Genomic DNA, 144,179 nt, shown 5'->3' with positions numbered 1-144,179 from the left:
TTTATCTATACAATAAAAATTAATATAGACGTAGATATATTAGCCATTTAATTAATACAGTTCTTTTTATTAAATAAATTTTTATTAATTAAAAATATATATTTAGAGAAGGATAATAAAGTTGAATTAAAAGATAATTAATTCGAATAGTGCACATCCATCCTATTAAAATGGGTAGTGATAATTAGAAGTTACAAATATTTTTCCAAGAATGAGTTAGAGGTTATTGATTTTGTTAGAAAGCTATTTATTATTGAAAAGGTAATAACTCTCATTCGGCATAAGTTTTAAATATTTATAATAATTTAACGATGGGGAGATAAAAAAAAAGAATGTTTATGATATTAAAATATATTTCAGTAAACATATTTATCATTGACTTATATCTGTCAACATAATTACACAAATGTAGTACGTAATGATAATGTAAAATTAATTATTAAAGGATATAAAAATTTTATATCTATTTTGCATTAAAAGAATCCTTCTTATTTCAATGTTACGAAATAGGACGGTATATAATTCTGAATTAGTGATAATCAAGGGTGAATAAATTATAAAATAAAGGATTAATTTATACTTTATAGACTAAAACACCTATTCGTTTAGATTATTCAGATAGCTTTAATGAGAAGTTTATGAAATAGCTTTAATTAGGCTGTTGGAGTGACATAGCTTTTGGAGCTGCAGTAATTGCCTATTGGCGATGCTCTAGGATTCATCTCTGCCCGATTTCCCCCTTATTCATCTTCCCCTAACTTCCCCCACAATCTGTCAACCATAGACGTTCATATGTGGAACTGGGAGAGGGAAAAGATAATAGAGGATGAGGATTATCGATTTATAAATAGACATTGGTTTGCAGTTTACCTAGAACTGGGGAAATGACAGATATTCCCAGAAGCATTATTCTTGTAACAAAGTAACTTTACGATGATTTGTAATGGGCTTTTCATGTGTCAAAAGGGTCATCTCGAATTTCGTGTTGAAAAAATATTTTTTTGTTATGTTTTTTTTCTCGACAAAATAAGGGTGTTTATTAATTTGAATAAATGAAATGGTTTTTGAGAATTTCGGATGATTCCTCAAACTTTTCACTTTTCAAATTTATATTATCGACACTTAGCGTTTAAGAATGTGGTTGAATAATATGCTGTTTTTTTTTCAATTGGGCAAGCGCATTCTCTTTTTTTTAACACATTGACAAATAGATAAACAATAAAAGGTTAAAAAAAATTTATGTAATAAAACATAGAGATAAGCCTGGGAAACAATGGGTTCTGCATGAAATATAAGTGGAAAAACACATCTAAGCAGATAAATATAAATAAAACATCTAAGCAAAATGCCTAAAAAGGTTTTATTTGTTACTGTAATATGATTTAAATATTTTATTCCATTTAGTTGTTAATTTACAGTGAGCAAAAAATAAAAAATAAACGGACCCACCTGAATAACTTTTGATCTAAGGATTGGATCTTCAAATTCTAGCTTAATGGTTTAAGGAGTCATATGTTAGTTATTTAGTGTAGATGATATTTCAAGTTACAAAATCAGACACAAAAAGGTTTTTAACTGAATAAACATACCTTTTTTTTCGACATATTTGGATTTCTGATTCCATAATATTGGGAGTTCCCATAATTTGGTCAGAACTGCGTTCCATTGTTTAAACCACTTAATGTTCAGTTTGTACTATAAAGTTTGGACTCTCAGGAACTATTTGACAAATTTTTTCAAGTTTTTGCGTTTTATAATAGAAAAGTTACGTTCTTTAAAATGTAAAAGAACGTAGACCTTATAAATCAAAATTTTTTTAACTATTATTAAATTAAATTTAAACAAAAAATAATATAAATTTACTTAAAGTTATTTTTTGCTTGGAATTATTATTGGATAAACGAATTGTGTGCAAAACTTTTGTTATCTGTTCAAAAAGTTTTCAAGATATGGCGAAATAAGCAAAAAGTAAAATTAGCATTAAGAATTTGAAACTTTGGAGAGCTGTCCTGGCCAAACTATTGAGACCATATTTCCCAGATTCCGGCTAGCCTCTATATATCGGGGATCAGAAATCCGAATCCGTTAAAAAAATTTATATTTGTTTTGTTTTTTAATCTGATTTCGTAACTTAAAATATTGTCTGCACTAATTAATGAGCATATTTGAGGTCATCCCCTCAAATCATTAAGATTGAGTCTTAGAATGTAAAGATCAGATCAGTAGATCAAAAGTTATTCAGGGTGGTCCATTTTTTATTTTACACTCTGTCGATCGAAATTAGACAAAAAATTCTAATTGTCTTCATTTAATGTATTAATGTGTGTATTTTTGATATTTAATATACTTTAGAACCTAAATTTGTTATTTTGGTTGCAAATTGGTTTGAATTAGGGTACATTAAATTATAAAATATTATAGTATAGGAATGAAAATGAAATATTTGTGAAAGATTGTTTTTAATACAAAGTGTATGAGAATTGTATTGTGGCTAAAACCAAAAAGCTATAATGCTTCACGATGACGCGAAGGTTTATTCTTGCTTATAAACAGAGGCACATAATAATTAAAAAGTAGTGCATGAAGAAAAATTACTTGCAAATAAAATTTCAATCCTTTTTTTTTCTCTAGAGAATTTACAGCTATTTTCTTTTCTTTTAGATTTTGGTTGGTATCAAAATTGTGCTGTACATTATTATATTTATATTTTTTCTTGCCTTACATGTCAGAAAATATTAAATTCACCAAATAATTGCACAAGGAAACTGTATTACAGCTCATTATTATGTTACTGTATAAACTGCATATTAATTTTATTATTTGCATATTAGTTAGTATTGAACTGACTGAAAAATTATAAAAAAAATGTTACTCTGTACGTATACATTGTTATATTACTAATATTACCCATTACTTTTCATATTTTTCTTACCTTACACACAAAAATATACGGAAAAAAAAACGTTGAATGACCAACTAGCAGCAAAATCAATAACTTTGTTGCTGTACTTAAACAGTAAGTTACTCTACACACTGTAATATGAATTTCCCCATTTCTTCCTTAGTTACATATTAAAAAACATATACTAACTAAAAAAAATTGAAACAAAGGACTTACAACATTATTTCATCCTGTCAGAAAATATTAAATTCACTAAATAATAGTACAAAAAACTGAATTACAGTCCATTATTACGTTACTGAATAAACTGTACATTGATTTTCACATTTTTTTTTATTATTTGCGAATTATTTAATATTGAACTGACTAAAAAATTTACAACAAAATTGTTACACTGTACTATTAATTTTCATATGTTTTTTAACTTTACCTTCAGAAAAAACAGTAAAATAACTAAATTGCAGCATGAGAATTCATTTTGTTGCTGTACTAAAACAGTAAATTTCTCTATAAATATTAATTCCCTTGTATCTTTTTCAGCTACACATTAAAAAGCATAAATTAATTTGAAAAATTTAAAACAAAGGACTTTGTGACGAAACATTATTTTACAACTGTTCTGCAATACTATGCTATTGAAAAAAGCACGTTTGTTTACTTTTTTCTTGCTATATGTACAAAGGAATTCCACTCATATTAAAATATATTGGTTGGTTGGTGTCGTATCCTCTATAGAATCATATTTCATGGTGTGCTTGAATAGTTTTTGTTATTTCTATGGCATTAAAAGAATACAAATCCTCTTCTGTGGGGTAGTTTAAGAGGTGAAGGCCTGCAGCGACTGCAGGGCAGTTAAAAACATGATATGGTGTCAGTTCCACATTAAGACAGTTGCCACAGTTTTGATATTTTCTAGTCTTATCTGTAGAAATTTTCATGTTTTTATGATGTTTTGTTCTTAGTCTGATGAGAGTAGTGGCTGTCTTCCTATCGATGTCAAGATTAGTTATTTGATCGTGGGCTTTGATTTTTAAAGGGGTGAATAGTCTTGACTTTGCATAAGCATTTGCATCTGCCAACGTGGTTGGGATTGAATTTTGATTTAGATCTCTGGCATTTTTAGCCAAGGAATCAGCTATTTCATTGAACTCTAGGTTCACATGGGCGGGAATCCACTGCAAGAAGCAATTTTTCCGGAGACACTGAAGTTGTCCAAGTTGTTCTATGATATTCAGGACAAGGCTTGAGGTACCTTTGCTGAGGGCCTGTAAGGCAGACCTGCAGTCGCTGAAGATGGTGATACCACTAAGCTGCTCCGAAGGTTCAAGATTGATGTACGTTTCGATAGCCGTAGAAATGGCTATCAATTCTGCCGTAAAATTAGATGCGATTTTTCCAGCACCAGTTGCGAATTCTCGTTTTTGATCATCAGGTAGGAGCAGTACCACTCCCGCACCTCCGTTGGTGAAGGTGGAGTCAGAAGATCCATCAGTAAAAGCCCTGACATGATTGAGGCCAGATAGAGAGTCGATAGTTTTCATCCCAATTTCCTTGAGTTTATTCGCATGGTCTTTTTTCGAGCAGGGCTCGATGAGTTCTAGACAGATTGTCGTATTCTCTGGAACAACTCCAATAGCGGGAGTTTCGTTTCTGATAAGAAAGTCTTCGGGTTTAAGGTGAATTTTTTCTCTGATGGCCCTGTCAAACAGAAGGGGAGATGACCTTTTGAGTCTAGATTTCTTATTCCAGTTTATAATAGTACGATGTGAAATGTGCCCCTCGTCAAGACTATGGGCATTATTTGTAAATTTAACAGTTAACATTTGTCTCCTTTCTTCCAGAGGGACCAAATCGCATTCCTCTTGAATTCTTAAGTTGTTTGTTGATGAGACAGCACCAGACATTATTTTTGCAGCTTTTGCTTGTACTTTATCAAGTCTCTCTCTTGAAGTAGAGGAGGAGTGTGACCATACAGGATTAAAATATATTAAAATTAACTAAATAAAATAGCAAAACAATATGTTAGTGTTTATTATTGTATAACTGTACTGTGCCACTATGTTACTGAATATTATTATACTGCTGTACTATAACAGTGTGATACTGTAAACATTGTACATTTTTTTATTTTTCTTGTTATGTTACTGTACTGCTCTGTAGTGTTATGCAATGTTAGTTATAAACTGCTGTTACACTATGCAACTTAATACACTGATTATTTATTTCCAATTTTTTTTTTGCCCTATGCACCAAAAAATATCAAGTTAACTGTATTACAGTTCTGCAAAAAATTATTTTAATAAATAGTTCTGTATAAGCTTTCTTTGAAGCCTCGTTTTGTAAATTTATCATTGCATGCTTTCTGAGTTGTTTAAACATATGAACTGATAAATCTTCTCAATTCTAAATCAATTTTGAACTTATCTCTTACATGCAATAAGCACAGAGCTGAATAAATTAAAATCTCGTAACTCATGCTAATCTCTCTTTTGTTTAAATTCGTCACGTTACAAACGGAATAATTTTCCTCTAAATCCATTTAATGGGTTATCAATATTCCTTACGTTGATCTCAAACGCGTGATTTTGCAAAATAATAAACCAGTACCAAAGCATGGACTTCTGTACCGAACAGCGGGAATTCAGATTTCTCTACCATTAAGAATTTAATTCTGCATCTCATATCCCACTGTTTTGAGTAATCACTGATAAAGCTGCTACCTAATCTATTGGAGTAAGTCTACCTTAATGAAATATAGAGCTCAACCATTTTGTGTTGAATCTCCCCTTCAAATCGAAACTCAAAATCCCACCCATGCAAGGAATATCACGGAGAAAATCGAGAATCTACCGTAACCATAGCAACGGGATGAAGAATGATTCAGTATCAAAATGTAGTTTTAGGTACCTGCAACAAATCTGTAATCCCCGCCTTGGGGGGAACAGCTTGAAATAAATTAAAATAAATTGTTGGAGCAATTTTTATCCCCATAATTCCTGCATGTGTAAAAGACTTTTTTTTCAAGTTGATATTCTGTACTTAATCTCAAAGTTTTTTTTTTTCGAAAGGTTTATTATGGATTTGTTAATGGATAAGTTTTTTTAAAAAAAAAAAAATCTTTTTTGAACATTAAGGAAGTAATCCTATTAATGAAACTCTTGAGAAATTGATAGATAATACGAGTAAGATTATATTGGATTAAAAATCGAATGTTACAAGTTGCCATACTTTAATGACACGTTTAGAAAAAGTTTTTATTATTTAATCCTTGTTTTTAAATGCTTAAATACTGCACTTAACGTAATTATACGTAAAATATTTTTATAATAAGATTGGTGTAAATACTTAAAACAAAAAAGAGAAAACAAAATAAATAATTAACTAGTGGGTTTAGCAAACAAAAGCGTACAAAAATGTTACTTTTTGAGCAATACTTCTCAAAAAAGTATTCTATGATCATATTTAAAAATAATGTGAAAGCATGACATAATACTATTACGTGCCATGCAGAGTTAATTCGACAATCCATTTTTTTAAAATTGCATTAAAAAAGAGCACGCCAAACTACTTTATACTATACAGATTTGAAAATGACGTGTAACATCTTCATATCTGAAAAATGAAGTTAATTTTTTGACGTCTTATGATCTAAGAAATTGGATACATGATGTGCGTTGCTAGTTGGTTGCACTGTGAACAAAATATTATTAGACTATTAGCAATAGAGATAGAATATTATTAGTTTTAGTTTGATTTGTATTGAATATGTTAGTTTACTTATGATTAAAAATGGGGTTATTAGCTTGAAATGTTTTGATTTAGAATTAAAGAAGCTATTGATTTAATACTGATGTTCTGCCGTACTGTTTATAGCCATTTTATTTGGAAGTTATTACAGAGGGGTCTAGTTTCAAACCAACTCATTCTCCTTTTCTTTTTTCAATAATCTTTGTTTCAGTTTTTTTTTCTTACGCCTATTTATTAAGATAATCTAACTATTCCTTTTTTGTTTGATGTAGGTTTTACTTTTAGCTAAATATTTGTTAAAAATGTTTTTATTTTTAATATTTACTAAAAGACTCAACTAAGTAGCGAATAAGCTATTTCGCTGCTCAAAAGCAACCTAGCAGTGCCTCTCTTTGGTAGTTAAATTAATATTGCTGATTGAAAGATGAATTTATCGCTTTATTTCGCTACTTTCATTTGAATTTCTGAATTTTTTAGTTTTTTTATTTAACTATAAATTTTAATTCTATAAAGTGCTAAGATATTTTTTTAAAGAATGTCGAGTACTAAAAATATAAAAAGTACTTTTTCTTTAAACCTTAAGTAAATGATATATTTAATGAAAAAATTTCAACTTCACTTTTATTTTTATACAATATATTTTTACGTCGAATGTAATGAAGTTTTATATGCCTGCAATGCTCCGTTATTTTTTTTAACTAATAGAAGAATAATTAGTTTCTCTCTTTCCTTCAGTTACAGCGAATTGTCTATATATTTCAATATAAATTAAAATCGATACATATTAATTATCAATGTAGAGTTTTCTTCTTTCTAATTATGCTAGAATTTATCATATAACAGAATTAAATGAAAATGAAATAAACAGGAGTATAAAGGTGTCAGAGGTTCTAAATTGTCACCACAAAGCTCCACTCTGTTAAAGCAAAAAGAAGCTTTTTAAGATGCAATGAAAATACCGTGAAACATCCTTATTATTCGTCTATGCATACAATTAAAAAAATAGGTATAGAAAGGAGAAAGAAAGAATTTCTGAACAATTTTATTTTTAGTTTTCGATATAGGAACTTAACAGATTTGTAAATTAGCTTAAATATTCAAAAGAAATTAGGGAATACTCTGTGTTACTTAGAATAAAGTAAAAACAAAATAAATAAAGCACAGAAGTCCATTCCTGTTCCTTTATTTGTGCGTTATATCCATTTCTCAACATTTTGTGCTTTATCTTCATTTCTTTACCTTTCTGTATCTCTGCTTTACATTCATCTTTGCATCTTTATTTGTGTATTACGTTCTTTTCTGTTTTGATTTGTGCTTTGTGTGTCTTTATTTGTGTTTTATTCACGTGGTTTTTGCTACATTTTATTTTTAATAGTAGGCTGATATTTATTAAAAATATCCATCCTTAGAATTTATTTTAAACAATTTTCAATTATTTTAACAAAATTTAATTCTTTCCTTACTTTGAAAATTCATAACCATTTTATTTTTACCTTATCCTTGACATAGAAATTATTCATATTACTTGGGTTGGTTAAATTAAATTATTGGAATATTTTAGTTTAAAATTATTATATAGCTTAACGTATTTTAAATTAAATATTTTTTATATTATAAAGATCTATTACCAACTTATAATTCACTTATTCCAATTGTTTTAACTGCATGCTTATAAATTTCATTTAAAATCCAAATTTACATTTGTTTACCTTTTGGGAAACAAAAAAGCTGTAGAGTTTAAAATTCAATGCCCAAAAGTTGAATTATTTCACAATAAGGTTTGTAAAGTTTTGACCAAAAACTATTTTATTTCAACAAATATCTTAAGTATGGTTACGAAAAATATAACAAGAAGTTACATTAAAGTTATTTAGCTTTTACCATTTGATGGCTCTTTTCCGTTAAAGCCTGATATAGAAATTTTACGACTCATAAAAAAAGCCCGTGGAAATCTGTAATGTAGTTATGGGCATTTGGTGGACTTTTACGATAATTATGGAAATAACATTCCTGGTAAAGATATGACGTGAGATATTGATTATATTTCTAGGATCATCATAAAGTTGGTCTTTTTTAGAACGTTTGAGTGCATTATTTTTGATGGCAAAACAGATGATTTTATCTGAAGCATTTAGAATTTAAATATTTTAAGTCTAACTTCCTTTAGAATGCATTCGAGAAAAGTATAATTTTTATGATAATATTTATATGAAGTAGAGGACTTATTAACTGCACCGTAAGAAATAGGTGATTTTTATACTATAACTACTAAATTTATGCAAAGCATAAAATTAACTCATCTATTTCACTATTTAGTGCTTTTGCATAAAATAGCAAATGCGTTAGGTAAAGTATTAAAGAGAAAATTTAAAAAAAAATTATTTATATGAAATAATTAATAAAAATTTTGGAAATATCATTCTTTTATGCATATGGGGAATTTTAAACAAGAATTAAAAGAGAGCAATAAAGTAATAAATCAAAAGCTGTGCTTTGAGTATATTTGTAAGTACAGTTGTTTCGTACTTTTTTGCTGTGGATATCTTTTAATATTCTTTTATTTTTCCAAGGAAATAGCCATCCATAATAACTTAAACAAAAAAAAAGAAAGCAATAAAAGCAAATGGAGAAATTAACTGCAATGAATATATGGTTTTAGAGTTTTTCATTTGTAGACACCTTTTTTTCTTTTACAAAAAAAGAAACAAAAACTTTTCCTTATGATTTAAAAGTTTTTGAAAACTCTTTTGCAATAATACAAAATAACGAAACATTAAAGAGCAAGAATATTTATTCAGTATATTGTTAACATTCAATAACAACTTTAAAATCAGAATTTTAAGTTTTTTTCTAATCATTAAACTTATAGCTGTTTTTTATATATCAAATAGATATCTTAATATCAAAATAGCTAAAGGATAAAAATGAGCAGTTAAAAATAATATACTTTAACTGATATAAAGAATAATTAAAAATGTGCTTAGGCCTTTTTTGCTTAAGTTTCGCCATAAAATGAAAACCAGTGATGATGATTGTGAGTCATATTGGGAATTTTGCGACACAATTTCTGCTTGTTGCGAGTTTAATTTATAGCGAAACATCATTTTATAAGGTAAGGTTGAAAGGCAAGGAATTTAGTTAAATCTGTTGCCTTTTTTTTATATAAATGTTAAACTTTCCTCCACTGTGATAAAATTAAACTTATGCGAACCTTACAATTTGATGTCCAAGCAATTCGCACGCAGCCTGAATCTGAATATTTTTTAGCCTGTGTAAGATTTAGTGCTTAAGAACTTTTAATGCATTCTGCATCTTTAAATAGATTTTTATATAATTAAAGATACAGCATATACACACATATTTTACATCATGACATGTGAGCATTGCATCATTTTGTTACATCACAGAATATGACAGTTATGTAAGTCAAAATTTTTAACAATACAGATACATAAACTTTGATTCTTGAATGTAAACTGAGAGCTGGAGATTGAATCACGCAATTCGTTTCCAACAAAGGATCTAAGTGTATTATTATGTTTAATCAATAAAAGGACAGTTAGTCACGAAATATTAAAGTAATTCGTAAGAATATTTGAAGTAATTTTCCCTCATGAATTAAGCATAAAACAAAAAATTGTCCCCGTGTTATAAAAAACGAATGAGCTATATCATGATGATGCAGGGCATATAGTGAAGTGGAAACTTCTTTTCTTTCTTTACAATTCTCGGGCGGTGATATCTTTTGAGATAATGATAGATAACAAATGATATCTGTCATAAAAATAGATATAATGCGTTTGAAATATATATATAATGCTTTTTTGAAGCTATTCTTAACTTTTTGACGCAAGTTTTACTAAACACATTTTTTATTACTTGATATTAATTTAGACTAAAATAAGTGAAAGATATTATATTTAGCATTTTAATTTATGGTTATGAAAAACAACATGTAGCACTTATTTGAAGTTTTTTAGACATAAAAGAAACAGTTATTGAAAAACACATCATACAATATTTGTATATATACATATCTGTATAGTGTTTATCTGTATACAGAGAAACATTGAAATGTTTTTAATTTTCCAAAATCAATTATTGATAAATTTTTGAATATGAAGTAAAAGAAATTTTTTTTTTATTTTAGTACAAATATAACTATTAGAGTTAGTATAACTATTAGATTATTAGACTTTTAATAACTATTAGAGTGTTTTTTATAGTTAAAAAATACCAAAATATATTTTTTTCTGGTAGTTAAAGCGTCAGAAAAAATATATAAGAAGGACACCGGTGTCACATCTGCGTCAAAAGATTATAACGCTTTCCATTTTATAACTAAACGGTGCTAGCCTGTAAGTAAATTTAAATACCAAATTGAATAAATGAGATTACATAATCATGGTCTTAATATATGTTTTCAGAATCTACACTACTCTACAATAATTGAAGAGACACTTTCAGTCTTGACATTTTTTTAAAATTTTTACAAGAACTATTAAAAGGATTATTACTAAAAGGATTATTACTAATTATTTTTGTCGTATGTTTTTTCGCTATATCTTTAAAAATATTTAATAAAATTTACGGAACAATTTAAAACTAATTGCAAAATTATTATTTTAAAATTTGATTGAGAAATTTCGTTAAAAACTGCTCAAAATATGAGTATTTAAAGTAGTTCTTTTATACTATGCATGAGCCGAAAAAATTAAAAATTGTTCTTTCTTAATTTTCTAGCGAATCGTAATTGGCAACTTATGAAAAAAGTCTCATTTGAATGTCTTCAAGCTATTCAATTTATTTTCTGGTAGAGTTTCAAGCTATTTTCTATGTAGTTTTTGTATTTTTTAAAAGAAAGCTTGAAATGAACAGGGGTTCTCCGCAAATTTCATTTTGTTCTTGCTGTCTTGTTATAAGGTAGTATAATATGTAATACAACAAAATAAAATTTGTGGCGAACCCCTCATTATTTTGAGATTTCTTTATAAAAAAATACAAAAACAACATAGCTTGAAACGTTTTAGGTTTTTAAGATATCCAAATAAGACTTTTTTAGGAATTAAAAAATGTATCAAAACTGAAAGTGTCTCTTCCATTATTGTAGGGCAGTGTATATCCAAAATAAAGTTATAAAAACCTACAGATTTTTTACCTTAAAGGTGTTAAGAGAGATAGAAACAAAAAAAATTATCGAAAACTAACAAATTATTATCGGGGTCGATCAGTAACTCGATGGAATTAAAATCATCAGAAACCAGTCCATTTATGTAATAAAAAAAGGAAGACGTTAATCTTTTGTTAAGAAATCACTTTTTATTTTACGTGTTAAGTAAATTTTTTTTGAAGAATTTCGGATAACTTTTTTGATTGATTCCACTCTTAAACATCAATTTTATATCATTTGCTGTAAAATTGAATTATAAATAGGAAGGAAAATAAAACGTAAACTCTAGTTTACGACCTTTAGTGCATTATAGTTTCATTTTTGACGAATATTTTATACTTTATTGTCAGGTGTGTACGAAACATCATGTACTTAATGTTTTCATTTTGCCTTAATTACTATTTTAAAGGTTTACAAACTCCTAGTTTATTAGTCAATAACTATTTTTTTTAAATAAACTTCTGCTGTTTTTAGTCAACTTCTTGTAAACTTTATAAAGTAGATTTTTTTTTCTAAAAAATTTAAAATTGTTCACTTGGAGATTTATAAAAATTTCAATTTCAGAATAATAATTAAAGCTATTACAAAAGTGTCATTTTAATTAAAGTATTTAATTTCTAAAAAAATGAGGAAAAAAAATGCAAATTCGGAGGAGAGAAAAAAACTATTTCCAAATCAACTCGTTTCTTAAAGTTTGGGACATTTTTTTTCGTTAAAAAAATAAATGTTAATCATTGCCTCAATTTTAAGTTGCAATGAAATAAAAACTTATTCAAGCTCACAAATCAGAATCTTTCAACTTCACAAATTCATAATTATCTAAACAAACTCTTACAAAAACTATAGATCATTTAAAACTACAGACAATTATTTGTTCCTCAGTTGACCGGCGCTTAGACTTAAGCTTAAGTCAAATTCAAAAGGAACTAGACTTAGTCTATGCGAAACGTCTGCACGTAAGACTGATTTTCCAGAAACTCATCGTTAAAAGCGGGAGAATTGACCTATCGATTTTCCCGGAAAATTCCGGAACTCAGGTCGTAAGAGGACGTTGGCCTTGTTTGCCTTTAAAAGGAATACTTTTGTCCCACATTTTGGATAGCTCACGTTTTTACGGTGGGTAATTTTTGGCGGTTTTAAATTGGCGACATTCCCTTTAGAGTTCCGATTCATCTATATGCTTGTCTGTGGCGTGTCTTACTTTCTAAGTCTAGATTGAGTCTTTATTTTAAGAGTGTGTAGGGAGCTATTGATTAAAAGTTTAAAGAACTGCGCCGGGAAGATAAATTAATCGTGGTTAAAGGAATTCTCCCTGAAGAGTATTATCATTAATATTGTAGACATAGAATAAGTCTTTTTATTGTTTCGAATTAAATAAAAAATAATGCTATAAAAATTTAAGTCATTAAGTAGATATTTTTTATTACCCGATCAATTCTTGAAATCTTTTCGAAAGAAGATAGAAATAATTTATTACTTGTTTGAATGGAATGTTTGGCATTTTAAGATTAAATTTATTTTAAGTTAATATCTGTGAATTAAAAAAGGGTTAGAAATTTTTATTTTAGGAATTTGTTTTCTGAACTATATATTTTATTTAAAATGACCTTGTTTAATTTAAACTGACTTAACTCGCAAGCTTAAATAATTAAATATTAATAATTAATAAATGCATTGTTGTTACCCGATTTGTTTCGTAGATTTGCTTCCATCATCGAAAAAGTAGCAATTAACCGAACTAACTTATAGAAGGCAAAGCAAGATAAATAAAATAAACAGTTTGCTTAAGTAATACGTTTATTTTATTATTTTGGTGAAAGAAGATTAGAAGTTTTAAAATTAATTATCGCTTTTTATTTGCAGACGACTAAAACTAAAAATTCTAAAAAATATCGATTATTTAGAATCAATACCGAACGCGAATTTTAAATTTAAGTCACAAAAATTTTGATCTACGTTGCATGAAAGATTGCAGAAAATATGCATTCATTTGATAGAGTAATGTTTTTGCAACATGTGACTTCAAATTGATTGTAAATGTGAGACAATTTATAGCAACTATATGAAAAAGTTAATACTTTACCCGTAAAATTCATTCTTGTTTCATTTTTTATCAATTTCTCTTTTTAAAAGAATGCTATATTAGAAAATTTGTATAAAATGACTTTAAAAAGCTACTTAACTGTGAAAGGGGCAAGCACGCTATTTTGAGAAAAAACAACGTGCTTTAAAATACGTTAATTAAAAAAATTCGGACATTTTGTCGACAAACTATGTGCTTCAAATAACACAAGAATTTATTGTAAAAACCTGAATAATAAATAACTTTTGATGATGAATTAAATATAATTATAATTGATTAATTAAGCGTAAGTTTCTTAAATTTAAATTGGTTTTGTTTTAATACACTTATTATTTCGTTTTTTTTTCCTTAAACATTTTAAAAATTATAAAATTGTACGAAAATGTGTTTTGTATTGATTTGATTACAATTAAACAACCAAATTTATAAATGCTAAATGTTTGTAAAATAATTAGAACATATTCTCTTAATGTTTTGAATATTATACTTACTTTTTTATGGTTTTAGTTGTTGAGTAGTAAGGTTTTTCAAATTTAAAATTGATTTGGTTCAATGTTGATTTCTTTTTTCTTAAATTAACATTGATTGAAAAACAAACTTAGCTTGAAATCAAAGCCAGTGTAATGAAAGAAAAAACATTGAAATAAAATACTTTTTAGTGTTTGAATATAATTTTTGTGTCTGGTTGACATGAGAAAACCGTGCTGTCCACAGAATATGAACATAGGCGCATTTCAAATAAAGACGAGATGAACAATGCTCCCTTCATGAGAGAGTGAACATGGCATATGCAGACACAACATAAAAATATGCTGATAACGTAGAAAACGTTTTAACGTTTTTTGGAAAAAACGCTTAAAATTACTATCAGTCACCATACATAAATCATTATAATCATTCACCATATATAAATCTATTGAGTTTTACGACTACTAATGTTCAACTCCGTATCCTTGTAATTTTGAACCCAATCCAGAAGACAAGGCAACTCTTGGATCAAGTATTGATAGAATTGTGCTTTTGTGGAGGACTTTTTGAGGGAACTAACCCGCATTTGCGTTACATGGAGAGGAAAACCTCCCATGGTCAGTCTGACGGTAAGGGGACTCTAACCCATGATCCATCTACCACTTAGGATATTTTATGTCAGCACAGTGGTCGGTGAAAGCCGAATGCGGAATTCGTATAGACCAACCGTTGCTGAGATTCGAGAACAGTTCACCTCACTGAAATGCGAACGCTCCATCCCATGCCATCCCAATATTTTATTTTACTTTATTTTATAACCGTCGTTGAACCTAATTTTGGGTTTATGACTACTAATGTTCCATTCCGTAGCCTTGTAATTTTGAATCAATCTAGAAGACAAGGAAATTTCTGGATCAATACCCCCAGAGGTATGATTTGTAATGGGAACATGGAGGATTTTGTCTCTTGACAGATTCAACGTGCATCAGTCACCATTTACTACACGGAGAGTCTTCTGCCAGCGGATATCGAACCTACGACCTCTCGTACATGGGTCCAGTGCCCTACCAACCAGGCTATCCCGGCCCGCCATCCCAATATTGTCAATGAAGGGATAATGACAATATAGAGATGGAAGTCTCTGACCTATCGTAGTCCCCTAAGCAGTATTATTTGGAGAAGAATTCGCTTTATGGATGATAATGATGTGCCACATTGTGTTAAAAATACAAAGAAAACAAGGGAAAAAACACATTTTTTTAAAGAGAAGAAAAAATCTTAATAATACATAAAATGTTTTTAAAAATATTTTAAAATTAAAAAAAGAGCTGGAAAGGAAATAAGGAAAAGTTTTAATCTCGCCGTCAGCTCACACGATTATATCCGCTAAAAAGAGTACTTTCTAATATTGTATTAATATAGCCAAAGCAAAATATGCCAATACAATAGTGAGGGAAGCGACAAAAAAATCTTTGAAAATAAAATAAAACAAATTAAGCAAAAAAATACAAAATAAAACATGTCGAGCAAAAATTAAAAAATAGAAATTCAAGAAAGATACAGAATAAAACCCAAAATGTAACATATAAAACGAGTGCCGAATTCACGTGTACTTAAACTTTCCGGCATATTTCTAAAATAAATTATTTTAATGAGTAAATATTTTTTTCACATGCATGCTTCGAGTAGTGTACACCGAGTTAATTTGTAAATAAAATTGAAGTAATTTTTTTCAGTTTACATTTACTATCGAATTTTAATGAGGATAAATAATTGTCAGATGAGTCGAGTAACAGAATGATAAAAACACGCATTTCAAGTAAAATTGATATTTCGTATCTCTCTCTCTCGTTTATTAAAAAAAAACAGTTAAAGAAATATTTGAAGAAAATGTTTTGTTGGGTGAAGTTACTTTGATATTTTGTTAAAAATTAATGGTAGAAACGAAATAATTTGTTTTTGCGATGTAAAATCAAACAATGCAGTTTTAATGAAAGTTTACATTCAATATATCCTTAAACAAAATTACAAATATCGCACAAATCATCTTTTTTTTATTAATTTAAAGTTCAATGTTTAAACACCAAGTAAAAATTTTATTATATTTTGATTACTCTAAATTATTTATCCATAAAAAATGTAATATTTATTCCTGAATTATAAAAGCTTAAAACATTTACTTTAAATTATAAATAGTAAAATCAGTTCGATACTAGCTTTTTTTCTATGCATTCGTAATTTATTGAAGTTATACTTCTTATGCGACTTCCAACAAGGTTGCGTTAAACGTTTAAACGCTACATTTTTATTGGCCGGGAAATCAAGTGGTAGGATCCAGTTTTCCCTCATTCATTTCCACTATATTGTTTTGGTTCTCACTAGCATAAAAATAATAAAAGTATTGTTTTTCTATAAATATTTTTTTAGTTTGTTTTGATACACATATAATTTAATAGGGTAGTATTTTTTATTTTCAAATTTAGTGGATAACAATTGTAAAAAATGAGTGAAAACAATCCCACGGACAATGCGACGGATTTAAGGTTATGTCAAGGTACATCGCTTGTGAATATCAATTGATTGTTTCTCTTCTGAAATTACATTATGACGCATTCACATACATTATTAATACAAATACATTTTCCAGAGCGAGACGACGAGGCAACCACAAGCCCTTCCACTGGTTCAAGAGGTCCACGAGGGAAAAATGCACAATATTACCGTGATTACAGAGCACGGAAGCGAGCGGAGCAGGAAAAAGAGTCGTTGAATAGAACTAGTGATCCTTCTACGACTGCTGATTCTTCTACAATTAACGTCGCAGGTTGCGAAGTTTAACTTCTGCCGCGCGGAAGGACTCCAAGCACTATTTTTTTTAATTGTACTTTTAAGTATTTTACATTAAATGGAAGTTCTAAATTCTTGAAACTATAATCTCTATTCTTCACGCAAATCATGATCCAAAGCAATTTCATTCTTAACAGCATTTAAAAAAAATATGAATTTAATAAAATATTTATTTTAAGTTGCTTAAATTATTAAATAATTTTAAGATAATACTTGTCCTTAAACATTAAAAGGTAGATTGGGATAATTTTTATTCTATAGCAAAGAAATACCATAAAAAGAATTTTTATTTTTAGAGTTCTTGATTACAAAATAAAAGATATTCCCCAGCTTCTATATGGTTCATTCAGCTAGTAATGCTCATTTTTAAAATTCAAAGAGCAAATATAAATAATTTAGACTAATATTTTTCAGTGACTTTTATGCCAATATTCGAAAACATTGTAAAAATTATTTTCATGTTATAGTTTTTGACTGCCTTTGGCGGTTTTCATTCTTTTCCAGTCGCGAAGCACCTTTTGTAATTGTAAATTCTACTTGAAGCATTACATTTTATTCTTTTTTTGCTCTGTTATATTTAATAAATTGAATGACAAAATAGCATTAACGAAGTTTGGTCGTTTCCTACTGTACGCTTTTAGGACGTAAAATTTCGCCGTTTAAAGAGTTTTATTTTGGATTTATTTGTCATCGCATACAGCAAAAGGTTGCTTGAAAAAAATGAAAACAAATTCGAAGCAAATATTGCAGTCCCACGATTTATTTCATTAATTTGATTCGATTACGATTTTTTTCAATCTTGTTTTGTTTCGTTCAACACTAATTTAATAAGAAAGGGTGAAGTTGCTCTGATTTGCAAAATGAGATTATATTTGGCTGACTTTCAAATAGTTTTGTCTGGTTACCATCTAGTGCGAATTTTTTTTTGGCCGAATAACGGACAAAAAACTGACACACTAAATGCTGATATATACCTACGGATAAAAGAATTCCGAGACAAATAACTGTACTGTATGGTAATGACATTTCTGGTGAAAGAAATCATAATTCTGGGCAATGAAAACCAAAATATAGGGTATTTAAACCACTCAATTGGTAATTTTTCTTTTCATAGGGTAATGGTTTACCGGTGAATCAGGTTTTTAAAATTGTAGTTCTTATTGCCACACATTTAGTAAAAAATATTAAACAGAAAAGTAAATTTAACCGAATAAAAGGCTTTTATACCATAATCCGAAGTAGCATGATAATTTTACCAATATTTATGACATATTATAAAACATATATTGTAGTTAGTTTTACCAAGCACTTCAGGGAAATTATGACCCTTGGACATGAGTTACATCTATTGAAATGTTTCGCTAAATGGCACTGCTATCAATATTGTATTTCTGCCACAATTACAAGCGTCTACTTACATAGTTCTACTTTTGATTTTGGCTACTCTATAATTAATATATGTTTCAATTTTATATAACTTTCTTACAATTATATAGCTTAAAGCGTTAAGCTCGGTTCTTGAAAAATTACCTACATACCCCACATATGATTATTTCATAACCGATGCTGAACGGCCGACTCATTTTCGGTGTTACGACTATCAATGTTCAGCTCCGGAGCCTTGTAATTTTGAACCCAACTCAGAAGACAAGGAAAACTATTGGATAAAGCATTAAGATAAACTAGCCTTCATAGAGGACTTTTTGATGAAACTAACCAGCATTTGCGTTACGTGGAGAGGAAAACCTCCCACGGTTAGAACGGATAAACGCGTATGTTAATCTAGGAATGGGACTACAGCTTAAAATTTTGTACGAACATCGTAGTAGTTAAAAACTACATTATTTGTATAAAATGTATTTTTTATTTTATAATTTTATAACTGCTGTTGAACAGCTAACACAATTCTGAGTTTACGACAATCAATGTTCAATTCCGTAGTTTTCGTAGCAAATTTAAACTCAATCTAGAAGAAAAGGGGACTTCTCTATCAAGCATTGTGACAAGCTAGCCATCGTGGAGATCTAACCCGCATTTGTTTTATATGGAGATAAAAATAATGAAACCTTCTAACGGTTAGCCTGATAGCACTGTGGTTGGGACGATCTGTGAGCAGAATTTGAATCAACCAGTCATCCCTGGGATTCAAACCTGGATCATCTCTTTAGAAGTTCCCACAGCCACAACGGCTCATATAAATTTTTGAATTGTTCACAACGAAGAGTTATATATATATATATATATATATATATATATATATATATATATATATATATATATATATATATATATATATATATATATATATATATATATATATATATATATATATATATATATATATATATATATATATATATATATATATATATATATATATATATATATATATATATATATTGTCGGTGATTGTCTTGTCTCTGGCAATCTTTAAATCTATGTAATTAATAAACAAATTAACAAGGGATAACTAACAAAACAAATATATAGAAAGTAAATTATCAAAGGATAAATAACAAAAATTAAGTTAACAATTAATAATTAGCAAAAAACTTGTTAACAAGAAATCACAAAAAATACCAGTTAATGTAAAAAAAAAACTAACAGTTAAGAACTATAGAAAACAAGCTAACAATTAATAACTAGCAAAGAAATAAATAACTGTTTCTAACTAATAAAAAATTGGTTGAAAGAAATAATTAATGCCTTAACAAATGTGCTTTTGTAGTACACATTATTTTATATCACATTCAAAATTATTGTCGCAAAATATTTAACACAGTGTATAATAGGTAATTAAACAACTTTTAATCTAATTTTTTTCATTGTGTGTCGCAACAAAAAAAAAAGGTTGAGAATCACTGTTCTAGAGTTTCCTAAATTTAAAGTTTCGATTTCGTGCAAGGGTCGCCAACAGAACATATTTCCTCTCAAATAAATTCCCTCTCGTGCCTTATAGTTAGTACTATAGTGTTCGAATTAATTGGGACAAGCAAGATTTTCTCATTCGAGTTGGTATGGGATTGCCAGTGATGTCCCGAACCGCTTCAAACCAGTTATATCTACCTTGAGCTGCGGTGACGGATAGACCTTCATTATAATTTACTCGTCTGACTGCTTTTAGTGTATTTGTATTTCAGTTGTGAGCATTTCAGTGTGGAAACTGGTGGTTATAATTTTGAGTTTAGTCTAACACAAGTTATGTGCTTATTAAAGATTGATATTAGTCCGAGGAAGAGCTCTAAAATTATCGCTCTTAATGAACACACTTCTATGACTGTAAGAGACATCGCTACAGCAGTTGATGTAGGGAAATCTAATGTTTCCAGAATTCTTAGAACATTTTATGATTCCGGCTCATCCTCTCCAAAAAGAAAAGGAAAATGTGGACGCAAACGGAAAACTACTCCAAGAACTGATAAAAGTCTAATAAGAAATAGTAAAATTATCCAAGAAAGACGAGCACAGACCTCCGAAGGGATTTATTGGATTGTGGTGCTGATGTGAGTACTTCAACTGTACGAAAAAGGCTTCTAGAAGTTGGACGTAAGGCAAGAAGACCAAGGAAAAAATAATTTCTAACTCAGAAAATGATGAAAAAACGTTTAGCATGGGCCAGAAAATACCAAAAATGGACTGTAAATGACTGGAAGAAAGTGGTTTTCAGTGATGAAACACATTTATTTGTGCAGGGACACAAATCAAGTGTAGTTAGACGAAGTGAAGGCGAAAGTCTGAGACCAGATCATATCCAACAGACTGTAAAACACCCTTCTAAACAAATGTTTTAGAGTTTCTTCACAACAAATAGCACTGGAAGCTTAGTGCCTCTAAAAGGCATGATGAATTCAGCCAAATACATCGATATATTACATAGTAGGATTGTTCCATTCATGGAAACATTCGACGGAGCATTTCAACATGATTTGGCCCCTTGTCACAATTCCAAACTGGTCCAGAACTTTGTGCGAGAAAACAAAATAAAAGTGCTTGATTGGCCTTTTAATTCACCAGACCTAAATCCCATTCAGAACCTGTGGCATATTCTAAAAAATCGCTTAACCAAGATGAATTGCACGCCAGCAGAACAAATGATAAAAAGTTCTATTCAAGTATGGTTCCATGACGATGAAGTCAAGAACATGTACGCTACACTAGTGGAATCAATGCCAAAACGTATTCTTGAAGTCATATCTGCCAAAGGAGGACATACCTCATATTAATACAGACATGTATCAATGTAACTTAAGGTATGTAATGATTAAAAGCTAAAGTTTCAATAAATCACTTTTTTTTCATTTGTCCCAATTAATTCGAACAGTATAGTAGTTTAGAGGACGACTGAAATAAATTTAATAAAGAATGAAATAAACATTAGCAGTACTAAAATATTATGGAATTAAATAAAAGCAGAAGAAATCGGAAAGGCTATTCACATACACTTCACTCCTAATTTGAGCGTAGGGCTTCTAGCATAGTTCTCCATCTTACTCTATTCGTATTTTGAAGGGCAAGGTCACTCATTTGAAGAGGCTCGTGCCGCTCTAAGCTTCTGATTCCAGTCAGTGACGTCACGAATGCGCAGTATCAATTTCTCGCCTTAAAAATAAATTATTTCGTATGTAACTAGCATTCCATATTTTAAATTTATTTCAATTCATTCATTATTTTCCATGTTTTTTTTAGCTGATTTTCTTCTCACCTGATTGCAAAAATTTAACTGTAAATCAAATAACAGCTTGCGTGATAGTGACCGGCAGGAATTATTATAAAACACACAATGAGAAAACGTTATTTTCCATGTTTTACCTCAGAAAATGTAAAGATGACGTTAAATGGATTATAAAATGTACAAGAGGAATTTATATTGCTGTGAATAAAAACAAGCATTATGCTTTTTGTTTAGACGTTTTAGAACTTTTATTGGAATTTCGTCTTTGAAATCCCTACCGTTTCGTAACTTAAAACAGAAAAGAAAAAAGAAAATGTACAAGGTCAAAGAAAATGAAATCTCGAACTTCAAAAATAAAAGTTGTTAATGCTTAAAAATTCTGCTAATTTCATAATTTATTTTTTACTTTCATTATTCAAAATATTTACGTGCTTTAATTATAACGCCTAAATTTTAAATATTTATCAGCAAGTGTAATATTTCCATTATTATACGCCCAAAGATTTTTTTTAGTAATTAGCATCAAAGGTTTTTGTTTCCTAGTGATGATGTATAAAAAATTTTGCTATCATATTTCAGAAAATATATCAAAATTAGGCATTCCAATTAATAAACTATTATTATCGGACAATACGTAACTATAAAAGTGTCCGTATATGCTTTCGTTTATTTAACATTAAAAGTTAAAAACTAAAATTTGGAAGCGATGACGAAAACCAATGAGATATTTTTCCAACTTTAAAATATTATTTTTTAATACTATTAAGAATACCAAGAAAATGTATGAATACTGTATTTTTGAACAGGAATAATTTGTTCGCAGTGTAAAGTTTGACAGCTTTTAGGAGACAAGTGTCGAACATTCAACTCAATTCTTACAGAAAGTATAAACAACAAAGTTTCATATCCTTAAGTTTTGATTTTCGAGATCTATGTGCGTCGTGACGTCATGAGGTGGGGAATCGTAGCTTCAGCTTTGAGTAAGAAATGAATTGTCTTTCTCCTTATCTTTCCTATTGCTTTCTCTACACTTATAATAGTCAGACTATTCATATACATCCTTAAAAATAAAATATCTTCCAATGTTTTTTTTCCTTCAGAAATTTCAGAAAATTGCATGATTTTACTCATGAAAATCTCATTTTGAGAAATATTTTATATTTAAATGATATCTCGCTACACCTCCTCATTCATCAAAATCAACTAACCAGAGTATTTACCAGAGATTTTTTATCTAGTTCGAAAAATTATCTAAAATACTCAAGATAAAAATTTAAAAAACATTTCTCTTATAAATAAAACTGAGTTAATAACGAATATTAAGTCCATTTTTGTTTATGTGGACAAAAACGAAGACGACCGCAAATAACATAGATGTGGTTATTTGCAAGCAAAAATGAAGATGGGATGCCACGAAGTGTTAAAAAACATTGATACTAAATTGAAATCAAACTTTTGCGCTTAAAATAAAAAATTCTAATTTTTGGGTTTGCGTAAATTTTATTCTAATATCTTGGTTTATTTTCGTTTCTAAAAATTCAGCAACTTATGAAAAATGAAATTTTATTTAATATTAAAAAGGCTCAAGAAATGATCACACTTAACCAATGATAGGATAGTTTTCTTTTCTCTAATGCCCACCTGGAGAATAACCTAGATCATACAGGCATCTGAAGAGCAAATTTGTTGGCCACTCTTTCAGGGGTACCATATTACGTGGGCCAATGTTGCCCCCACAATAAGGACAAATAGTACAGAGAATGAAAGAACATCCATGCCTAGCCCGGGATTCAAACCCAGAACCTTTCTGATGCAAGGCCAGTTCCCAGACACAGGACGGATGGCACAATATGATAGTAAATCATATCAGATGTTACTCAATAAACAAAGATGATATAGATACGCAAAATTATCATTGACACTAAATTAATAAATATTATGGTGTGCTACTCACTTGGTGATATTTGTTATTTTAAACTGACGTAACGCGATTTTCTGCTATTAGTACATAATTGGTTTTGTTTTATTAGTGAAGAGTAAAATTAAAAATTTTGTATTTATTTATTGTTACTATAATTAATATTTTGAAAAATAATTCTGTGAGAATATGAGTATCATCGTCATGTAAACGAGGCATTGAGATATTTTGTGATAAAGTTTTTTTTGTCACATAACGCTTTACATTTGCTAAACCACCAAGGATGTTATGAATGCTTTTCCCAAATAAATTAGAAGGAAAATAGAGAAAAAATATTTTTAAAATGCATGCATTTTAAAAAGGTTTTTGCTCTGTATAATAAAATAGTGTCAGGTAAACCAAGCTCAATTAAAATGCATACGTAGTAAGTAATTAAGTAGAAAAATTTCGTAAATGCTTATGACATAAACTCTTGACAAAAAATAATAAAAAATTAAACTTTTAAAATAAACCAAAAATGTATAAATGCTTAACACACATTGATAAAAATTATATTCAATTTATTAAAATTATTTAATATTTCCCAAACAAAATTAACAATTACAGTCGGAAAAATAATAAAATTTTTTACAACGACACAAAATCATTGGTTTAAATTTTTTTTGCAAAAGTGGTAACACAAAAAAGTGATTTGTGTTAGGAAATATACACAATAAGTATTGCAAAACAAACCTTTGAGGAGTGGACGTTAGTCACATAAGCAAAGAGGGGAATATTTTTAGATTTTCTAATAACAATTTGTTTCACGTTGAGAAACAAAAGAAAAAAAAATGTAAAACAATGAAGGTTTTTTTTTTCTCTTTGCGAATAGTAAGTTTTTTGCCTCTTAATAAGTAATAACAAAAATAAACATACCGTTCCTTTAATCAAAGAATATGCAAAGGGAAAGAAAACTAGTTTCCAAGAAACATATAATGTAAACCGGTCCCCCAAGGATTAGTACGGTCCCTGTGCGTAAAAGAAAAAGTAACATTTAGGGGCACAGCACAGAGGTTCTTGAAATGGGTTTTGCATCCACTTCACCTCCCAACCACTACAGGGGTTGGGGAGGGGAAAAAAAAGCTTTCTTTTTTTATTTATGGTTGGTTTTTTGCTCCACAGGGAAACCACCAGGAAAGACCACCACTATGTAGTGACCTCCTCTATTTACGACCACTTTTGGGGAGCCCGGAATTTTTTCCATAGACTTTGCTTTGAAGGAAACCTTTTGGAAAGACCATTAAAACCTCTCCCAGCTACAATTCAAAACCTCTGCCCTCAAATGCGGAAAAGACCAAATAAGGAAACACGAAAAAATATCAAAACAGAAAATATTAACAATACAAATAAGTAGATTAAAATATGTTCTAAATATTTGTGTGAGACTTATTTAGAGAGCTATATTCTGAAAGTGATCTACAACCTCAATGTGAAGTTGAGTTGAAAGTTAAATTAGAACAAATGCTAATTTAGAAAAAAAAACTAAGCATCCCAAGCAAATAAACCTCTTCTCAACTTTTAAAGCTAACTAATTTTAATGAGATAAATTAACTGCAAACTTAAACAAAAGAACATAATTTTTTATTCATTAAAAATAGTTTTGTCATTCATAATTGGTGAATTTGTTTTTACACACAATTATATCCGTAGGTATCATTTCTACTGAAGATAAATTTTACTCATCGATCCGGTTTTCATGACGCCAACACAAGCGGCATTTCCGCACCAAGAAAATGGCACTGACTAAAACTAAATTCGTTTGCAAAAAATCAAGTACCTTAGATAACATTTTGAAGCCAATGGAGGTAACCTCTCAGAACGACCAACCTCCATTAACGAGTATTTTCCTATGGAATGGAACCGAGAGCAGTCACGGACGCGAGGTTTCACTGTATTTTAAACAGTACTGCACTATTTATTAAGATATTTCTTTGAGAATTCATTTATATTATCCATATTGCTTACATCTGCTATCATATTCTGAACACCTAGCAAACACACACACAGACCGAAAAAACAAAATGGCGTCAGGCAGCGTACCTAACCAACAGCCCGTTCAGGTGCTATACCGCCTTTTTGTCGCTTTTCTTTTTACGCGCATGCGCTGAATCTTAGTACATATGCTACTTCCAAGATTGTAACTTTCACTGTGAGTTGTTTTTCTAGAATAACATTCTATTCTGAGCAATACTCCGTGTTATTTACATATTCGGTGAGCTGACTTCCTTTCAATATTTGTTTACTTTAATTTCAAGCTTATCCGTTATTCTGATATGAAATGTGTAAGAAAGTTACACGATGGAGTACAATAAAATAGTTTGCAATGTTTAGAAAACCCTGTTTATATGTTTAGCAGATCAACAAATCGTAGCTTTCATAAGATTTAAGCAATATCTCTACAGATAATTTTCTTTTCAGTAATTAGTGCAATTATTATGTTACTTAAAATTACGCATCAAATTTAGAATGTTTTTAATGGAATTTAATCTTTCTACCAAAATGCCTTGTTAAAACTATTGCTGAAGAACAAAACGGTGGCAAATCAATCTATGGGGAAAAAAGAGCAAGAAATCTGTTGTAATATTTATAAGGAAATGTGATATGTTAATGCCATACAAAATAATAAAAATAGTAGTGAACCCTAATTAAAAAACAACCGCACAACAGTAATTTAATTTCAAGAGTTCAGAAACAAAAGATTTACATTTGAATAGTTTGTAAGCAAAACTGCAGTTTCCTGAACAATAAGTATTTTTTGTTACAATGTTTATAAAATGCAGTTTAAAGACAATAATGACCATTCTCTTTTTATTTCAAACTACTTATCGTTAAAATAATGGCTCATAAAATAAAGCTGAGCGTAAAAGAATATTAAAAGCAATACAAAAACAAGCTCAGCGATGTATTGCTAAAAATACTCTTTTGTAAATCGATCGTTTATAAACGTTCTTTATCTAAAAACCCTGCTAGAAAAGAAAATTTACTATCTTTTAGCTTGGACATTTTGTGCGAGTCGAAAACACACTAAAAATATTTCTGGAATATTTTCTGAAATCTGAGCAGAATACTCTCTTAAAGTCATTTTCAATTCAGTTGCAGTACCATCAAGGCTATATTTTATTTACTAAGTCAGGCGAGGCTTAACTTATTTTAGGTTCATTACTTATTAAAATGGCTTCCGACAACGCGTTCGTAACATAATCAAGTAGAGCTTTATTACTTTTTTTTCTACTTTATTCCAAACCTTACTGGAAAAAGTCTTTGTTCCTTTTCCCTCATCCATATTTAATTCTGTCGCGGAGAACATTTTCGAGCTCTGATATCAGTACTTTCCACTTCTACTTTTCTTAAATTAACTCAGGTAATTTGTAGATACGAAAATTGAGATCTTTAAAAATAATTTTTCTAAACTAGAGAATTTTGTTCTGAAAAAGAATATTTTGTAGCAACCTTTTTATCGTTTTATGACTCCCCTTCTCTCTCTCTCTCTATTTCCCCCATACTAGAAATTCCCGACATTTTATCGAGAAGAATTATAACTGGAGCGAAAAGTAATGAGACGGAGTTTATTACGTTTTAAATATTTCCGAAAGCCATTTTGCATAGACTGAGTTTCCTCTTTTGAAAATTGGATGTGACTCCTGTCTGACGCAATTGAAATCAACAAGGAGAATTCTGTAATATAAAGTTCTAAAAAAAAATAGACCCATTGTTTTTATATTCATTTTGCAGTTCATAATGTTTTTGATGTTAAGTTAATAAAGAAAGCTTTTTTTTCATCTTATTTGTTTCAAAACAATTTTTAACATTTCTTTGGAAAAAATGAAATACTTATTCTATTTTTGCTCATTTTGTTTTCGTTGGAACATATTTAAGACATATAATCTTAAAACTAACTTGTTTTTCAAATTAATTTTCGTTCGTTAAGTTTTTTTTCGTAACTTCCTTTGTAGAGATGAGTCGTAACAGTTGTTGGTCGCTAAAACATGACTAACAGCCGTATTTGTCATAAATATTATTAACAAAAAAAATAAGCATTCCTTTTTATTGCTTTTCTTGTGTAAGGAGAAATATTTGAATTAATACATTTCTCAACTGAAATGAAGTAACGGGAGAAACTAATTCACTGTTACTTCACATTAGATAAATTGCATTGAATGCATTCCTCGTAATCCTCTATGCGTACAATTTTATTGATTAAACCAGCATTTCCCAAATGCTGTTCCGCGGAACCCTAGCAGATGTCTTTGGAAGAGCTAAGGGGATTCCGCACTTTAGTACCATACTTAAGTTGAAATAAAAAAGTCAGAGTTTAAGTGCCTTACACCTTGAAGCAAAGCGATTATTTTAAATTATATACACCGAAGAGCCATTACATTATGACCACCCTGCTAATAACATGTAGGACCAACTTTAGCCCTCAAAACTGCTAGCACCCTCCGTGGCATTGATTCCACAAGGTGCTGATAGGTAGTCTGAGGTATCTGGTACCAAGCGCTCATCAACTGGTCCTGCAATTCCCTCACATTGCGAGGGGGTAGCGTGGCAGCACGAATTTGGTTTTCCAAGTAGGACCACAAATGCTCCATTGGATTAAGGTCAGGTGAATTTGGGGGCCGAGACATGACTTGAAAGTCACTAGAATGTTCCTCGAACCAATCCATGACGATTCGACCCTTATGACACGGTGCATTATCCTGTTGGTAAACACCATCCCCCGCAGGAAAAACTGTTGCCATGAATGAGTGAACCTGGTGTGCAACTATGTTCAAGTAGCTTACAGGTGTCAGGGATTGTTCTATGAGGATTATGGGTCCTAATGTGCCCCATGAAAACATTGTTCCTGGGCGAGAAACCATGCAAACCTGGGCGAGCCCATTGTTACAGATGGAGGGTGGTCATAATGTAATGGCTCGTTGGTGTATATAATCTTACAGTAAAGAATAACCTGGGCTTTAAAATGGGCAAATAACTTAAATATTTTAAAAGTTGATAAACTTTTTTTAAAAAATCGCCGATTTGACGACATTGTTCCACTTAGATGAAAATCATCAAATTCACTACCTTATTCTTCTATTTTGAAAATTTTTATGAGCTCAGATAATGCAGCATTGGAGTAAGTTTTTAAATATTAAAAAATTAGACTGCTAACGCTTTTCATCTTCACAAAACTGTGGCTTTTCTACGTAATGACGTTTTGCGCCATTTTCTTAATAAGCATAGACAGCGCTGGCTTTAGATAGGCCTAAATTTGTCCTTACAATCATGAGTAACTGTAGAGATATCAGAACAGTTATGAAAATAACACATTATTCGCAAGAAAGAATCATTTCATATAACGATGGAGCCTTCGAATAACAGCTTTAACCTCTTCGGTATGGGCGAGTACAGTACATGGCGAGTACATTATGGGCGAGTACAGCGAGTATTAGTACAGAATCAGAATCCGGATGGGAAAAAAAGCGGTAGCTTAAATTATTGTTGATCCTCCCACAAATAAACTACTAAAAAATAATCTTTTTTACCAGTTATATCTTTATACACTGATTGAGAACGTTTTATGCAGCTACGTATACGTGACAGTTAAGAAAGGATAAAAACGTCAGAATTGTTCGGGGGAAAAACGGTTACGTTTAAATTCTATTTTCTAATTTTCAGAGAATTATTTTCATAACGCTCAAAATAAAGGAATTATAGAGAGTGTGAATAAATATTATGAGTGAAGGGGTTGAATTTTCTGCGTTTCGGTAAACATATTTTATGAAAACCCTTAGCCTAATATTTCAGTTGCATTTTACTGTGAAAAAAGAACGATGATTTTAAAAACTGAAAAAATTGATTTGAATTTTACTTTAATATTTTGAGTTCAGCATTTAAGAAATAAGGTTAATATTCATAATGTAAAATCGACTTAATTAAAAAATTCTCTATTGCACTGATTTTTTAAATAATTAACACATTTGAATAACCAAAAATAATAAGTGTTTAACATAATTCTTCAACATATTTTTTAAAAAAAAATGTTATTAATAATACGTTATCAACTGCGTAGCCTAGATACAAGAACTACCAAACATATTTTTCGAAAATAATTAAGTAAAATACATCATTATGTCTCACCTTCTTTTAAATTTGCAATATTAACTTAGTTTTCAGTTTTATAAAAGAAAACATTGGTCAGTATGCTTTGTAATGCATTAAGTTATCACATCTTTTTTTTTTTTTTGTGTTGGAAGAAACTAAATTTTTCATTTGATTTACTAAAAAATCCATAATATTTTCTATTTATCCCTAGTTTAGACGAACCTTTAATAAAAAAGAATATGCTTGAGTTTAAATGCATGAAGAAAAAAACAGTTTGTAAATAAGAAAATTTTGATAAGTCCTTTTTTTAATAAGAGTTAATTAATAATTTCTAAATTGTTTTCCCATATGAAAATAATTTATTTCAAATTGAATCTTTCGAAATAATGAACACATCTATACAAACTTAAAATTGTTTAGTTGATTACAAGGCTTTATTCTATAGTCAGGGGAAAAAGAATTTCAAAATTATTTTTCAGTAACGAATAAAATCTTCTAGAATTTCTGTTTATAGCTTTCAATCTTGAAGAAATTTCATGCTGTTTCAATAAAAATTCAGAAAGAAAATCTGAAAATGAAAGTTTTTTCAAATATTAACATTCAAACAATACTTCATTTTACTTGTTATTAGTGTTTCTGCGGGTAGAAAACTTCGTTGTTTCACAATTTGTTTAGAGAGAATTAAATATTTCCTTTTACATTATTATGATTCATACTTAAGAAGTTTCTGTTAAAACATTCTAATAGAACTAATAAAAAAATATACATTTAAATAAGCATTTGTTATTTGATTTTTCAGAATTTAGTAGTATTGCTGATTGTAAATACTAGGAATTGTTCTCAGAGTTCATTAAAAGTTTCTCATATGGTTTCGGTTAATCATGCTATTTGGTTCTTATTATAGCAGATTATTATCTCAAATTATAACTAAAATTTATGATTCTTTTTTATTTTAAAAGTGCAAAAACATTCAGATAAGGTTTGGAAAATAATAACAAGCTTCTTTTTGGATGCTATATAGTTGAAAAAAAGATTTTAAGAAACCGTGAGAACATGTAGTACACTCTTTTAATCGACTCAGAAGTAAAAACAACGTGACGCATTCGTTCTTATAAGGAAATATTTATATTGATAAAATAGGCTTAACTTTTGAAGAATTTTGCAGCCACTTTTGAAAATTTAAGTAACACCTATTCCTCTTACAGTTTATTAAATAAACAAATCATTACAAATAATCATAAATTTCCCATCACTTTTTTACTTTTTCAGAATTTTTTTTCTTAATGCTTAGCCATAGTTTCTTGATAATTCCTTCAATTAGATAACCATTTTCTTTCTAATTTTCCCATTAACTACACTGTTAGAAAATTTCTCGGAAAAAATGGTTAAATAATAATTTATTTAACTGTTATTCTACTATATTCAAACAAAACAGTCAAATAATCCTGAATAAGATGGTATTCACACTGTTAACTGAGAGAAAAACCGCTTAACTGCTTTCACCTAATAAGGTTAAAGCACCAGACTTTTTTTGTACCAACTAGACCCACATAATGAAGCCACTTACTTCCTTTCAGATAGGTACATATTATAGCCGAGACGGCAAATCTATCAATCTCATGACCAACGGAAAGGGGATTTGAGTCCCAGCGTTGACACCACAATATTTCCTCCATTCACTTCAACACATGAAGAGTTTCCAGTGTCCTGTACTTCCCAATTTGTGACCCTGGAATATTAGAATATGATACTCTCATTCACGTATAGATGGCAGCACCATAAAGCTGCTTAACTATCTCCAATGTCCAGTTAATAAATTTTTTTACGATTTTGAAATCTCACTAGCTGTAAATGGTTAAAAAGTGGTATAATTTTGCGTTCATGGTTTTTTAACCATACTAGTTGTAAACGGTTTCAAAACCGTAAAGGTAAAAAAACGTTCTTTACCTTAAATTTTACGATTGATTGGATGGACAGACTGCTGCCGGCCATTTCGCCGTAATTTTAGAATGAAAATTCTAACAGTGTATAAACAGAAGGAAAAATTTAGTAATTTCCTCTTCCTGCTTTAACCCCTTCCTTCTCGCTCCCGTGAAAATGACGGGGTGAGTTTTCGCTCGCTATTTCTCGCTCCCGTGATATTGACGGGCTGGAGTGTTCAGTAGTAATGCGCCAATAAGAATAAAACTAATTCATTTCTTTTGCCCGGAAAACATTTTATTTCTCATTTTACACACCATATAGCACTACCAGGATATTTTTAAGGTAATTGTAAAAAGTTAGTTTATTTTAAACTAGATACTAGCGCTAATCAAATACGTGTATTTGGCAAAATAAACACTTTTACAACCGTTTTCTTGAAAATTAACCGATCGTTAAGGGGTTAAATTTATCACAATAGCCTTGCCTATTAAGGCGTCTGATTTCGAATCAGAAGATTGCAGGTTCGAGTCCTGTCACGGACGCAGATCATTTCATTTTGAGGCCGGGATAGCCTGGTTGGTAGGGCACTGGGCCCACGTCCAACAGTTCGTGGGTTCGATCTCCGTCCGCCGAAGACTCCCCGTGTAGTAAATGGTGACTGATGCACGTTAAGTCTGTCGAGTAACAAAGTTTTTCATATTCCCATAACAAATCAAAACCTCTGGGGGTACTGATCCAGGAGTTTCCTTGTCTTCTGGATTGGGTTCAAAATTACAAGGCTACGGAGTTGAACGTTATTAGTCATAAACCCATAAAATTGGGTCGGCTGTTCAACGACGGTTATAAAATAAAAAATGTGAGTTGTTAAGGCCGGGATAACCTGGTTGGTAGGGCACTGGGTCCATCTCCAAGAGTTCGTGGGTTCGATCCCCTTCAGCCGAAGACTCCCCGTGTAGTAAAATGGTGACTGATGCACGTTAAATCTGTCAAGTACCAAAGTTCTTCATGTTCCCATAATCAAATCCTCTGGGGGTACTAATCCAGGAGTTCCCTTGTCTTCTGGATTGGTTCAAAATTACAAGGCTACGGAGTTGAGCATTAGTAGTCGTAAACCCAAAAATAGGGTCAGCTATTCAACGACGGTTATAAAATTGCCTTGTCTATAATATAACATGTATGAAAATTTTATTAAATACCATTAATGTTTTCGTATTCCTCTTACGTCGAGTTTTGTTTCCTAAGAAAAATAAATAATGTTTACTGAAGATAACGTCAGCTAAAACGTCCATTATGTTATATTGTTTCTTCCTCCCAGTTTATTTATAGTTCAGTTTTTAATCCTGCAAGTGACACTACATATCGGAGATTATCAACCTCTCTTTGGTTGCCATCCAAAGTCAACGGCTCCGCTATTCAAAGATTTATATTGAAGCTACCGTAGTTTTTAAACATTCATTATTTATTAAAATACAACGAATTAGGAGTTTTAGAAATGAAAAAAACTAATGGGTAAACAAATGTATTTGTTGGGGTCGGGTTTTGCATAGCATAAAACCTCATCAACAAATTAACAGACACTAAAAATAAAAAAGAAGAAAATAATTAAATAAAAATTCATAAACATTTTTCAATCAGGCAAAAAATGAGAAATTTACGTCACAATTAAAACGGAAAACATAGGGAACATCACTTACATGTAAAGCTTCTATCATCAACCAAAATTTCTCAGTCATATTTCGAAAGTAATGGGCTAAATATTTTCTGTTTTAATTGTGACAAAAATAAAATTATTTACTTTTTTTAATCTGCTTGAAAAAAACAGTTCTTAAATTTTATTATTACACATAGTGATTGCAAACTGATTTTAGAGCACTTGATCCTTTAAAAGATAGCGGAAATAATGTGCAACATATTACTCAAAAATAACTGTTATGTGACATAACAGTTACTTGTTGAAAACGTAGAAAACTTTTATTGGACTGAAAGAAAGAAAAACAGTAAATTATACTGAATTTCGTGCAAAAAATTCACGCTTCTGTCAGCAAATGGTTGATTACAAAAGTTTCAAAGTCAAAAAAATAAGTTAAAAAAGTATGGTTAAAAAATGATGTCAGAATTTTTTTTTCTACATGTATTAAAATTCATCATACTTCTTTAATTTTTAAATATGTAGTCATTATTAAACTGATTATTACATACATTTTACCAACACAATGAAAGGTTATTAAGAAACATGAATATTATATATTTTTGCATAAATATAAAACATAACAAATAATAAATAAATAATAAAATAATCTTTTTAAGTGCTATCTAATTTTATTAAAACTATAACATAACAGTTTTAGCACATATTTTAAAGCTTTGTTGAGCACTGATAATAAAAATAGAATTAAATAACGAACTTTCCTCGCTGGAAAGCTATTAAAGGATGCTTTTTTGTCCCCATAATGGTTCAATCACGTGATGCTACTAGTCCAGGGCCACGAGAATAGGGCTCATGACCCTTTTGAGTGGGGCGATCGATATACGTTTCTCCAAGTGACCTTGCTGTGTGCCATTCAGGGCCAGTGACCTTCCTTCCTAGGATTTTGGCACCTTTCCCTGGTCTTCTCTCTCCCAATCTCCTCTCTCTCTCTTTCTCGAGTCTTCAATGTCTTTGAACTCATTTTAAGGAAAAACTATTGGGTTTTAAATTTCCTTAAGCTTTTTCCGATACAGCTTATAGCTCTGTTTGGATAATTATAGTGTTCCAAAGCCTTTAACGGTAATAGAATTGTACTAAAAGCAGACAATTATTTCGGCTATGCTGTATTTCTAATGATTACAACAAGTTTTTTCAATAATTATTCCTATAAAACTCTCTGAGTTTTATTTTAAAATTTTTATGAATTTGGAAGTTAAAATGTAAAAAAGAAAGCCTGTTAAAATTTTCGATAAAAAATGTTTATAATTAGTCACAGTTGGTATTATTATACACTTGTACTATTTTAGCATTTTTGTAAAAATGATCTGAATTAAGATTATGATAGATCTGATTTTCCATCTAAGTGAAGAAAATTTTTTATCAGCGTCGCATTTTTAATTTTATTTTTTTTTCAACTGAAAATTTATCATAAATATGAAATTAAAAAAAAATTCTAGGAAGATTTTTATTGATAGTTCCAGTTAATAAAAGTCTTCATCAATTAGATCTTTGATTTAATTTATCTTATTACTTTTAACTGCAATTGAACTTTTCATTTGAAATTTTTTAAAACCAATTTGGAAAGAATTATTTCTTTTATTATTGCAGCTTATTTTGTTGTACATTATACATAAGTTTCAAGTAAACAAACTTTTATTTTTTCTATCTTAGAATTCCATCAAATTTTAGAATAAATAATAAAATATTCTAAAAGATTTAAATAAAAAGTTTAAATGGAAACCTACGAATAAAACACAGAAATTTATTTTCCTCAGAAATTATGGGCACAGAAATGGGAATGAGAAATAAAAAATATAATGGGGAATAAAATAGAATATAAACTTAATTTTTATTAATTAATTAATAAATGTTTTATCTTAGGACAAAATACATTGATGTTTTCGACTTATATTTTTGCATATACTAAAATCTCTGTTAGAGGAAATTTACTATCCTGCGTTCGTCAATTTTTGCACAGACTAAAATCTCTGTTAGAGGAAAATTATTATTTTGCGTTCGTAAAATTTTGTATATACTAAAATCTCTGTTAGAGGAAAATTATTATCTTGCGTTCGCAATTTTTGTACAGACTAAAATCTCTGTTAGAGGAAAATTATTATCCTGATTTCGTCCATTTTTGTACATACTAAAATCTCTGTCAGAGGAAAATTATTATCCTGCGTTCGTCAGTTTTTGTATATACTAAAATCTCTGTTAGAGGAAAATTATTATCCTGATTTCGTCGAAGTTGAGAATAATTTGTTTGTCTTATAGTCCTGCTGATGTGGATGAACCCCAACCGAATGTGGGATCGCATTTTACTCAGCATCATAATGGGTGATGTGAGGGTGTATAATATGAATGGTCTTCGTTATCCCCTCGCTGACATAGGTGGCTCCATTTACATTAATATCACATCTGCCACCTTAGGGGGTTATGAAGGGTTTTGGTTTATGAGGAGGTTATGATTTACTACTTCCTATATGTAACGAGACCATTCCTATTGGATAACCACCCTAAGTTCGTCTTTTGAATACTAATATCAAAATAATAATAATAATAAAAAAAGAAAGAAACGTTTTGAAACATTTCATCCAAATTTAATATTAAAGAAGAAAAAAAATTGCGAAAATCACATCTAAGTATTTTTTTGCAAGATTCTAACTGCTTGAGATTTTTTTTTTATAAATTTGAATAAAATTATTTTTATGTATCATTCATCAGCGATAACTTTTTGCGAGTGTAGAGTATGGTAAGGTACCTTTTCATAGATGAAGGTTGACATTCTCGATAAATACACTCCCATATTGGTGACCCACATGCAAATACATATAAATAAAATGCTTTATGTCTGTCCTAGTCAGTCTCCTAACGTTTCATTTGATTGCAATGAAATTCGGCACACTGATAGTTTGAAGCACATGGTCGCTATCGACAATGGAACATTCTAGCTAGTCGGGGGTGAGGAAACCGAATAGAAAATTAGTTTTACTTAAAATTCATTGCATGTTATTCATCTCTAGTTTCTTATGTTAGAAGTAAAATTAATGTGGATTATTTTTCATTGTATGCCCGAGTGATGTAACAAATATAATAATTTAAAACCACTTATTTATATTGTTTTTAGTTACCATTTTCAAACAGAAATTGAAATTGTGTGCTAAGTGCCAACTCACCAGAAATATAGCACTCATGTGCACGCATTTAGATTATTGTTGATTGGCTGAAAAAATCGGCATAATTTTTTGGTAAGTTTTTGAATTGAAGGATGTTAAGTCGATGAGAAAAATTTGTACGTATGACGATCGGTAAAAATGATTATAAAATTATTTGTGCTAGTATTATCTTCGAGGACTACTATTATGATTATGGTAAATTTTGACTGTAATGAATCGGTACTGTGAGAGCTATGAGTAACCATATATTTTTTTAAATAATAGTTTCTTGTATGAAACATTTTTCAATTAATCTCATAATGTAAATTCACTATAAAGGAAGATAAGTTGCCAGTTTAGGTTGAAAATATATTTCAGGCATAAAGAAAGGTAACTGTGGTACTACATGAATGTTGTACAACAGATGTTCGCGAAATTGATTCTATAATAGTAATACCCTGAGTATTTATTTTTGGGAATTACGTTTTTTTTGTTGATAAAAATCACTTAATATTGTGTTCAATAATAACGAGTTTAAAAGCTCTTAAAATGAATAAAAAATTCAGTGATCAAAACAAAAATTATTTTCAAACAAGAATTATTAAAAAGGGATTAAAACAAAAATTAAAATTATTATCACATTTTGTTTTTGCACAATTTAGAAAAAAAACTTACATTACTTTCCTTTTGTAAACCAAAACTACTTACTATTCTTAGAAAACAATGAAAGAAATAAAACGATAAAAATCACATAAGAACTTAATCCAAAGAAAATAAAGCTTCCAGAAATTACATAAGATTAATTTCTGACAACAAGGAAAAAGCACGTCACTATTTTTTTAATTCAAATAATAACAAATATTTTTTATAAAAAATATTTTTAATTAATATGACCAAGAACTAATTGCAAAGCTGAAACAATTAAATGACTATAAGCCGATTTTCATTTAAGGTACTTCAAAAGCAATTTACAAGTTATAATATTTTTGTTTGATGGCGGAAGGAATTTTCCTCTGACATAAAAAATAAAGCCTGTTTCATTTCTCAGTTTATGTTTCATTTATGTTTTAAATCATAAATTAAAAACATAATCCTCATTAATTAAATTTTTTTTTAGCTTAACACCAAACTAAAATAAACAAAAAATAAATAAATAATGCTAGAAAAAAATGAGATTTCATCATAAAGAACAGTTTTGAGGATAATTAATTATCAATTTTTTTAATGCTCGAAAGATATTAAGGGAGTTAAATATCTTAGTTTGGTAATTACTTTGAGCAAATGAGTAATTGCTTTGCCTGCATACTTCGGGATAAACCCAGAAACGGTAGAAAGCTGTAAAAGTTGTTTTCCTGCAATAGAACCCGCTGTGCAAAAAAGCCAAAAAAGGGAAAGATTATTGGGGAAAATGCATTGAGTCATTTAGAACGAAGCACTTGAGCCGGTTGGCGACAAAGTAGGATGAATCATTGCATATCGATTGGCGGTAGAAAAACAGTTCTATTGTATTGAAAATTAATGCCAAGATATGATAGCATGAGTCATAAACTGTTATTGAGTGAAACAAATATTGATCAGATTTTTTTAATGCAATCATATTGTTTCGCTACTACGATCAGTACGATTTACATTCCAACTCATTTTAGTTATTTGTGACAGTATTAGATAATTCCGTAACATATCTATTTAAAACATAAAATTTATTTTATAAACAAGAACGCCTATTTATGCTCAATAACAAAATATTTAAAAAGCTAAATATTGCATTGGTAAAAACATGTATGTGTACCTTAGAGAAAAAGGACACGTTTAAAAGAATAATTAGTTTTTCTATTAAATCAAGACTTTGAACAATCTGTATTGTTATTCGAATTACGGTAGTACAACTATAGTTCGAAGTATTACACTATTAGTGCCATAGTACTATAGTATTAGTTCCTTAGCACTGTAGTACGATGGAAATATTCATGCAAAAATCACAATTGCCAAGTCAATTTATTAAAATTTAATAGTTTTAAAGAAGCCCTTTCATATTTTTCGTAAGATAAATTTTGAACATTGTTCTCAACAATATATGCTTATTTTTGTAAAAATAATTAAATGCAATTTTAACTTTAGTAATGCGAACAAAAACGAACTTCGCATATGAATGTTTACATTTATAAATTAAACAAACATGAACGTTTATGAACGTATCTTTTTTTTCTAATTTATAAGTTACGTTTTGCTTAAGTCAAGATGTTTCGTTTGAAGTTTTTGTGAATAGCTTGATTGAGTAACGAAAGATTATTTTTTCAGTTTTCTAATTTGATGAAAATTATGTAACTGTATTTAAAATAAAACAAAACAAAATGTCGGGTTCTAAAAAAATGACAATAAATAAATAATACATTTTGTATATTTCAGTATTTAGAAACTATCTCTTTAATATGGAAATTTTTGGAAATGAATTAATTTAAATGCAGGATAAACTTTATAAATAATAAAACTTCAAAAACTTATACTGCTTATTTAATTTTTATTCCCTGCATTTTCCTTTGAAATCCATATGTTTGTTCAATTCGTCTATTTTTGTTTTATTCTCATTTAGAAGAGCATAGGTAACAAGCTTAATAGCTTCTTTTCCTTTTTGGCGGATAAAAATGAATGAACAAAATTATTTTTTATTGAAATTGATGGAAAAATGTAGACAGAAATAAAAAAAAAATTATAGCAGTTAAAATTTATATGTACATTTTACTATCAACAATCCAAAATGTTTACTCACTGATTTAATTCCATAACAGGAAACTTTTTATTATTATACATTAAATGTGCTAGAAATTTTAGCATTTATTAATTTTTCTGAGATATCTCATTAAGAAATTTTAAGTTATTCGCCGTAATTCTTTTAAAATTTTTGGAAAGGAAAAAAAAAAGCTCAAATTTAGCGCAGTGGCGCCGTCTATTGATGATATCAACAACTATTGCATCTCATACTTAGATAATTATTAAAACTTATATTAATTGGAATTTAAACTATCTTACCAACAATAAATATGATAAGTTTTTGAAATCAAAAAATATTTTTTCAGATAAAAAAAAAATATAGGAAATACGGATAAAAAGTAATGGATAAATTGAAATTGATACTTAATATGAAACTTCTAAGTATGAAGAATGTCCAAAGGTTAATTATTGCATTTTTTAGTAGTCAAAAATCATCCTCTTTTAGGTTGCATTGGCAAGTTGACACATTGTTTATTAAAAAAATATTCCTTTTTTTTCGAAAATGGCCACAATCAGCAAAATGCGTTATTTTTTAAATGTATAGCTAACTTAAATAATAAAATTCATAAGTTTGTTTTATTAACTATTGAGATAAACATGGAAGAGAAAAGCAGTGACAATTGATCTCTAGGCTTTAAGATCGGTTGGTATTTTAATTACGTCACACTAGAACTGCACAATGGGCTATTGGCGACGACCTGGGAAACAGATTCCTGAGGATGATCAAAAAACATGCCATCACAATTTTGATCCTTGTTGTTGTTAATTTACGTCACACTAGAGCTGCACAATGGGCTATTAGCGACGGTCTGGGAAACATCTCGAAGGATGATCCGAAGACATGCCATCATAATTTTGATCCTTTGCGGAGGGGATGGCACCCCCGCTTCGGTAGCCCGACGACCTGCGCGCGAAGTCGAGCACTTTACGGTAGCACATTTTAACGAGGACCAATACCGCACACCCTTGGTCTCTACGCAGACTGATCCAAGTGGTCACCCACCCGCACACTGACCGTAGCCAGTGATGCTTGACTTCGGTGATCTGCTGGGAACCGTGTCTTAATGATCAGTCCACTGCGGGACCAATTTTGATCCTATGCCAAGGGGATCTCATTTGTGAGGCCACTTCCTCAATTTAGACATAGATCTGAAGGGGAAGGAAATATTCTCTAGATCCTCGTACAGTATCTATGGTACTAGCTCAGCGACCGACCACAGGACTTTCAATTCCAGATTTTAGGAGTATGTATATCGTATGTACTCGGTGGGTCTTAGCAGAGTAGAGAATCGAACCCCGGTCCTCCGGATCGGATTTCGATTCTTTAACAATTAAACTACCACGGCCCTTTAAGATCGAAATAGCAACTACATTTTTGAAAATCTCACATGAACTCCGAAAAGTGATTTTGATTGTAGAAAGGAAAGTTCAAATTTCTTAAATATTTTTGTTTTATTTAACGTTTTTATTTTTATATGTATTATAAAATATAACTTATGATTACTGATATAATATGTAAGCTTTAATACAAAGCTTAAAAAGCATGCAATATCTGTTTATATGCAAAAGCATGTAAACATGCTTTAAATATGTTGCTTAAAAAACATGTGCTCACTTAAAGAGTGACACGAGATTTGATTCTGAAAATCAGTGCTTCCAAAACAAAACGAAGTTAGCATTAGCAAATTTATAGCAATAATTATGCTATTTACGAGCTCGATATTGTTCATTTTGTACAGAAATTTCTGATGAACTCACCATACTAATACAGTTTCCTAAACTATTATTTCAACAACTTTTTATTCATAAGTAGAAGATGTATAATAGGAACAGAAAGTTCGCGAACATAGTCAGCAATGTTCGATTTCAAAGTGCAAACGATTAGTAAATACATGATATTTTTGAAAATTAAAATACTATCTTTCTACATAAATAGAAAGCTCAACGAAATTTTGCCAGGATCTTAAGATACTAGAAAATACTTAAATACAGGTTATTTAAAATATCATTAAAAAAAACTATAGATTTTTCATTTTAATTTATAAGAGTGAAAATCTTAAGGTTTCTTGTTTTTTAGACAAATCATCGACTCTTTGTAAACGAGCATCGTTTAAAAAACATGTTAACTAATATTATGAACATGTTCCAACAATAACATTAGCCTGCAATAAAAATTTGGCGATTCAATAAAGATATTTGGCTATTTATGTAACAAAATTATATTATTCCAGGTTTAACAGCAAAAAATTAGCAACAAAACAGATAACTAACACCGAAATTAAACAGTTTAAAAATCCGTTTTTATTTTTAATGTCTTGAAAATATTTTGTGATATTTCCTTCAAGTATTTACTTTTGTTATTTAAGGCCGAGATAGCATGATTGGCAGAGAGTTGGAAGGGGGGGGGGGAGTTGAGGGCTGGAATGGCCAAGAGGTCGTAAGTTCAATCCCCGTGTAGTCATATACTCTTGTACATAGATGGCGCCACTAAAAAACAAGAAACGCACCCTCTGGCTTAAATTCACTTGGTTTCACCAAGCAGGCTTGCTGATATTGGCAATAGAAACAATAACAACTTTCATTATTTAAACTTATTAGACAACAATAAATTTGACTCGTGAAAAAACTTCTAACAATGAATTTATAACATTTACTTAAAGCTATATTTAAAGAATCCCTAGACAAGAAATTAAGTCTAGGAGTAATTTATTCGTTTCTATTATTTCAAAACGCCAAGGCTTATTGTCTGTAAATCAACTAAATGAAAATGGTATTATGCACTCAAGTATATAAATTGCTTTAATATAGCATATGAAACACATTTATTTAAAATCTACGATTAAAAGGTAGATAAATATTTTGAGTCTAAAATATTTTTTTACTTTAAAAAATATATATTTTTTACAAAAGCGTTTGTTAAAAAATGTGTTTTATATTCCTACTTTCAAAATTTAAAAGATTGTTTGCTCTTTTTCTAAGAATTTTTCTTTTCCTTTAGTAACGCGTTTATTTACGTCAATACTTTAAAATTGGGAATGAAGCAACTTCAAATAACTAAATTTTCGTTAAAAATTTGCCTATAACGGAGAGACGAATGACTAATTAAAAGATCAATAACTAACGAAGATAAAAGTATTGATATCAAAAGTGAAGTCATATCTCCCTCGCTGTATTTTGATAATGATATTTAAAGGCAGCTATTGAAGACGATTTATCTTTTAAAACTAAACTTGATAAAAAAAAAAAGGTAACATTTCAAAATTTAAGTAGAAAGCTGATAAAAAGTTTGATTGCGCATTAAATATCGTTTTGGGAACGATAACAGATGAAAATAGATTTTTTTCCCGACACAATAACGCAATAAGCAGAATAATGGTATTCAAAAAATTTTGTTTTACAAAGTGATTACAACGATTACACTAGTGATTACACTAGTGATTACAACGTAGAGTAAAATTCCGAAATTCTCAATTTAGACAGTGCAACATGGGACAATATATAGCAAAGGAAGGCGGTTTTGTAATAACAACTCATACTGATGAGGAACTTCAAAGTAAAATAATTAAATACAGTTATAACTGGAAAATAGAAAATTTTTCAACACTCAAACAGGAAATGGGAAGCGCAATAACGAGTCAGAGAATAAAAATAAATTGCGCGGAATTGGAGAAAAACAACACTTCAACAGATGAGTGGGAATTAGTTTTCTATCCACGTGGTTTCAACCAAAGAAGTGCTGATTACGTTTCTATGTGGCTTAAGAGGATATCTACACACGAAAGGTTAGTGCGATTTACATGTGCAATACAAGGAATAACTTCAGAGGAAGGCCGAGGCACGAAGGATAAGTCTGCAGAAAAAGAGTTAGTGAAAAAAACAATAGAGGCAAAACTTTCCTTGGAATCTGCAATAGGATGGTCAACGTTTTGCAAAAGAAGTCACATTTTGGATGAAAAAGAATTTTTAAAAGATGGCCATTTGACACTCAAATGCACTTTGGAAGTTTTTGAAGACAGCATCATGCCTCATCCAGTACTCGAAGATGAAGATCCTTACTTGGATGCCACATTTGCAGAGCTATCAAATAATTTGAAGGAATTGCTTAAAGACAAGAAGAATCACGATGTCACGTTTAAAGTAGAAAAAGAACTATTTACGGCGCATAAAGCCATTCTTAGTGCGAGGTCACCTGTATTCCGAGTTATGTTTGAATTCGAATCAACAGATCAAGAACAAGAAATCGTTATTACTGATGTAAAAAAAGAAGCTTTTAGAGCGATGCTTCTTTTTCTGTATTCCGGAGAGAGTCAAATGATACCATTTGAAACGGCATTCGAACTGTATTACGCAGCTGATAAATATGAATTACTCAGTTTAAAAAGAAGATGTTCGAAAATGCTTGAAACATACTTGACCATCGAAAACGCAGTTAAAACTATCGTCCAAGCAAACAGGCATAACGATAGACAGCTACAAGACGCTTGTATACGTTTCATCACAAAAAATGCTGCTGAGATACAGAAAACAGGAGAATGGATGAATTTGATGAAATCCTCACCATCACTTGCAAATGCTGTATTCGAAAACTTAACGCATGGAACATAAATAAGGTAAATGTAAAGACATTATTAATCAAATCTTGGTCGTTACAAAAGATGAAATTAGGTTGCAGCTTTCTATAAAAGAACATTTACACGAAAGTAGACAAAATTTGTCTAACACAAGATAAATTAAATCAGTGTTACTCAGTTGCAGCTCATGTATTAGTGATTAAAAACCTGACTAATTTTGTATTTTCTTTATTTATGCCAAATTAATTTAGTTGAAGGGAAATATTCTTAAATTTTCATTAAAATATATTTAAGTGATGCTGTTTTATTCCTTGACTATTTAACTTTTATAGCCTCAGAATTACGAAATTGTTATATTCATTGTTATTATTGTTATTTTACTTCCATAGTTCTGGAAATTGCACAGAGTTTTAAAAACATAATAATGTGGCAACAATTTTCCATGTTTTTTTCCTTTTTTTCTCTTCATTTATTAGTACCTAGTGGTAGTTTTCAGCAGTATTTAAAAGACATATTACTTGTTTGAGTAAGTCATCTGATAAAAAGAATTCAAAATCAATTTAGTTTTAAAGGAGTTAAAATATCGCTCTCTTCAATCTTTTATTATTTTTAAATATGCATAAAACCTTAACCTGAAAGATTTTAATAATGATTTAAGTGAGTTTTTAAAGTTATTTCATTACATTTGCTTTAAAATAAATTAATTATTATCTTTTATTAATTAAATGATAACTTCTTTTATTAATTAAATGATAACTTCTTTTATTAATTTAGTTAAAAAATATATTTAAAAAAATTAAAAACAATAATTAAAATAAGTATAGAATTTTAAAAAAATGTAAAAGTTTTTTTAAATAATTTCTTTACCCTTATTATACATATTATACAGTCAGTCCCAGTTAAAACATCATTGGTACCAGCCAATTGTATTCAAGTAAGCAGGTTATTCAATTAAAGGGGGAATGCATTTCTTAAATTTTTTATATTGTTTAACTTATTTTTTGACTGTCTCTGCCCAGGGCTTACATTAATATGTATTTCAAAATTTTAAAGCAAATAATATTTTGGAGTTGAAAGGGGGTAATATATTCAGACCTTTTTATTTTTAATCATCAGTAGGGGAAAAAAATATCTGAGAACAACTAAGATACGTAGAAAAGTTATTTTCATATTTCAAGAAGCTGAAACAATATTTTATCTGCAGTGTAAAAAACTGATGAGATATCACAACTTATTTCTTTACAAAATGTTGCTTTTTTTTACAGTCTCTTTATTTTGAAAAGAGTATTATATAAATACTAGTGTACTTTAAAATTAGCCATTGAATTTTATCTCAAACTCACGGAAAAATATTATAGCATAAATATTAAAAAAATATAAAAGAACAGAGAAGAAAAAAATAGAATAAATATAAAAGAATATATATTTACAAATAACTACTGGTTAGATTCATTGCACTCAATTCTCATAATATTAATCCTTTTTACTAAGTGATTTATATTAGGTACTATATAATATATTAATTAAGAGCTTTGTGATCCATTGAGGGCCAATAATATTGGGTGACAGAGAATTTTTCTAATCAATTTTGACGCAGAATCAACAATAAAAAAATATATAACTTAGCACTGTTGCCTTAAGTAAAAATAAAAAAAAATTACACATTAAGTCTATGTCTTTATTCATGCATTTTCATGATAAGTAGTTTGTTCCTTCTGTAGAATAAAACTTTGCACATCATTGTAACTCTTATAACACTTCATTACCTGCTTGATATTTAATGGGGTAATCTGATTTTAAAACAAAATATTATCAATACGAAATACCACAGGAGGTAAAAATTTTTACTTTATCACTTGGAAAATTTGACACACAAAATATAGTCTAATCAACTGCTAGCTCCCTATACAACAAAGCCATATACAGTCGAACCTTGTTAATGTGAACACGCTTAACTTAAATTTCTTTTAACTGGAATTAAGTTTCAATTCCCCATCAAATTGTATGCAGATATAATACTTTAAAGTACTTTTAACGTGAACAAGCATAACGTGAAATATCTTTTAAGGTGAACTCGAATTTCCTTACCCTTGGAAAAAGTTTTTACTTTTGATGTGAACAGTTTATTTCCCATCTGACAGGTAAGAGTTCCATATCCATAAGAGTAGGTTTATTGAATACTTTGTTTTAGTGTTGATAATTCAACATTACAGCAGTTAAATGAAAGAGTTGAATGAATTGATTTATTGAGCAGGGGGCATTACAGGAAACAACATAAGTCCTTACGTACTCAATGAATAGTTTTCTTTCACCTCATGGGGTTGCCTATTGGTGTGAATATAAAGAAGCATGTTTTCCTGAGAAAATACCACCCCTATTGATCCTTTGTTCAGTATGGATAGTTATTTCTCCCACACTCTCATAGGTTGTTTTAAGAAATTGATATTGCTGAATTGCATTTCTACAGTTAAAGAGGCATAAGCTAAAATTTTTAAAATTTCACTAATGAATACTTTGGTTTATTTTCTTCTGATGGATGCTTACGAAGCAATTAAAACTGTTCATTCTTCTTAATTGCAAAATGAAAACTCAAATCATTTTTTGGATACAGTTGATAAGTTAGAAGCCTTTTGGAAAGCATGTGCGAATAAGAAACCAAAACAGTGAACTATTAGCAATTATTTTGCTATTAATCCTCTCTAATTTTTGCAATAAATTAATTTACTCCTATTTGTTAGTTACTTTTCAGTGATTTTTTATTTTTCTGCAGAATTAAAAAAAAAATAGGACATCAAAAGTAAGTACACATTTTGAATTTCATCTGAACTATAAATTTTTTTTCTCCCATTTATAACTTTAGTTTATTTTTTAAATTAATTGGTTGTATTTATTATGAGAAGTATAAAAGTTATTAATTTAATATAAAGTTCAAAATTAAAAAAAAAATATTGAAATGAAATACATATTAATTTACATATTCATAATAGAAATTTAAGATTAAAAAACGCAAATAGATAACAAATACAGATAATAGAAAATGTCTGTGCATTGTATGATTTTCTTCAAAAAAATTTCTGAGCTGATAACGTGAAGTATTTTTAATGTGAACTAATTTTTGCTCCCTTGTGAGTTGCTGTAAACAAGGTTTGACTCTATATAATGAAATCTTGGTAAAGCAGACACCCTATGGATTAAAAGTAAGAGATCATATAAATATCAATTCAAGTTTAAAAAAATCATGATTATTAAAATTCTAAGAAAATTGTGAAAAAATATGTACTATTTAACACATATTATAGATTAGGTTCTACATTGATCCAACAAGGAAAAAAGATACAATACGACACAGAGATAGCAACACAGGTTGCTTTTAAATGGCTTTTTGGCATCATATATTTGAGGTGTAATTTTAATTCATTTAACATTTTTAGATATAAAAGTGTCTTAACTTTTCAATTACTACCTGAATTATGAAAAAAAAAATTATAAAAATATAGAAGAACCACTTTGAATGAATTTAAAAGAACACTTTTACATGCAAATTACTCTTGATGTCCAGTTAAGAGAATGTTCCCCCTATTAGGTCATCAAAGAACTGTCAGAATTTCGAAAATTATCCATAACTAAATTATCTATTGGAAATTACACATGCTTCAAACTATGATGTATATTGCAAAATAATCCCAGCCCATGAAGAACAATTTATGTTTCTTACAAGAACTGAACAATTTACACAAACTATTTATGTCCTCATTCTTACAGAATGTAATATGTTCAAGTCCCAATGAACATTTTATTAGCTGTAATACTTTTTTCATTATTTCTTTATAGCAATTTGATAATAAAATTAGTAAAGCTCCCTTGTTTCTAAATTTTAGTTAGTAAAATAAAATTATTTGGTCTTTAAAAAAATTTAAATAATTTACCTAGAGACAGTCGCTTATTTTTTACATGATTTGAACATTTGTAATCATCTAAAGTCTTGTAGCATAACATTCTACATAATTCTGTTTCTTAGTTGTAATTTATAAATATCTTTTAATTGCAAACAATGATAAAATTTTGAATAATACTAATTACGAGTAATAAAGAGATTTTTAATATGAATAAACTTACCCATGTAAAATTGTACTAATACTTTGGAAATTATGAAACATGCTAATATGTAACTGCATAAAATTATCTATAATTTATTTCTATTAGATGCATGTTAAATTTGATTACTTTTATTTAGATTGCACAGTATAATGACAACAAAATATTGATTTTCAGAGAAAACAAATTCAGCTATAGCAGTTAATAAAAAAAGTCATATGTAAAAACAAAGCTGAACTGTACTTTAAGCATACTTTTAATTTTGCTTCTACAGCACTATAATAATGGTCTGATTTGAAATTTTGCTTTAAATTAACAAAAACAAAAAATCCAAGATGAAGACTATAATATTAAAGTAAATGTGTATACATTTTCAACCTAGTAAGCAATCAAAAAAATTAAAAATCATAATTTTCAGATTATGTTACTGTGATGCATTCATAATGCATTTAACTCTTAACACCAAGAAGCATTAAAAACTCATAAAACTAAGCATTGCATCTACCAAGATACAGAAAATTAATAATGGAAGAAATATACGCAGATTTAGAAACAGTATTTGAAAAGTCATTACTCATTGTTTAATTTTTGATAATAAATATTTAAGGAGTAATACTAATGTAATTTTTTTTTACTCATTATTATAAAGTTTTTAATAAAGAGTATTATATAATTTTCATGTTTTAAAGCTAATGACTAAGGATAAGACTTCGTTGAATAGTCATTACAGTTCAAACAAAAAAAACCCAAGTGAGTTATATGCTTAAAAAAGACCGAGTAAAAGAGTAAACTCTTGAATACGCCCTTTTGTAAGATGGATATTTTCAGACTACTATTTATGACGTTTTCATTTAGTTTTATCAGAATCATTGGTAAAGTAGGACGCTTTTTTTTTGTTTTTTTTTGTTATCAGCAGCAACTAAGGAGCAAAATTTGACTAAGAAAAAAGCAGAAGAAAATAAAATAAAAAAATACCCAGAACATTGGTAAATTATTCTGAAATAAAATACACCCAACATTTGAAGAACAATTTCTTACATAGTTTTTCCTTTCTCTTAACAACAAACTTGCAATCAATAACTTCCGATTTACATACTGTTACAGATGCGTGCATTACAGTAAAATACATTTCTTTCCTTTAATTCATTATAAATTAAAGTGAAGGCCACATTGCCAACTTCATTCCAATGAATAAATTTGATTTCAGAATGTGCTGAACTATAATTATTATAGAATATTCTTCTTTATAGAATAATATATATTTCTGTATCTATATAATTCAGAAACAATAAAGAATCATCAGAAATACTTAAAATAGTATCATTTGTGTTGATTATTAATAAATTCTTATAGTTTTCTTGGTAAGTAATTTTGAATGATTAACTTCAACTAGAATTCAGCTATTCTTAAGTCACATATCGAAATTCATTTAGAGAGCTTACAATTATAAAATTTTGTTATGTGGTATATCATCTTAAAGTATGAAAGGGATAATCTATGTATATATCATTTAAAAATGAAATTTTCAAACGAAGAACATTTCACTTTGGAATTCTCCGAATTTACACAGCAGGTAAGTGTTATGATTTTTCATAATAAAAAATTTACTTGTAAATAGTTTTTGTTTCTAATTTGATGAGTTCTCAACAGAATGATTTTCTTCATCTGATTAAGAACTTTAAGACCAAAAAAAAAAGCAATATGAAATTTTTTTATTTCAATACGAGGAATTTTGAGAATCATCTTTTTTTTTTTTTATTATAACCATTCCTTATTTTTTTATTTGTGGTTGATAAATAATGATTTTTCCTTAAACCTTTAAATTTTTTGATAAAAATCGTTGTCAAAAAGCTTTCTTTGCAAAATTAAATGATATTACATTATGTGTTTCGGTACACTTTTTGCGTATTTTAATGTTCAAAATAATATGATTCGAAAAAGTATGGAATGTAAAGTTTAAATAGACCTTTCATATTAGATCATTAAATTTTACAGATGTTAGGTTTTAACTCTAAGAAGATTAGGTACATAATTTTTTTTCTGTTTATTCACAAATATTTTTCTAAAGTGTTTAGGACATTTAGGAGAAAAAAAAGATTCCAATTTGTTTTCGCTTGCATAAGAAAGAATATCAAACACTTTTCTTTTTTGAATTTAATTAAGCCACAATAAAGGAGGAACATTGCCATGCTACACTGAATAAATCTCCAGTGCAACTGATGATCGTGTTGTTCTGCTAACAGTCATTTGTCTCAAATAACAACGCCCTTTACAGGTCGCTACGTTCGCGAAGGTATTTGTCCCACTACATTAATTTTACACATTATTCCATCAAATTATAATATTTCATTAGTCATATCTAAATATACTTGTTATTATTGAACATCTATATGCTTGGAACTTCATGCAAGTATTGTCTTTGTAATAATTGTAACACACATTAAATGCACAACTTCATGGGGAATTTACTGAACCCACAAAATTATGATAAATATTAATGGTACTTCTAAAAAAAAGAATTCATATTAATTTTATTTCAGAAATACCTAGAGTCATTCTTATTTTATAAATAGCTTAAATAATTTTATGTCATGATAATAAGTTATTAGAGAATAAATGACAACAAAAATTTAAAAATTTATTAGAAAATAAAAAAGTAAAATAGATATTTAAAACTACATTTATGCATACAGTAAGCTTTTCCTTTCATTTTAATTACTTATATTATGTCTAGTGTTTCACAACAGTTAAAATTTATTACATATGTGTTCTTACAGAATCCATCACTTTGCAAAAGATAAAACGATGCAAACAAGATAACGGAAGGACACCAAAAAGTTTAACTAAATCAATATTAGGTCAATAAATCAATCACTATTTTCTAAATATTTAATGGTAGAAAGTAATTAGTGTGTTTTTAATAATTTGAAGAAAAAATAATTATATGACGTTATTATCCATTTTTTTCTATTATAGGGCAAATCATAACATACTCTTAAACATAGAAATTTAAATGTTTTTGAAAGGACACTTAAATGATGCCCTCAAGTTTTTCAATTTTTAAGTCAAAATTACATTTAAGATCATCAGATGCATAACAAAAAAACAGTAATTAAGGAGCAAATTGTTGAGAAGATCTAATTGTCAATTTTTCAGAAACTGTAAAAAGTTAACCAGAATTATATTACCCAGGGTGTGTAGCCAAATTATTCAACAAAAAATAAGCACCTTTTAAGCATTTAAAAAATATTTTTACGCACTTTAAAAAAATATCATAATTAGGCAGGGTTGGAAATTTTTTGACAATTGACGGTTTTATCTTGTTTTAAATGTCATTTAAAAAAAAAAAAATTGGCATTGTTTTTGACAATTGTCAAACATCATGAAATTTTGAATCATGTAAAACTAATGGCGTTTTCATACACTACGCGCTGACAATACCCCAAAATAGAATGGGCTTGAATGAATTGTTAAAACGTTGAATAGCGCAATCTGAACTGTATCTTTTTGCATAATTCAAAGGAAAAATCTCAGTTTGAAAAAGAGAAAATTAAGCACTTTTTAAAAACACCCAATTAAAAAAGCACCTTTAAGGCCTTTTAAAAAACAAAAATAAGCACCTTCAACCACTTTTAAAAATGCTACGCACCCTGTTACCATTAAAACCCATTAAGTAAAACAAAAATTGAACATAAACTTAGCTTTAGTACAATACTGAAGGCAACATTCTAAAGCTTTTTTTAACCTTATTCAACATAATCTTTAGTATGCAATAACTAATTAAATTTTTACTATGGACACTATTGATTTTCTTTGTCTATTCAATTTTCCACAGATGTAATGATTTAATCAATATTTGCCTTGCTTGCATAAAGGTTAGATAATTGTTGAAGTTTTCTGTTTTGTTTATAAAAAAGCAAGATTGTAACAATTTAGCAGACAGTGTATATTGAAGATGAATTAAAATTCTAATATTAACAAAAATTAACTTCATTTAAAAATGTATACAAATGACTCATAGTTTTTGTTTCACTTTAAATTTGGTCCAACAAAAAAATCTCCTTTGCTACTGAGACACATACAGCAAACAACATAACCTACAATATCTTATATTCTTAAGGTAAGTATTATTGGATTTCATGGTTGATTAGGTAATTGTCAATCACTCTGTGCGTGCATATATATATATATATACAGACACAAATTTTAAATTATAAATAAAAAATTTAATTTTTAGCTATATACTAAACTCAAAATTTTATCAGCTCTCTTACATTTTCATTAGCATAAATGAAACCTAAATAAGCCTCAAATTTTTAGTAAACTAAAGAGAAAATAAAACTACCTTAAAAAAATTCCAAGACATGCCTTTTCATACAAGAAATTAAATCCTCACATTACTACAATATCATTGGAAAAATTGGAAAACAAAATTAATTTATATAATTGAATTAAAAATTCTGATATTAAAAAAGTATTAAAAAATGTTTTGCTGTTGAAAAACAGGTAACAAGAGAAAATTAAAGCACAGCGAATTTCTAGAGATCTATAAAATTGAAACTTTTGCAGATTTTTTTCAAAAAATTTAAATGTTGACTAAACACATAAAAAGTTATTTTTGATAAATATAAAAAATGATTTCAAATTCAGCTTTTATAAAAAAATTGTGCAAATAGCATTAAACAATTAAATATCTGCAAATGACATTTTATTCCTCAAGCATAGTGCATGAAAAATAACATTTATGCATTAGGTTTCAGTTTATGTAAATGTGAGAACACATGAACACAAATCCACAATTTTATTATTATATTTTTTAAATAGCCAGTAAAAAATTAATTGCATAGTGCCAATTGAAAATAAATGTTTCTAAAAAAAATCCTATGTTTAAACATAATTCTGTATTTATTTTTTTAACAAACTGAAATCTCATGTAAAAAAAAAAAAAAAAATCATCACACGAGTCTTCCAATTCATGTCATTTTAAATTTACATTTAATCTTGTTCATAATATTTTTCTTCTTCTTTTCAACCAGTATTTGTTGAACTTGGGGATAAGTGTCAGTGTGAAATAAAATTTCTTCAATAGTATGAAATAAAAACAACCATTTTCATAACAACTTAGACAATTTTACATTACGAGTAAAATGTAGTTTAATTTGACAAAAAGATTCAATTTTTCTCTAAATATATGTCGAAATACTTAAAACATGATAAAATGTAAAATGAAAGTAAATGAAATATATAAATTATAAATGCTTTGTATAAAAACAATCACAAAAAACACTTATCTACAACAAAGAATTAAATTCTTTCCAACTCAAAATGAAGAACTTCCAGAAAAATCTAAATAAAAATAAAGAATAATATAAGTATTAAAAAGAAATGTAAGCACAAAAACAAAATTGCAGCGTATGTTTACATTGAGACCATTATTCAATAAGAAACCAATTTTGCTAAATAAGCATTATTTTTAACATACAAATAACAGAGATTGTATTTTAAGTTACATTTTATCAGGGTTGGCTAATTTAAACCAACATGATTTAGATCACAACTCAAACCAACAGTTTAAGAAAAAAAAATAATAAATAAATAAATATTTTTAATAACATTTTTAATTATTTATGCAAATTCTTTCAGTTTGATAATAACCAGATGAAAATAATAAATGATTATAACCAAATGAACATAGATTTACCAAATTTTTTTGACTAATGGAAACTTTAACCCTATGATTCCGACAGTATCGAAGATTATGCAGCCTTTCATTACAGACTTTTCAGAATGTTGTTTTTTTTAACTTGAACTCACCCAGAGTTAAGACAGGAAGGGGGGCAAAGTCGTCCCCTTTAACTCTTATCAAAATCATTAGTTCGTGGAGAAGGAGCAACAGGTGTTAACAAATTGCTGATTACCTCAAAGCTGCATGTTTCCCAAAAAGGTAAGTTAAGCAATTTTGGCGACTTATAAACGAATTTTGCTGTTATTTTCTTATTTTAATTTTTTCTCTTCTTTTCAATGATTTCTCAAAATTTAAAACTCTTGTAAATTATTTGATTTATTTTACATTGAAGAATATTTCCATTACCTTAATTTTGAAATATTGTATTGTTGTGCAAACATGTGAATTTAAAATGTTGTTAGGTAAATATTTTCTTGCTTTACAATTATAACTACTTTTTATTTTTTAATTTTTTGTTCTGCATTACATTCTTTTTTTTAATTAGTTATTGCATTATTACTTCTCTTTAAGTGTAGGTGGCTTAACAAGAACTAGTAAAGATATTGTTTTAGATCGAAAATCACAAAACTAAGAGTCATTAAAAAAAAGTGCTTTAAAAGTGATAATTTTCCTTTATAGCAAATAACTCTAATAATGAGAAAAAAAATGGTTCTTGCAATTGATTATTGAGTTTTTTTTCTCCATAAGTATTTGTTTCTTTCAATTTTTTTATGGTTTCAAAGAAATATTGTGCAATTCAAATTTAAACTTAAATATGTTTAATTCTTTTCAAATTTAAATTCCGGCTTAAAAATACTCAAAATTGTAGGGGTTGTAACTTTAAACTGTTTTCCCGACTAAATAAATATGACCATATTTTAAAGATAGTTGCTATCCTCTATATTTGGATGATAAATAATTCAAATCGACAAAAATATAAGGTTTGTTTATTCAGAGAAAGTATATTTTTGTGACTGATTCCATAACATACCTAATACTCTGGACTAATTAGGTGGCATACTTGGGGTCAATCCTTTGAAACTTTAGGACTAGTGTTAGTGGAAAACCATATGATAGGAACAAAAGTCATTCAGCATGATTTTTTTTATTAACACACTTTATCTTAAAATCATAAGTCTTCCATTTACCCTAAAGTCATGGGAATCAAAGTCTTTTTCCTTAAACTCATGAAACTTGGTTCAAGAAAGCAAAATCCATCAGATATTTTTTAAAATAAGAAAATATACCAAATTATTTAAAAATAACAGCCACAACTAAATTTTGACTCTTCCATTTCTAAAAATGCCACTTTCACAGAATTGTAACATTTATTCATTTAATGATAATTTTATAAAAGAAAAAAGAAATTTAATAACTATTATCAAATAATTGCATAAATTTCTATACATTCTATATTCCATACATAAAAGTTCTACACAATATTATTACATTATAATATTTTACATATTTTTATGATAGCGTTCCTTAGTATACCAAAGCAATTTAATAATTTCATCTGCCTGATTTCTCTGTAATCTGTTTATGTGTTATGACGTAAGAGGAAAAGTATATGAAAGATGAAATAACATATTTGAATAACAAACATTAAGCACTTGGACATGTTCATATTGAATATCTTTACGAGTGAAAAGCAAAAATTTAAACTTATTTAGAGCAAAGGGAAATATTCAGGTTAATAGCAAAAAATTCAGGGTCAAATACTCAGACAATTAGAGTCAATGTGCTTTTATCTAAAAAAATATCGACATAAAACAATTTTGTGACTCTTGAGGTATCCACATAAAGCTACAAAAAATATCAATTTAAAATTTTACAACACAATTAGTTTAAAATACAATGAATAAAACAGAAGATAATAAAATTTTAAGACTATAAGCTAAAAGAGTAATATATTACAAGAAAGAAAATATTTCATACTTAAAGACAAAGTTCTTTCAAACATTCTTGCAACTTTTTGCGAGCAAGCAGAACTTTTTCTTCTTGTTTTTTTATATCTTCCTCCGTTACAACTATAGCCTACATAACAAAAACATTTGCTAAAATTGTAGAGTAAAAATATACATTGCTCTAAGTAGAAAATCCCTAGTTTTCATGAAAAACCATAAATAAACTTATTTAACTAGCATATGCTCGTCACAAGAATTACTGTACAAAAACAAAGTTTTGAGAGTTACAATAAGATAGTTTAATATTAGACCCCTGATTTTGATAGTCTTTAATTTAGGCTACATTAAACATATTCCAAGTTTTAGTGGCTTTGAATGTACACTGATCCATAATCCTATCAGAATATGTAATCAAAGTTACTAATTTCAGGATTGCATGATGAAAGCATAAAAATATAGCACAGAAGTTTTTTCGAATCAATAAATAGATTTAATATTTATTTAAAGATTTTTAAAAAAATATATTTTGTATATGTGTGCAATGGGTATAAATAATTTGAAGTATCTGTTACAAAATAAACACAAACTCCATTTTATTACTATTATCATAGGCATCTTTTTAATGTAACTCTTGCTTGATCTTATATAATATATGAAATTTAAAATAATAATAACATGATGACTTACCTGAACTAGGGGTTGTTCAGGGTTAATATAAACACTGGGATTCTTATCTAAAACAACTCTTGAGTTAGTCTGACCAACAATTGGTTGACCACTCACATGTAGTGCAGTTGCAATGCTTCTAAGCAAGGTTTCTTCAGTAAGGTCAGGTCCGACACCTAAAAATGGAATTTTTTATGCTAGGTTTTCTTACTCATGTAACAAAAAATGTCTCATGGGCATTCTTATAAAATTAATCCAAGCCTCACTAGAATTCTAGTAAAATTAACCAAAGACTTACAGGAATTCTTGTAAAGATGACTATATACTTTAATGATTATTTTATTTACACATTATTCAGCTTCCCACTAGTGTTTAGAGGTGACCAAAAATAACTATGATAATAAATAGATTATATAGAGTTCCACTGGTATTGAATGTGCTGAGCTTAAATGATAAAGTTGGCAATGACCAAGGGCCACTAAAAGCTATTTAGTTGTTGAAAAAAAGACTTTTTTTTTTACTTGACAAAAAGTTTGTTTGAAATGAAACTAAAAATTTTTTCCAATTATTTTTAAAGCTAGAGGAATTAATTTAATTACAAAATATTTTAAAGAAAATAAATTCTATAACCGTTGTAGAAACTTTTTCAAAAAATTTAGCATTAAAGGAATACTTCTTTATCTAATTTTTTAACAAAACAAGATAAAGAAGTATCGTTATCTAATTTTTCAACAAAATTATATAAAGAAGTATTCCAAAAAGCAATAAGTTTAAACAAAATAAACTATCATTTACAATTCTGATGCTAATAAATATATATTGGAGTGTGGTAGAATAAAATTTAGCTTTAATATCAACCGTTTTAGCATTCACTATGGTATCAACTGGAACAGGTCTAATCATTACTCTATACCATTTAAAGTATGTTTTTTACACATTAGAAAAACTACAGAAAAAACATTATAATATAATCATTATATAATTTTAATATTATAATAAAAAAAAAGCAGAAAGGATTTAAAATAGCAGACCTTTCATGTTCTTGGGAAGTTCAAAATTATTGAATGCTTCTTCATCCATGTCAGAAGCTTTGAGCCCTTGCAATCTTTTTTCCCAAAATAACTAAAAATTGATGCGGGAAAAAAAAATTTTAATAAATAAAGTAACACAAATTTATAATAGATATCTATTTTTATAAAAACAATCATAAATATAGGAATATTTAAATTTTAATATGAAAGCTAAATTGAAAACAAATTTGAATAACTAATAAAATTCATAGAAATATGCTATCATCTTAATTCTTTAAAAAGTATAATATTTAGAAAAATTTAATTAACCCTAGAGAGTAAAACTTAAAACAGTGATGTTTAAGTCTGTAACTAATCATTTGACTCATAAATTAAAAATTTATTTATATTTTCTTTATTTGCATAAAATAATTTAGCGCAACTTTGAGAAAATGTTCTCGAATTTTAAATATATAATTTATTTAAAATATTTTTCTAATATTATTAATGTAATAAGAGATAAAATGTAACCTTCAAACATGTTAAAATTTTAAGGTAACATCTGCACTATCAAAGCTGACAAAAGTCAGCAGTCTATTTGAGTAATGTTCAGTCACCTAGGAACTTTCTTATGTGAAAGCAATGTTACAGAACTAAAAAGGTAGAAAGAAACACAATAGATTATGGACCAATAAATGTATAAAATTCGTAATTAAATAATAGATTACAGTCATCCAGTCTTTCAGTTCACAATCTTCTATAGCCACAATTCTTTACAAGTGCATAAAAAAAAAATTGGCACTTGTAACTCGAGAAGAAGTTAAAAGATGGTGCCTAACCATGTGATTTAAATCAGATTTAATTGAACTGTAAGTGACCTCACACTTATTTGTCGAACCTAATTCGCTTCTGAATCGACAAATGCCATGATTTAAAAATTATGTATTTTGTAGGTTTCCAATTATATGACCTCAATAAACATTTTATATACTTTTATTATCCCATGCTTTTGCTTTAAGCTCTCCTGATTGCTTTTCCAACATAAAATAGGAATATCATTTCTTTAAAGCATTAAATCAATTTTTATTTGTAGAATGTTAACAAAACAATTTTGATTTGATTCATAAACAAATAAAAAATAAAATTTCTAAATTCAGTGTTAGAGTCATCTAATTTTAAATTAAATAATGCATATCTATAGTAATAGTGTCATAATATCAAATTAAATAAACCTGTTTAGGTTTATCTTGGGGCCCATGCTTGAAATCAGATCTAACTTTGCCATCAGTTGATTTCACGACAGTAACAGGTTGCTTAAATATGGATGCAGTTTGTCTGATCGGTGGTACTAAAGAAGCATCATTCCGAATTCCACGGTTATAATCAAATTGAGTGCCTCTTTGCCTTTTACTTTTCCTCAAAAGTAATGAATTTATTTTCCCAGTTCTGTAATCAAAAGTACTAAGATCAACAGCATCTCCTAAATATCTGGCTAGCTGAGGTTTGCTCCGAAATCTTTTCCCAGAAGGGCTGAAAACAAAAAATAAACATGATGATTTATATGCATAAAACTAAAAGACAACTAAGTTGCCAAAATAATACACATTTGCTTAATAACTGCAAAACAAAAGATAAAAATACATGCAACTTAAACTTTGATTGAAATATTGTGCCACTTTATGATATAAAGAATAATAATATAATAACATTAAAATATTGTTCTTCATAAACTAGAATGATGACATATGACTGATTATTTTTCATTTGCAGGTGGATGGATCGGATTTACTGTCACGGGAAAATGAAAAATTTCTCATGTGGATACAACATAGCAAGTAGTAGAAGGTATTAAAAAATTATCAATACCTAAAAAGCCCACATTAGGTTAAAAAAAAATTTGATTAAGCATTTCTAAAAGTAAATATTACTTTCATAATAAACAAGTTTATAATTTATTCAATAACAATGCTTAAAAACACTGTCCTTTATGCATATTTTCTAATGAAGCAGGAGCACTTCATAATGTGGCTAGTTTCTGCTACTAGGTTTACAATCAGTTTAGGCCTAGAAAAAATGTGACTATTACCTGAAATTATGTGATTGAAATGATTGATTTAATGACTGAAATTATCATCATTTTCCATTTTTTACCCTAACCACTCTTTAATATTTGTTTAAGAGATAATTTTTTTCTACAATAAAACAAAGAATAAATGCATAAAGATAAAAAAAAAACTTTGTTTTATTTATTGAAAATTTTTCCTTTACAATTTAATTTTTTTAAAAACATTTATTGAAAAAATGTGACAATTTTAAACGCAGTCGATATAAAAAGTAATGCTAAAACTCCCAATACTTTTGGTTATCTTTAAAAAAAAAAAAAAGAGTAAGAATAAATTATTATGACAAATTGGACTTAGCCACTAGTTAAATAAGAGTTTAATGTAAAGCAAAATTTAAAAATTTGTCAAAAATTTTAAAAAATGAAATTAACCTTTAAAACATTTTTCAATCTTTTAACCATTTTTATATATAGTTTTCACTTTGCACGCAGGCCTGAATCTGCTTCGCACAAGTGGAAAGATTTCCATATTGCACCAGAATAATTGCCAAGTGCTCAGAAACTTCCGGGCAGTGGCCCACGAGAAACTGAAAAAAATCACAGAAGGGGACCAGGGATACCCACCTTCTGTGATAACCATCACTTGAAGGGTATCATTTCAAAAAAACTCTGCAAGTTTAAATCCAATTAGCGGATTGACACTATAGTTGGTGCAACAGATCACAATACGGTTATTTCCCCGTGCTATATCTATACATTGATCCCTTTAAAAAAGTTTCTTAAAGCCATTAGATAACTTTTCAAGAAAAAAAACTGATTAAAAACTTAGAATAGATCATTCACTACGGCCAAGAATTATTGAAGTGGGGCTACTGAAACATGTAATATAGTTAATACTGTATGCAACATTACAAGAAAAATTTTATAACATGTTTGAATTACGTATGCATAATTCATTACATAATACAGACATTTACTGCCTCTCATAATTAAACAAAGCTTCTTCTAGACTTCTAATGTAAAAAAATATAATAATTTAAATAAAAAGAAGCTAAAATAATCTTCTTTATTTTTAATTCTTTACCTATAATAGTAAACATCAATTTTTCCAGAAGAAAGACCATTCTTTCTAATTATTTCTTCCCGTTTCCATCCCTTCGGAAGAGCTGGACACTCAACTAAAGCCATTTATACGCAATAATTCAGAAATTCCTGCAAGAATTTTAGAGTTGTTAAGGGTTTTTAATTTGCTAACATAACACCTAACTATTTATAACTTTCTTTCTGAGAATTTTACAAACCATTCACAAACAAAATAATTTGGCGACGGACGATGGGTACGAAACAAGGCCTAATCACTTCAGGTGGAAATTTGATGAGCTTGCAGCTTACAAATTTTTTTTTATTACAATTATTTTGAAATTGAAACAACCAACAAATTGTTTAAACTTTTATATGCTCTACCTATTTAGGGTTTTATTATATTTTTAATTCTATTATTAATAGCTTTTAATTTTATTTTTGAATATATATTCATTTTGATAAATGAATTTGGCAATTGTTTTGCGAACACTTACTTGCAACTACTTTAAACGGTTTCAGTCTAAACTATATAAAAAGTATAAATTTAGGAACTATTTATGCAAATAATTTTAATTTGATATCAGTTGAAAAGTTTATTCCGTTCAAACCTAGTTGGTTCGACACGCAAACACACTCTATTCTGCTAACTTCCTTTTTCTCCGTAACAGCATGTATTTGTTTATCTTGATTCTAAAAACAAAAACTATAAATGGAATTTCAAAGTAACGAAGGAATTCACGAAAGTTACAAAGTGATATATTTGTAAAACATTCCAGTGAACATAGTTTTTTTTTTTTATATTAGGATAGAAAGTAATCGTTTTTATTTTTGTTTGGTCACATGAGAAAATAATAGAAAACATATGGCACAACCTTTCTTCGTACCTTGGTGGTTTTCTAGATATTTGTCATCAGTAGTTAAAAATTAGAAAGAGATTTAAGAATAATTGAGGTATGTTTGTTGTCTTCTACAACCTTACTGTTTTTTTTATTATTCGTATGTTAAGTTTTGGTTATCTAATAAGAATTTTTATGATGAAGACTAAAAATTTTTGGATTTTGGAGCATGTACCAATAATTCAAAAACTGACCTTTTTCGATTTAGCTTTTCTCATCAACCAAACAAGACATTGCTTCAGTTTTTTTTTCACGGAATATTTAGATATAAATGTTAACACTGTAATAACTGCTAATACATATCTTTGACGGAAATTTTTTTTGAAAATTATGAATTGGGAGCTTTTAATTTTTTTAAAAGATTCATCATAAATTATTCTTAACTCATAAAGTATTCCTGTTAATGCTTAAACATTTTCATAGCATACCACTGATAATATCTAAAATTTTTCAAGGCGGCGATCTCATAAGTAGTTTCTTACAAACTATACATCGAAAAAGGTCAGTTTTAGCATTATTGATATATGCCCTACCAACTTCTCTAAGATATGTTATTTTCCCACATGTTTCTGTACATTTGAGTTTGTCCCTGTTAAAAAATACTTAACAGTAATGGCTATTAAATTAATTAAGATTAAGTAGTATATTGAAAATGAATTTGAACTTTTATAAGTTCTTATTGCTCCAAGTTTATTAATATTGTTGTATTTATTCATTTTGGATATGAAATGTTATAATATCAATTTTAATTAATAATTTTTCTGTAGTGTATCATTGAAAGACTGAGAATGATAATTTATTTTGCATCTGTTGTTAACAAATTTGTAAAAATATTTTTATTTAATTCTTCAACTTTAATGATATTTTACTTTTATTTTTCCATAGACATGTTCATTTTTCTTTCATTTATATATAATTCACAAATAATAATTGCTAACTATAAAACTTATCATTTCCAAAATGTTAAATTTTCAAAACTGCAGTAATCTATTATCTATATTATATAAGGCCACAAAAAATATATAAAAAATTTCTACTTTAATCCTAGATTATGTAAACAAATAAAACAAACACTTTTTATGTTTAGAAAGAAAGCACGTCAAAATGGCAACCTTTTTCGAAAACATTAAAAAACCTACTACTTTTAGACAATGAGTTAAATGTTTTATTATGTAGTTTTTATTTGAATTTATAAAATTCTTTTGAATCATTTGGTTATTTGTTTCCTTTTAGTTCTAAAAATATTTGGTTGTCTTTTCTTTAAGGGTCTCGTGTATTTTGCCAAGTAAATCGTGATTTAATTTTTAATTTCTCACCATATTCTTGTTCTTAAATTTATTTTTATGAGTGAAATTAATATTCATTTTATTGTCATGTACCATTAATCTGTAATCCTTTCACACTAACAGAGAATAAATTTGGATAAGCATTATTACTTACTATTTCTACGTGAATGGTTTACAATACTTTCTATCAATGTTGGTATTTCCCTCTGTTTGTTAATTTAATCAACAGTTTATCACATAACAGAATGAATAAAAATTGACAAAAATGAATTAATAAAAACTATTAATAAAACTATGACAGAAACACTTTTTTCAAATAATAGAACTAAAATTTACGATAAAAGATTTAGAATTTATTAGGAAATTTTATGTTTCCAGCCAAATGCATAGTATATTAAAAAAAAAAAAATTTAAACAATAAGAGAAATTTAAGTAAGTCAGTCTTGTTTCAATAAATTTTATTTAAATAAAGCAACAAGAAAAAACAACTTTAAAAGCCTAATGAAATTTGATTAAAGTATTATTTGTTCATGTTATAAGTAAAAGCACATAAATACAAACAAAAATAAGACCACAAGACTCTAAATTATTAGCTGCAGAGTGTAAACTATTCAAATCTACTGTATCCATTTGCCTTTTTCTTTTAATGTTGTGAGTGGGTGCCCTGGCCAGCTGAGGAGAAAAAAATAGTATTAATTATTGATAAAAACTGCATGATGTTTTTACAAGAACTTTCTTTAGAATAAAGTGATTCTGTGAATTTGTTCACATTAAATATAGTTTTAATTGGTTTAATTGAATTATTTAACCAATTATTATTTATTGTTACCTTAATATTTTTTATTGAAAAAAGCTTTCAAATAAAGTATTTTGTTAATGATAAATATCCTGTTATGATCAAAAAATTAAACTCTAAAAACAATATTTTTTAGAATATTTTATAATTTTTTTGTAAATGCTTTTGAACTTCATATCTCTCAAATTTTCAAGTTCTTTTTGTTGTAAAAAATGACTTAATTAATTGTAGAAATCTCAAATTGATTGACATACATTCATTGAAAGTAATCAGATTAAAATATTTAAATATTAAATCAAAATTTAATTTTACTTGTTGTTACTCAAATATGTTTCACACAATGGATGAAAACTATAATGACCCATCAATAATAATTTCTGGACTTAAGATTATTTGTCTGATGGAAATTCCGAAATTTAATTCTAAATATTTGCAGGGGCGTAGTTACCATTAGAGTAAACGAGTCAGTGCAATACACAGTGGGCCAGCATCCAAAATTAGTATCTCGATAAAATTTGTTTCAAAATTTGGGGGGGGGGGTTATTTAGGGTTTTTTATGTGCAGGTAAATTGAATTAATAGTTGAAATTTTGAAATACACTAAAAATACACAAAAAAACTAAATGGCGGCTGAAATATGGCGAGCAAATATATATATATATATATATATATATGACGCCCGGTGGCTGAGCGGTAGCGCTTCGCGCTGTCGTGCCACAGGTCCTTGGTTCGATCCTTGGGCCGGGCAAGGCCGACTCAGCCTTTCATCCCTTCAGTGGGTCGATAAAATGAGTACAGTGTTTTCACTACAGCGCGAGAACGCGAGAATCTCGCATATTTTTTTCTTTTCTCGCATTAAAAAATGATTACCGCGAGAAATTCGCGCATTCTATAAACCAATTTCAAAATTCGCGAATTTCTCGCATTTTGAAAAAAATTTCTCATTGCGCCATTTAGAATAAAATCCGTTACATTTTTCTTCCTGGATCTTTCATTATTTTCAACATCTGCCCATTATCTAGCTTCCCTATTTACCAGTATTGTTCAGAACCTTTAAGAACAACAGAACACCATCCCTCCAAACCACGAAACCTCTTTCAGAACGCATTTCTCTGCAACCACGTGTTTACCGTAGTTAAGGTTTCTCCATGTAAGAAGTTCAAATTTTTTGCCCATTAATGTAAGATGGACAAATACCTTGTAAAGGCAATATCTTCTACTCCGAAACGGACAAATGAAAATGAAACAAACGTGGGTAGAAACGATCAAAACGAAACAAACACTCATTTGAACAACCTAATGAGAATAGCTGAATTGAAAAAGTAGATGTAGAACATTTTGCATTTGATGATGCAGCAAAAATATTCAATGCTTTAAAAATTAGAAGATGTTAAAAATGTATTATAATTAAAGAAATGATTTTTTTTTTCAAGTCTCTTTGTGCTTTATATTTTTAGAAATCTCACTTAACTTTTTGAAATCTCACCCTGTTTTTGAGAAAGGGTGAGAAATTCTCACCCATTTTTTTTCTGCGATGAAAACACTGGAGTACCAAGCATGCTTGGGAACTAACACTGGGGGTTCCGCGTTCGGCTGACCACCTGACCGGAACATATGCTCCTGCACCCCAGAGCCCAAGGTCAAGAAAACTGAGATGGGCACAGTCGGCCTTGGCCCTCTTAATGGGCTGTCGCGCCACTGAGTTAGTTAGTTATATATATATATATATATATATATATATATATAGTACGTTTAAATAATTAAATATAACAATGAAAATATAATAATTTTCGTAATTTTATGTTAAAAATGAAAAGCAAATTATATTTCCGAAGTAATATTACAAAATAACGTGAAAACATGAGGAAGAAAAAAAAACATAATTTTTGTTTTTTGGTATATTTAGTCCACCTTTGGGACAGGTTTGGGACCAAATAGGGCAGGTTTTTTTCGAAAGAAGACAACAAAAAAAGGTTAAGCTAATTACCTCGTGGAACTTTTTGGAACTAAGTTTCGAAAGTCATTCAAATATTGTAAAATGCCAAATGATAAGATATAAACTATAAGTTCGTCAAGAGTATTAACTGATCCAACAAATTGAAAAATTGTACTATAATTTCAGACTAATTACTCTGATTAAAATGTAACAGTAAGGTGAAATTCCTATATATATTTCTGAAATAAAAATTTTAAAGTTACACTTAAAAATTTTTTTTTTAGCATATTTTTCATTACATTGTACTCTTGTCGTTCCAAAAAGTAAATTATAATGTTTGGAATGATTATGAATACTTAATTTGGGCTATATTAAATCTGCCTACACATATTTTAGTTGAAAATTTAATTTTTGACTTTTGGCCAAAGATCATGGCCTTCTGGCCAACAGTGCAATACCAGGAACCCGAAAAAATACAAAAGCTGAGAAAATTTAATAAAAAATAATATTTATCTTAATTTTTTGTATTCTTTGCATTTCTCTAAATTTGATTAGAAAAATTTTAATTCTTTTTCACAATTTTTTTAAACATAGATAAAGACATAACTGGAACAAGATTTTTTTTTATAAAATGTCATGAATATAATGATATTTTATGTACTTAAAAAATGGGTAATACTTAAAGTACAAAAAAACTTACGAAAGGAGCCCTATTTTGTGTGATTGCCTCAGGTCAACGAGAGTAACTACGCTACTGATTTTTTACTATTATTCTTGAAATTCGAACATTTTTGTTACAGACTTTTTTGAACACATTCTTTTTTAACCAATATAGCATGTTTTAAACTAGCATGTTAAAATAATTGATTCCAAAAATAAAAACCATTATGGAATTACTTTTTTCTTTTCAGCTTCTCCTATGTTCGTCATACTAATTTACTTACTAGCATTGTATATCTTCCATTTTAATACTCTAAGACTGACAGCATGACTATTATCAAACGTGCAACTGAAAGTAAGATAGTATTAACTTCTCATTTTATCTCTTCCTCTCCTCCCCCCCCTTTATATTCACTATTTGCACTCTCTTTATTCAGATTTATTTTATAAAATTATTTGCAAAAACCTGTTTTAGTTTATTTTAATACTTAAAATAATGATTAATATGAAATTGCATTATTTTCTGTGATAAAGGTCCACTCTTTTAAAAAAAACCTTTATTGCCTTTTTGGAAGAAAAAAAAAAGAAAACCTTTCAATCAAGGCAATTAATTTTAAAAATCTGCACAATCAGTTTTGGAAAGAAAAAAAAGTTTTCAATTCAAGCAAAGCTTTTTTACATTTATTGAAAGGTTTTATTGTAGCAATAGCAATGGAATATATGTTGGAATTCATCTGACTTCATGAAAAAAATTTAACTCCATGTTTTATTAATATTTAGAACCATGAAATACTTTACTGAACTAATAAATATTCTAATTACAAAAATATTAATTTTCTTAATCTGAATTGTTTTCTGAAAAATAATGAGCATAAAAAGATTTAATATAAATGAAAGGGTTTAAATTAATAAAATAAGATGTATATGTATCCTAACTTTAAATTTCAATATAAAATAGGAATTATTGGCTTTGGCGATTGACTGCTGTTTTCTAAACATTACTTCACTATTTTGATAATCAACGTAAATTTTATTTGTAAAAAAATTATATAATATGTTATACCTTTTTTATGTGATGTGTTTTTCTTTGGTAAAATGTGAAGACATCTTTACACCAAAAATTATCTTTTACTTTGCTGCTAGTATAATCATATAAGCACAAATAATTGAAATTAACTAAAATAGAAATTAAAATTTTTAATAAAGATAGTATTATATTTAGCTTATAAAGAACTTTTAGCAAAGTGATATTAATGTTAGTCGAAATTTCCATGTTTTGAAACAATTTTGTGATAAATGGAAATTTTTACTAAACTTTTGAACAAATTAGAAACTTTATTAAAAGATGTTTAAAGAAAGGGATTTTATTTTGTAATGGGTGAAGTCGATAACCGTTACAGAAAAACAAAATATAAATTAAGTTTCAATTTTTTTATAAATTTTGAGGGCCTATTTTTCGAAAATTTATTTTTAAGATGGAATTTTCATTCCTTTATCTAGACATGAGATCAATGCTTTCGATGCTAATTTTTCCTGTGATGTCATATATTGATTATGATTGTAATTATTTAATCATTGGCGTTGAATAGCCGTATTCTGAGTTTACGAGAATTGATGTCCAACTCCCTAGCTTTAAAATTTTTTAACCAATGAAGAAGACTAGGGAACTCCTGTAGTCCTGTATCAAGTATTAGGACAGACTAGCCTTCATTGAGGACTTTTTGATGGAACTAACCTCCATTTGCATTGCATAAAGGAAAGCCACGAAAGTCTCTCACGGTTAGCTCAGCTGTAAAAGGATTCTGACCAATAATCCGTGTACCAGAGGATATTTTTCGTCACAACTGTGATCAGCGCGAGCCGGGAACAGAATTCGTATCAACCAGCCACCGCTTGAGTTCGAACCATGGCCACCTCATTTTGAGGTGAATGTTCTATCCTATCACCTGGGCCACCACGACTCTTATGGTCATAATTAGAGATAAAAACTATGCTAATGCTTCCATAACGTTCTTAATTGTCTTTTTTAAGCACCCCTACTTAGCAGCCAACCTTCATCTGGTTTGCCTGTCAAATGTACCTGATGGTGAAGGCTTATTTTTGGTTTTACATGTGTTGAATGATGTTTCACAATTTTATAAAACATGAAAAAGTTTCACGTTTTTTACCTACAACAAGAAACTTAGTTTAAATCTGTACGGAAAAATGCGTTTAAAAAAACCTAGCCTGTTATGAATGAATAAAAACTTATAGAACCTATGTTGTTGTTGTAACCTGTTTAGGCAGAGGGGGGGGGCGATTGTTCTTGTTTTCCAGTGGCGTCATCTATGGCCAAGAATTCGACTTCTTATAGAACCTATATATTCATAATACGAAAGGAAATATGATAAACATGTTATTGCATGAAGTGCGTGCTTAGCAAGTCTAAGTCATCTTAAGCGAATATCCTATTAAACTGATTTGCCAATTATAAAGTGAGAGACATTTAAATAACACTTTCGATTGTACTAATGTAATTGCCTTGCGATTGTAAACTAATGGTATTTGTATCATTAGTTATACTCCCTTACCAACAATCGTTAAATCTTTTAATACCCTCTTAGAAAAAAAAATTTCACTGTCACACACACATGGATCTACTTATACTACATATATCAGAGTTAAAAATCATAGAGGTACATTTGTTTGATCACTAGTGCTAAATATATTTCAAATGGAAATGATTGAGAACAGAGGTGATGGATTAATATATTGTCTCTAGATGATCACTTATCCTGGTTAGTAACTTATAGGCATTTAGGATTTCTAACACTGAGTACGTGGATTAGCAGAACTAGCGAAAATACTGGTTGTTTGATTTTGAAAATCAATAAACTTTAAATTTTACATGCTTTCACTTCTCCTTTCAGAACAAGTGTTAGAATATGTTCAAAAACTAATTTTCTTTTGTCTTTTTATGCTACTGTCAATTAATCTAACGCATTCTTAATCAGGTGAAGATGATTTTGAAGGAGACGTTTATGGTTTTTCCGACGAAGGTGGGTTTATTTAATATGTTTTTGGTATCGCATGCCTTTTCCTGCATCGCATGCTGCAGTTTAGAATGTGAAACTGATTTTACAAAATCGACAATATATATAGTGGAATAGTTTTTGTTGTAAATATTTATCTTATTTGATTAGAACATCATCTTTAACCACTAACACAAGAATGTGATTTGAAATATGTATTTTCGACATGGAAAACACTCCTCCTGTCTGTGTTTGAATCATAACAAGAGAAATCCATATTAATAATAAAAAGATTAATTATATTTTATGCCTAAGTCATCAGTTGGTATAGTGTTTACAAAGTTCTTTTTTATTTTATTTCAAATATGTGAAAAGAAAAGAAAGAAGCTTTATTGTTCTCAAAAATTTTTGATTAATGACTTTTTTCCGTTAAAAGTTATTATGCATATGTAAGTATACTTGAGAAACGTTTTATATTTTGACCTGCGTTTATACAGAAGTGCCACTCTTAATTTTCCAAAACAGTATTATTGTACTTTCGAAACCAGCTGAAAAGGCAAATTAAATTCAGGACCAAGCATTGGAACAGACTTGTCTTCATGGATTAATTTTGTAATAACTATATAAGAGGCTCCGCTTTCTAGCCTCATAATTCCTTTGCAGTTCTCTTTATTTCTCATTGTGAAGCAGAATTTTCCATGAATTCCTTTTTTTTTTCTTTTTTTTTTTTTACTGTTGTTCAAAATTTAGTAGCGTTTTTTTTTTATATATATATATATTATTTTTTTTAAAGTAATTTTGGAGCGAAATGCTGACGACGTAACAAACTTATGTGCGAGGAATGCTTTTTAGTAAAAATAAGTCTCTATGTTAATTACACTGAGAAGACCATCGGAAGTTCGACGAAGAGCTTTAAATTTTATGTCATTAAATATACTGTGTTTGATAAACTGAACTACAAAATTTCATCAATTTACTATAAAATATCAATCAAGTATCAATTCAATTCCAGTATCATCTGTTTATCACGTAAACGGTGATAAACAATTGATTCTCGATTTTTTTTTAAAATTACACACCAAAAGCACAAATAATATTTTTCATGATTTTTTTATTTTTTAATTTTTTTTATTTTTAACGTGTAATACTTTTTCTCGGAGCACTGGGGAATATTTAAGAACATTGTGGTGCACAGTACGCAATAAGAAAAGATGGAAAAAAAAGATATCACCCTGAATAACTTTCGTTCTAATAATCGGATGTTTATATGTACTAAGTGTGAGTCTTAATGGTTCCTGTGGGCTTGACTTCAAATCTAACTATTAATGTTAATTTCACATGCTGAATGTTTGCTAACTATTAATGTTTAACGTTAATTTCAAGTGCTACATGTTTAGTGCTAACTATTAATGTTAATTTCACGTAATTTTGACCCTGGTCAAACGGTATAGACATCGCCTGAGCCGATGCCCCTTTCTCAAAACTTCCGCACCACAACCAACGGCAATACTTTCAGCCACGACAGATTTAACGTGCACCTTGCTGTGTATACACACCGGTTGTGTTGTCATAAATAATGTTAAGCGTATAATTTACTCGTTATTGTGTTTTTCTACGTAATTTCAGGAAAAACAGCCAACTTATATCTTTACTACGCTAACAAAATAGTTTAGTCAATTATCGTAAAATTTATAAATACGTATATATTTGTAATTTTTCAGTCTCATATTACATTTTCTGCTTGATTTGCAACTTACAGTAAAAGTTTCAGACGCTTTAGAATATTCATCAACTCATCCAAAAATGCATTATGTATTTTTTTAAAACTTATTTTTAAATTTCTTTCTTTCTTTCTTTTTATTTTATTTTATTTATTTATTTGCTTAAAATGCGCTTAATAATACTCATTTTATATGTTTTTAAGCTCAGATTATGAATACTGTTATTTTAAAAAGTAACACCTCCATTATTTAAGTATAAAAATGTGAATTTTATTGTATAATTATAATTTTGTCATGGCATTTTTTGAAAAAGAATTGGTGAAATGAGTTAAACAACAATTATTTTATTTTTGGGCTACCGAGGAAAACGCTGGATATTTTTTAATACATTTTTAATAGTTGATAATTCTTTGAACTAAATATCGAGTGCAATTTTTTTTATATTTTTATTCTGACCTACTTCCCATATATTAATCTGTATATCTATATATAAACGCTGCAGAACAAAATCGAATTTTCATATAAAGTAGATGTAATTGTTTTACAGTACGCAAAAAAAGGGACTATGCGGAATAACTTTCTATCTAATGATCGGATCTTCACGTTCTAGGACTTAATGGTTCAAGGGGGTGGCAGTTTATCGCTGTCGCGGTAAAAATGCTAAGAAATATTTAATGCCTATTATGGCATCACACTTATATTCTTTAAAACGATGTCAAAAATTACATACATACATAAATTACACACAATTCAATAATTTTTCGACTATTATTAAATGAAGTAAATATTTATTAAACGTAATTTCTTGCATGGCATTATCTTTTGATAAACGAGTTTTATGATTGTGTGCAAAAATTTTTCAATTCTCTCAAAAAGTTCTCAATATCTGGCGAAAAGCAAAATTAGTCCAAACTTAGGATCGCTTTCCTGGCCATACTATTGGGACCATATTTCCTCGATTTCGATATTTTAGAGGTCAAAAATTTGAATACGTCGAAAAAAAACGGTACATTAATTCAGAGTAGGTACGTTTTTGTGTCTGATTTCGTAACTTAAAATACCATCTGCACTAATTAATTAGCATATTTGAGATCACCCCTCTTGAACCACTAAGATTGAGTTTCTAGAGCGTGAAAATCCGATCATCCGATCAAAAGTTATAAAAGTTTTTATTTATTTATTTTTTTGCACACTGTACAAGTACAAACCTAGCTATTTCAGTGAGGAGAACAGAGTGAATTCAACTCCGTAGCTGAATTTTTTGGGGTTGTACATATGGTCAACCTCTTAAAGAATGTCACTCTCTGAAGAAAACAATTATGCATTTTACTTTCAATTTTTACAACCTATATAAATATATAAGTTGAAAATATTAGATTTTTTTTTGGCTTGTTGTGGAATTTTTACGCAAATAACATTTTTTCCCTGCAAGTATAAGTAGTAGGAATTTAAAAAATATTTAAGCAAATAAAGCAAAATTATCGTATTCAATAAGAGCAAAGAAGATATTCAAATCATCAAAAACCAATGTATTTCTCGTATGAAAATGAAAGGCCTTTGCTTTTTGTTGAGTATAATGAACAGGTTTTTAATTGTTCCATTTTTAACCCTACCTTAATTCGCATTGGTATCGATAATAATTAGTCAGATTTGACTCGTTTTTCTTTCTTTTATTTTAATGTTTATTTCAAATCCTTATAATGTGCCAGTTTATGTCTTTTATTTTTCTTACAACGAATTATTAATTTACAAAAGTGAAAATGAAGACCAATAGAAAAAGTAATTTATTGAAACAATTATTTTATATTTCTGTGAAAAAATTCCATTGTTGCACTCAATTGTTTTTAAAGATATTGTGATTGTATATTATCCTTTGTTTTCAAACGCCAATAGTCATGATTCTTGAAACTATTTCGTCATTTTTACGCTTCATAAAAAATAATGATAATTCATTCTGATTAAAAATATCGTTTGTCGTGTTGATGGATTGTTCTAAAGATAGGGGCGGGGGGAATCCCATATGATAAGCTATACACATCATGAAAAATATGTGCTTGAACTGCAAACTGTTTAATATTATATAATACATAGACATTCCTATTAGATAATATTTTATTTCTCATAATCAGGCCAATAATAAGGGAGATGTGTAAAAAAGTAATTTGTTAAAATAATTTGAGTCAAATGTCTTAATTCAAATAAGAGTTGCGGAAGTGTGATTATTTTTAAACAACCTAGCAATCGTTATTGGACTCCTTAGTTAGCGATTCAAATTAAGGAATAGATATCCAATCGAATGAATTTATTGATCCGATCAACCGATTTGAATCAGTGGCTCAATTTAGAAGTCGTCATCACTCAATTCGATTTATTAAAAACTCGACAACTGAATCGATATCCATGCTACTCAAAACTGAACTTGATTCTGTTGTATATTGAGCTATCTGTCTTAAAAAGGTGGCCAGATTTTTAAACCAATGATTTGAGGACAAATCAGCGGAGCGTTCTCAAATTTTTTTCAATTCGAGGACATCTATATATTTCTGAAAAAAATAGTAATTTATATTCACATTCAAACCCATTAATGAACTGGTCCCCGACACGGTAACTTTTTTTAAAATTTATAAATATCAGATGATTTCATTACTAAGTTGTTTTGACATAACGCATTTGCTTAACGCGTGTAAAATAAATGAGTACGTAATTACTAAAATTCGTTTATTTTTTGCTGAAATTATTTTTCAGACGAGTGTGGAGTTTTCATCAGTTTCAGCATGGTGCTTTTGATATTTCAATGCATATATGTATAAAAAAAATAAGATGAGTTGTTTTAAGAAAATTTGTGAATATTTGAGGACATATGGTAAGATTTGAGAACATTTGAAGGTTCAAGGAATTTGAAGGTTTTTGAGGACAACTATTGAAATTCGAGAATTGTTCTCAAGATTTGTGGACGAGTGGTCACCGTATTAAATTAAAAACTAGATTTTTTTTTTTTTGGTGAATTGCTTAAAGTTGCTAAATATTTCCTACGTCATCATTAGGAGAATATTTATTCTTTATATTATTATTCGATTCTGTGTAACTTGTAAGTTCCCTCACAGTTTATCTTTTAAATCTTGAGGCATCAAATCTAAATTAAAAAACAGATTACAACAATTGAAATTTATGTCGATTGAACAGAAGTTAATGTCCTTTTTTAGAGTCTTGTAGTTTGTTATCAGGTCCGAGGAGAACTTTCAAAATTATACAGATCTTAGTAAAGCATTCTCGCAACAGTCCATTGTACGTCAAGAAAGTCATGGAGATTGTGGCCCCCACAATTTCGTGACCAACGGCATGATGGTGATAGTGTCGTCAAAATCTTATTCTGTCTTCTAAAAAAACAAAATCATTTTAGTCATTTAAAATTAATAATAATAAATTTAAAAAAAAAAAATCAAAATTTTGAAAATTTGTTTATAATGCAAGTTAAAGGTTTTCATTCTGTAAGTATTAAACCATTATTTTCTTTCTCATTTATTTTGTTCTATAACAAAGTGAATTTTCGCGCTGTTACCACTACCCATGAACCGTTTAAAACAAATGAGATATGCTTTTATATGAAGTAACATATCTGTCCTCTTGTTTTTAAGACAAATTAGATTTTAAACACAATGTAATTTAGCTGATCAGGTGCATTTCTTGTAGCAAAATCATCTGACGACGGTTGATTTTGCTGTATATAGTGATGTACTTTGTTTGAAAGATATGATATTTAATACGTTTTTGTAATATGTGTAAATAAAAAAGTTTTTAAAAAATGTATAAATTGTTTTTAAAATTAATTAAAAAATTTATGTTTTATAAATTAAATATACTAAACTGCCACTTAATTAGTTATAACAGTTAATAACGAACTTTCATAGTCGCTGCGAACATGAGACATTAAACAAGTTTGCAAGAGCATTCACCTTGCCAAACATTGGCAGCTATCGTCCTTGTGGAAAGCTTTCACATACATTGGCTTAAACTGTCCATAATTCAGTTATGGTCGCTGGTTTTGCGTGATGTGTTTTCACACTTTTTTCCTAAACTTCTCAAAGGTTCTCAATAAAATTTAAGTCTGAGTTTCTAGAGGGCCAATTCATGCCTGAGAAGTCTCAGAAATGCTCCTCCAATCAACCAATTGGGACCTGTAAGTGTGCCCCTGGAAAAATAATATGGCATGCATCGACTAAATTGTTTTTAAAATTGATGTTTTATAAATTAAATATACTAAACTGCCACTTAATTAGGTATAACAGTTAATAACGAACCTTCATAGTCGCTGCCAACATGAGACATTAAACAAGTTTGCAAGAGCATTCGCATTGCCAAACATTGGCAGCTATCGCCCCTGTGGAAAGCTTTCACATACCTGACATTGGCTAAAATTGTCCGTAATTCAGTTATGGTCGCTGGTTTTGTGTGATGTTTTTCACACCTTTTTTCTAAACATCTCAAAGGTTCTCAATAAAATTTAAGTCTGGGTATCTAGGGGGCCAATTCATGCCTGAGAAGTCAAGGAAATGCTCATCCAATCAGCCAATTGGGGCCTGTAAGTGAGCTGCTGGAAAATTAATTTCCATATGGATGACAATACATGAACAACATTACATAACTGCATAACATAACAACATGAACGGATGTGTATAATCACCTAGCAACTCTATATGTACCGAATCTCACTGAGAAGGAAGATAGGGATGCAGCGACTAAATAACAAGGAACATACAGTAGAGTGCCGTTTGGGCCAATTAATCGGATCGATTAAGAATCTTGCGTTGCCCCCCCCCCCAATCCAAAACAAGTTTTTCCATGTAAATCCATTCGTCTTGAAACGATTATGGGTATATAGAAAGAAGAATGTCCTCTATGAAGTAGACTATCATAAATTCCTTTTCTCTATCACAATGAATTTTTTTGTAAATATGTGACGCGCGGATATATATGTCATCATTTCTATCTGTCGTTTAAAATAGTATTTGGTACCAATTGTTTAGAAAATAAAATTACAAAAAAGTTTAAAATAATTTACTTTTAAACCTGTAATCAGTAACATTTAAATATATATACAGGGTGTCCCGAAACGACCGCATAAACTCTGCACAGCTAGATTCCTCGTTGGGAGTACATAAAAACTGCCCAAAGAAGCGTTCCTGTACGATCCATAGTTTAGGAGAAAAATATGAAAAACAAAGTATGACGTCACTGCCGGTGCAGAAAAAAAAACACTTTATTGGACATATCCACGGCGTGCTCAAGCCTGCCTCGACATGCACGGTGGACACTTTTAACATCTGCTTTAAATTGAGCATAGTATACTGCTGTTGATATGTTCAATAAAGTGTTTTTTTCTTGCACCGGCAGTGACATCATACTTTGTTTTTCATATTTTTCTCCTAAACTATGGATCGTACAGGAACGCTTCTTCGGGCAGTTTTCATGTACCTCCAACGAGGAATCTAGCTGTGCAGAGTTTATGCGGTCGTTTCGGGACACCCTGTATATTACTATAAGTATCATTTCTGAGCTGAGAAAAAGTACGAAGAGAAGTTTCTTAAATAAATCATCATAGCCATTTTTAAGTCGTCCAATTTTCCGAACTTTTCATTAACCGGATCCGGATATTTGGAGCTCTAGTGTACAAGTTATGTGTATGTAACTACCACAACGGCCTTTCGTGCTCGAAAATGAGGCGCTTCGCTACACTCTTTGCATAGCGCTGTCTATCCCCCATTCAGTACCACATTAATTAGCACAAATAGTTTTACTAAGTATCTCTATACATTTTGTGCAATATGCATGCAAGATTACCAAGACTGAAAAAATGTCTCACTTTAAAGCTATAGTAAGATATTTAGCACGTGTTAAAAATTTGTATTAAAACTCCCTTTGTAGGATGGGAAAAGGGAATCTAAGGATAAATGGTGTGTGGTTAATGATATTGTGAACAATAAATGCTAACAAAAAAAAGTACAATAAAGTTTATGAAAATCTAAATAGAATTACTGAAGTTTATTATAATTTTTAGATTATTTTCTATACCATACTTATTAAATAAGGTTTCTCTTTTCTTTTCCAGAAACTCAACTTTTGGATAAAGACTTGAAGCTCGATGTTGTAAGTTTAAAAAAATAATTTTAGCTCTTAAAAAATCTATTTTTATAAGCAACCAACCAACCATGTTCAGATAAAATATTTTTACTTTTTCTAGAAAAGTTTCTTTATCATTTCAAATTTTCAGTACCATCCTAATTTTCCTTTTTAAATTTCCGTATGTTAAAATATTTTTTTCAACTAAGAATGTTTAATAACATGACAAACTGCAGCAAACGAATAAAACAAATCTAGGAAGAAGCACAAAAAATTAAACACACTTGTTAGTTAACAAAGAAGTTTTAAATTTGTATGTAGTTTTGAAGCAATTTAAGGAATTTTTAATTATCCTTTTAAAAAAAGTATCTGATGTTTTGCTGTAAGTATTTAAAATTCTTGTTACTACTTTTAAAACTTTATTAAAAAATTTTTTATAATAATTTTTTAAATTGTCATGATTTAGAAGGGAAAAAAACAGAAATACTATTTTGCTGATTCAAAATTTTCACTCATCTAACCCACTTTTGTTAAAAATTAATGAGTTATTTTGATCTGTCAAGAATAGTATCAAATCGTAGATTTTTTTCTTCCACCAAAGAACAATAATCAAAATAGAATTCAGGGCAGTTAAGTTTTTTAACTCCGCAATTTCAACCATTACTTCGCAAATTATGACAGAGAAATCTTTCGAAATTGATCTACAATCTGCTAGAATACCTTCTTCATTTGAAAATGTTAGAATCGATCTTTCAATCCAGGCAATCAAGGTCAATAAAGAACAATGTAAAACGGTCGATTCACCGATCTTAATGTGACAGACATTTTAATCGGCCTTGATATCTCAATTCTTAAAGTTAAAGTAATGAATTCTTTAATTCTTACATATTTAAACTGTACTTAACCTAAATACAACGTACTTTTTTTATGTTAATTTTTTTTTATAAATGCGCTAATTATTAAATTTTCATTTTAATGATGGTCTTTAACATAAGTACTTGTATTAAAATTACATACATATTGATTTATAGTTAATTAAATAAAGTTACATGCATTACCTTCGTTTCATAATCTAAAAAAAAAATCTTCTGTGAATATTAAATGACTTTAATCTGGTTGATGGAGAAATGTGATATGGTTTCTGTGCTGTAAATGAATAAATTTGCATCCACGGTTAATTTTTAAATTTATTTACATTTATATTTATAGAACTTATATTTACTGCAACTTCACTAAATATAGATAGATACTTATTTGTAAATTTTTTTAAATTCCAGCCGCAAGAAGTGATTTGTGAAAAATATGAAAAGCAATCTTTTGAAATTAATCTGTTTATGAATTAGTAATTTTCTACAACTAATGCGAATGAGTAAAGTTTTTGTAACGCAATCGATTTGTAAAAAACAAAAAATTATTAATGAACAACATGGAAGATAAGAAAATAATCGGTATGTAAAATAATTAATCTGTTAATAGACTATCTAATTTTTTTCCCGCTTAGTTTTTTACATGATAGTTTCGTTTTCTTCTTCTTTTTTTTAATTATTATTGCTTATCATCGTATGAGGAAATGTTCTCTCATGGCCATTTCTTTAGTTTTTAGTCTCATTAATGGCAGCACGATGTTTTAATACACCATCTAATCGTAGAATAAACGAAAAGAATGTATGGAGTAATTTATTCAATACATACGCCAAAAATAGTGATAACAATAATGATAACAACTTGTTTAGGTGACAGATGAAAAATTATTTATTTTCTGTAACTTAAAGAATCAGAAGAAAACACACAAAAGAAAATTATAAACAAAACAATATGCTAAATCCAATATTTTTTATTATATATTTCCGATTTTGGGGTATTAAGTATATTTTATTCAAAAACACTAAAATTTTATTAGAAAATGTAATAACGTTTTGAATGTGTAAAGACTGATTTTTGAATTGTTAATTTGTTGAAAAATTATAACTATATGTTTGAGTAAAATAAGGCGCTAAAATAACTTATTTTTAACTTTTTATTAGGCATCTTCTTACTTGAAGGTTGCTATTTCCTCGCTTAATATCTATAAACCTGATGAAAAGTTTTCAGAAACCACTTGTATTTAAAATCGTTTCAAATCATAGTAAAAAAATTTTTTATATTTTTTAATACTTGAAAATAAAAACAAATCCCAGTTGAAACAGTTCATGTTTTCATTGTAGTGGTATTTTTCCCCCCAGAAGATCAGGGGGGAAAAATTCTTTTTGTCTTCGATTAACTTTCCATGTTGGAAATTAGTGTTTTGAAGTAACCTGTTTTGTGTGCAATTAATCCAACAAAAATAGAATTTTTACGCATTGAATTTTTTCATATTCAAAAAGCACTGTGCAAATTTCTTGCAAATCCATAAAAAAAAGTTAGATCTAGTATGATAGTTTGAGTGCAAGTGATAAACAAAAATTTTTCAGAAATAATCACTTGCAATGCAGCATTCGTTAAAATTACTTAAAAACACTATTTAGAATCGTATTTACAATTATGCTACTGAATTTGTTCATTGATAAGGCTTCAAATTTTTCATAAATATTTTTATTCCATGGAATTAGCTTTTGTGTTAATCGCTTATCCCTTTGCTATAAAATAAAATTAAATCGAATAGAAGAAAGACAAAAAATAGACGAAATTTTTTTTTCCAACAAAATATAAATAAATAAAATAAGTAACAAATAAGATAAAAGATAGAAAAATGTTATAATTACAAAATAGACTGCATTGTTTGTTCTTATAAAAAAAACAGGGCATCATCAAAGGCATCTGATAATAGTCTCATGTGATAAAATGAGGGTAACACTTATTAATAACTATTTTTGACTGACAAGCTATTTCAAATTTTTTTTTCTATATTTAGAATTTTACAATTTTGGTTGTGTGTATTTCATTTACCTTTATAAAAGCAGGCGGGACTGAGGAATATGTTGTATATTTATTTTTGACATATGATTAAAGTCCCTGTTTACAGTGTATTTAAAATATATTATCTATGTTTAGTAACAGTGTAAATATTCTTTTCCGTTGACAATCCGTGCGGCTTTTAAGATAGATATGTTGAACTTTCTAACGGAACAGACTTTTTTTTATCTATAGCCTTAACTATTCTAGAAAATATTTGAGTTTCACTAAAAACTAAACGATTTAGCAAAAATTAATAATTAATTTGAAAATTTTTGTTTTAAATATTTCAACTTTAGTGGTTTCCAGTTTGAATATTTTTTCTTTTAAATATCATTTGCATAAAAGCCCTGAAAATTTTTGCATACCACTTCAGCTTAAATTTTTTTTAAATATAATAAATAATTTACTTAAGAAAAAAAAAACAGAATTTATTCAGTACTTTATCATAAAAGAAATAGTTAAATCATTACCGTCACATATTTCAAATACACAGTTAAATTGGTCCAAAAAGTTAAATGAGATTATAAAATCTCATCTTCCAGTTGAAACAGCTTTTGTACTGTTCAATATCAGCTGTTGGATATTTCTTATGGCCGGGGTAACCTGGTCGGTAGAGCGCTGGGCCCATGGCCGAGAGTTCGTGGGTTCGAACCCCACCGGCCGAAGACTCCCCGAGTAGTAAAGTGATTGATGCATGTTAAATCTGTCGAGTCCCGAAAGTCCTCCATGTTCCCATAACAAATCAAAAGCTCTGGGGGTACTGGATTGGAGATCGATCGTTCTCTGATTCAGGTCAAAATTACGATCTTAGGATGAATGGATGTATGAATGTGTCCGCCCTATAAACGGGTGCGACGTATGGTGTGGCAGAAGTCGAATTCTTGGCCATAGATGGCGCCACTAAAAAACTAGAAACGCACACTCTGCCTTAAATTTGCTCGGTTTCACCCAGCAGGCTTGCCCGTGTAGCAAGTAGCATTAGAAACAACAACAACAGGATATTTCTTACATTTATTTTTCATATACAGTATAGTTTCGATATCTCAAAGTTGAAGGGACGCTAAGAAAATTTCGAGATAGCCAGTCGAGCTTTCGAGATAACAAGTTCAGAGTCAAATAGGTTCTAGAAAGTAGAAAAATATATTCTAAAATAGTACTCTAAAAAGTAGAGTCATGAAACACAGAATAACAACTAATAATTATGTATGTAATGATAGTTGACTGTAAGCAATGATAATTTTTAAAAAACAGACAAAAACAATTATGCATTAACTAGAAAAGAATCGGTTTGCAATAAACTTACATTGTGATTTTTCTTCAATTTCTAAGAACATTCGACATAATAAGGTTTTAAGAAGAAACTCTTCGACACAGGAAATCAAATCAACATTAGGTGGATCTGCATACCTGCCAACTTTTACGCATTTGGCGCAAAATTTTATTTCTATATTTAAAGTGGTAGTAAAATGTATGCTTTCTATATATTCCTGGCATTTATAAACTTAATTTATAATATTTTTGACCACCACTATTTTTTAAAAAAATAAGCACATATGTTAATTTGTAATACTGTCGTGGTAGTCCGCATAAGCTGTTTTAAAATGCAGCGTATGTTTCTGCCTAAAATTGTAATTTAAATTACATTTTACTACCACTGGGGAAAATCATCCTCAAAAGGATTCGGCCCTGTTTGCAATACAAATCAGCGAAACGCATCATAATTTTATCAATAGTATATGTCGCTATTCATGAAAATAATTTTTCTTTCTTTCTTAATCGAACGAAATTACGGATTTTCTTGGGCATATCTTGTATGTCTCTGCACAAAGAATCATACCCTCTTAACCTCGTTTTGTTTTTGCTAGCCGACTAGTCGTTCCACTTTTTGGTTATGAATAGGTCAAAGACCTCTTATCGCAATTAAGGTACCCATTTAATGCTTCTAATCTTACATTCTGTAGAAAAATAAAACTTTTAAAAAAAAAAAAAAAAAAAGTCGAAATTGCCATTGAAAAAATGGTGACAACGCGTGTGCGCTAGATCCTTCTCTTCATTTCAAAATAACATATTTCATAATAAGTTGTTTGATTCTTTGTTGGTTTTAACTACACGAACCAGTGTGCTCAGAATAATAAATTTTATTTGAAACGCAGAAACATTTTTCTCGACTGAATATGCAAATAATATCCTTGCATAATATTTTGTAATCAGTTGTTGATAGTTTGAGTTTCTTGGCTTGCTAAGAGATTTTTAATTACGTATTTAATGTTTTTATAACTTCTAAATTTCATAATAGCGTAGTCATTGGAATTTTAAATGTTGTAAGTTGTATTTTTTTTTCTTTTAGAAAGAGATTTAATTTTTTATGAAATTAAAAATATTCTAAAACAATATTTTATTTTTGTAAAAAAGAATAACGATCGTTTTCATTTATCAAACGATTATTTTATTGGAGGATGATGGAAGGGTGTTATTTAAAAATTTCGAGTTACACTTATGCCAATTTAATATTTTCTTATTTAAAATGTATAATTTTTTAAAAATTTGTTTCATGCTATATATTTTTATTTCACTTTATTTATATTGTATTCGTTTCCCTGCAATTAAGAAGCTTAAAGCATGATAGAAATATTTGACCTTGAGGAACGTAGAATCCCTCATCATCATTCAGGAGTCTGCTAGCAAATTAATAACCCACTTATGTCCAGTGATCTAAGAGGACGGTAGCATAAGTGTTTAATTGGTCAAATTTATTTTACTAATAATATTTACATTTGGACCTGAAGTGGAAGCACGGTGCTTTTTTTAAGTTAAAATAGTAGATTACAGGCAGAAATATCCAATAGATATAAACAATGTGCAATATCTCTTTTTTTAAATGGGTGTTTTTTATGTATAGACTACTGTTTTACCTAACTCCCATTGTTTTGTAATTATCTTGTTTCTCAATGTGATGTAGAAATTTCCTTAAAAACAGAATTTATTCCATTTCAGGTGAAATGGGAGCTAGTGTGAACAATTTTTTTTATAAATTTGCCAAAAACGTTTACTGATTGTTAATTTAAACTCATCTAGTTTTTTTTTCTTCTTTTATATATTATTTAAAACATTTATGCTCATAAGGCAATTAGGATGTATATTTGTATATCTTTTTTAATAATCTTTCTTTAAAAAATTATTTTTGTCTACACTAAACCGTGGAAAAGTCATAAAATTGGTTAACATCTATGTTAAAGAGGAACTTTTAGTCTACTTATTCGAGGTTTATTTTTAATAACTGAGTAGAAAAAAATATAATTTTATTAAGATGAATTAAGTTTTATATAAGATTTGTCGTCAGCTTAGTTAGACAGGCTTTAATAGAATTTCTTAAGTGCACATTGTAAACTTGATATAAAAAACTTTATCAAATTTCGCTTAAAATCAATGGTTTAAATAAAAAACTTTTTAAATCATTACTTTTTCCTAATTATTCTACTGTACAAATATTTATTCAATTTAGTAAATAAAACCAAAATGTGGAAAGAATTTAATTAAATACTTTACAAAATTAAATAAGTGTTGTGTTATCAATAAACCTTTATTGTTATCACAGAAAACTTTATTAGCTTGTCCATACAGTCGTTATTTATCATGCAGTAGTGAGGTCAGTTGTACGTTTAATTGCATTATAGATTAAATTAATTTTTAAAAAAAGTAAAATTAAATTTTATGATTTGTAATAGGCATATCTATTTTAAGAATAATAGCTCTCACTATTAAGAACAGTAAATAAGAAAAAACTAAAGAGACAATTAAAAAGGTTCACTTTTACAAAGAACTGTCTTAAAGGTTTTACCCTTTGTTTCAACCACGTTAGTTTTGAGTCTGCTGGCATTCTTTTTATTTTAAATTAGGTTGTGGAAATAATACAAGGCAAATAATTCTTAGACCCGCCTTCTTAATAAATCGAAAATGAAACAGTTCGGTTAACACTTTTTTTTCTTCTTACTCTGATTATAGCCACTCTCAAAATGTCACTTACCTGGTTCATCCACTCTCCTCTTCAAATATACGAAGTCGTTCTTAGTTCAAATGTTATATATTTTCATACATATTCCACACACTCCATCGTGGAAAGTTCCGTAGTCTCTCTTTCCCTTAGCCTTTTTAAAACATTTCTCAATATTCACACACTAAAAGGAACTTACGCTTACTAATTATTTACTTTCAGTACTTTCTAATACAACTAATGACGTAAACACATATTTGATCAAAGTGTGTTAATATTCTTGCCCATTACCACTTTCATGTCCTTCCAGGCGAATTGGTAAATTGTAAATACATTTCGGTAATATTAAACCGCTAACGGGGATAGTAGTAATTTAGTTAATAACTGTTGATGTGTTTTATTTATTTGTTCTATTTATTTATCTTTTTAATTGCTGATTTCTCTTTGCAAATGTTGTTTTTGTTGTGTTTTAAGTCATCAGCAACATTTAAATTTTTTTTTCTAGGGTTTGCTGTCGCGTTATCGATTACTGTTTGATGAGTTTTAGTAATTTAACCAAAGTTTCCTTTTTAGTCACTCCTTTTTAGTTTCTCCTTTTTAGTCACTCCTTTTTAGTCACGTAAATAACTACGTTATTTACGTGACTAAAAAGGAGAAAATATTTTTTATGTCGCCAATAAAATGTAAAACGTACGGTGCATCATTTTTAAAAGCATGAAGGAATATCTTTTTAGTCACGTAAATAACTACGTTATTTACGTGACTAAAAAGGAGAAAATATTTTTTGTGTCGCCAATAAAATGTAAAACGTAAGGTGCATCATTTTTAAAGACATGAAGGAATGTTAGGTGATTAGATTTTATTGCTAAAGTGATGTGATAATAATTTAATTATTTCCTCTTTTTCAGACCTATTGAAAAATGTACCTTTTAAAATGTTTGTTTCATTTTATTGTTTTTAGCTTTGTGTCCGTTAGTTCATTTTTATCAAAAAGTGGCCAAATTTCCAATTTGAGATGAAAAGGAGACAAATTCTGCTTGCAACATTTAAGAAACAATTTTAACTTGTAATGCTCTTCAGAGGCAGAGGTTCAATCGAAATTTGAGCACTCTAGCTTGTCGGGAAGAGGTCGAAATGTCGATTTATGATAAATTACCTTTAGCAATGAACTTAGCTTTCGGTTGTTAATCGTAAATTGTAATGTCATTAGACACAGATTCCCAATTGAATTTTGAGCACTTTAGTTATTTGGTAATTAATCAAAGTCCAATTTGTTGAGGAATTGGTGAAAAATTTTGCTTGTAGTGGTCAAGAAACAATTGAAATTTGGATTATAATTTAGATAAAATTTGTGTGCTTTTGCTTAATCCAAAAGTGCTCTGAATTTAGTTGGACGAAAAATTCTTTTAGCCGATTAAATAATGAAACATTCTGATTACAGCAAAAGAGCACCAACGTTTGCGTCAACTCATCTAGCTGCATTTTTTGGGGGCTGCAGAGCATTCCGTGTGGTAAATTTCACTACAAATTAGAAGCTAAACTGTTTGTTAATAATTATCAAATAGTAAAATTTTTATTTCATCGAACTCCTTGAACAAGCGTTTTTTTTTTTTTTTTTTTTTTTTAACGCTCTCCTGCCACACGTTTATGAATTGCTAAAAGTTCGCAATATACTTTCCGAATAGCAATGCAAAATGTAACATCAAGTATAACATGTAAAACAATTACGGGGATTGGTACGTTTTTTCAATGTAGACAGAAAGAACAATTAAGATGAAACGTGTCCTTGAAATAAGAAAAAAAGGTTTCTCCTTTTATTTAAATTCTGATAACAAAAAGCGCCTGACAATCATCATAAATTTCTTGTAACAAAACTTACAAGGTAGATAACATTGTGAAAATGACAAATTTTTGTGGATTTGTCGTGTTTAAGTCGCTATCAATAACCATTACTGTAGAGGCAATATTTGAATAAATCAAACTACTGCTGCTAAAAGTTGGGTGTAAATTGTGTTAAATAAAATTCAACAAGATTTTTTTATTACTTTATTTATATACTCATTCATTTTTTTTTATCAAACATGTACAATCTGTTAAGATCACTTTAAGAAAAGATAACGGTTCTTCTAAACGCAATTTAAATACATGAAATAAAATGTTTAAATGTATCTATTATAATTAAGTTTAATAATTTCGAATAATGTAAACATAAAATAGTTATGATAAATAAGACTATTTCTCTAAAAATAATAAAAATATCAAAATTAATATGATACCGGTTTTTGTTTTTACTTCAAACGATGTTTTTCGTTAAATTTGTTAAATAGATAAGTTCAATTTTAGTGATATTATACCTTTTCTTTACGATATTTACCTTTAATTCATTGGCAGAGGAAAAACTTTTCATTATTACTGTAATTTTCGCGACATAATTACCCCAAATATATTTCATTGGTTTTAAGTCTAGACTTGGACTATAGATATGGCAAAACAATAACTCTTTCGCTTTTAAGCAAACCATTCTTGAGTATATATAGGTGCATGGCAAGAAGCATTGTCCTGTTGACATGTCCAGTTATGACCACCTAATATAGGACCAAGTGATATCCGATAATCATATAGCCTAGATTGATATTGTAACGATTCCATGTGTCCAGAAATTCTCTGTAAATCGTGCAATCTCGCAACCTCATCCTATTTTTTATATTCAAGATAGCATTCTTTTATTTCTATCATTAATTCATGCCAATAGTGTTTGAAATAATCGAGAGTATCGAAGTTGAATTTCTTTTCATCGAAAAGTAAAATTTGTTTTCACTCATCGTTCCTTAACGTCTCATTTGTGACCCATTTCAATCTCTTTTATAGAATGATGTTTCAATAACGTGTGCGAAATCCATTATCATGAATTTCGCTATACCCTTTAATATTTTAGACTCTGAAATTGTTAAGATGTGAAATTAATTTGATAAGCTTAGAAATTTTGCAAGTCTAAAGACCATTTTAGTTGCAAGGAGAAAAATTTACTGAATGTCCCAGGTGCCTAAATTATTTTTCTGCCGGATCGTTTTATTTTGTTTAATGCATATTTCCCGGATTATGAAGTTCGGAATGGCAGTTTTAGAGCGCATCATCAACCTAGTTTTTTCTATTTCAAATTTACCAGCAAACTTGTAAAATAAAATTTGTCTCCCTTCGCCTTCAAACAACTCTTGACCAAACTAAAGCATAAAACAAACTAAGGAAAGTACAAAAAATTTAGATTTTTTTAGATTGTCAATTTTTTGTACTTTCATTTGTGCTTTATCTACGTTGTTTTTTTTCTTTAGTCTACATAGCCTGAAGTATTACCTTTTCATTTGTTTGAACTCTTTACCACATGACATCTGCAAATAAGCGGTGAATAACAGAATCAAAATCTGAACTTTAACTTTGCAGGTAATACTTTCACGAGCGCATGCACTTGATAATGATTCTGATATGATGTCTTAAATGCAAACTTTTGCAGGTGGTCTTATAATTTCTTTACATGCTTTTAAAAAAAAATCGATTTATGTTATTAAAACTGAAGATAGTTTTAAAAATTGCAATCAGTACAAAAAATGTTTTGTTCTCATTATTGAAAAAAAAGCACACCAAAAAGTTTCATATGAAGACTTTTTCTTAAGAAGTCAACCGATTTCTTAATGGTCTTATTATAATTGTATATCAAGTCTGCTCAAAGTAACACATCTCGAGTTCTACACCTCTCGGTGTGCATCACCATACATGTCTGTTTGAAAATGCACTAACGATATCCTAGAGAATTAACTGTTGAGACTATCTCTGGTTTTTTCATCATTAAATAAAATTCTCTATTCAAATCATAATCACAAATCTCATTTACGCACTTAAATACAAAATTTTAATTCAAACTGAAAGCGTTGCAACGCACGCAGGGTACAGCTAGTAGTTTATAAAAATGATATGGAGTGAAAATCTTGAAAATATAAAATTCTGCTGACCAAAGCTGCCTTTAACAAACAGTTCTCGGACGAAGTGTTAAAAACGTTAGTAAATGGGGGCCATCAGAATGACATCACTCAAAATTCATTAAGAATTTTATGTGTTTGATGTTACTCTAAAAGTACCTACCACCAAAAAGGTTTTACACCTGTTTAGAGAATTAACCTAAAAATCTTGGACAAAACCCACGTCATAATTCGATGTTACGCACGTTTACGTCCCTCATCAACAGTATACGCACGACATCTTGTCGCTCAATGTTAAATCCACGTGATAATTTATTCAGATACTCATAAAATGTACTTTTTTTTTCTTCATGTGAAGAGATAAGCTCTGCTTGTCCAATCTCCAAATAACAATTGCATTTATTCCCCTTTATCACCGTTTATTCTTTTTGAAAGAATAATTGAGTACATATTTTGAAACAGCTTATCTAATTTTCAGTACTAGCATAGTTTGCATTTTTTCTCTCTCATAATCTACGAATTCACGTGAAAGACAGATCTAATTCTTGTTTCTTGGTTTTCCTGATTGGGAAATATCAATTATGTTGAAATTTGGATTCTGTTTTGTTTCTTTTACATCGGAGCCCTGTCTGATAGGTGTTCCATAATCTTTTTTTTATCATTTTTGTCAACTGTCACCTGGTTTTTTTCCTCAAACAATCCCCTCAGTTGCAATATCTTTTACTTATTTTCATTTTCACTCCTTTATCGAAATTTAAACAAAAGATTAAGATTACGCCTGGCTGTTAGGTTTGTTTTCAATGTTGTTTTTACACTAGACATCTAATTGTTTTTTGGGACATTCTTTATATGTGTGTTTGAATAGAATGATATGATATTTTAAAAATAAACATTCAAGTCTGTCTTTTTAATATTTATTATTTTTGTTTTATGTTCATAATTTACCTTAGTTTTAATAAATTTTGAAAATCGAATCACCAAAATGAAGAAAATCAAATCACCATTGGGTGCTACAGGAAGTTATAATCTCGTAAGTTTATTTTATTTTAAACCATTAAATATTGACTCCATTTTATTTGGTGTTCGTTAAAATGTAAATTACTGAAAATCGCATATTATATGTTGATATATTCTAATTTTCTTAAATTTTTCTTTAAAGCTCAGCATGTACTTTATTTCAAGTATTCAACATGTATTTTAAATTTATTTCTTTATTAAATATTTCGTAGTGAAAGATATGGGTCTAATCTCAGCGGCGGCTGGTAACCCACGTAGTCCGTGAAGTAAAGGTGGTCGGTGCACAGCACTGACCACGTTGCCACAAACATGACTCGAAAACCTCCATGACCCCCTTGACCTACAAGTAGGCTACTGAAAGAATGCTTTTTTTATTAATTATTCATTACATTTATTATAATAGTATTAAAACAGCGCAAATTATATTCACTTTTTATTCTTTCCTAAAATTTCCCTTATAGTATTTTATTTTATAGCATGAAAAAATCAATGTAAAAATTATAATTTGTTTATTCCCCCCCCCCTTTTAAACTTCATTTTATTACCGACTTTGAATAACCGATCCAATTCTGATTTTACGGTTATCAATTGTTCAACTCCTTTAACTTCTAATTTTGAACCCAATCCAGAACACAAAGGAACTTCTGAATCAAGCAGTGTTACAAACTAGCCTTGACTTTTTGATGGAATTAACCCGTATTTGCGTTACGTGGAGAGCAAAACCACAGAACTCTTCCACGGTTTGTCCTACGGCAAGGGGATTCTAACCCATGATCCGTCTACCACTGAGATTATTTTGCGTCAGCACAGCAGCGAGCCATGAGCAGAATTCGTAATAACCACCCACCGCTGGGATTCGAACCTGGGTGCTCATCATTGGGAGGAGAACGCTGTAGCCACCATGGCTCTCCTCGTTTAAAATAAATAAATTTATTATTGAATTAACTTTTGTTATTTGTAACTAAAATATAAGCTTCTTTTAACTGTAATTGCAACTTCTTTCGGCAGCCATTTACGCTTTTCAATTACTATGTCTGCTGTGAGAAGAGGAACCGAATGCCAACTCATTACTTCTAAAACTTTGCACTCCTATGCATTTAATTTATCAAATGTATATGTTACTGTATAAGTCTTGCTGTATTCGGTAGCATTGATCTGTGTGTTGCGCACTTACAAGTTTCAAATCACCTTTCAAATTAATCAATTGGTATGAAGCCTGCTTCCTTCGACAGCATTGATCTGAATACTGAAAACTAGGTTGTCCATTTAATCGATTGTTTTTTAAATTCATTCGTTTGATTTAGATCAGATTTTCTTAAAATTTAAATCTTGATTAGTATTTTATTCCAATGATTCTTTTAAATATTACATTTATTTATATATGTATAACAATATACTATTAATTAATTTATAATTCTTTTAAAAAGATATAGTTAAAAAAAGATATTTAATTAACGCTAATAGTTATTATTTAAAAACTTATGCAAAGATATTCATGTACTTAAGTATCAGAAGAGATATGGAACGAGATAAAACTAAACTATTTTAAATCTTATTATAACTTGTGCTTTTTTCGTAGTATAATTTCTTTTCTAACAATTGATCATTTGCTTTATTAAAAGTTTTAATGTCTATCTACTTCTAATATGATTTGCAATTAATTATTATTATTGCTTAATTTTTGAATAAAATATAAAACATTAAAATATATATTTCCAAAATAGACTCAGAAGTATTTTTACCCATAAAAAAACTAAAAACAAATTAAAATATAAAAAACTACCTATGATGTTACATAATGGTCGAAATGAAAGAATTGTTTTCGTGCCTAACAGCAATATGTAAAAAACATGTTCTGTCAATAAAGAGCTCCCTATATTTTTAAAACTTAAACTTAACTCTTTTTTTAAATTTTTCTTTATCTTCCTTTATATTCAGACCACTAAAAGTTTTATTTTACTTGATAATTTTTTTTTTCAAATGAAAGTATCAAATTTCCCCATTTTTAGTTAATATGATTCATCAGTGCTTCACTTAAGAGAAACCGAAACCTGGTCCTTAAGTTTTCTTTTTATTTATTTATTTATTTTTTCTCCTACGAAACTCGGTGAACAAAATTGATTAAATTTTTATTAGAATGACAAAACATTCTTTTAGCTCAAAAAATAAAAATTACTTAATGTAAAAAGAAACTACATATTAAATTACTTTTTGGAAGTCTGTTAAACTCGAATGTATTTAAAATAATGCAAAAATACCTTTCTTTTTCCTACTGAAATATTTATTTATAGCAATAAATTAATGTTACGACCTTCATGCATTGAGAAACATTCAAGATTTGAAACCATTAAAAAATATAGGGAATATATTTGAAAGTTATTGTAAAGTAAGGCAGTTTTTCTGATTTAAGAACAGAAATCACAAGTAAAACTGATATAAAATTACTGAGCAATACCTACAGACTTCGTGTGTCCATCGTTTACAGTTGAAACACTGTATTCTAACTTTTAGAAATTTCGGCTTGGACTATTATGAAATATAGCTGCCTGATCATGTTCTGGGAAAAGTCCCGGTTTTAACCAAAGAAGTCATTTAACAGGGAAAAAAAGTTTTATTTTTTAATAAATTAATAAATAAATGGGCTTAGTGTAGAAATATTTCTCAAACTACAATAAAGGTAAGGTATAAATAAAATGTATAATTCAACACAATTCATCGTGTCATTTCAAATTTAAAAAGAAAGAAAAAACTTATAACTTAAAAGTAATTCGAAATTTATTTTGTCTTTCATACGCCCAAAACTTTGTCTAAATACTCTTGCCCGGTTTTAGGACTTGATCGATCTCATCTCCATATATTAAACTTTTTTCATTCTTTTATTTTTTACAGATAAATTATGGTGGATGCAATATTTCGGCATTTTTTTCTCTCGAATCAAAATAATACTCTTCTGTGACAAAGTATTTTAATAAAAGCGTTGCATAATTGTAGTAGATAATGATGAAAACAAACATATCTACATAGGTTTCTATATGCATAGACAAATTATACATTTGTGTACATTGTCCATGTATAAGTAATGTATTCATTTGTGTAACATGTTTCCTGATGCAGACAGAGGAAAGCAAAAGATGATTTTAAAATCCAACTAGTCTACATAATTTGAAATATAACCAACTTGTAAAAATTAAACGTTACTTTGTGAAAAGATCAGTCATATTTATTGCTAACGTAACACGTTGTAGATGAAAGTGAAAAATGATTTCAGCTTCATTTTTAATAGATATTTGTTTTGTCCATTAACTATATCAGCGGTAATGGACAGAACAAATATCTCACCTTATATTATCCATAATTTTAGATATGAAGCTAAAATTATCAGTCATTTCTTATTACCTGATTTGATAAACAACAAATAAAACAATGAAAACTCAGCTAGATTAGGTCATTGATTTTCGAACAATTATCTGTCTATTCTTTAGACTTGAATTATTCTTTCTTCAAATTAAGTTGCCCCATTTTTTTAGCAAATACTGCATATATATTTTCTAGTTACAAAAAGCTATTATACAAATTTTCTTTAAATAATTTCTTTTTAAACAAATATTATAATGGAAAAATGTCGGAAATAACCGAAATCTTCGGAAGCAGAACGCAGAGTGATATAAGGCAAAATTAGCAGTCACCACGAGGCGACTAAGTGTAACAAATGTCGACTAATTGTCCGTCAGTTCGCTATCTGACCGCGACTTTTTTCGTCAAAAATGCACCCCCTATGCATTTTATTATTACTCTTTTTTAATAAATATGGAATTAATTTAAATATTTTTATAATATTCTGAAAATTATTTTATTTCACACTTGTTTCTTAAAATTTTTCTTTTATTTATTAATAAACCTTGTGATGTTTACCTTTTTTAAAAGAAATTATATTATTAATATAAAAATTTTTTTTAATCATTTAAATTTTTGAAGAAAAGGCCATATGTTCTACGAAGTGCCCACTGTTAAAAATGCTACAACTGTCCTGGAAAATTTTCTAATTTATCTCTATACAAAGTGAATATAATTAATCTTATAGTTGCAAATTTATTTAATTCTCTATTATTAAGTCAAATTAGGAAAAAGCGTATTATTTTTTTAAAATTCAACTTAGGCGAAGCATTGAGATTTTTATAAAATTTGGTATTATTTTCGTTGAAAAAAGCATAAATTACATTCATTAAGACAGAAAAAGTTTCGTACATAAAAAATAATGTTTGACTTAAGAAAAAATGGTGCATATATGCACCATTATGACCAAATCAACGGACAAATCATTTGGTTGAACATTAGTTTTTTTTATGATATTTGTTTAATTTACAGAACTTGAAACTTTAATCCATCTTATCACACGATTAATATCAAATGGAATAAATATACATTTTCAAAAAGTCGAATTTGTCAATAACAAGCGTAGTTAGAAATTTTCTCAACAGAAAGTGTTTACTCCAATTGAAATACTTAATATTTTATCCATGTCTTCGGAACCCTTGAAAATTTCTGAAAAATAAATTTACTGAAAAAATATTCATCACAGTGTTTATAAAAAAATATTTATTTAAATAATGCGTTTGCACACCTTTGACCGAAATTGGGTTAATATATATTTGTAATAAATAAATCCATATGTGAATACAAAATGAAAGCTAACAAGAGCGCCCTCTATGTCCAGACCATCAACAGGTAGAAGACGAATTCTAGGTGAGAGAGATTTATTCTTGCCTAGTTTCGTTCTCTTCCCGCAACTGACTACATTTTTCCTTTTGCGGGAAGCCGGTTGCTGGCATATGCTCACGGAAACATATTTTTCTCCATAAACAAGTTTATAAAACATGACAGGTGCGAAGGAACAAAAAGAATATGAGGTAAGACGTAAATTGTTCTAAATGTATGTGCTTGTGTCGAACGTAAACGTATTTTCCAAGTGTGAAAGTTCGAAATTATCACTACAATTTAATTGCGTTTGTTTATAAAAAGAATTTCGCACCTACCTAATGACATGGTATTTTATTGCTCCGTAAAATGTTTTGAAATCAAGAACTTTTATCGGTGCTAAAGGTTTATTTTATTGCGACATGGGCATTAAAATTTTAAAAAAAAGAAAAGGAAAAAAAAAAAACTTAGAAGTGGTACAAAAATTAAAATTTCTCAATCAAGAGCATTGTTTAAAAAATTGCATAAAAGTAATTAAATTAAATTGAACAATCATATGCAGGAGAATATTAGGATTTATTTTTAAAAAAGTAGGAGAAAAACTAAAGTTAGATAAATTATTTTATTGTGACATGTGCATAGAAAAATTAAAAAAAAAAAAAATCTTAGAAGTGGAACAAAAATTAAAATTTCTCAATCAAGAGCATTGATTAAAAAATTGCATTTAAGTAATTAAATTAAATTGAATAATCATATGCAGAAGAATATTAGGATTTATTTTTCAAAAAGTAGGAGAAAAACTAAAGTTTCGACACCAAAATGATATTCCGGTATATAAGTCAACTTTTCAAACCTCCAAAATTTTATGAAAATCAGGGGGCCAACATGTACACCGGTAATAAAGTCGGAAATTTGTGATCGTTAAATATCGAAGCCTTATAAACAATGAGAAAGTTATGAATAACTCTGTGTCAATTTACCCCTTTCAAAAGCTATTTTTTTATGCTATTTACTATTAATTTTGCTTTCTCTTTGCATATGAAGGCTTTTTTAGAAACAATACTTTAAATAACATTCAGGAAAAAGTAAGAATAAGGAAAGTTAATTTATTCAAGTGTATTAAAAATATATATCACAATAAAAACTACAAATTCAAAAGCTACAAATTTCAAGATTTCAGGACATCATATTTGTCGGATACAGTAATGTTAAAAGCGTTGTTAACCTCTACTGTATCCTCCTCTGAGTCCCACAAAAATTCGTCTTCACTCCCCATCCAAGGAATTCAAAATTCTACACTTTTTTTTATATATATATATCGTCGTTGAACAGCCGACCCAATTTTGGGTTTACGACTGCTAATGTTCAACTCCGTAGCCTTGTAATTTTGAGCCAATCCAGAAGACTCCTGGATCAGTACCCCCAGAGGTAAGATTTGTTATGAGAACATGGAGGGCTTTGTGACTCGACAGATTTAACATGCATCAGTCACCATTTACTACACGGGGAGTCTTCGGCCGGCGGGGATCGAACCCATGAACTCTTGGACATGAGCCCAGTGCCCTACCAACCAGGCTATACCGACCTTCTACACTTTTTAAAAGATTTCACATATGCATTTGAATCCACATTTTGCCATGCTTCTTATATCATTTGATGTATAGGAATAATAACGCTGATAAATACATTTGCGAATATCTCAATATCCATTTCCTTTTCTACGACAAATTGTGCTGATTCAAAATATGCAAACCATTTATTTTTATTACCCACCGTTTTTTAGATATACTTCTTTAACCATTTATATTTTTCTAGATCCATTTACTGTTGGATTACTTATGAACACATCATTTACTAAAAAAACATGCAGATTTAGTCACTTCGTGTATATGGAAATATCTAGTTCAAAATACAGCACACATAAAATCTACACATATTGAAAATACATATTTAATCTATGATATACTTCAATGTTGTACTTGTGACATCCTAAACAACCACATTGTACATATGATAAACGTTGTTAACATATATGGAAACATTGTTAAACTTTTTGAGATTTATTAAAATTTGAGTGCATGCTGGATACTTTTTCTTAAATATAACCACATTTGAATCAACAGTACTATTTACTAAACTGCTAATGATAATAATATTTTAAAAATTAAGCTTTCTTTCCAAATAAATTTTGGTTCTTAATCACAAGATATATGATTATAATGGATTTATGACTTGCATATAACTGTTTTAATAAATTTTGTTACGTTGTAAGTTTTTAATTTTTTTCCAAATCTTGAACAAAATATTGCTTCTAATTTGTGATTTATATACTTATGTATTATGAAATCTCTTCACTTAGGAAAGTAGTGATTCTCACAAAATGTAATGCTCAGCTAATTTTGTATCAGAAAGTAAATTTCATTGCTTATAGTTTAAAATATGATATCTTTCTGATGAAATATTGCCATGTATCCCAAAAAATTGGCATGCAATTTTGCTCATTTTTTCAAAAAACCAAAAAAAAGTCACAAAACCTGAAATCTTCTCGTAAACATTTTTTAGATTTACAATTATTAATTTTCAATTTATACTAACGAACTTGATACTCCTGTATCTATTATTATTTCATTTGAAAATGCATATTTTGGATTTAATTTTTGTACTTTTAAATTTAATTTTAAAAAAGGAAATAGGGCACTATAAATTTTAGACTGAAAACTGAATGTTTGACATGCTTTTTCTAACTGTGTAAATAAGGGATCTAGTTAATCTAATTATTTAGCAATTATAATTCGGAAAAAAAATCTTTTCATTGGCATATAAATCATTTATATGGCTGAATGACCTTTTGCTGATTAATAGTCATTCTTACCAATAAGTCTCATAAATTCATTTTAGCTTTTGTCAGCGTAATTTACGAGGTTTGAAAATGTAAGTAGAGAATAAAAAACGCTTAAATTAGTTCTATTATATGTATTGCAATCGCATCGCTTTCAATTGTTAGTTTTTATGATTTGGTTCAATTTAAAAGCTAAAAAAAAAAATAGTTACTGTTGAGTATATATATATATATATATTTCATTTCCAACTTCATTCCCCCTCTTATTTATTAATTTGTTTTCATAAGTTTTCATTATTTAAAGTTTACTAGAAACACTTTATTTTCGTTTTAATCAAAAAAAAATTTTAACTATATTTTGCTTTCTGGCAATTGTAAACGGTAATTGTAAAAGAATGATAGAGATGATGTGGCATTTTAGTTTAGTAGTTACGCAATTGAAAGACAAGCATGTTTCAAGACTTTCTCGTCAAGGAAATAAAATGTTAATATAATTGTAATACTTTTTGTCAATATTTCTGACACAAAATAAGAAGACCTATTTTTAGGCATACTTTGCACTTTTTAAAAATTTAATTAATAATTTACACTAAATTATTTTCAAAATTAAATAAAAATTTTATTTTAAAAGCTGTAATTTTTCTTTGTTAAAAATATATAAAGCATTATCATGAAAAGAAGTTTACAGAAATAATGAAGGTCAAGAAATTAATTTAATTATAATTCAAAATTTATTCCAAATAAAAATCGATTTTTCTTAAAAATTATATTTCATGGGGGAAAAACGCTTGTTAGATTTATGATCAAAAATTTCTGTGCCTAAAATGTGTAGAAATAATTTTTTTTCCACATGATCCAGCAACATTTCTGTTTAATTTCCCATATGAAAAAAAAAAAAAGCTTTTAGATTTAGGGAGGGGAAGAAATTGTGCCTTAAATGTTCAGAAATAGATGTTTTTTCCTAAAATTTAACAACATTTCTGTTTGTCCCATATGTTTTCATAAAAATGTTATTATAAAACAATGTTTTGTTTTAAACTTTTTTATTTTGCTTGTAAGCATTTACAAACTGATAGTCGTTTTAAAACTACAATTAATGTTATCCTTGAATATAAGAGTTTTGAAGTGAGAAATGTCAAGGGAAAAAAAGAGTCGAAATTAAATTAAAGGCAATTTTTTTTTCAAGTTATCGTTTTTGATGCATGTGCAAAATGCATGGACTTAAAGAGTAAATATAATTTTACAATATATTTCACTGCTTAAAATTCAAAAATTGTCATTTCTTAAAAATTTTTATATAAAAATGTTACCATCAAGTATTGCTTTTTTTTTTTCTTTTTTTTTTTTTTAGTGGTTTAAATGCTTTTTTTCACAGAATATGCCGCTTTATGTCGAATATACTGCTACTGGACACGGGATCATTTAATTACCCCAAAACATCATCTTATTACGAAAAAAATACGTTTGAAGACTATATAAAACTTTTTTTTTATAATTAATAATTTTGAAATAATTGAAAAGTTTTTCACAATATAAAATTTTAAGCGAAGTCTTATTTTTTAATTATTTCTTCTCGACAACTGTTCAAATGATTTTGTTTAAATGTTAAATTTTGTCATTAAAAATTACGCCAAAGCATTTTTTTTTATTAAATTCAATACCGTAAACCGGGGCGAGTCTACCCATTTTAGTTTTATTTAATTTTCACTATTTTAAATTGCAAATAAAATTTTTTTAACCGACGGAGGACTTAGTTCAGACTCTAAGGAAGATGGCGCTGTAGTAGTTTGATCCGTTTTTATATATTTGGTGTCTTTTTAACCGACCTGTTCAAACGTCTTTTGAGAGATTTGTATTGAAAATCAGCAAGCTTTTAGTTGGTGCTCCGTAAGTATATTATTATTATTACTATTTTCACTTTGGTTAAGTGATAAACTTATCTAAGACTAAGATTACATTAATTTTATATGAAAAAAAACAAAAAGAATATAAGTTTTGCTGTTGTAAACAAAAAGCCAGAATTCGCGGGGCGAGTCTACCCATTCGTATTTAGTTTCAATAAAGCATAATAATATAATTTAGAACTCTGTTTATATTAAAATTAAGTTATTTTAAATGAATTTGAGTATATTATTTTAATTCTGCATTGATAAATTTATCATTAATAAGAAAATTTATAAGTTAAATATAAATGTAAATATAAAATATGTTTATTTTACCTGTTTTTTCAATTTTTATATTACAAAATTAACTTTTTTTTATTTAATGCAAGTTAAATAAATTATTATTTATAAATTATTATTACCTCCCAAAAGAATGGGAAAAGGATTTTTCATGATTCCCAATGTTTGAATTTTGATTTTGTTAATAATCTTTAATTATTATTATTTATTAATTATTTAATTGTAAATTTATATTAATTTTAATTTATTTTTATCAACAATAATCAGAAAAAAATGTTATTTTATAATGTTAATGATTATTAAAACAAAACTGTGATCAAAATGTGATAATCGATCAAATACTCAATTTGTGTTATTTTATGAATAAAAAAATGGAATATATAATAAAGTTATGAATTTTACTTCATAAATATCCTAAATAGTAACTAAAATAACAATTTAATAGTAAAATTTGATTATTTACAATGTTAACATTCATTTTAGTAGAATGGGTAGACTCGCCCCATACGAGATATTTGTCAGCAGTTCTATAAAAATATACAGTAACAGCGTAACTGTTAATATTTTCTAAAATCGATTTCACAGCTTTAAAGAGGGATAAATAGCGATTCCGAAACACCTATTAAAAGCCTTTTTCTTTAATATTTACAAAAGTTTGACCACTTGAAAGTTGACAAACTGAAAAAAATGGGTAGACTCGCCCCGTTTTACGGTACTAATTAATGATTATTAAGATTTATTTTTTGCATGTAAGATCAACTTTAGTTTTGCAAATTTTCTAATTATGCATGGTTCTTTTTTTGTTATTTAGTATTTTTTTAATTTTATTTATTATCGTTTTTAGATATAGCGAAGTACACAACATAAATTACAAGCGATTATAAACATACATATGTCTCAGAGAAGTCCAAAATAGCATAAATGAAAACAATTCCTCTTACATTAATCTAAATTTTTCTTAGTATAAATGTAATTGAAAATATTTAATTAAATGACTTATGTAAAATAGTGTAAACTCCAATTCTACAAGTGCTGAACACTATAACTTCATAAGCAGTGCAGGTAATTTTTTTACCTCTTTAACATGAGTGACATGTTGAAAAATTGTAAATAAATATTAAAAAAAAAATGCAACTGAAGGTACGTTATTTACATTATGGTATCGAATAAAGATGTCTTTTATTGTATAAAAGGACGTTATTTAAAGTTCTAGGAAGCATTTTTCTTCCAGCACGCTTCCACGCTAAAAGCGTTGCATAATTCTTATTTTCACGAGTTTGTTAACCTTTTAGAACTAGAGTCCTCTCATGTCTTTTAGAAGAATGTGCACACTCTGTCGAAATGACACTAGGTGGATAAAACTTTCGAACGCTCTATTGATAAATTGCGACAATAATTTTTCGATTTCGGGAGTAAATAAATCCGAATAAGTTTTAAAAAAAATGTTTTTATTTTGAGAAAGTGATTTAAAAACTTTAAGTATGTATTACCTGCACTAATTAATGAAAATCCAATCATTATATCGAAATTTTTCAGGTTGTATCGTTATTTTTTATTTTTTTTTTGTTGGTTTTGTTTCGTTCTTTACTATCGATTAGACCTGAAAATTTACATTTTCAGTCTGTAGCCAGTGGCCAGTAAACCCAAGTATCTAAGACCCTTATAAGATGGCGATCTATATTGATAGGTCCTTTTTATTTAATAGCCACTTTTTGCAAACTTTTTTTTCTCTTGGACTAAATTATATTTTTAAAAAAAAAATTGTATTAGAAATAATCTACGGCTATAAAAAAGTTAATTCAATAATAAAAATTATGTGACAAAATTTAGGTAAACATACTGATTTTGTATATATCTTTCCATCACAAATCAATGGATTCTAAAGAATCAAAATTTTGAATGGATTCATTATTGGGCATCTTAATCAAAATTCTGTTATACTTAGTCTCTTTCTGTAAAGTACTTTTATCATTAAACAATTTTAATAAAATGATGGGAAAAAGTGATCGGTTATTTATTTAATTTAAATTGCCACTTTTTTTTATTATTGACTTGTCTTGTGACGAGTGATTATTTTCAAGTCTACTATCTATACATGGATGAACTGAATGTAATAGAACATGCCCGTTTTACCATTCACATGCTTTTTCAAAAATACAAAAATAAAGTACAAACTTTTTATCTCTGCTGATTAAAATATTATTAACTAATGTTTTAAGTATTATATTGTTTTTTTTTATTTATTTATTTTATTTTATTTTTGTTTTAATTTTTAAAAATTTTTTCGGAAATTACAACACCAAATATTTTTATGTTTGTGGAATCACTCTTATAAAATACAATTTTAGTGCTAACAGGGTTGGCTTTTTGCCGGCAAAAACTGGTTTTTGCCATGTCAGTGGCAGAAACTGGTTATAACCTGTGAAAACTGGCAAAAATTAAAAAAACGTCTATATTAGTTCTAGTAATAGCTTAATGACATTTTGTCTTAGTAAACTGAAAAATGTAACTCCATGTAACTGTAACAAACTTTTTAATTCATTGTTTGTAAATAAATATCATTTTGTTTATATTAAATATAAAGAGTGCAGTATGTCAAATATTTATATAGAATAAAGTATTGTAATAATAAACATAAATACTAGATTTTAGTTTATTATATTAAACTCTGAAATTCAGTAATTATTATCATTTAACTCTTAACATAACTGAATAGAGCTATTTTCAAATAGTTTTTTTTATTTTCAAGACTTAATTTGCATGGCAACAATCCAATTATTATAACAGTAACAGTTTTAATCTTTGCTGCATGTAAGAGGCAATATAATTGGTTAGATTCACTAATTCATAAATGTAAACAGCAATTTCATTGGTTAAAATATTTCTCAGTACTTACTTTTATGTCATTTTCTGAATTTCTGCCAGTTTCTGCCATGCCAGTTTTAACCGGTTTCTACCTGTGGTTTTAACCACCTCGGCAGAAACTTGCCAACCTTGAGTGCTAAACACATTCAAACTCTGCAGAAATATTAAGCTCGAAAATATTTTTATATATTCTTAATTTTGTCTTACTTTCAAAAACTCTTCACGATTTTGATAACGAAATAACTATAATACTTACTATATAATACTTACATTTACATGCTTACTAATAAATTAGGAAAGCAGATTGAATTTGTTTACATGCAAGACCCGCTGTAAACCAGTTTAAAGTACAAATGACATCCATAAAACTCTCTGTTGAATACTTATAAATATTTTGTTATAAAATGTTTTATCTTTAAATGTTTGATTTCAAGAAAAATTAAAAGATTTCAATATGAAAGTAAACGAGTAACATCTATGGTCTGGTATCCAATGCAATCATTTTGAAATAAATAGCTAAATCATTCTATTATTGCAGTTTATAAAAGAATTCTTTAAAAAAAACCCGTGTGGTTATTTGCTTTTCTTAAGCTCTGATTCTGATAAGAAGTTTTATTGAGAAAGGTATTGATTTCTTCTACGAAAAAGAAAGGCATTGTGTCCAACATCTGTTTTAAATCGCATCCTTTTGTGATGATAAAGATTGTTTTTACAAATATTTAATTTCCGATCTTCATGGCAATAAAGGCATTCATAAAATACTTCGGGCTCGTTTTTATCTCGTCTTTCTTAAATAAAAGTTATCTTTGGAAGAAAATTAAGTCTATAAAAGATCATTGTTATCTATTGTTATAGTTACATTCACTTTTTAAAACTTAGGAATAACATAGGATTTAGAGTAACTTGTGTTTTTCAAGACTTGGCAATATGCGGTGTCTGGTATGTTAATTTCCGTTAAAACTTTATTACATTAGGAATTCTGTTTGTTAATGATATAAATAGCCATTTAAAGATCTATAACTTTTTAATGAATCTAATAAATTCAGCAAATTCCATAAGTGGTTACACAGAACTTTTGAAACATATTTCGAAATCTTGCAAAAATTGTAAGAATATTTTAAAAATGTGTAGTATATATAAATATTTAAGTCACACTGGAACTTCTTTAAAGGTAGGAACAATAAATAAGTTTATTGCTAATTTTATTTTCTGTGATATTTATGTTATAAGTAATAAAAATGCTCTAATTTTTAAAAGAATACCTTTATATTTAAAAATATTATCACTATAATAACTTTTTTTTATTGAGTTTCAGGACATATGATTATTTTAAACTATAAAACAATCGTTACTTGACTTGGACTAATCACTATTTCCCGTGGAAAAGAATGACATTTTCTTGCAAAACTATTTCATACAAACATAAGAAAATACTTAATTTGTGAAAAATTGTTCTAAAGATGGATGAATAAGATTAAAGTGCTTAATTTATTTATTTTTCTGAAGAAAAATAAATAGCGAAGTTTCGATCGTTTCATTTAAATATGCATCATAACTCTAGAATATGTATTTTAAAAAATTTTTCACTCAGTAAAGTATGATTTATCTAATGCTGCCATTTGTTCAGGAGTATGTTATGGGGAGTAATTCTTCAGTTGAAACTTAATTCTCTTGTTTTTAAACATTTTAAATTTTTTTTTAAAAATTGAAAATTTTACAAGCTGTAATGAAAATTTTTGATTTCATTCTAATGGTTTCGGTACGAGATTATGTTAAATTTTGTGATTAAGATGACTTTTGAAATAAAAATGTTTTTATAAAATTCCTAATAAAATCATTTTAAAATAAGTAATCTTTACAAATAAAATGATTAAAACTATAAACCATATATGCGATCCAAACACAGAAAAATAGTAGGTAAAAAGTTTTAAAATAAACTATGATCGAACGCCCTCGGTACATTTGAATATGCCTCCAGATTAGTTCCTGAAAATAAATATATTCATTATGCTATCTTTTGCTGGAACGTTTCGTGTTTACGATTTTTGCCCGGTTCTTCTCGTGTCCAAAACTGCACAATGGCATTTTTTTTTTTTTTTTTTTTTTTTTTGCTGTTGATTTGTTTTTCGTTATGTTCCGTGTTACCTTCTGTTGTATTCATTTTGTTTAGCTCACATCTAATAAAATAATATTAAATAAATAAATGTTGCGAGTAACGGAATACAAGCGAATTTCTTTCGTATCTAATAAGAAAATCTTATCTAAAAAAGTATTTTCCCGATTTTTAAATTAATGAAGATAAGAAATCTAATTTCTAAGTTTAAGGTCAACAATACGTTACGGCATCTAGATTCTGTCCTGATGTTAGGAATTAATCTCTTCTATAAGCGTTTGTAAATTTCGGTTTCTGTTTGTGTGTGTCTACAAACCCAACTTTTGAAAAAGTATATATGGTTCAAGCTTGCCTTATCTGCTTAGAGAAATCAGTACAAAATTCGAATTTTTAGGTTTAATTAATTTTTAGGATTAATCACATCTCAATCATTTGTTTAGCATCTCTATTCCAACGTATAAGATCCAGAAATTTTTCCTGGGGAGGGTCATAGACTCAGATTCCCTCCTCCCCACAATAATTTTTTTTTATAAAAAAATTTTTTTGAAAAAAAAGCTGGGGTTTTTAATGCTAGTCTTCTCATTTATTTTTTTCATAATGAACAATAGAACAATACATAAATAATTCAAGTATTCAACATCTTTAAATAATAAATGTAATGCTTTTTTTTAGAAACTTTGACAAATCTGTTAGTGATTTTTTCAACATCCAAATCAATTTCTCGATGAATGTTTAATAATGCGAGTCCATTTAATCGTTCTTGTTTTTGAGTTGCTCTAAGCCAAGTTTTGCGACGTCGAAGAATTGAAAAGGAACGTTCTGCTGTTGCTGCACTAACTGGCGGAGTTACTAAAATTCTCAACAACATATTGATTGATGGGTACATATCGATGTCACAGGCATTTATAATCTTGGAAAGATCGTTGGGCACTTCAAGTCCTGCTTACAAGTCTTGAAACAGTGAAGAACATAATTAGATGGAGGAAAAAAAATCGATTTTTCCGACCTGCATAGGTGTATATGACCCCTTAAATAATTTTTGAAATATTTTATTTCTTTTGTAAACCATTGAAAAAATTATTATTTTTATTTTTTTCAATTTTGGGGGTCATAACCCCTATGCCCCCCCTTCCCCCGCGTATAAGCGAATACTGTCATTCAGTTTAATTGTACAAATATTCTTCTATTATTATTTCTTTTATTGAAATGTGTTTTTGTGTTAGCTATTTTTTGTCAGCGGTTAATTCGAGTTATATCTTGCAAAAGATGAACTGTTTGTTATACTAGACTTTGTAACTTAATGGTGGGTAATACCTTTCGCCAGTGAAACGTATCTACTTTCTTGGGCATGCCTTGCTGTTACACTCAACTGAGCAAAAAATAACTTGAGCATAATGCAATTCTCGTTTTTTTTCGCCAGCCGACAATGTTTAGGAAATGAGAAAGTGACAAAATCGTTTATGCTTCGCAGAGTTGAATAAATGACTGAAGAAATAAAAAGAAAAAAATTGTCTTGACATAATGCCTTTCCTTTCTTTATCTTTTTCTGTAACTAATCACAGTATTATTCCGTTTTAATGGGTGTAATAAATCACAGTATCTATAACCACAATACCATTAGTAATTATTATCCTAATTGATTAAGCATCACTGGCATTAATAATAGTTTGGATGTTTTTTTTACAGTCCTCCGAAACGCAACAGTTCTCTAATACTTATACTTTGCATTTTTATTCGTAGTACCGTCAAAGCATTAATTTTAAACGCATACCAAATGTAGTTAGAGGGGGAGAGGAGATTATCATGATTGACTTTTTAACTAAATTTTTAAACCAATACTTTGATATTAAGCTAAAGTAATTGTTTATACCTATATAATTAAACATATTTCTAATAATTTTTTACGAGGTGCAGTCAGTATCTACTAAATTTGGTTTTTACAACTTATAGTTGGGAAGAAAAAATACGCCTATCTATTATATTTATATTTTTCGTTTTCAGCCATTTTTTTTTTTAGTTATAATTACTGAAAGATTTCGAGTTACGATTTGTATAAACAACTTTAATATTCATTTGCTTAATTATTCTTTAATATGTTACTCAACTGATTATAAAATTTAAGGTTTTAAAAATTTGAGAAACAGTTTATTTTAACAATAGTTGTGATGAGACTTTAAAGAACGAAATGTTATTGTCTTACCCTTCAAAGAAAAAGCAATAGCAAAAGTTTAGCAAAAGCTCGTTGATTTGTGAAAATATTACAATAAAGGAAAAACTTTTTTTTGTATAAAAGATTCAAGAAAACATGTGATACTGTTTCTTGATGTTTGTTATAACCATGACTTATCATTTTTAGATGTTTTCTTTGTTACTCTATCGTTGTTGTTGTAGTTTTACTCGCTGTTTCAAAGTTTCATATTTGCTGATTCAATCAATAATAGTGTGAATTATTCTCGCACACTTGTGGGAATAACGTCACAATTAATAATAACTAATTTGATGTGTGTAGCACGAAGTGTATTTTCACAAATAAAGTTCTTTATTTAGTTTAAATATTAAATTAAATATTTAATTACTTGCCTAAACTAAAACTAATTAAGATGCGGATTAATTAGATTTAGTTTAAGTTGTGTATAATTGATGAGAATAAACTAAATTTGCCTTGTTATCATGCACGCAACAATTAATATATTTTTTAATTTGAAGGAAATACGTTTGTTTATTGTATGATATATTTAGGCGTTAAATATTTAATGTTTATAGATAATATTTATAAATTAGATGCTTTGAATGTCTGTTTAGATTGACTGAAATCTTTTTGTTAATTTTAAATGTTCTGGGTTTGAGCTTGCTTTGTGTCTGCCAAAATGTCACGACACTTCTCGTTTTCAGCAAAAAATATGCAATATTTTTCTTTCACTAAGCGAATAAATGTAGCGTTAGCTTTGGTTTCAAAAGTTTGTAAGTCTTTGAAGTCAATATACTATTATTCAAAAATAAATATAAAATATATAGTTGGACGTAAATATGCATTCTATAAAATCCCTTTACATAATCTTTCATTCACATCTAGCTAAACATTTATTATAATTTTAAATGTTATTGAAGTGCTTAGCGTTAGAACTTGTTAACACGTTGCCGCAAATGACGACTTTAACTATCTGGTTTTTGGCGATATATAGCCAAGTGACGACTATAAGCCGACCTTACACATTTTAATGAATAAAAAAGGGAACATCATTGGTACGAAGTGTACTGGTGCATTTATTTGTTAATTTATACATCGAAAAAAATGAGATGTAATATTCCATCATTTCCTCTTGGAAATTTAAAAAAAATGTGATGAGCTAAGGAAGGTTACAACCGTCGAGTTTCCATGGAAAAACTGTGACAAAATGTGATTATCTTCCGTAAAATTTCCATGATGTTTATACATATTTTAAAGTTGATTTTCCCAAATTTTCTTAAAATTTCTCTTAATTAATAATCTTTAAATTCACATAATCAATAATTAAAATTAATTTGAACTTTAATTAGCAGTAATGAAATTTCCCCTTAGTATTTCAATTTAAAATATCGCGGGAGAAGGGGGAATGCTATATATTTAATGTATATACCTACATAATCTTGTAAAAAAAGTTCTGGAGTTTCGGTCGCATATAATAGCATTGAATATATGCTCTTTTTAATAAGAACGAAAAAGATAAATTGATTTTACTTTGTCTTCTGTGTGAAAAAAATTTTTCTGCTGTTATCACCACTGCCTTTTTTGCTTTTGATTAAGAGAGTGTTATTTGATTGTTTGTGTATAATTTAATATTTTAGGAATCTAATAGTGATGGGGAGAGAAAATATCCCAAGTCTGTATTCTTCATTCTCGGCAATGAGTTTTGTGAAAGATTCTGCTTCTATGGAATGCGCAGTAAGTTTCTACATTAATTTTCTTGCAATTTTGATTACGAGTGCCAGTTTTAGGAGGGGTTTTTTTTTAGACTTCATCCTTCTGCTAAAATTTGTAAAATTAATGTGTAAGATGTTACGTAATGACCGCCTTTTGTATATATTTTTTTCAAACCTGAAGTAGACAAAAGTATGCAGGTTAGGGGTAATGTTTCAACGAGGAAAAGGCAAAAACGTTATCAATAATCTGACGAATCCGAATCACTAGTGAGGAAGATGGAGTGAAAAACATAAAAATCAACCTAGTGAAATGAAACTACAAAATGAAACCTAGTGAAAACTGCTGAGTTTCTAATAGTCACCTTAAAAATCCTGTTTCCTCTGACTATGAAAATAGCTTTATTGTTTTCAGTTCAGTTCAGTTCAGTTTCCTCAATTTATAAACAAGTTAAAAACAATGACTCTTATAAGATGCAGGAACACCTTAATGCTTGCATATTTTTAGAAGGCAATAAAATAGATCCAGCACATTTACTCTCTAACTCAATTGTTGCCAACTTAGACAGACAAATCTCTGTTACTTTTCTTGCCAATCACATATATATGCATGGATAATATACTCTTCCAAATCACACCTTGTTTATTAAAATTTTAATGCGTAATTTACCATTTTAATACCATGGTATTAGTAATAAGAGGCATAAACTTAGGTTAATTAATATTAAAATTATTGTTTTTTTTTTAATTATTTTTATAAAGTATGAAGCAAACAAACATTGTTATGGGTTTAAAAAAAAACTTTCAAAGAATTTTAATGCATTTAGTACCTCTTTTACCTTTAATACAAAATTAATCAGCATATGTCTGTTAATGTTTCTCCCAAGAGAATTTTTTTTTTTATTAATGTGCCATTATACTTCATGCTTAATTTCATACTTTTTTATATGCTTCTCTATTTTATACTTGATTTCAGCATTGCATTGAATTTTCAAGTTTAAGTCAAATAAATTTCTGCTATGAAATTTGTATTAAAAATTTATCTTATTTATGTTTTAATATCACTTCTAAATCAATTTTTAATTATATTATAATCGAATTTAAAATTATCAGGTAGAATTGAATTATTTCAAATCAAGCTATTTATACTTATGTTTCATGTTTTTTATCTTATTTTTATATTTTTTTAAAACTTAGTATCAAATAAATTGTTAATTTTTCAACATAGTTGAGGAAATATGATTTATGAAACTCAATAAAAGAAAAAGGAATATCAGAAAGTTCTAAGAAAGAAAAATAACACTACTCATTACTTATTAACAAATTATTTCAAATCAACGATAATAAATGCTTTGATAATGAGTAAAATAAAAAATATAAATAGTAAGTATTTATTAGAAGTAGATAATTGGATTAGAGAAATTTTGTTGGAAAAAGAAAAGAAATTTCTTTGTTACCACAACCATTATTGTTGTTCTACTTCTTTGTTAACAAACACCACCAGGGGTCATATCTCAATAACTAACTAAATGACTATAATACTAAATCGTTGAGGCCAAATTTCATAAAAATTTATGGTACAACTTTTACTTGAGCTGTAAAAAACCGTCTATCATTGACACCAGTAATAAGTAGGTTTTTTAGCAGTTCCCCAAAATGGAATAAAACCAATTTCATTGATTTTTTAAGATGCCAAAAATAAAATCCACATAAAATTCTTTTATTTTTATTAATTTTAGTACTTTAAATGATATTATTTCAATTCCATTTCAGCAATTCTCATGATTTATTTCACGAAGCAGCTCCTTTACAGTGAAAACACATCCACCATGCTGTACCATCTGTTTGTTATGCTTGCCTATTTTACTCCTGTTTTGGGTGCCATCATTAGCGATTCCTGGCTAGGAAAATTTAGGTAACAATGTTATCTATTTTTAATAAATTTATTAAATTAGGAGAAGTTAAAATTCGGTCTTTGGTTTTTTAAGACTAACTGGATTTATTTCCTGTAATTATACTTAAGGAACAAAAACATCTTCATTCATGCATTTCAATTTAGATAAAAAAAATTTGATGGTTTGAAAAAAACCTGGTTCATGATTATTTTAAGGTAAATTATTGACAAAATATATTGATTTTTATGAAAATTGAAATAGTTTTTTTAGTCATGCTAATTTTGATGTAAGAAACAATTTTATTTTTTTATATTTTGTGAGTTTGGTCTAGCAATTTGTTTGTTGCTTTGATGCTTACTTATAAAAACAGCTGTTTTGCCTTTTCGTTAATTTTAATTATTACCATAGTGAGTAACTATTAAACTTTATAATTAAAGTTTAATAATTTTACCCATAACAATAATATTATAACATGGGTTCTAAACAAAATTAAAAGCATAATTTCACTAATAAGACACTAACTTGCGAAAACTGTTATCATCGCTCTTTGATAGCATGCATGTTTCGAATGGAATTAACCTTTAAAAAATTAATCATTTTTAGTTAAATATAGGCTCTACAGCATCTAGACCAGCTGTTTCCAATTTTTTTCAGCTGTGGATCACTAAATTATCGAGCTTTGGCTGAACCCCTTTATTTAATGAATAAATTTTATTAGCAAATGTGAATACATGTTAACGAAAGTCTATTAATTATTTTGAAAATATGTTATGATCTAAATTTTATTAATTATTTTAAAAATATTTAGTGAATCATCATTTAATTTCATCATATCATTTTATCAATATTAGTCTTAAAATTGGTTTTAATCTCAGACAGTTGAACTCACAGGTCTGGAGTGGCATCTAGTCAAGTTCTTCATTTGACTTTAAAACATGCGTATTCTGAAAATAAAATAGCTGAAATATGGTTTAGATTAAAATAAAAATGCAAAAAACAACAACATGGAAATGGATTATTTGCGAAACATACTTCGACGTTGTTAAATTAAATTTTTATGCGATTTGAAATACTAATGGAATTTTTCATAAATATCTTTTTCATTATTCCGTTATTATATTGTTATTAGAAAAATCATTGCTTTAAAATTTCTTTCTTCACAAGCATTTTAACTAAATAATTTTATAAAAATAACAGAAATATTAAATAAATAATGAATTATTAATTGGATATAAATTTTATTGGTTTCAAAAATTTTTATTGGTTAAAAAAAGAATCCTAACCCTCGGAGCCCTAGGGCTCTGCGGAACAGCATTTGGGAACCCCTGATCTAGACACCATTTTAATCACAATCCTTTTTGTATTCTCCTTACTTTCCTTTTAGTATTTGTGACAGATTTAGTTTATAATACTGACTCTTATTTTGTTAATCTAAGTATTTAATGTTGTCATTTGCAATATAGCCACTTCTAGTAGCATTGCGCTTGAAAATGTTGCCATTAAACACTATGTTCAATCAGTGTGGTCAAATAACAAGCATTTTAGTAGCTGTGATTTGTAATTGCACTTGCCAATAAAATTATAGTTCCTCAATGTGAACTTTTTTTTCGATTGTTAGGTACACTACGAGCATTTCTAAAGTACACATAATCATACATGTATTTAAACAATTCTAAATTAAATTTATAACCGTTTGTCAAAAATCAATAAATAGTTGTAAATTTTAGGAATAGAAAATTTTTGATAATTAAAAATGGACCTACACAACAAATTTTCATATTTTTATGAAAATTTAGTTTAGGTATAAATTTTGATATGATTAATTTTTTAAAATTTTACTATGACTTGGGGAACATTTTTGACTGAATTAGTATAGACTGATTTCTTCAAAATTCCTAGTTTACTTACGATTTTCTCTCAGTCCAGCCCTGAACTTATATATGTCAGAAAATGCAACAAAAAAAATCGTTTTTAATTATTTATGACCACTTTTGGCTTTTCGGGTAAAAAAGAAAAAGAAAAAAAAGTATACTGTACTATAGACTTTAGTTTAAACCCAATTAAAGAAAAACTTTATTTTGATCAAATGTTTCACTCATGAATTAATTATTTTTCAGAACTATTCTCTATGTTTCAATTATTTATGTAATTGGAAATATTGTGCTTTCTGTTGGAGCTTTCCCGTTTTCTTTGGATCTTATGAGGTATGTAATCAATAATTAAAAATTTCTGATTCATTTTTAAGAACTTTTATTTTCCTTATCTCTCTTTATTTAGTTAGACTTTCCCATTATGCATTTTTCTTTGCTTTATTTTTAAAAGAATTATTTAAGTCAATAAATGTGTTTTAATTTGCCATCAAAAAGTTTTTCACATAGCTTCTGATCTTGTTTCAAGCATATTTAATAATTCTTTTCATTAATTGGAGTTTTCTTATGTTGATCTTAAATATAAACACCCACATGTTGTGTTACAATTTCAATAATTTGTTATGTTATATTATACAACCTATTCACTCAACTATTAATATTGATAAAATTATGCTTTAATAACAAAATTATATATTATTTAAAAGAAAAATTTTTTTATTGCTATATTACATGGGTAGCTCATATAATCTATTTTTACTAGGACTGTCAGTCTTTTGGGACTTGTCGTGATTGGTATTGGAACTGGAGGAATAAAACCATGTGTCTCGGCATTTGGAGGAGATCAGTTTCATCGAGATCAGGTTTATTCTAGTTTTTTGTAATTTTCTCTACTTAGTTTTTTGTAATTTTGCTAATTTGAGAAATTTTCAAACTCTTGCTGAAGCTGTTTGCTTCAACTGTCTCATTTGTGAATTATTTATATTATTAGTGATTTTTTTTTTAATTTTCATTGAAACTATTTATTATTATTTTCAATTAACCTTTCCCACACTAAAAAAAGTTTATTGGTAGATGTGAGTTTTTTTGTAATATAAATAAAATCAAAATGTATATTAATCTTTAACCAATATACAATAATTCTTATATGTAATATTATAATAAATAATATTTATTTGTAATAAATATAATATAATGTTTATATGTAAATAATATTTATATGTAAAAATTTGTTTAAACTCTATTAAATTTAATTCATTTGTCATTGACAATTATGTAAATAAAAGTTCTGCCTGTTAATGAGAACTTAGTATTAATATGTTTGGTTTTGTTGGTTATATGCCTGTGCCATCTCACACCATCTAAGTTAACCTTTGCCCAATCCTTATTTTTTTTGCCTACAATCAGTATATTATAGATATACTTTGACATTGTCCTTGAAAATCTTAGTTCTCTATAACTTTTCAAACATGATAAAATGTATAGTTTATGCCTCAAATGACTTCTGATTGCTCACGATCAGAGACATCATATTAAAATATTTCGTCCATACTAGCAATTGGAACGACTACTTGCTTTACATACTGTAACCGCAGTATCCTCTCATGTACATAAATAAATGAGATTCGGTGCTTCACAGTTTGTTGCACTGTCTAATTAATAATTTCCTATTTTATTAAAAATATCAATTTCCAGTTTAATTCTGATGTAGTATCACTTGTCCCATTTTTTCCAAAATCCTCAGAAACATTTTGGGTGACTTAACTTGGAACCTTTATATGTTGATTTTGATTCAAAATAAACCAAGTTTTGTTCCTTATAAATTAATTTTGGTTATTTTAGGTATAAATTTGATAATTTATAATAAGTATAAATTTAATAATTATAATTAAAGTATAAGTTTGATAATTTATAATTAAAATAAATTTGATAATTTAAGTATAAATTTGATAATTTATAATTAAAACAATTGAATAATGTAAGCATGTTTTTAAATAAAATTTTGATGCTTCCTAGTTGTTTTGTAATTTTTTAATTTTTATTTTTAGGTTCAACAGCGTGAACGTTTCTTTTCTATATTTTACTTCATGATAAATTGTGGTAGTGTTTTTTCTACACTTTTAACTCCTGTTCTCAGATGTAAGTTAAATTTATATTCACTGATTTTAGATATGTTGTTTGTTATGCTAAGATTGACTCAGTAAGAAAAATATTAACGTGATAATTATTTTAACTTTTAAACAAATAATGCTCATTAATAAATAACTAAGAAATGTAACAGAACATCTAAAAGGTAGCGATGATAAACACTTCTAAAGATTTTAATATTAGTAATAATTTTAATAATTTTCCAGCTTATAATAAATAAACTTTATAATTTAGAAAAAACAAAAAATTAAAATTGTATTTTTTTGAAATATTTTTATATTTGCAGCAGAATCATGTATGGGTCAAGAAACTTGCTTTCCATTAGCTTTTGGGGTACCAGCAGCATTAATGGTTGTTGCTTTGAGTAAGTTCTATTTATTATATGTTAGTATATTTTTGTTTAACTTTATTTAGTGGTTTTTATTTCACAATTTAATCCAAATTATTAACAATCTAACTGTTCTGTTTATTGTGTACAATAAAGTTTTTATTATACATTATTGTTGTTACATTTGTGTAAAATGTAAATGTATATTTAATCTTTGTTATTTCATATTATAGTTATTATAATCAGTATATTATTATATTTAAATCTTTTTTAAACATTATTTCCTATTAATCGAAATACATTATATTCTTTTAATATTTTTAAAAACTGTAAATACTCTTTTTGATGCTGAAATGACAGAAAAAAAGTTTTATATTTCTGAAATATATTGAAATAATAACTATAAATTACTTATTAAAATAATAAAATTCTACAATATTTGTAAATTTAACTTATGTTTAGAAAATCGCTCGTTTGTCTTTAAAAAATGACTGTTTTTATAGCGTTATAAATTGTTTACTAAGAGTTCAGTGTAAATAGTTTTTCAAATGTTGTTCATTATTTGATATGAATTAATATTTTTGTAAGGAACACATCTAATTAAGTTTTTTTCTTATAAAAATTAGTCCTGTTCCTTTTGGGAAAACCTCTGTATATCATAGAACAGCCTAAAGGAAACGTGTTGACATCAGTTGTTGGGTGTATGTTTGTAAGTTTTCTTTATTTTTTTTTTATTATATCTTTTCCATTTATATATAAGAATTTGGGATCCTAACCAGAATTTCACTTTGAACTTCATTAGGTAAATTTTAATTTATAATTGAAAACGTTTTTGTGCTATAAATGATAGTTTATAATATGTATTTTACTTTATTTTACAACTTCTAGTTTTTAATTTTTTTAAATAATTAATTTATTAATTGCTTTTTAACTACTAGTAGAGGATTTGCCAAGACTTTATGTTCTAGCATTGTTTATACTTATTGAATGCTCATACAATCGATGCTTGCCCCTGTGGTCCAAACGAAAACAATCACTATATCGTGAGCACATAAAATTGGTGCAATATTTACTTCATCAATTCTGGATTTATTTTAGCAAAAACATGCTGCACTTTAGAAGTATGTAACTGACAAATGCAGTTGCATCTGCAAATTGCATCTTGCATCTGCAAATTACATCTTGCACATAAACTTTAGCCAGTCATTCAGTGGTTTTTCTGGATTTTGAAATTTTGCGTTTCAAGAACAATGTCAATAGTGTTAAACTAGTCTTTGTTCTAATAATTAACTAATTTTCAGAGCAAATTATGCTTAAAAAATAATTCCATTATTTTAATTTCATCTTTTTGCTATTGATTAGTACATCCTGAATTGAATCAATAATGCCACTGTCATTTCTTCTTTAAGTCTCATAAATATCTGGGACCTTGGAATGTTAAATCAATTTAAACATAATTATATCATATTTTTTTGAAAAAAAAATGGTAGTGAGATGATAGTTTTCTTTTAAAATCAAGTTAGTATTGAAACAATTAAAATCTTTTAAACAATTAAAATCTTTTAAATTTATTTGTTAATATATCCTGAATACTCTTAGACATAATTTAAATTCTTTTCCCTTTGTTGTTTCATAAACTTTTGTAACTTCTAAAATATTTATTGATAATTAGGTAGTTTTTCTATTTATTGCTCAAAATCTGTTTAGTATATTTGTTTGATACCAAAAAGATAAAGTTTCGAATTCAATAAATTGTTAATTTCTTTTATTAACTTTTGTATGTCTCTTAATCGTATATCTCTTATTGATCTTTTTTGAAAAAGTATACATTCAAGCTTGTTTTCTCTCATCATTTTTGTTGTTTTGAGTACATAACATCTTGAAACTCTTTGTATTGCTGCTGTTTATATAATATTTACTGCCTAATTAAATTTATTGATTACTACATTATGATTAATAAATGTTACATATCTGAAATTGATCAACTCATTCAAGAAATTTAAATGTTTTATAGTTTATTTTTAAGTTTCAGCTGCATATAATTTATAAATTTTTTTAAAATTTTAATATCTGAACAAGAAGCTAATTTAGGTATCTATAATTTGTGTTTTGCTTTATAGCTAATTTATATTCTATTTACGTAGCATGCAATAAAAAAGAAATTCAGCAGCAGTGAAAAGAAGAAAGATCACTGGTTAGATTATGCTGAAGATAAATATGATGTAATTATACTTATAAACTTTTTCCATTAAACTTTATCATTTAGTATGCTCATGAATAAAATTATATATAACTGTTATTTACAGAAAAAATTGATCGCAGACATCAAGATCGTGTTGCATATTCTTGTACTCTACATACCATTGCCTATTTTTTGGGCACTATTTGATCAAACAGTAAGTGCGAATTACTTATTTTAATTTTTAAATGTGGGTAGTTGCCTTATAAAGAAAGGCAAAGCTTGTACAATGCATTAAATAATCTTGTATCATTTGGTGTGTCTATATTTTAAAAGAGTACAGAGAATAACCTTCTTATTACAACTGTTATTTATCTTTTTATTGAGTTATTTTTTGAATTTTTCAACATAGACAATTTTCAACATAGACAATACAATTTAAGACGGCTTTATTTATGACTTGCAGTTAAGAAAATTTTTAAGCTTCTATTAGGTTAGTATTTCCAGTCCAAAATTTATATTTAAAAACAAAAATTCTTCGAGTTGTCAAATAATTCTTAACTCTACAATTGTTGTAAATATTTTTTCTGTAGTTGTATTAAATTTAATCTTTAAAAATATGCATCATCTTCCATAACTTAACTAAAAACTTTTAAATTAATTGAAAATAATATAGAAAAGTTTTTTTTATTCCTATTAAACATTTTTATTTATTTTAATGGAAAAGTTACATTAATTTAACGAACTAAAATGATCATAATGTTAGTTGTTAGGTACTGTTTAAATCTGAAGTGTAAAAAAACTTCTTTATATAATATATTCCTTTTTTATAATTTTAAAAAATGTTTTAAAAAGATATCATTTCTTGTTTAGTCAGTTAGAGCATTCAGTTTAAAGTTGTATTAATTCCTGTATCTTTCAAATTTTTAAAAATATTCTAAGGATAATTATGATACATGTTGTCTGCTCTGCTCCTGGTATGTACCATGAACTGTAACAATTAACACTATCTGTTACAATTACACTATGTTGAAAATCTGTCTTTACCCCAGATTTATTACTCACACTTACTTTGTATTTAAAACTGTAAAATGAATTGAAAATAGATAAAATAAATAGTAAAACTAAGCATTATGCTACTATTACTGGACGTAGTATTTAATTTTTTCAAAACAATGGAATCAAAGTTTAGAAAGTTTTAAAATGCATTGATAATTAAGAAATTAAAAATAAATACTAAGTATTTCAGAGTATCAGCATATGTTTGAAACATACTTTACATAAATTTTCTTTTGCTGTTACCCTACTTTGAAAAGAAATATATATATATTAAATCTTAAGTTTTGTTAAATTATATAATCAGTTTTTCTTAATGGAATTTAATAATTTTTTTCACTTGTATTAAATATTCCTAAAGCTATTATCATTAATGCTTTATTATTCACTGAAATATCTTTATTCACAGGGTTCTCGATGGACATTACAGGCAACAAAAATGGATGGAGAATTTGTAAATATGCTTTCTAATAGTTTAAATATAATTTTACATACAGTTATTATACATTTTAAATGCAGTAACTATACATGCAGTTTGGGAGGGCGAGTCAAGGTAGTTCATGGTCTACTCAGTCAATTATCCCACTTGGGGTTGCATTACCCACCAACTAAGCTTACGTTCCAAACTATTGCAAACTATCTATAACACCTCAGCTCTAAAAGGATACTAAATATTAGATAGGCAGCTTCTTCTATGCAGATCTTAATCTAACATATCTACAGGATAAAAGCATAAAGAAAGCACACTGATTATTAGACTTGCATTTATAAAATTCCAATCTTAATTATTTGTAAGATTGATCTTAAATGTGCTAATTATTAATTAAGTTTTGAAATCAGATACAAAAATGTAGTTTCCACTTTAGAAATGTACCATTTCTTATTTTCTGAGTCAAAAAGTCACAATTAAATGGTAAAATATTTTTAAAAAATTTTGAAATCTTAACAAAACCCATTAAAATTTTTTAAATATTACTTCTTTTTGCATTAAATAAATTCTAAATTATGAATCTCATAGATTACTAGTGGTTTAAAATGGGTAAAAACATTGGATTTTTATTGTATTATTCATATAAATACAGCTTAATCATAAAAACTTGAAGACTTTTCATTAGAGTAACTAAAAGTAAATCAAACTAACAATGTTTTACAAAATATAGAAGCATGTATATCAAATATTGATAATACTGTAAAATTATAAAAATAAATATTAATTACAGATATTTAGTGCTGGCACTGTGCCCAGAACCAGACCAGATGGGCCCAAACGATAATAAGGCCCTACTCTTTATAAAAAGTATCAATCACTATGGTCCTTCTTTTAATTATATGAAAAATCTGAAACATTACTATAAAAATAATAAATTTAGCATAAAATAATCTCAAATAAAAACTGAAATAAAGTATTTAAGAAAAGTGAGCCAAAATTTTTAACAGTCATTTTTCAAATGAGGAAATTCTGTTACTGCAGAGTTTGTTGATATTAGAAATTATAAATTGATGACGCTTAATAGTGTACAACATCGTTAAGTGACAAAAATGGTTATGTTGCACTTCATAGCATTAAAAATAAAATTCATTTTAATAAACTGTAATGCTTGGATAGAAACTTTTATTTTTAATTCATATTTAGATTTCCTAGACTTTTTCTTCATTCTCATACTTTCAAACAATAATTTATGAAGTTTTTAAAATTATATCCTTTTTGCAGTTTGGCACAACCATTAAACCTGATCAGTTACAAGCTGCAAATCCTATATTGATCCTCATTTTCATTCCACTTTTTGACTATGTTGTGTATCCAGTACTTGGGAAATGCAGATTACTCACAAAGTTTGTATTTTACTGTACTTATATTATGTTGGAAACAGTATTTCGTAATAAATCTTTGAAAATGTTATCTCAAAATTTTAAAAATTGTTTGTGTTAACCAAGCACTAATATTAAAAAAAAAACAATATATATATATATATGTGTGTGTGTGCGTGTTTATGCAGTACAGAACCTCTTATCCAGAAAACCGAAACGAAATTCGATAAATTTTCCCGCCATTTAAAAAAAATTTTTTTTTTCTTTCCTCATAACATTTTAGGATTTTTCTTTCTTTTTTAAAAAATGTTTACCTTACCATCATTTTAGAAATAATCATTAGTGTATCACTTTATCGTTTTTTCTTCTTTTTAAGATTATTTCTAAATATTTTTCTTTTTAGTTGTGTTTGACAATAAAAAAAACGGCATTTTGTAATGATTCAAAAAACCGGAAAAATCAGTTATCCGGAATAGCGATGGTCCCATCGTTACGGATAATCGGTTCCCTACTGTATATCACTTAGCTCCCAAAAATGACATACTCATGAAATAATTACTACTTCTGCTTTTATTGTTGCATCACAGCTCAAATATTAACTACTTATTTTGAAGCTGCCTTTAGCAATTCCCTGCATGCAAGACACGTGAAAGATTTTCTACTTCTAGTTTTTAATGTATCACAGCTCATATATTAACTACACACCTCAAAGCTACCTTCAGAAATCCCCTATATACACAGAACATGAAAGAATTACTACTTCTGGTTTTTAATGTATCACAACTCATATATTAACTACACACCTCAAAGCTACCTTCAGAAATCCCCTATATACACGGAACATGAAAGATTTTCTACTTCTAGTTTTTAATGTATCACAACTCATATATTAACTACACACCTCAAAGCTACCTTCAGAAATCCCCTATATACACGGAACATGAAAGATTTTCTACTTCTAGTTTTTAATGTATCACATCTCATATATTAACTACACACCTCAAAGCTACCTTCAGAAATCCCCTATATACACAGGACATGAAAGATTTTCTACTTCTAGTTTTTAATGTATCACAACTCATATATTAACTACACACCTCAAAGCTACCTTCAGAAATCCCCTATATACAAGGAACATGAAAGATTTTCTTCTTCTGATTTTTATTGTTGTATCACAGCTCATATATTTACTACCCACCTCAAAGCCACTTTCAGAAATTCCTTACATGCACAACACTCAAAAAATTACTACTTCTGGTTTTTTATTGTTGCATAACAACTCTTGTGTTAACTAAGCACTTCAAAGCTACCTTTGAAAATCAACTTCGCAAAAAACGAGTATATTCATCCTATGAGTAGGGGGTGGATCAGCTTGGATCGAACTGTTTATTTGTCTGTTAAATTTTTGGGATTTCAATAATTTGAGTTTTCAGTAGTTGCGGTTAGACCTGGCATGTCCACTTTTAATTATTGATCCTCTATTGTAACAAGAATATATTAAAATATTTTTCCATAGCAAAGTTCTTGAATAAAGTACTATGTGATCTGGTAATTACATGTAACTTAGTTTAGAAAGAACTCCCTTGAAAACTTTATAAGATTAAAAAATATACATAAGATTATTCTATAATATTTAATCATATATTAGATAAAACATATGAACCTAGAAACATATATAAGATTATTCTATAATATTTAATCTAACTGGAAAATTGCACTTATTTATAGGCCATTACAACGAATCACCATTGGAGGATTGCTTGCTGCCGTTTCTTTTGTAGTTGCTGGATTTCTGGAGCTGGGTGTTGAGGTAATTATCCTGACTTAGTATTTCGCCAAATAGACTAATTTTTTATCAGTTTTATTTGCATCTATTTAGATCATGAGCTAGTGAAATCAGTTAATATTGCAAGCAGGATCTTAAATTATTTTGTATGTAATATTATCAAACATTTTTTTTATTTAAAAGTATATTAAACTGCAGGAAAATTAAGAAACTTTGTTCTTCCATTTGAAATTGTTTATTGATTTGCATATAGACAAAATGTACAGTGTACTGAATAAAAAACGGACTACCCTGAATAACTTTTGATCTAATGATTGGATCTTCATGTTCTAGGGCTCATTCTTAGTGGTTCAGAGAGGTGACTTCAAATATGTTAATTAATTAGTACAGAAGATATTTTAAGTCACAAAATCAGACACAAAAAACATACTTTCTTTGAATAAACATACCTTTTTCCCCACAGATTCCAGTTTCTGTCCCCCATAATATAGGGACTCGCATATCTCGAGAATTTTTTAAGCGAATTGAAAATTTTTTGCACACACTTATAAAATTAGTTTATCCAAAGGTAATTCTATGCAAAAAATAAATTTTAGTATATATTTATTATTTTTTATCATTTTATATAATAATAGTCGAAAAAAATGTTTGAATTGTAAGGTATATTATAAGGTATAATATTTTTACATTATTTTAAAGTATATAATTTTGCATGGCAAAATAAAAAATTTGAGTGAAATAGGTTGAATATTTCCTGAGACATAGGATTTTAAAGAAGTTGTATAGTTGAAAATTGATTCCTCAGGAATTATTCAACCGATTTTGCTCAAATTTTTTAATTTGCCATTTAAAATTATATACTTTAAAATGATGCTGGAAATTGTATACCTTACTATTCAAAATTTTTACGATTATTATTAAATAAAATAATAAATATATACACTAAAATGTATTTTTTGTATAGAATTATCTTTGGATAAACAAATTTTATAAGTATGTGCAAATTTTTTTTTGATTCACTTAAAAAACTCTTGAAATATGGCTAAATACGCAAGAAGTAAAATCAACATTAAGGGGTCCAAATTTTGAACCGCTCTCCCGACCAAACTATGAGTACCACATTTCTCAAATTAAGGCTACCCCCTATATTTCGGGGGTCAGTAATCCGAATCAGTCCAAAAAAGGCATGTTTATTCAGAGAAAGTACGTTTTGGGGACTGTTTTTGTAACTTTAAATCTCGTCTGCACTAATTATTTAGCATATTTAAGGTCATTTCCTTGAACCATTAAGAATGATTGTGGAACGTGAAGATCTGATCATTAAATCAAAAGTAATTTAGAATGTCCTCTTTTTTGCCGCACTGTACATATAAAATTTTAAAATGGTACTTTACATTAAAATATGACTTTGAAAGTGATAAGTCCAGTTTTAAGTTATATTGATCTAATTTCTTTTTTTTAAAAAAAGAAGAATACTAGTGTTGAGGTTATTTTTCACTGCTCTTGTTTAGCCCTAACCCTTGTTTGATTCTTTAAGCCTCAACAAGAAACATAAAAATTTTCTTTTTTTGGTGTGGATATTTTGCTTAGTCTATTTTTTGTATTTAAACAAGCAATGAATTAAGAGTTGGAAACATCAAAATTTCAAATATCTCTACACTGCAGTTATTACAGATAAGAGTCATCCTGATATTTTCATACATACATCATTATAAATTTATTAATAAATATTACTTTATTTTCAGAGTACTTTACCAGTCCTACCGCAACCTGGTTTTAGTGAACTAACCATTATGAATTTAAATCCCTGCACAGTCAACATCACTGAACCTGAACACTATCTACTTAAAGCAAATGAAGTAATTTCTTTGACAATTTTACTCATTTTGATATCAATTTGTCGTTGATTTTCATAGTTTGAAGAAACATTGATTGTATTAATGCTAAATGTTAACTATGCTAAAATGTCTTTGATTTAATGATTTGTAATACTTAATTATTAAAAATGTAATCAAATTTATTTTACACTTAATCATAAATGTTAATCTTAGGTCCTTATCATTTTTCTTAAATGACATTTTCTTTTATCGTTCTTGGTAAATCACTGTTTCTCTGTTTTGAAAATAAGCATATCTGATTTTGAAACAATCACAGTAAAAGCTCTAATATCCAGAATATAGAAGAATTGGACTATTTCATATAAGCAAACATTTTTGATACTTCAGTGCTGAAAATCTAATTTCTTTCATTTATCCTAATTTTTCAGTAAAAAAACGCTGCAGCTTAATAATTACAAAAGTTTATCAAAATTGATGCTTATATTAAATAAAGGTAAATATTATGAAAAAAACTGAAATTGCTAATCTAATAAAATAAAAATAATAAACTGAAATTGCTAATAAAAAAAAATGCAAAGAATAACAAAAAAATAAGTTTTTAATTCTTAACTCTTATACTTAATTACTATCTGTCATCTTGAACTAATAATGAAAAAGCACAGATTTTTTTATGATTCCAATAAGTTTTGCGTCAATTTTTTTTTATTAACTACCAAAAATTTTGGTTATTTAAGCTTTGCAGTTATTTGAATTCGAAGTAGGCAGTCTTTTACTGCATTTAAAAATAAACTTCGTTCTTTTGTTTGTTTAGATGTATAAATCTTTAAAGTAACCTCTGAAAAAGAACTGCGTGTTTCTTGATGGTAGCAAGGATAATGTTTCAATTCAAATAAAAAAATGGCAGGCTTGCTATAATTGAAAGAAAATGATAAAGGAAATCAAATGTTTGTGATTTTAAAGTATTTGGGCTATCCGTGACATTATTATGTATACTTATAAAAAGTAATCAAAAGTATTTAAATATATTTTAGTAACGCTTTTATATTACTGTAATGCTAAGTTAATATAATTTATTTCTTTGATAATATGTCATATTTATTATTTTTATTTAAATCATGTTAAACACAACTGAATTAAATATGAAAATGAACTTTACAACGGCAAAACTGAGGGGTTAAAACAAGCACACCATATTCAGATTTATTAAGTTTTATTAAAAAGACCCCCATTTTAAATCATTAAAGTTAATTACAATTAATATCATGCTATCGCTAGCTGCTAACACCCAATACACATGTTAAGCATTGTTTGGAAATTCATTTTTAAAAAAAAAAATATAGGATTATGTTCTTTTTACTTGATGAGTTCATTATATATTTTTAAAAAAAATATGTATATATATTTACTTCAACTAATTATCGCATTAGTTAATAAAATTATGTAACAGAAACATAATTAACATGAAAAGAAGTTAACATGAAGAAGTCAATAACAAGTTAGTGTAAAATATTTAAAAGATATATATATATATATACCACAATAAAAACACAAGAGAAAATCGAAGAAAATTAATAAGTTTTATTAGCTGTGCATAAGCTGCAAGTATATTGAACTCATAAAATAAGCTAAAATATTGAAAAAAAATGGAAAATAATAAAAAATAATGACAAGAAAAGAAAATTATTTAAAAAAATTTTTCAAAAGTATTTAAAAATATATAATTTTTGATATCTAAAAAAAAATTAAAAATCCGGAAAACAAAACAAAGAAAAGATATAATCTCTTAATAATCGTGTAGGCTGATGAAGAGATTTATATCTTTTCTTTGTTTTGTTTTCTGGATTTTTAATTTTTTTTTTTTTTTTTTTTTTTTTTTTTTTTTTTAAATATCCAAAATTATATTTTTTTAAATACTTTTGAAAAATTATTTTTAATAATTTTCTTCTCTTGTCATTATTTTTTATTATTTTCCATTTTTTCTCAATATTTTAGCTTATATATATATACATAATTTATTATTAATTATTGTGTTTATTATTAAACTTAATTGCTTATGCAATTTTTTATATCTTTTCCAAGTATATAAATTAAATTTTTATTTCCTTTAGGAAAAATAACAATAATATTTTTTTTTTAGACACACTCTTTTAGAGACCTAAAATTTAATGACACAAAATCTTGGACTTTTATGGCTGTTGAAGGAGAACCAGGATGTGATTTTCAGAAAACTGTTGAAATTACTAATAAGAAATCTATCCAAACTGCATTTCTACTTAATGACGAAAATCAATTTGATATACAAATAGTATGTATACACCTTAAATCTTTTTTTATAATGAGAGCATTCATTATAAACTAATTTAAAATATTTCCTAACAACTTTTGTACGTATAAATAAATAAATTAAATAATACAAGATAAGCTTTATGATTATATTTATTGTTATTAACTGTGAACTATATAATATACTGTATTATATTAACTGCAATATACTGTGTTATATTAACTGTAACTATATAATTATTTATTAACTGTATTATAATTAATAATATTGACTATAATTTATTTGATCAATAGTGGTTGCTTTCCCACAAGCAAACTAGTGTTTTTCTTAATATGATTTCATAGAGAAAAGTTGTTTGATTATGGCACAATTTTTTTCGATAGCAATTTGAAAAATTATGGGGTTAAGCTCCGTGTATGTATAAAAACTTCTGGTAAAGCAGAATCCTGCTAAGTATACAGTGCCAAAAATCAATCCATAAAGTAAATGATTAAACAATTCACACATTCCCTCAGCATTGAATGCAATTACAAACCTGCAAAATATGGTTATTTTATACTTAGCATATATTTTATTAGTATATTTAGCATTACTTTAAGGTAATCTCTTGGTACAACAAGCAGGTTTTATATTTTATTTTGTTTTCTTTACTAAAAAGGCATAATAACCCTGCTTGGATGTGTAATCCATCGTCAGTTATTAAGGATTAGGACAAATAAGCTGTTAAGGACAAATTCTACATGTCTCCTACACTAATATTTTTCCTAATTGGATATTCTTAGTAATAACCAGATAAGTTGATTAATGTGAAATTTGTGTATCGTAAAAATTTATTTATTTAAATACTAGTTTATATTTTTTTTAAAGAAAAAGAAAGTGAAGAGAGAATAGAAGACTGCTTCTTATATACAATGCATGCATAAAGTATATAATAATTCTCATATTTCATATACAACGCAGGCATAGTATACAATGCATTTCCTTCGCTTCCAGTTACGTATATTAACCTAAATTTACAAATATAATATTGTTTTTAAATGATAGTTCATTTGCAAAAGTGTATGAAAGAATATAATTATATTACGATATGTATTTATTAAAGCATTTACAAATTAATATAGAATCACGCAAATTATTCTTGGTTTTATTTAAATTGTGATATTTAGTATGAATATTGGTATCTCAAAAACTTATATGCATCAAGCATTTAAATAGTACATTAATACATCAAGTGGAATTTTTCTCAACTCCAACGTCCCCCTGTTTCCAACTGTGCTTATTTTTTTCTTATCATGATTATCTTTCGTATTTCCACACCTCCCTAAACATCCTACCTAAATATAATAGCTTTAAGTAGAAATTATTCAATTTGATTTACTTTTTAGTAAAAGAATAATAGAACAAGAGCATCTTTTTACTGAATTTTACTTGTTAAAATATTTCGACAAATAGAATATGAATGAGAACATGATTCTATCGGCAAAATTACATTAATTATTATTAACAAATAATAAAACTAGCAGTGATGTCTCAGTGGTTAAGGCCCTGAACTGTCATTATGAAAAACTGGGTTCAATCTAGAGTGGTGGTTTGAAGCCCACCCAGCTTCATGGGTACCAGCTTCATGGGTACCAGCTTGATGGGTACCAACTTGTCTGGGAAGTGAAAGAGGCTTGTGTGACCTCATAGTAAGCCATTGGCCCTGAAATAGCAGAGCCTTAACCTCCATGTTTCCTCTAGCCCATGATGGGCTTTTAGGGGAAATGCTTTATATAATAAAATATTTTAACTAATTGTTAATAATTTATCATTAGTTTTTGTCTTGTTAAGGGTGTTTTTGGAAAATTTTTGGCATTGTAAATTTTAAAATATATATTAATTATTGAAATTACTTAAATGAAGTTGGAGTGATGAAGCATTTCACACTGAGTGTTTTGCATTCGTGTAGAAATTTCTGCTCAATATACAACTTTCTTATTAATTAACAAGGAAAAAAACTGATTTATTACAGCAGCATCTTGACGCCTCGTAAACTCCCAGTCAGTTTAGAAAGCTTGCATTTAATGGTTAAGAATAACTGAAAACATTTAAATACAAGGTTTAAGAATAACTGAAAACCAATGGTTAAAAACAACTGAATGCCAAGTCCCTAAACTGTAGATAACCATTTTCTTGAATTGAACTAAGTCAATTTCAGTTTATTTAAATTTAAAAATTTGTTATTTTGTAAGTTAAGTCCCAAACAATAATATTGCTGAAAATTTATAAATATACTTATAACTTCTTAGGTTTATGAGTTTTTACAGATTTCTTTTTGTTTATAAGTTGCTACAGAGATATATGTTGCATGTTTTTAATACTAACTTTTCATTTTAAAGGGTGCAGATGAAAAATCTAAATCAAAGGAAGCTCTGGCTAAAGTTCGAATATTTTTCTCAATTAAAGATATTCCTATAAACGCTACATTTAAATTTGTTGGGCCCAAAACATATTTTGTTTCACCAGATAATGAAACTGGAAGTTCTGACATTGGTCGAACAGATTATGCATCTTTTGAACCTGGAAAGTAAGTATTTCAATTGTACACTAAAAACTATTTTTCCTTTATCACTCAAGGTCCTTTTAACAATTAACAAAATTAATGTAAGTTTGCAAGATATAATTCAATATTTACATGCTTATCATGTACCTAAAGTTCACTAAATGGACTTCAGACATTATGCATGCAATTCTTCTGCTAATTCACAGAATTCTGTGAATCTCAAGACCTTTGATTCGCGGAAATCTGTAAATCAATAATTTATATTCCAACAAAATTTTCTTGTAGTTCCGCCCGTTTAAAATTTAAATTTCGTTACTATGCAAAATCTTGTAAATGAAACATGTATTCTACAATTTTTTTCTTCCTCATTTCTCACTCAATTCACCTTTTTTCTTTAATCCCAACAAGTTTTTTTACGCAAAATAAAAAACGAAAAATACAACTTTGAATAAGCTTCAAAAACATGAGATTGGGAAGAAATTTCCATAATAATTTCGGTTGGAATTAGTAAACTACTCAGGCAAACACAAAAATATAAAATTCATATTCTAAAATGTAATTCGGAAATGACAAAAATTTAAAAGATCGTTCGCAAGAAGAAATGGTGTTTTTATTTTAACGAGTAACAATTTTGATGCAAATTCCAATTTGCATCAGAAGAATTATTTAATAATTTTTATATATTTGCTATTCAATAGCTATTAAAAAAATTGTTGGAGTTGATAATGTTTGCAAAACATTCAGAGATTCCACAGCAGTTCAGCTTTCAGAGTCTTGAGATATGACCTTCATAGAATTGATTAATTAAGTGCCTGTCCCATTAGGGCACCTACTCGTTCAGTTAATTATTCAGTAATAACTCATTCAGTAATAATTTTGAAGGGATTGATCAGGTATGGGGGCATACACAAAATTGAAATTAAAAAGACCAAACTAATTAAAAATCAATATTTAAAATGATGAAATGAAAAGGATTAATACTCCTCCAAATAACCTCTCATCTACTAAATAAGGTTTTTAATTTATTTTTATATGAAGATGTAAATATTTTAGCACTTAGAGTGGGAGGTATTTTATAAGTGGCATTGGTAACTGAAAGGCATCTTTTGTGATGAAAGAATAAATTATTTATCATTAACTTATAGTAAAGATAGTTTATGCATTTGATTTATAATTCTAATGTTATAAATTAATGCTAATTTTAATGTTAAGTACTTTTAACAAATTAAACTGCCTCATGTATATGGGATGTGATTAGAAATAATTGCAAACACATTAATTTTCATGTCTCAAAAATTTGTTCATTTATATATGTGGGCATTACGTTTGTATATTTCTATTGATAGATTTAAAAGAAATTGGAGAAAAAAACAGTTTTGGTCCTTATTTTCACATGCAAAATAAAGTTTTAAGTTGCATGGAAATGTTATGCCTACATAAATAGTTCATACATTTAAACTTTTATGAAATGATTATGTAAGTTTAAACATAGCTAATAAGTGTGTTGTCTAAAATCTTAATCATTTCACTAATTTATTTATTTAGTGATTCATAGGCTAATTTATAGGTGCAAAAATAGATTTTTAACATATTTCTTTTAGTGCTATACACTTTTATGAAGAACAAATATTTTAACCTTCAACTTTTTATGACTTTCTCGACAGCATTTAAGAAATTTTCAAATATTTGCAATTTTGTTAAGTCTTAGTAATGCACTTTTATTTAAAATAAGAAATAAAGTACATAAAAAATAACTGAGAAAATATGTTCCTTTACATTGAAATAACATCAATGTCTCATGAGTGTACATTCGCATTTGAAGGTGACACAACCTTTATGAATAAAAACTCTCTGCTCTGGAGCATCAGACATGACTCTTATTAACGCCGGGCCGCAGGGGCATTCTCACTGTGTCCATTGATAGGCCCCTGAAGATTTGTACCAATCAGGTTCAAATAATTAGTCACGTTTAAAGCTTGTTTCTTTACTAAACTAATGCTAAAAGTAGGCATTGCTACAATTATTGTTATTTAGTTGTGCACTTCTTACTACAAAACTTTTTTTGAAAAGTAGCACACTATACTACAAACTATGAAAAAAGAAACTACAGTCGTTTTAAAATATTAGTCTATAATTAAATATTAATAAAAAAGTTTTAAAATATTAATCTACATTTAAACATTAACATAAATGTTCATTAACACAGATATCACAGCATATACATAAACTTGTATATGCTTTGACATACTTTCTCACGATACAAGTTCATTTTTTTAATTTTAGCATAGAAAATGAGAAATCATATCTTTTAAATGGGTATAGATTTTAGTAAATATGAAATATAATTGTTTTGATAATACTAATACTATTTTTATTTGTGAACTAATTAATCTTTCATTTATTTAAAGAGAGATTTATAATTATATGGCCTGCCTTCATGTAAAAATATGAAATGGATTAAATATTTTAATTAGGGAGTTTGATGTTAGTATTTACATAAATAAATATAGGCAGATTTTTTAAAATTCTTCCTCTGACTCTTCTTTTTCTATAAGAATCCTCTTTCTGTTTTTCAGTGACTTTCTGTGTGTAGCAAAATGCTCTTTTCTTCATTTAACACAGTTTCACCATTTACAATATATAATCCAAACCACATAAGTTAATATTGTATGATAAATTTTTATGATTTTATTAATTTTTAAGTTTTAAAGCTAGTATGCAAATGAATATCAATCCATTTCATTATCTTAAACTGTTTCATTTTGGGTTGGAAAATAAAATGAGTGAGCAAAGCAATATGAAAAGAACTGTGAAAGCAGCGAGCAATAGGAAGCAAAGGTTTAACCAATTATATATTTAGGATAAAGTATAAACAAATTATGCATTAATGGTGGGATATTAAATAAGACTAGGGCAGAATAAACAAATGAAGCAATCTGAAAAGAACTAGGTAGGCAGTTCCGGAAGTTAGTGAGTGATAGTAAGTTAGGGGGAACCACTTTCTTTCCATAAATGAAAAAGATTAGTTAATGAATTTAATACATTATATTATCACTTTATGTTTATGTTAATATGTACATATTTTATACATTATGAAATGAGCCGGGATAGCCTGGTCGGTAGGGCGCTCTTGGCCCATGTCCGAGAGTTCGTGGATTTGAACCCCGCCGGCCGAAGACTCCCCGTGTAGTAAAGTGACTGATTCATGTTAAATCTGTCAAGTCGCAAAAGTCCTCCTTGTTCCCATAACAAATCAATGCCTCTAGGGGTACTGGATTGGAGATCGATCGTTCTCTGATTCAGGTCAAAATTATGATCTGTGTATGAATGAATGGATGTATGAATGGGTCCGCCCTGTAAACGGGTGCGAGGTATGGTGTGGCAGAAGTCGAATTCTTGGCCATAGATGGCACCACTGAAAAACAAGAAACGCACACCCTGCCTTAAATTTGCTTGGTTTCACCAAGCAGGCTTGCCCGTGTGGCAAGTGGCATTAGAAACAACAATAATGAAATGAATAGCAAAGTTAATTTAATAATTAATCAAATTACTTTTTCTCAAACCAGAGACAGTATTAAAATTATGAATAATATCTTGAGTAAGGTCAAAAGATCAAGATTAGCCATAAAAAACAATAATGTATTACTTTTAAGTTGGTATACAATGTTTATCTGAACAGTTTGGAACTATTAATTAGAAATTATTGTGTATTTAAAAAAAATTCTGATTTCTATGTAATTAAAGATAGTTAACTTGAAATTATAGATAGTTATATAAAATATTATCTATAACTATTGTATATTTTTATTCTAGCTATAAATTTTATTTGCCTTTCAATGAAAGTTCCCACTTAGAAGACCTACTTGGAGAAGCTAAATTTCAGTCTGGTGGCTCTTATATTGTTGGAATTGTTAAAAGTGATGAACACTCGGTAAGTTTTTACTTTGGTTGAATATATTTGTGTATCTATACATAATGTGATAAAAATTACAAGTATTTATTTTATTCTTTTTGTATGCCTATAGTATTCCTTTGTTAGTTAGTTCTAACTTTACTTATTAAAAAAAAAGGTGTTCCCACAAGGGGGTCTTAAGAAGAGTGCATTCGCCCTCTCCTGGAAATCCAATAAATTTAAAATTATATTTTGTTTTCAAATGTTTATAATTTTTTATTTTAAATAATAAGAATTTTTCATTTTGTAATGATAAGTCATCATATTGAATTCACACTGAACCAGTGTTGTTTTTTTAGTTGTATTTAAAGTCGGTTGCCTTTTTAAAAAATTTTATACTATGATAAACTAATTATGTTTGCTTTGTTTGTCTCACTCTCGCTAAAAGCAAATAAATAAAACATAAAAAATATATTTTTAGGCAAACACCACTGCTTTTTTTGTGCTCATACCATGTTAAATTTAAATAAATCATAATTTTCATAGAAATTTAAATGTTAAAATTTTAATTTTTTATCAATTACTTTTCTTTTAATAGCGTTAAATTAATTTATTGAAATTGTGTGTGTTAATTTTAATGCTCACACAAAAAAAAAAATTTAGAATTACAAAAAATTTGTTTATGCACAATTTTTTAAATATTTGTAAAAATTGCACACCCCTGAGAAATTTCTGTGGGTATCTTTGAAAAGAAAAAACAAGTCATTGGCAAAGAAACCTTTTTTAAGTTGTTAAAATGTTTTTACATGCTTATTTTCATTCATGTGTAATGTTAAAAAATTAAATGTTAAATCTAATTTATTGATAGATCTTAAATAAAACGAACAATTATTTAAAAACTTTCTCACAGAAATTGAAATAATATTAATTTAATTAGCCTAAGAAGATGAATACTTCACATGTGTGATGCCATAATAGGCATTACTCATTTCCAAGCTTTTAAAATTTCTTTAATTTCATAAATTTATTTTTTTAATCATTCTTAATCCAATTTTAACTAAATTAAACTAATTATTTAATTTTATTAAATTTTATAAAATGCAAATATAAATATTTTATTCTTTTTTTAACTATTCCTTAGGCTGCTTTATTTCTCTAACCACAACAATGTTTCAGTTACAGGTTTATATTAATTTCTCACAGTGTTTTTGGTGATTAAGATGTAGCCAAATTATTTAAATATTAACATGAGATATCATAAAGTTGGCTGAATTGGCTTTTCTTTTGACAGTGTCCTTTTTCGATAATGTGCCAATAATGGATCTTTCCGGTATTACAATGCGTTAATTAAATACCACTTTTAATATGGTGTTTAACTAGGCAGGTGATGGGAAATTTATCTCCTATGGCGTCTCCTTATTGATATTATTATGCAAAATTTATTATTTCATTTAAAAAGTCATTTGGATAAAATATTCTTTTAATTTTGTATCTTGAACTCTACAACTATTAATGAATAAAGGTTTCATTATAATTATGATCCTGTTTTCATCATCATCTTCAATTAGATCATCTTATATCTCCAACCGGACCAATATTTACATTATAATATGTTACAAACCTATATTATTTTCCAGAAAGACATAAAAAATCCTTTCCAAACTCAAATTCTCTTTATCATATTTTATTGGGAGAAAAAAAGCTAGATGTACTTTTATGGAGCTTCAAACCCTTTCAATAGAAATATGCATAATCTCATAAATTTGAGTCTTATAATATTTCCATATGGTATATTTAAGATTAAATTAATGCTTTGAAAGCAAAACATATTGTATATGTATACAAATAGAAATTTTATTAATTTTTATTGTATTTTTATGGCAAACTTATCTTTGACTAAATAATTTTTTTCTTGATTATTTTTGTTTTTTGATTTCTTTTACCAATGTTTTTATAAATGTATCATCTGTGAGCGTTTTATTCTGGAAATTGTTCAAAATATGTATGTATGAAAATGGACATAGCTCAAAATGCATATTTAAGAAAATAGTCACAGATCAAGAAAAGCAGTTAAAAAAATGGACACAGCATTACATTCCATTTTTCAAATTACTCTCATAAGTATATTTTTTTAATTAACTAATAAATCCAAATTTGTAATGTAATGTCATCCATTTGGATAAATCACTTTGTATATTTTTTCAATTTAGAGTTTTTCGAAATAATTTAAAGGTCTACTATTATTTTTACATGGTTACTATTTGTTCTTAAAATCATAATAGTGGTGGGAATTATTAGTTAATACTTTTAGAGATTTTGTATTTTAAATGCCACTTTATTGTTTAGAGATTATTAAGATAAAAGATCGCCTGAAAAGTTAAACCTGTATTATACTCAGCCAAACCGACCCCGGAACTCTGTAATGATTATGCTTGTTAAGTGTTCAAAAAGAATGTGAAATTCTTGGTTGAGTTGTATAAGTTTGGACCTAACGTTAAAAAAAGCACATTTTGTACTGTGTCAATTTCCTTAAATATGCATTTCGTGCCATGCCTTTTCTCTTAAATAAGCATTTCAAGCTTTGTCCATTTTTTTAAACATGCATTTTAAGCTACATTTGAAATATAAAGCTCATTGACGATATATATATGTATAAACATATATACAGAAATCATAAAAAAAAAAATTAGAAACAAATACCCCAAAAATTGTTTTATAAAATTGTTGTAAATGTTTAATGGAATCAAATGAAGCAAATTAAATAAAATTAGATCTTGAAAAAAGAACAAAAAATGCAATAAATAAAAAAATAAGGTGATTGATTTTGAAGTTTATTTTTATTATATATTATGCTCGTATATTTTTTTGTAAAATGCATATTTTGATTAATTTTTGCCATTAAAAAATAATCATATTAAAGAGCATAAAAAGTGTGCCATTAAAGAGAACACTTCAATTTATTTAAATATGCAATAAAAGCTTGTTTTTGGTGTAATTCCACACAATTTATTTTGATGAAAATATTTAGAATATTTCAAAATTATGGATGAACAACTTTTCTCAAGTGAAAAGATTAGACTTTTCTTAACAAGTACAGCAAATTTTTGCAAGCATGGGCACAAAAAAGTACTTTGATTTCGTTATAAAATAATAATAAATATAAAAAAATTAATAAAAAATAAAAGTAGGATAAGTAAAAAATGTTTAAAGGATAAGAAACAAAATTTTTTCTTGATTTCAACAGAAAAGTAAGTTTGAAAAGAACTTAGAAAAAATAACAATTTCAGCAAAGAATAAACTAAATAACTTTCGGTAAAAGTAGGCAAATGAGAATTAAAAAAATTTAAGCATAATAAATATACTAAATTTTATGACTTTGTTTTATATTCCATTGAATACTAATAATACTTCTTTTATTTTTTCAGAATTTATTAATAACCACATTAGTACTACCTAATTCCGTTCCCATTTTGCTACAAATACCACAATATGTAATCCTTACTGCGGCAGAAATTATGTTTTCCATTACAGGATTGGAGTTTTCATATTCTCAGGTTTGTGCTTCGTTCTAAAAAAATCATGTTTAGTTCAATATTGAATATTTAGTTTAAAATACTATTATTCAAATTTTAGGCTCCATTATCAATGAAATCTGTCCTACAAGCTGCTTGGTTATTGACAGTTGCATTTGGCAATTTAATTGTTACTATAGTGGCAGAAACAGAACTTGTAGAAAAAAAGGTATGTATTTACTAGAGCTTTAAATGTAAATATTTGATTAGATAGATTATTTTTATAAAAATCAGTCAAATTGTTTTTTGTAGGAAAATTGTATTTTAAGATTTAATATTCAATATGAATATGAAAAAAAAAATACCTAATATGTATTTACAATGAACCTACAATATATTTCATTCAATATTTGATTAAAAAATTAAGTTTAATACAAATTCTGTAAATGAAAGCCAGAGTGATAAAATATCTTCCTTGTATTTTTAAGCAATTATAAGCCTTTACGTTTTTGAGTTTTTTTCAGTCCATAGTTGTTATTTATAAAAACTGTCTCGAAGAACTCATTCAGAATCTTGAGTTGTAGCAAAAGTACTTTTAAAAAAATAAATAAATAAAATAAGAACCTATATTTAGAGGATATAATATATCCCTATTAGAATCAAAAAATTTTAGAGCAATTTTAATTAACAATTTATGTCCAAAACAATACAAGTTTTATCTGCATCCATCTGGCTACAGTAAAAACTATAACTGCATATGATATTAGTGCTATAGATATCTTAGTTCAAAATAATTTAAAGAAAAAAAATTAAGGTATTAAAAATATAGCATGCATATTAATTAAAGATTTAATACTTATTTTAGAATTTTAAAAAATGGATCCAGAATTCAATAAAAATATGAATTCTTTACATTATGGAAATGTCTGAGTAATTGTTCTATTCTTTGATGAGATATTTCTGTTACAAATTTGAAAAATATGGTAACAAAAAAAATTTACAACAAATTTAACATAGAGTAAATTTATTTTTACTTATATGATTTCAGAAATGCATTTAATTTTTATGCTCCTTAAAAATGTAAGAAATGTTTATGCTCTTTAAAAATGTTGAAATTTTTTTTTTAATTTAAGAAAAATATATACATGTACTTTAAAGACTAATTATTTAAAACCAGTAAATATTTTTAACTAAAAGATAAAAATAAATTACTTCTGACAATATCACATACAAACTTAAAAAAGAAAGTTTGTACTTAAATAATTCAATTAAGTTTTAATATCCTAGTGAAAAAAAAAATGAATTTAAAACTAAATTTGAATAGTTATTTGGACTTTCTTTTCTGGCTTAATATAAATTAGTGACCACATATTGATTTGCTGGCTGAAAATACTAAACTAAAGCTTTGAAAAATACTTTTATTATTTAAGGGCTGAAGAAATACAGTAATGGATCACGTATTTAACTAAAGGTGATACATTTTTTTGTAATAAAACTGCTCCGTAGCTTTGTTTTGAACTAGATTACATCACTTCACTAAATTTTATTACCTACTTATAAATCTTTGCTTTTCTCCAAAAATGCTCTCAACAATGAGAATATGGCTTATTTTTATATTGCTCCAAGCTCCAAGTCTTCTACCTTTTAATTTAACAGTTGATCATACGTGTGTGACATTATGTATATATATTTAAAATATAAACTAATATATCTTTATGTTTCCTTGCTCTACAAAATAAAATAATTTTTTTTAGTCCTCTGAATTGTTCATGTTTGCCATTCTTATGGGAATAGATATGCTTATTTTTGCTGTCATGGCTTATTTCTACAAATATGTAAAAGTACATACCTACAGTGAGGAAAGAAGTGGAGACAAATCACGAACAAACACCACAAATGGAAAAGTAAATGATGCTTATGTAGAAGAAACAGACTTTACTAAATGAAAATGAGTCTTTTTCTTTTAGCTTTCTCATGTAAAGAGCATGATCTAATGACAATTGCATTTTTTAAGCAATGAAACTATGTATATCTGTGTAAATTATTATTTTGTAAATAAAGAAGCATTGAAGTGTCTTATATTTATGTGATGTGCAAATGCTGTGTTATGCTGTTAAAATATAAATATTTTACATTTAATGGTATGATAAAAAATTGCTGTATTTATTTTAGTGAAAGAATGTGATTTGAAATAGAAATACTGTTTTAGTTAACTTATTATTTTTTTTACTATTATAAACTTGCTACTAAATGAGACTAAATCAACTAATTTATTATTTATTTATTTTTATAAAAGACTTTTTTAATTCTATATTTCCTTGTAAATTGTTCTGTAGATATGCATCACATTTCCATATGTTTTAAATGTTTTACAAAAAATATTGTATGCTATTAATTCTTTATTAACCAGTTGTATACGGAAATCAATTGAAAAAATATATTTTTATATCAAGCACTAAAAAAATAAATGAAAGCTATATAAAAAGGTATAGCTAAGAATTATTGAACAGTATGTATTTCAAAGAATGTATGCAATTTATGTCAATGTTCTTACATTACAAAAATTTTCATTGTAAGTTTAAATAATTTAATTCCATTTCATATATATATATGCATGTTATAAAACTATCCGTTTATGCAAAATAAAACTAAGCTGAAAGTAAGATTTCTTAAATATTGGAATTTCTAGAAGGTATCAGTTAAAAAATATCAGTTATGCCTCTTTTTGCATTTTTAACATGTGTATTGCATAGAGTAGAAAATTATTTCTAACATTTTGTATACATTTTTAAAGTTGTAAAATATTTTGTCAAATGTAAACACTGAAATTTCTAGAATTTCACTTTAATCTTTTGTACTCTAAGCATCTGTTTTTTTCTTTTAAAATAACTGAAGCATTAAGAAGTTATTGTGTGATATTGTGCGTACCAATTAATAGCTACTACTTTTGTAGGAAAAAAAATTTCTAGTGCAATGACTGTTCAAAATTTTATATCTGATATGCTGTTCATCTTTTTATTATAATAGAATGAATATATAATATTTTCAGAAATTTCTACTAATGATAATTATATTTTTTCATAGCCAATGAGAAAATATTTAGAGGCCAATATTAATCCTTTGCTCAATATTTATGTTTAATACTTATGCTGCTGTTTCATTTTTTAAAAATATATATAACATTTCGTTTTATTTAAACATAATATATTGTACTTCTGTAAATAAAGTATGTATTTTTGTTAAAAATTCAAAAATGTGTACACAGTCTTCCTTTTGAACATAGATTCAAAATATCTATAAAAAAAATTTTGCTACTTCTAACAGAAGTATTTGTATATAATTGTATTTTGTTATTTTTCAATTTTTTGTATGCTTATATATTTTTTTCTTCATATAATATATAAAATGTTAAATAAACATTCCATTTAAATGTCTTATTCACTGTGCTTCAGACCAGTGTTTTATTCACATCGTTTCTAATACCAAAGACAGTTAAAAGCAAATTAGTTTCGAATTCATAGAATCTACAGATAAATATTATACTAAAAAATTTATTTCCTATTAGAAGTATAATTATGAATCCCCATGCTTCATTCCTCTCTTAAAATTTAAGGTCAATAAAAACTTAAGTCATCAAAAATTGTCAATATTTTTATTTCCTTTAATGGATTGTTACCACTGTAAATAGATACAGTAACTTATACATTTATACCATGATTTAAAAAATGAAATGATTTTTATTTACACGATTTTCAGATAAGCACTTTAGGTATTTCATTTTTACTTTTATAAATACCTCTATGCCAGGTTATCTTTGACCACTCACAAGAATTAATACTATGTTTTACAATTTAACACAGCATCAAAGAAAATGACACAAAAAAATAGATTAAATTTCAATATTTATTGGATATTTTAACTAATGCATTTAACTAAATCTTAAAACTTTTTGTGCCTACACTGACATCATATAAAGTAGGCTGTAAAAACTTTCCTTTACAGTCAATGAGGAAAAATAGCGATTTGTTCTTTATTTTGAAAGGTATATAAGATTTTGCTTCTTCTCGAGTACACATGCAGCTGATTTTTCGTAAAGGCACAGATAATTGGCGAGTTCTTCCAAACGGGCCATATGTTAAAATGGTTACAATATCACCTCCTTTGTGCAAAGTAAGTTGTTTGACAATTCTATAGGGCAATGAATATGATATAAAAGCAGTAAGCAAACCTAAAAAAGAATAAAATGAGTGCTCTAAGTATAGCAAATATGAATGAGGAGCAGTGGTGCGCAGACTTAACTTTGGGCCCAGCCTTAGAAGGGTGCAAATTTATGAAAAATTATTGAAAATGAATTCCGAAATAAACCTTTTTTTTTAAATATCACCACTTTCATTTTCAAATTAAAGGCACCATAAATTTTTCAAAATTTTATTCGATTTGCCGATAAATTGAACAGGATGTCTATTACTATCAAGGAAATTTGTTTTACTCAAATGTTTTTTTTAACAAATTGGCAATACATTGAATGAAAAATGTAGGCACTTATCATTCAATGAATGTGATTAAAAACATTAAGTAGAACAAGTTACCCAAGTTGCATTGTTTTAAAAAAAAAATTAAAAAATCTTATGTGATGTAAAATTAAACAATCTAATGCCAAGTGCAGGCAGTTTTTTTAAATCATTTTAAAGTGGCCTCGAGAAACGCCTTATAAGTCTCGTGCCATAATGCAAACAAGCGCAAAAACAAAGTGTGTCCCCAGGTGCTCTGGGCCTTAACAACGTCTCTGATGTTGGTGGTGTAATTGCTGGCACTTAACATAGTCCTAACTGCCAACTGAAGATGAGCCAAGCTTGAAAGTCGAGAAATTTTGGGGATGTTGCGTTTTTGTGTCAAAATACTTAAAAATTCAGTATAACAATTTTAGTTTCTTTTTTGTCTTCTATTTTTTTCTCTTTTCTGTTACAAATCTTTAATAAGGATATTGATTAACTACTCAAATATAAAAAGGCATTTGCTTATTCTTCCACACATATGGCATTTTTTTAGCTGGTCTTAAAATTAGTATATGTATATTATATAATTTTAGGATTTTGTATCAGGCTAAAAAAAAAATTTTAATCTTTGCTGCCAACCAACCAGTGGATGATATTTTAGTGAAGATTGGTAGAATTAAACAATTTAGATATTAAGAGTAAAGAAAAATGGCTAGGAATTAATATTTGTGAAATTAGTGGAGGATATGAACGTACACATTATGCAAAGTACAAATAATATAATTATAAATGTGTACCAATGTCCACACAAAATCCCATACAAACATCTTTCATGCAAACTTAATTTTATGATATAAAAATTTATATTAACAATAAATTATAACATTTCACAAAATAAGTACATGATAAAACATATTGTATAGTATTTGATCTAAAGATTAAAGCTTCACATACTAAAATGGAATCTCAATGATTCTAAGAAGACACTTTAAATATCCAATATAACAATAATTAAAAGAGTTCACAATAATAAAAAGAGCACCTGACACGAAACTACAGGTTAAGTTTTATTTAAAGTTAAATATACATTTTATATCACGAGTATAAACTAATCAAATTTTAAAATGTATTGTTGGCGAAGGACTGCAGCTAAAAACTAAGACAAATTTAAATAAAATAAACTGCAGCTGTTTACTTCACCTCAGTAGGTACCTATATTTTTTTATTTTTGTTAATAATTCTTAAATGCTAAATAATTTAAAGATAAAAAAAAAATGTATCTAATTTTTTTTCTTCAAAAATGCTGCAGTTAATCAGGTTTTTTTTTTTTTTTACATCATCATGACATTATAACAGTAAACTTTTTTTTATATTCTCTGCCCTAAATATTCATTGGCAAAACTAACAAAATTATGGTGCATTAACGGAGTTATTGAGGCATTCTTACCCATGATCAAGTAAGAAACTGATTATATAGTCCATATATCCTAGATTGTATAGTCAGTTACATATCCAGGGTTCGCCAAGTGGACCCAATTAGAAAAAACCCGCCCGGGTTTTATTGGGTGGGCCCACCTTGAAAAAACCTACTTGGTGGGTTTTTTCACAAAGTGTTATATATGTATATATATTTAAATTTGGTTGAAAAAGAAGTATTTCCTAATACTATCTATCATTGGGCACATCGTGAAAGTTAACATATATTTTAGAAATGTGCATCAAGCACATGGATGGGTAAATGAAAAAAACTGCTTGGTGCCTCATATACCAAATGATACTAGGTGGAGTTCATATTATGACCGCGTAAAAACTTTTGCCAATAATAACCATAAATATCGAGAGATTGCTCTTGAACATCAAAATGAATCTAATAATATGCCAAAAATATTAAATAATGTTGGGCTTTACCAATAAACTATCAATTTGAAAAATCAGATATCAATTGTTTCTGAAGCTTTAGAAAAGCTTCAATCAGAAAACATTTCAAATTCAGAAGCTGTTGAAATATGAATTAATTTACTATCGTGTGATGAATTAGAACCCCATAAACATTTTGAAAAAAGATTCCATCAGGCTGTTCAGCCACCTCATTTATTAGCATATGCATCCTAGATCCCGAAACAAGGTGACAATTTTTAAAGGATGAACAAGAGCAATTAGCAGAAAATTGTCTTTCTAAGCATCATCCAGAATTTCTGCCAGGTGTAATGGCATTCAAAATTTCCAATCCTGAATACTTTCCAAAATCAATGATGCTTGACACTGTTATTCATCAGTTTTCATCAAAAAATAGTGAAAAATTATGGCAAAAAAAAAAAAATTCCAAGTTTCCACAAAATTTCTGCGAATTATTTTTTCTTTACACTCAGCACCAGCATTCTTTGTCTCACACACTTTTCAACTTTCGGTTTGGTGTGGAGTAAACTACGAAATAGATTAGGAATAGATAAAGCTACAAAGCTCGTAAAAGTGTATCACCATCTAAGAGAGAAATGTAGACACTTTGAATCTGCTGTATGATAATAATAATAAATAAAAAAACGAATCTTTTTTTAAATTAACTCTTAACATTTGCTGACAATTTTTAACTATTTGGAAAAAGTTTATCAGCATTAAAAAACAGTTAAAAATTAAAATATTACTTTTAAGATTTTTTAAATATTTTTAAGATTTTATTTGAATATAATTTATTTTATTTCTTTTAATCTTGTTTAAAAATATTAAAAACAAATGAAAAAACATTTTCTATTAAATGATACATTAAACAACAATCAAAGTTATATTTTCTGGTTTTAAAAAAAATAAGCTAAAACTTATTATGTATGCTTTTTTATAATTTTAGGATTAATTTGTTTTTTGAAATTATAAAGTAAAAATTTATCTAAAAATGCAGTCTTTTTTCTAAGGTTAAAAATTTGAAAAATGGGACAAGTAACTGATACTCTTTATAATTGTACGTAATTTTAATTCCACTTTCTATTAATGTTTTATAAAAACATGAAAGACCATTAAATATTTATTCAAGTTTAATTTTATTAAAGGTTAAAGTCAGATGAAATTATTTTTGTTTTTATTGATTATAAATTTGTTATAAGTAATATATATATATACATAAACAACAAACGAAAACAAAAAGATTAATAAACTTGTTCCTTCTATATTATTATTACATTTACAATTTATAGTGCTTTAGTTAAAAATTATAAAATCTTATGTATTTAAGAATAAAGACTCAAACATGTATTAGTGATAGTGCATTCTTTAAACTTCTTTTAATTTTATTATATATATTTTATGTAAACTTCTTAGATTTATTTATATTTCTAAGCTTATGCTACACTTTTTAATAAATAGAAATATTTTCATAGTAAGTAGTTTATGAGAACTAAATGAAAAAACCCAATTTTCACCGGGTCTTTTCAAATAAAACCCAATTTTCCCCGGGTTTTTTCCAATAAAACCCGGGCAGGTTGGGTTTTTTAAAAAATCCCCGGGTTTTTTCAAACCCTGTACATATCCAATTAAAAAATGATACTTTTCAATTTTTCCGATGCAATAAAAGTCAACTGGCGCAAGTAAATTCAACTGCTTTTTTTTGTAGTATATTAGGCAGCATCTACTTTTTTTCAAAAAATAAATAAAGCAGCTGAATTGACGAAATGGAAACTTACTAAAATATGTCTTAAAAAAGCATAAAAGATAAGTATATTAACTTTTGTTGTGTTTAGTAAGTAAGCTCAAGTTATAGACTGCCCGTTAATAAAATGGGATTTTAGGTCCACTTGGCATGCAGGAGTTGTTGTGTCCACTCAGCATAAGAAAGCAATAGTAGCAAACAGTTGCTGCAAAGTGACATGGACTGTTACCAAATTTACACAAGAATATATTTAAGTTTAATTATTATTGTATGAAGAATTTTAACATGCTTAATATAATAATTGCTTGATAATATTGTACCCCAGTAGCAGTGACTAATAATAAAGTACATCTAACAACAGTTTTTAATAAAAATAAATATACATCGAAACACTTAAAGATTGATAACTAGAGAAAAAATAATGCTCCAAAATAAATTTTTTGTAGTAAAATATTGCAATAAAAAAAAAAATTCATACATACCAAACCCCATGCAAGTAGCCGCAGAAATCATTCTAGACTTGAAACTTGATAAGTTAACATTCCTCCACGAAGATTTTTCACCGTGTCTTGTGTCAGTATTTCTGAGACTAAAAAATGTACTAGCATAATAACCGCAAAGAAACAACTGTCCAACTCCAAAGAAGGACAGATATTTTAGAAATTTAACTTTATCCAGGGAATATAACAAAACATCTTTTTGTAAGTTCTTAATCTTTTCAGTCGGGAAATAACCAGAAGAAAATCGGAGATGAAGGAATTGAGACCAAGAAGTTTTAGATGTAAATAAAATTCTAGTATTTAGTTGACACACTAAAAACATTTTTCAAAATATGCCGTGCTCGAATTTAACTTTATTATGGTTGCATTGAAATAAAATATTAAAAAAGTTTCTTATTGTTGATGATTAATAATTAACGATGCACACTTCCTAATAACAATTCATATTTTTTGGCAAATAATCTTTCAAAATTACATGACCCAACGAGTAAGAAGGGGGTAATGTTTGTTTTTATTTTGATAATTTGTAAAACGCTTTTACCTACCTATTTCTATACAATTCAAGGCGTTTAAACCAACCAACAGCCTCAAATTTCTCATTTTTAGCAGGCAGAAAGAGTAGCCCTTTACACATAAGGATCATTCTCACTATTGGCGATCGAAATGGGCTGCAGAACTCTTTTCCTATGGCAACACTTCACATGCTTTCCCCATTAGCGTGTGGAAAGTCATAGAGGAAGGAAGTGTTTCTCTCCTGATTTTCACATAGATTAAAATCTTTTAACTTGAAAAACTATATGGAACTGAAAACTACATTAAACATAGTTCTAAAGAAAAGTATCATAGAAATTTTAAAAAATATTTTTATTAAATAAAAAGGAAAAATATTAAGAAAAGGG

The 144,179-nt window shown here is 27.8% G+C and overlaps 4 protein-coding genes across 10 annotated transcripts; 2 read left to right on the top strand and 2 right to left on the bottom strand.

Moving 5' to 3' along the window:
• Positions 1-40,914: 40,914 nt before the first annotated feature.
• On the top strand, positions 40,915-44,332 carry LOC147807039 (speckle-type POZ protein-like). The gene has a single exon (XM_087167736.1). The coding sequence runs from the start codon at positions 42,951-42,953 to the stop codon at positions 44,067-44,069; it is 1,119 nt and encodes a 372-aa protein (XP_087023862.1). The 5' UTR covers positions 40,915-42,950; the 3' UTR covers positions 44,070-44,332.
• Positions 44,333-50,747: 6,415 nt separating this feature from the next.
• MBD-like (methyl-CpG-binding domain protein 2) lies at positions 50,748-60,924 on the bottom strand. The gene is made up of 7 exons (XM_043045770.3): positions 60,802-60,924; positions 60,585-60,712; positions 58,671-58,968; positions 57,460-57,550; positions 56,450-56,604; positions 55,794-55,892; positions 50,748-53,476 (listed from the first exon to the last, which is right to left on the bottom strand). Exons 2-6 carry the CDS (start codon positions 60,686-60,688, stop codon positions 55,794-55,796), a joined length of 747 nt encoding a protein of 248 aa, XP_042901704.1. The 5' UTR covers positions 60,689-60,712; positions 60,802-60,924; the 3' UTR covers positions 50,748-53,476.
• Positions 60,925-61,044: 120 nt separating this feature from the next.
• On the top strand, positions 61,045-138,084 carry LOC107445518 (solute carrier family 15 member 1). Of its 7 annotated transcripts, XM_043045767.2 has the most exons (23): positions 61,066-61,534; positions 66,408-66,511; positions 69,150-69,194; positions 76,995-77,032; positions 107,439-107,535; positions 109,284-109,425; positions 111,523-111,609; positions 112,037-112,136; positions 113,322-113,412; positions 113,708-113,785; positions 114,376-114,458; positions 115,894-115,971; positions 116,056-116,145; positions 117,394-117,438; positions 118,696-118,817; positions 120,522-120,603; positions 122,325-122,438; positions 124,555-124,722; positions 127,080-127,267; positions 131,057-131,174; positions 134,561-134,689; positions 134,769-134,876; positions 136,402-138,084. In XM_043045767.2, the coding sequence occupies exons 2-23, from the start codon at positions 66,484-66,486 to the stop codon at positions 136,591-136,593; spliced, it is 2,223 nt and encodes a 740-aa protein (XP_042901701.1). In that variant the 5' UTR covers positions 61,066-61,534; positions 66,408-66,483; the 3' UTR covers positions 136,594-138,084. The 7 variants fall into 7 exon arrangements, with proteins under 7 accessions (XP_042901702.1, XP_042901701.1, XP_015915413.1 ...); XM_043045768.3 differs by lacking the exon at positions 69,150-69,194 and having other exon boundaries at positions 61,045-61,534; XM_043045769.3 differs by lacking the exon at positions 66,408-66,511 and having other exon boundaries at positions 61,404-61,534.
• Positions 138,085-138,532: 448 nt separating this feature from the next.
• Positions 138,533-143,927, bottom strand: LOC107445527 (transmembrane protein 223). Its single transcript, XM_016059942.5, has 2 exons — positions 143,263-143,927; positions 138,533-138,875 (listed from the first exon to the last, which is right to left on the bottom strand). The coding sequence occupies exons 1-2, from the start codon at positions 143,600-143,602 to the stop codon at positions 138,580-138,582; spliced, it is 636 nt and encodes a 211-aa protein (XP_015915428.1). The 5' UTR covers positions 143,603-143,927; the 3' UTR covers positions 138,533-138,579.
• Between the last annotated feature and the right edge of the window lie 252 nt (positions 143,928-144,179).

Source organism: Parasteatoda tepidariorum, chromosome 7 (assembly GCF_982258835.1).
Source record: "Parasteatoda tepidariorum strain Cologne lab strain chromosome 7, Ptep-v5.0, whole genome shotgun sequence".
NCBI classification, from domain to species: Eukaryota; Metazoa; Arthropoda; class Arachnida; order Araneae; family Theridiidae; genus Parasteatoda; species Parasteatoda tepidariorum.
Note: the sequence above shows the minus strand (reverse complement) of the source record. Positions and strands in the feature narration are given on the sequence as shown.

Excerpts from the sequence above, each read along its gene's own strand:
- LOC147807039 (XM_087167736.1), top strand. The coding sequence starts at position 42,951 with ATGGGACAATATATAGCAAAGGAAGGCGGTTTTGTAATAACAACTCAT.
- MBD-like (XM_043045770.3), bottom strand. The coding sequence starts at position 60,688 with ATGGCTTTAGTTGAGTGTCCAGCTCTTCCGAAGGGATGGAAACGGGAA. Across the intron at positions 58,969-60,584 it reads ATTGATGTTTACTATTATAG|CCCTTCTGGGAAAAGATTTC; the intron begins GTAAAGAATTAA and ends TTTTGTTTTCAG. Across the intron at positions 55,893-56,449 it reads CTGAACAACCCCTAGTTCAG|GCTATAGTTGTAACGGAGGA; the intron begins GTAAGTCATCAT and ends TTTGTTATGTAG.
- LOC107445518 (XM_043045767.2), top strand. The coding sequence starts at position 66,484 with ATGACTATTATCAAACGTGCAACTGAAA. Across the intron at positions 109,426-111,522 it reads TCCTGGCTAGGAAAATTTAG|AACTATTCTCTATGTTTCAA; the intron begins GTAACAATGTTA and ends ATTATTTTTCAG. Across the intron at positions 122,439-124,554 it reads ATCTACTTAAAGCAAATGAA|ACACACTCTTTTAGAGACCT; the intron begins GTAATTTCTTTG and ends TTTTTTTTTTAG.
- LOC107445527 (XM_016059942.5), bottom strand. The coding sequence starts at position 143,602 with ATGTTTTTAGTGTGTCAACTAAATACTAGAATTTTATTTACATCTAAA. Across the intron at positions 138,876-143,262 it reads GGCTACTTGCATGGGGTTTG|GTTTGCTTACTGCTTTTATA; the intron begins GTATGTATGAAT and ends ATTCTTTTTTAG.